At 38.5% G+C, this 144,179-nt stretch overlaps 1 protein-coding gene and 1 non-coding gene across 5 annotated transcripts; one reads left to right on the forward strand and one right to left on the reverse strand.

The window, feature by feature from the left end:
* The first annotated feature begins 32,096 nt into the window (after nucleotides 1-32,096).
* Nucleotides 32,097-108,129, forward strand: WAPL (WAPL cohesin release factor). 4 transcript variants are annotated; one of them, XM_057734385.1, is made up of 19 exons: nucleotides 32,097-32,234; nucleotides 35,031-35,551; nucleotides 56,112-57,155; nucleotides 59,715-59,833; nucleotides 84,289-84,384; nucleotides 85,882-86,034; nucleotides 86,305-86,441; nucleotides 87,187-87,298; nucleotides 89,506-89,733; nucleotides 92,882-92,993; nucleotides 93,426-93,523; nucleotides 94,567-94,643; nucleotides 97,248-97,423; nucleotides 97,768-97,883; nucleotides 98,506-98,670; nucleotides 101,341-101,548; nucleotides 102,318-102,406; nucleotides 105,283-105,378; nucleotides 107,923-108,129. In XM_057734385.1, exons 2-19 carry the CDS (start codon nucleotides 35,053-35,055, stop codon nucleotides 108,121-108,123), a joined length of 3,726 nt encoding a protein of 1,241 aa, XP_057590368.1. In that variant the 5' UTR covers nucleotides 32,097-32,234; nucleotides 35,031-35,052; the 3' UTR covers nucleotides 108,124-108,129. The 4 variants fall into 4 exon arrangements, with proteins under 4 accessions (XP_057590368.1, XP_057590369.1, XP_057590370.1 ...); XM_057734386.1 differs by having other exon boundaries at nucleotides 59,733-59,833; XM_057734387.1 differs by lacking the exon at nucleotides 107,923-108,129 and adding an exon at nucleotides 105,706-106,297.
* Nucleotides 100,702-100,808, reverse strand: LOC130854654 (U6 spliceosomal RNA). The gene has a single exon (XR_009054103.1). It is a non-coding gene; the product is annotated as a U6 spliceosomal RNA (small nuclear RNA).
* Nucleotides 108,130-144,179: the final 36,050 nt, after the last annotated feature.

Consider the following 144,179-nt stretch of genomic DNA (forward strand, 5'->3'; position numbering starts at 1 on the left):
TGGAGTGGGGACATCCTTTTTAACTTCAAAGTTCTTCAAAATCCAGAATTCATAGACTAAAATTCCATCAATTTGATTACATGAAATCTAGACACTTCTGCATGGAAAAAAATTTAAAACGAAACAAAAACTCTAGAAAGAAATTGTCCAAAAAAAATGACAGACTTCCACTTCAGGCTGTAATGGAATAAAAAGGACCAGATTTAGCATTCCACCAAAAGACAAACAAAAAACTGGACAGAATATGTGAGATTGATTTGGGACATCAAATAACAGGCAACACACAACTGTGATACTTGAGAGAAAGGAAACAAATGAGTCGAGCCCTATGATCACCACAGCTTTCTGCCTGGAGGTGTGTTTCAAACTATGGGGTAAAGAAAAGGAATCCAAACATAGCCCAACAATATTGCTTACATCAAGAGCCAGAGTTCAGGATATTTGAGGTGGCTGGAAATTGCAGGGCAGAGTTCAGAGAGGAGTGGATTATGCAGAAAAAGACTTCCAGAAATCTCTATAGATACCTCCATGAATCTTTGCTGAATACTGACATGTGAATGTATGGGATAAAACTTCATGAGGCTGGATAGAGACCAACCAGGAAGCTATGAGCTGAATGGTTCCCCAAACTCACAAAAAACTGGAACACATTTGAGTTCTGACCATCCAGAGTAGAGAGATCTAATCGATCACTTGTACCCTAAGTGGGCCATGCCTTAGTAAAAAGTCTCAGCTATCCCTAGAATATAGGCCTCTCTAAACCCACTTTAATGACACTGTAGAAGAGCCTCAGAAGGATCAAGCTGAAGCGAAGTTAACTTCACTGACTATGAGAACAAAGCCCAACATCCTGCAGAGGGAGAAAACAAAAATAAGACACACAACAATGTAAAGCAATGGTTAGCATCCAATCAAATTTACTAGACATGGAAGTGACCAGAAAATGTGATCTATAGCTAGGAGAAAAATCAATCAGTACAAATAGACTTAATGATAGATTTGTTAGAATTGGCAAATAAGAATATTAAAATAGCTATTGTAACTATGCTCAAGTATTTAAAAGAAAACATGAACATAAGGAGAGAAAGCATGAACATAATAAGAAATGAAAGAAAAAAAAAGAACAAAATGAAACTCCTAGAGGTGAAAAATACAGTACCGATGATGAAAAAAAAATCACTGTATGGGATTAAAAGCAGGTTAAACAATGAAGAAAACAACCAGTAAACTTGAAGATACAGGAATAGATTCTATTCAAAATGAAACAAAGGGAGAAAAAAAAAAAAGGACCAAAAAAAGTGAATAGAGTCTAGTGGACAATATCCTATGGTCTAACATAGTGTAATTGGACACCCAGAAGGAAAGGAGAGATACAATACAGAAAAAATGTTTGAAGAAACTATGGCCAAAATTTTTTCCATAGGTAATAAAAACTATAAGGCCACAGATCCAAAAACATCAGCAAACATGAAACAGGATGACTACACACACATCATCATCACCAGCACCAGCCCCAGAATCAAGATACATTATAATCAAAGAGCTGAAAGGCAAAATATTATTAACAGAAAGTATTAAAATTAGCCAGAGAAAAAAAAACAAAGGAATAAAGATAAGAATTACCGAAAACTTTTCAGAAACAACATGACATAAGGCCATGGTACATCTTTAAAGTGCTAAAAAAATGACAAACCTGGAATGCCATATTGATCAAATATACAGAAGTAAAATGTGTGAAAGCAGTAGCAAAATGGATGGAAAAAGGAAGATGGAAGTTGTAAGATTCTTACAATTTACATTAGGTTAGATAGTATTATTTGAAGATACACTGGGAAAGTTAAAAGTATATACTACATATGCTACAGAAACCACTAAAACTAATAAAACAAAGAGGTAAAGCTAGTAAGCCAATAGAAGAGGTAAAATGGAACCATAAAAAAATTAATCCAAAATAAGCAGTAAAAAAAAGAAAGAACAATTGGCACAAATAGAAAACAAACAGAAGATAGTAGACTTAAACCCAGTCATAACAATAAGTACAATAACTGTATGTGTTCTAAACATTCCAATAAAGGGCAGAAGTATCAGACTGGACAGAAAAGCAATACATTACAATGTGCTGGGTACAAGAAACCCACTTTAAACATAAAGACACAGACAGAATAAAGTAAAAGAATATGAAAAATGTACTAGGGAAATACCAATCATAAGAAAGCTAGAATGGCTATATTAACATCACTCAAGGAATATTACAAGGAATAAAGAGGGGCATCGCAAAGACATAAAAATACTAAATATGTACATACCCAGTAAGAAAGCTTCAAAATACATGAAAAAAGAAAACAAGAAAGCTAAAATAAAGGAATAGATCCACAATTATACTTAGAAATAGAAACATGCCTCTTTTGATAATTGATTCAATAAACAGGAAGAAAATCAGTAAGAATGTAGAAAACCTAAAAGCATTATCAACAACTTAAATTCACAGAACACTGTACTCGACACATAATTTTCAAGTGCACATTTATTAAAATATACTATATACCATAAAATAAGCCTCAATAATATTAAAAGGATTGAAATTACACAAATACAAAATGAAGCAAATGAGCAAGAGAAAGACTGAAAAAAGTGAACAGCACTCAATGAGCTATGAGACAATATCAAGTAGTTTAACATTTGTATGAATGAGATTAAATTAAGAATTAGTAGTTGAATTAAAAGAGAAATCAATATTAGAAATGAATCTAGAAAATCTCCAAATATTTGGAAGTTAAACAACACTTCTAAATAACCCATTAATCAAACAGAAAATCACCAGGAAAATCAGAAAACACACTGAACTCATTGAAATCGAAGACACAACATTTCAAATTTTGTGGAACGAGGCGAAAGCAGTGCTTACAGGGAATATTATAACTTCAAATGTTTATATTTAAAGAGAAGAAAGGTCTAACATCAAAAATCCAATTTAGTACATTAAGAAGCTAGGAAGGGACTTCCTAGGTGGCAAAGTGGTTAAGAATCCGCCTGCCGATGCAGGGGACATGGGTTCGAGCCCTGCTCCAGGAAGATCCCATGTGCCGCTCCAGGAAGATCCCACGTGCCGCGGAGCAACTAAACCCGTGTGCCACAACTATTGAGCCTGTGCCTTAGAGCCCGTGAGCCACAACTACTGAGCCCATGTGCTGCAGTTACTGAAGCTCACGCGCCTAGAGCCCGTGTTCCACAACAAGAGAAGCCACGGCAATGAGGAGCCCGCGCATCACAATGAAGAGTAGCCCCCACTCACTGCAACTAAAGAAAGCCCATGCACAGCAAAAAAAAGACCCAACACAGACAATGAAATAAATAAATAAATTAATTAATTAAAAAAAAAGGAAGCTAGGAAAACAACACACTAAATCTAAAATAAGTAGATTAAAGGAAAAAGATAAAGATAGGAATGCAATCAAACAGAAAATGAACAAATAATCAAGAAAAATAAATCAAAAGATTCTTTGAAAAAAATCATTAAAATTGATAACAGTTTAGAGAAAATACAAATAAAAATAAATGTAAAAATAGATATAAAATAGAGAAAATACAAATTACCAACATTAGGAATGAAAGAGAGGACAGTACAGCAGTAGGTATTAAGAAATAGTATGGAAAAATTATGAAAAACTTTATGCTAATAAATTCTGCAACTTTGGTGCAATGAAAAATTTTCTTGAAAGACAAAAATCACCATGAAAGGCCTTCCCTGGTGGCGCAGTTAAGAATCTGTAAAATAGACAGCCAGTGGGAAGTTGTTGTATATCAAAGGGTGTTCAACTCGAGGATGGAAGATGCCTTAGAGGACTGGGAGGGGGAGGATGGTGGGGACTCGAGGGATGGTGGGGGGGGAGTCGAGGGAGGGAGGGGATACGGGGATGTGTGTATAAAAACAGATGACTGAACTTGGTGTACCCCCCCAAAAAAAAGTAATAAATGAAAAAAAAAAAAAAAAAAGAATCTGCCTGCCAATACCAGGGACACGGGTTTGAGCCCTGGTCCAGGAAGATCCCACATGCTTCGGAGCAACTAAGCCCGTGCACCGTAACTAAAGAGCCTGCGTTCTAGAGCCCGTGAGCCACAACTAATGAGCCCACATGCCACAACCACTGAAGCCCATGCGCCTAGAGCCCATGCTCTGCAACAAGAGAAGCCACTGCAATGAGAAGCCTGCGCACCACAATGAACGGTAGCCGCAGCTCATCTCAACTAGAGAAAGCCTGCACGCAGTAACGAAGACCCAACACAGCCAATAAATAACAATAAAAATAAATAAATTAAAACTCACTGTGAAGCCACAGGAATCAAGACAGTTAATACTGGCATAAGTATAGCTAGATAGATCAATAAAGTAGAGTTGAGAGTCCAAGAATAAGCCCTTACAATTATGGTCAATTGATTTAGACAAGATGCCAAGACAATGCAAAGGGAAAGAATAGTGTTTTCAACAAATGGGGCTGGGACAACTGGATATCCAAAGACAGAAGTGAGCTAGCTCACATCTGATGGAAAAAAACTAACTCAAAATGAATCATATACCTAACTGTCGGAGCTAAAACTATAAACATTTAGAAGAAAACATAGAATGAAATGTTCATGACCTTAAGCTAGGTATGATCCCAAAAGCACAAGAAAACAAAGAGGGGGAAATAGATAAATCAGACATCATCAAAATTAAAAACTTTGGGAATTCAAAGGACACCATCAAGAATGTGAAAAGATAGCCATAGAATGGGAGAAGATCATTGCAAATTACGTGTCTGATACAGTACTGATTATATCCAGAATATGTAAAGAACTCTTACAACTTAACAACTTAAAGAATCCAATTTAAAATTAGGTAAAGTACCTGAAAATACATTTTTCCAAAAAAAAAAAAAGATATACAAATGGCCAATAAGCATATGAAAAGGTGCTCAACATCATTAGCTAGTAGGAAATGCAAATTAAAACCACAATGAGGGGACTTCCCTAGTGGCGCAGTGCTTAAGAATCCACCTGCCAATGCAGGTGACACGGGTTCAATTCATAGTCTGGGAAGATCTCACATACCGTGGAGCAACTAAGCCCATGTGCCACAACTACTGAGCCTGCACTCTAGAGCCTGTGAACCACAACTATTAAGCCCACGTGCCACAACTACTAAAGCCTGCACACCCTAGAGCCCATGTTCTACAAGAGAAGCCACTGCAATGAGAAGCCCGCGCACCACAATGAAAGAGGAGCCCATGCTCGCTGCAGCTAGAGAAAGCCTGTGTGCAGCAACAAAGACCCTACGCAGCCAATACATAAATAAATTTATATATTTAAAAAAAGCACAATGAGATACCACTTCATATCTACTACAATGGCTTTAATTTTTTAAAATGGAAAATCACAAGTGTGGGCAAAAATGTGGAGAACCCTTATACATTGCTGACAGAAATGTAAATGGTGCAGCCACTGTGGAAAACAGTTTGACAGTTCCTCAAAAAGGTAAACACAGAGTTACCATCGGACATAGCAATTCTGCTCCTAAGTATACACTCAAAAGAACTGAAAACATGTTCATACAAAAACTTGAACATGATTGTTCATAGCATTATTCGTAGTAGTCAAAAGGTAGAAACAACACAAATGTCCATCAACTGATGAATGGATAAACAATATGTCGTATATACCTACAATAGATTTTTTTTTTGGCCGTGCCTTGCAGTTTTCGGGATCTCAGTTCCCTAGCCAGGGATTGAACCCAGGTTCTGGCAGTGAAAGCCTGAAATCCTAACCACTATGCCACCAGGGAACTCCCCTACAATGGACTATCATTCAGGAATATTAAAAGGAGTGAAGTACTGATACATGTTACAACATGGCTAAACATCAAAATCGTTATGCTAGGTTTTAAAAGCCAGCTGCAAAAAGTCACATATTGTATGATTCCATTTATATGACTTTCCTGGAATAGGCAGATCCAAAAGAGAGGAAGTAGGTTAGTGATGGCAGGACCTAGGGAGGGAGGGAATTGGGAGTAACTGGTAGTTACTGGTTGCAACTGCATATGCAGTTTATTTTGAAGGATGACAAAAATGTTCAAAAATTTTATAATATACTCTTTGAATATACTAAAATTACTGAATTGTACACTTTAAAAGGGTGACATTTATGGTATGTGAATTATATCTTGATAAAGCTATAATTAAAAAATGGATCATAGACTAAATGCAAAAGCTAAAATTATAAAACATTTGGAGGAAAACATAAGAGAAAACTTTTGCAGCCTTGAGGTAGACAAATACATTTTAGTAGGACACAAAGAACACAAATCATAAAAGGAAAAGTGATAAAATAAATTTCAAAAATGTAAAACTGCTGTTTGAAAGACATTATTAAGAAAATGAAAAAGCAAGCCACAGACTAGGGAGAAATATCTCCAATACACAAACCTGACAAAGGACTTGTTTCCAACATACATAAAGAACTCTTCCAATTAAGGAAAAAGAGAAAAGTCTGGTGAAATATGAACAAAACCCTCATCAAAGGATATATATGAATGGCTAAAAAACGTAGGAAAAGATGCTCACCATCTGTAATTATCAGCAAAATGCAAAGTAAAACCATGATCAGATACCACTACACATCCACTAGATCAATTAAAAGTAAAAAGACTGGCAAGTATTTATGATTATAAAATAAACTAGGACTCTCATATATTTCTGGTAGGACTATGAAATGCTAAAACCAATTAGGAAAACAGTTTGGCAGTTATAAAAAAAATAAAAAGAAGCATATTCTTACCATAAGATACAGCAGCTGTACTCCCAAGAGAAAAAAGATATATATTTACACAAAGACTTGTACATGAATATTCATAGTAGCTTTATTCATAATAGCCAGAATCTGAAAACAATCTAAATGTCCATCAACAGGTAAATGGATAAATAAATGATTGTATTCATTATATCCATACAGTGGTATATTATGCAGGAAAAGGGAAAAAAAGAAAAAAGAATGAACTATTGATACACACAACATGGTAAAGTCTCAGAAAAAATCTGGTGAGCAAAAGCAGCCAGACAGAAAAGTGTACATTCCATTTATACCAAATCTAGGAAAAATAAATCTACAATTAGAGAAAAAAAGATACGTGATTTCTCAGATCTGAGAGTGGTGGATGGATACCACCTGGGGCTGGGCACAAGGGAACATTTAGGGATGATAAAAAATGTTCTATATCTTGATTGTGGTACTGGTTACTTGTGTGTATATTTTTCTAAACTCATCAAATTGTACTCAAAATGGGAACATTTAATTGTATGTAAATTATGCTTCAGTTGAGCTGTTTGTTTAAATTTCAAATTGGTTTCTTTTTTGGCCGCACCATGCAGCATGCGGGATCTTAGTTCCGGGACCAGAGATTGAACCTGTGCCCCCTGCAGTGGAAGCTTGGATTCTTAACTACTGGACCACCAGGGAGGCCCCTCAAATTGGTTTTTAAAATATATGCAATTCAGGGAATTCCCTGGCAGTCCAGTGGTTAGGAGCTTTTACTGCCGGGGGCCCCGGTTTGATCCTTGGTCAGGGAACTAAGAACTAAGATCCCGGCAAGCCAAGAGGCGCAGCCAGTATATATATATATACACACGCACATATATATACATATAATTGCAATTATATATATATGCAATTCAGATCACAAAGGCCAATCTCTCTAGTGATAAAGAACTTCTAAAAATCAAAAAGTCAAGGACCAACAATTTATGCAGAAAATTTTTGCAGAAAAATGTACAAAGGTATACAGTTTTTAGAAAAACAACACGAATTGCCTTTAAACATATGAAAAAATGTTCAACTTCACTTATGAAAAGGGAATGCAAGCATAAACCACAATGAGGCTGCATTTCTCACCTAGATCGACAAAAATTCAAGAGACTGGTAGCACAATCTATGAGACTGTGGGAAAGCAGTCGTGCATCAGAGTTACGTATATATGCAGCTCAAGCATAGCTGGTCCAGATGCAAAATGGCACCTTCCCTAAAGAAGGAAATTTGGCAATATCCACCAAACTATAAATGCACATGCATTTTGACCCAGCAATCTCATTTTATGAGGATGTATCTGACAGAGATATTCCTACACATGGACAAAACGATATGTATACAAATTTATTTACTATAAAATAGTTTTTAATAGTAAATATTGGAAACTCCTCAAGTGTTCATCTGTGGGCTTTTGATTAAATAAACCATGGTTCATCCATACAGTGGCACGTATTTTAAAAAAAGGAGAAAGCTCTTTACATACTGATATGGAAATTTGTCTAGAAAATATTGTTAAGTGAAAAGTCAGGGCACAAAACAGTGTAAATAACATACTACCTGTTTTTGAAAAAAGAGAAAAAAAAAAATAAAATGAACCACTTTACTGAGGTGTGACTGACTTACAAAAAGCTGTATGTATTTAATGATACAACTTGAGTAATATACACTTATCTATATTTTCTTTTATTTGCATAAATAAACACTGGAAGGATTCACAATAAGTGAATAAATGTGGTTTTCTACAGAGAGCAGATAGGGAAGTAGTGGGCTGATGAGGATGTGAGTGCAAACAACACTTCTAAGCATGGACCTTTTTATACTGTTTTTGTATTTGAACCAGGTAAATGTATTACCTATATTTTTAAAAATTTGAGAAAAATCCAACAAGAATGATATCATCAGATCTAGTAAGGATGTAAGAAAATTATTTTACACATATGCACATATGCACACAAACAAGCCCCATCTGCATCCAAGCAAGCGTCATTCATTGCCAGCATCAGAGATCACTTTTCAGTTGATTTTTTTTTTTTTTTTTTGGCTGCACTGCGGCTTGTGGGATCTGAGTTACCAGACCAGGGATCCAATCTGGCCCTCGGCAGTGAAAGCATGGAATCTTAACCACTGGACTACCAGGGAATTCCCTGATTTTCTAAAAATCTTCAGTAACTTTGCTATGCACTACAGAGTAATGTGATGTCTGGGCAGTAATTGGCACACTGACACAGGAGGCTGGGAAAAGTCTAGCTGAATATGGGTAGAATGGAGCTTGACTTTCTTTTAAAGCTGCCAAGCATGAACGTATCTACCTCTTGTGATGGGAGGCAGAGATCATTATTTTCCACTATGGGAGCCATAAGGGTCAGATACCCACTTTTCCAGCTTCCTTTGCAAAATAGGGCATGGGCACGTACAACACAGACTTAGTCAATCAGCTGCATCCTCCCTAGAATCTGAAGTGAGAGCCAGCGGTGTGAAGAATCCTTTCTAGGATCATCAGCTGCAAAAAGGATACCACCCAGGTCCTGGGACAGTATAGGTATCCCAGAAACAATGGTAGTAGAGGGTCTAGGGCTAACACTGGGTCCAGTGATGATGTCCCAGATTCCATGTTGACAGACCAAGTAGATGCCACAGTGGCCTCATTTTCTATCACTGTTTTATTTTACACCATAATATTTGCTGTGGCTCTAGCTGCATAGCTTCCCTTGGACCTGCTTATTTTCCAGGGCTGGATCTTCAAGTCTCCACATACTCATTCTATACATTCAGTTTTCCTTAAATCTGTCAGAGTTGGCTTCTGCTGTTTGCAACTAATAACCCTGATTCAGGCAGCTGGATTTTGTCATGGTTTCTTTAGATAGAAATCAGAGCAAATAAGGGAACCCACAACCTGGCAGGGATCTCCAGGCCTGCACTGCTGGTGGAAAAGAAAAAGAGGCTACAGAAGTCCCATCAATCTTAAAATTGTGTGTGTGTGTGTCAGTGTGTCTCACAGGACAGCTGTGGGGGTAGGAGTCAGACATGAGAACACAAGAGGCTTTCCTGAGAAGAGGCTGATAGACCAGAGTCTTGGCGTAAGCTGGGAGGGAAGCTTTGACAGGTACACACGGGTGATAGCTTCATCCAATTATTATTGGAAGTAAAAGCTTGAGAGTGGAAGTAGGATAGAGAATCTGTGAAAGTGAACTGTCACATAGTTACAGTTTGAGCACGTATAATTTTTAATTACAACCATGAATTCATATATTGCTTTTGAAATTTCAAAGACAGATGGGAAAAAGAGATTCAGCTGTGAAGGTTTGTGTGATTGCTCCTCTGTATATATCCAGCAAGACTTCCATTAGAATCTGATTCATTTATTCATGTAATACATATTCAGTGAGCAGATAAAAAAGTGAATTAAACATGTGCATCTAATTTCATTACTCTGGAAACCCTGATAAAACTACAATAAAGGAATTTATAATTACTTCTTCATTTGGATCTATATATCTTTTTTACTGTGGTAAAATACACATAATATAAATTTCATAATTTTAACCATTTTTATGCATACAATTTAGTGGCATTAAGTACATTCCTAATGTTCAGTGATCATCACTATCCATTTCATAATTCAAAACAGAAACTTCACAACTCATTACACGGTAACTCCACTTTCCTCCCTCCAACCCTGGTGTCTCTATTCTATTTTCAGTCTCTATGAATGTGCCAATTCTACGTACCTCATAAAATGACATCACACAGTATTTGTTCTTTTGTGTCTGGCTCATTTAACTTAGCATAATGTTTTCAAGGTTCAACTATGTTGTAGCATGTGTCAGAATCTCCTTCCTTTTTAAGGCCAAGTAATATTCCATTGTATAGATGTACCACCTTTTGTTACTCATTCATCTGTTGAAGGACACTTGGGTGTTTCTACCTTTTGGCTGCTGTGAACAATGCTGCTGTGAATGTTAGTGTACAGATATGTGTTCAAGTTTCTGCTCTCGTTTCCTTTGGGTATATGCCCTGAGGTGGGATGCCCAGATCATATGGCAATTCTATATTTCACTTTTTGAGGAAATGGCATGCTATTTTCCACAGCGACTGCATTGTTTTAGACTCCTACCAGCAATGTTCCAAGTTCTTCACATCCTTGCCAAAATTATTTTTCACTTAAAAAAAAATAGTCATCACCAAGTGGTATCTCAGCGTGGTTTATTGTGTTTTCATGCATAACTTCACAAAGCCAGGGATGTATACACCCAATCCTGTCTGACTGATCTTTCCATTACACATCGTGGCCCTTCTGAGGCCCAAGCATGTTTGTTTTAACAAAGCAGAAGGTTTCCCAACATTGTAAGACTTCGCTTAGACATGCAGTGTTCGGTGTCGATGCCGTGTATCTCATCGTTAGGCCCACACCCTGGAGTCTTGTTTCAGGAGCTGTGGGAAAATAAGCCTAAAGAAGGACTAACTTTGATGTATGAAAGTGTCCATGACAGCATTCTCATATAAAAGTAAAAAAAAACACAAAAACTAGAATAACATAAATGTACAACAACAGGTGTATGTCACATAAATTACAGCATATCTTTTCAATGGCTATTATGCAATGATTAAAGAATGATAATTTTGAAGTCTTTGTTGAACCATTGCATCACTGAAAAACACTTAAGTGGAGAAAATGGCCTATAGCTGTAGTAAAATAATATGAAGTTACATGAACAAAGACCAGAAAACACACTCCAAAAAAAGTTGCTATGTTAGGGTGTGGGATTATAAGTGATTTTCTTTAAAAAAAAAAAAATCACTTGTCTTTTTATTGTATTTCCAGTAAGAAAAGGGAAGGACGAAGTGAACCAAACACTTCACTGAGTTGGCTGATGAGTGACAAATAAATGTTAGTTCCTACTTTTTAAAATTGAGATGCAATTGACATAAAACATTGTGTAAGTTTAAGGTATACAATGTGTTGATTTGATACATTTATATTGCAATACAATTGCCATTGTAACATTAGCTAACTCCTCCATCATATTGCATAAGTACCATTTCTTCAAAGTGATGGGAACAATTAAAGATTTAGTATCAGCAAGTTTGATGTTTATAATATGGTATTGTTGTCTATAATCACTGTACTAGGTACATGATTACAATATGATATTGTTGCTATAATCGCTGTACAAGTAAGTCATCAGGACTGACTTATCTACTAATAGTAAGTACATACCCTCATATGGCACCTCTCCCAATTCCTCCACCCCACAGCCCCTGGTAATCACATGCCAGTGTTTCTTCAAATTTGGTTTTTTAGATTCAACAAATAAGAGATATCATACAGCATTTGTCTTTCTCTATCTGACTTAGTATAGAATCTTCAAGGTCCATCCACGCTGTAGCAAACAGGAGGATTTCCTTTTTTCTCATGGCTTAATGGTATTCTAATATATATGGGTATGTATAGAATACTAATACACATATATGCATATATGTATATATTTACATATATCAGAATATTATAGAATAAAATAGAATAGTATTTATATATAATAGAATTACGTATATTATATATTATTATGTATATGTTATCTTCTTTATCCATTCATCTGTTGACAGACACTTAGGTTGTTTCCACATCTTGGCTATTGTGCATAATGTTGTGATAAACATAGGAGTGCACATATCTCTTCAATATCAGTTTTCATTTTTGTCAGGCAGCCCATCTCACTGTGATTTTGAGATTTATTCTGAATCCTCTGCTGGCACTTTTTGCCTAGTTACATCCTTAGATGGATTCCAAGAAAGGTGTGATTAAAAACGCGGTGTCCAAATTCTAGGAGGCCTAGGCAAATGTATCATATTTGGATGGAAACCATCACTAAGGTTTATGACAGTTACTTTGACGGGAATATCCTAAGCTTCACATTTCCCCGTGTATTAAACAACCACTAGATGCTGCTATAGGCTGTGATATGCTTTCCAGACAGGCAGTGTTTGCCTGTCCTCCTTCCTGTGGGGAAATGTCAAACATGCATTTAAATGTTTTGTGTTAGAACACACCTGTATGTGTTTTTATGCCAAGTAAAGCCCAGCATCACCTTTCCTACATCTTTTGAGCAGTGAGTTGGAACTAAGGTCTACTGAATGTCTTCCCTAGGCCAGGCACTTTTCACTCATTTTCCATTTAATCTCTGCACCCTTTCCCACTAGATCCCCTCTCCACCCCTCTCCACCCACTGTGTGCCCCCAGAGGCTGAGCTGTTGAGAGAATATCAGCCAGCCTCTTCTTCCTCTGGCTTCCCCTTGGGTTTGGCCAATGGGGAGCACCAGCAGAAGGTGGCACATGGAGGAGAGGGCACCTGAGGTGTTTTTTCCCCATCTCCCAATGAAGAACCCCTACTGGCTGGCTGCATCCAGCTACCAAGGGCCCCATCTCCCATAGAATAGCCCTCCACACAGCCTCTCTGTCTCCAGGTTTTGTCCTTCAGGCCCTTGGGAGATGACAGCCCTATTGTTCCTAGTCCCTAGTCTCTACTCTCGGGGGGGAACACATTACCCCTGGTGGTTATTCTACACCTTATTCACACCTTTGTAAACAGCCCCTTTATTAAACTCTCCTCAAATTACCCCGTTGAGTGTGTCGTCTGTTTTCTGCCAGGCCCCTGACTGATATAATCCCTAAAGAGATAAGGAGTAACTCACCCAAGTTTAAGAGTTCGTAGGTGGCAGAACCACGCTGGGAAACAGGTCTGTCTGCATCCTTTGCCAGGGCAGACCACACTGCCTAGAAAGGAGCCAACCTGAGGAGTGGGCAAGTTGGGCACCCCGGATGGGGTCCAGCACGGGGCACAGGGAATGGACTCTTCCCCGTGCACATCCCAGGCCCATCCCCGCTCTGTATTTCCTGAAACTGGTGTATGCCCGCCTCATGATCCAAACACTGCATTTGCCCAGGAAACCTTGGCTTGCCGAACCCAGAGCAATCTCCCTCATGGCTCCTGCAGTGGTTTTTAATACATGGCCACAAATTCTTGAAGATTCTCTTCTTCGGGAATGGAGTCTAATTCCCCTTCCCTCGAATATGGGTTGTCTCTAGTAATTTGCTTCTAACAAATAGAATACAGAAGAAGTGATATGGTATGACTTCCAAGGCTAGATCATAAAAGCAGATCAGTTTCTGTCTGCCTCTGTCCTGTTGAGACACTCCTTCATGGAATCCACCTGTGAGGAGATCTAGGCCACATGGAGAGGGCACAGGCAGGTGATGCAGCCGAAACCCCAGCTGAAGTTCTAAGCATGAGAAAGCCTTCAGATCCCAGCCGTGGTTTGACTACAACTACATGAGAGATGCCATCGAGAACTGCTGAGCTGAGCTAGTCAGGGACCAAGAAAAATAAAATAAAATAAAATAAAATAAAATAAAATAAAATAAAATAAAATAAAATAAAATAAAATAAAATATTGCCATTGTTTTAAGTCACTAAGTTTTGGGATGATGTGTGGCACAGCAACAGAAAATTTACAAACTCCTTTCTGCATTGGCGTGGTGAAGTCACCAATGTTGACTGAAGTGTCCAGTGTATTCTGGGAGGCTACTCTTCTCTAATTCTCTTTTTAAAATCTCCAAATCTCCAATTTTTAGTTTCACCATGGTTGTCCTAGATTTTGCTCCTGGATAACTTCTTGGGATTAAGTGTAGCTGAATTTTGTTCAGAACAAGTTCATATTCTAAGACTTGTTTTTTTCATTAAGTAATATATTGTAGACAACTTCCCAAATGAGTAATTACAGATACCATTCTTTTTAGAAAGTAGCTTCATACTAATAAGCTCAGTTTCTAAAGAGTTTTCCCAAGCTGAATATGCCACCAGATAACATCCACCTACTTCTGGAGAATTTATTAATTAATTCATTTGTACATTTATTCTCTCACTCACTTATTCAAAAAAACCACAAAATGTTCACTACATACCTAATGGTAGTTTTGAAGAAAACTGACCTGTTGGAGAGGTCCAAATGGCAAGGAACCGAGGGGGATTTCTGACCAATAGTTCGTGAGGAACTGAATCTTGTCAACAACCATATGAGAGAGCTTGAATATGGATCCTTCTCCATCAAGATGAGACCACAGCCTCAACTGATACCTTGATTGCCACCTTGTAAGAGACCTTGACATAGAGGATGCATATAGACTGTGCCCAGATTCCTGACCCACAGACACTGTGAGATAATAAGTGTGTGTTACTTTAAGCCCCTAAATTGCAGAGTAATTTGTTATTACCAATGGATAACTAACAGTAATTGTTTAGGGACGGGAACTTGCAAGTTATGGCATGTGGGGATGAAATAAGTAATTTAACTAAGGCTTTGGGTTGCCCTTAATGAAGTATCCATTGAGGCAAGGCTGTGGGGGATCTAGTGGCTGACACTGAAAACCAGCGTATAGGAAGCAAGGAATTTAAGGACTATGGGTGATGCCATTGCTTTGAACTCAGCTGCACAATTTAAGGAAAGAGATTGATAAGCACAAGGTCATAAATTCTTGTTCCTCTTCCACTTCTTTTTTACTTTTCCCTTTTCTTTTCCCTTACCTTCCTGAAAAATTCAGTCCTAAAGGCATTAGGTAGGACAGAGCAAGGAAGGCATTTGTGCCTGGAGTGGAAGGAACTGTGGAGGCACAGAGTGGGTACTGGTGTCTGAATTGGGTAAGGAGAGCATTTATATAGGAGGGTGGCCTGGCATAGAGTCAGAGCTTGAGCTGACTGTGGAGGGCACAGGAGGATGGCCTAGCATAGGTGTTAGAGTTCAAGAAGGATGAGAAGGCTAGCCCTGCAAAGGAGATGCTCAGTAAGGACGTCATAGCCTGAGCATGATACTGAAAGTGTATTAGTTATCTCTTGCTGTGTAAGAAATTACCCCCACATTTAGTACATTAGAACAATAATCTTTTACTATCTCGCAGTTTCTGTGGGTCAGGAACTGAGACAAGGCACAGCAGGAATGGCTTGTCTCTGTTCCGTGACATCTGGAGCCCTGGCTGGCAGACTTGACAGGCGGAGGGCTGAAATCATCTGATGTCTCAGCTGAGGCTTGGGGGATCTGCTTCTAAGGTGGCTCACTTCAGACTTGGAGGGCCAGTGCTAACAAGTTGGTTTCTTTCCATGTGGGCCTGTCCAGATGTGGCCCCTCCACAGGGCTGTTGAGTGTCCTCACAACATGGCAAGTATCTTCCTGGAAAGCCAGTGATCCCAGAGAGTGAGTTAGGAAGAAGTGATCCTTTTTATGACCTAGCCTAGAAAGTCATATGGCATCATTTCCTTCAAGTTTTATTCATTAGAAGTGAGTCACTAAATCCAACCCACAGCCAAGGAATTAGGTTCCACCTTTTGAAGGCAGGAGTGTCACAGAATTCTCAGACATATTTTAAAACCACTGTAGAAGCGATGAAGGGACAGCCTGGTATGGGATCTCACAGTCTGAGCAGGGTGAGAAGGGCAAACACACAGAGGGGAAGCTGGCATGGGTTTCCAGAGCCCAAGCAGGATGAAGAAGACATCCATGTGGAGAGACAGACTGGGGTGGGGAGTTAGAGCCCAGCTGTGTTTGAAGAAGTCATTTGTGCTCCTGTGGGGTGGGAGCAGTGGTGGAAGATAGTTTGCATACAGGGGATTGATCACATGAGTAAGTGTATTAAGGATAATTGGAGTTTCTCACTGTCAGAAGAGTGAGTTACACATATGGAAAGGGAGAAAAATAACAAATCCTGTGGTGTTGGAGGTATAAATGTTAACTCATGGTTTTCTAGATAGATAAATAGATAGATAGATAGATGTGTGTGTGTGTGTCCTATTGCTGTCTAGGGGGCCTGAAAGAGGAGAATCCTAATAGCAATGAGCATACCTAGCACCCAGAAATACCATTTCCCCCAAATAAAACCAGTGTTCCTTAGAGAAACGGCAGATTCCAGGCTTAGAGCAAGAAGTATACAAGATGAACTCAAAATATCTTTTTGCACCAGAAGGCAAGGATTTGCTCAAAGAATGTTGGAGACATGTCAAAAGGACCTATGAGTCAGCAGGAAGGGGTTCCTGCTGGCCAAATCTGGGACAATTTGAGCCAGTCAAAAGAAATGACATTAAGAAAGTACAACTCATTAAAATAAAATAGGAAGGCATGAGTCTATATGTATTAATAAATTAATTAATTAGGAATGGGATATTTACAGAGTTTCAAAGTATCCACAAAACACTTGTTAATTTCAAGGAGAAAAAAGTGACTTTACAGTGGCAAGGCCTGGCAGACACTGTTTTACTTAGGTGGTCAAAGTGGATATCTCTGGGGGAATTCCCTGGTGGTCCAGGGGTTAGGGCTCCACACTTCCACTGCAGGGGGCATGGGTTTGAACCCTGGCTGGAAAACCAAGATCCCACATGCCATGTAGTGAGGCCAAAAAAACCAAAGCAAAAAAAAAAAAAAAAAAAAAAAACTATTAAAAAAAATAGACATCACCAACAATGTGACAAATCAAAATCATACACCATCTGATTGGATGCAAATAGAAGGAAACAGTACCACTTCTGAGATAACCCAAATCTAATCATGAGGAAATAGCAGACAAACCTAAATTGGGAGCTAAAAACAATAACTGAACTATATATAATCTCCCAAGATATCAAGGATAAAAAAAGTTAGGGAAAGACTGAAGAACTGTTCCAGAGTGAAGGAGATTAAAAGGACATGAAAACTGAAAGCAATGTGCCAATCTTCACTGGATCCTATTGCTCTAAAGGATTTTACTAAGAAGTTTGGCAAAACCTTGAATGGGATCTGAGGATTCGATGATAGTAGTGTCAATTTCCTGACTTTGCTATAGGTTGCTTTTTCATAGGAAATACCCCCTAACTTCGTGTTCTATGAAAGAAGTAAGCTCTAATATCCCAAGTACCCATAATGTAGTGTGAATTAACTCTCTCCTGAGCATAATAATACTAATTATGTGCCATCCTTGTGAGCACTGGAATAGTCACTCAAATCATTTTCTCCTTTTCTGTCATTCAGTTGAGGAGCCCTGATTCACAAACAGTGCACTTTAGTATTATAGGATAATCATGTCAGCAACTTACTTTCAGATGGTTCTGGGAAAAAAAGAAAAGTAATTCTGAGATTGTTTTGAGGTTAAAGGAAAGAAAGAAAATGTCATAAATTTTTTTTGGCGTTAGACAAGATAAAAACCTCTATTTACAAGTATTCTATTCCTTTAAAAATATATACAGAGAAAAGGATTTGGATTAAATATGATAAAATCACAGGAAACAAAGCAAAATTCTGATAAAATCAAGGAGAAACTGGTGACACCCAGAAAATCAAAACCAGTTATAACTCTTACAAGAGGGTCAGGGCAAATAGATTGAGGTAGAACAATCACATCAAATGTCCCGTGAATCCTCTGCCCACTGTTTTTGTTCCATAAGTTAATAGCTACCTCAGAATGGGATCTGAGGATTCAAGTTATGCAGTCTTACTTCTACCCACCTCACATAATGGTGAAGTCATTTATTTACTATTTAATGAAAACAAAATCAGAGAAAGGGATTGCCTCCCCTCGGAGAATACAGTAGGAAAACCACTCACTAAAAGTGACTGGCAATTCTTTGAGGAATGAAATTGTTTAACCTGGGATTGTGCTAAAAGAATTTCTCACCTCTTGTAGCCACTGGCTAAGGCAGCCAGAAGTTAGACCCAAAATTTGAACAGTAATCTGATAAATTACATGATCAGTTGAATTCATGGCCTCACTGTTTTTTAGCTGAAAGTCAAGGCAGTGATGAGGATTCTGAGAAGTGCAACGAGGTTCACACTTCTCCTAACTATACTCAGCCTTATTTGTCTGAAGAGTTACCTTGCTTGAAGACCCATTAGAGACTCTAGATCGAGTTACCTGCAAGAGGAGGCCAATCCCACCTGGTGCTGTATCTGGACCTACTAGAGAACTATGGTTCTCAACCTTGGCTACACATTGGAATCACCTGGAGAGTCTTAGCAAACACTGTCTCTGGCTTTCATGCCCAGAAATTTTGATTTAATTTTTCTGAGGTCCAATTTAATTTGGGTTTTAGCAGCTCCCAGAGCTTCTAACTTGCACCCAAGACTGAGAACTACTGAACTATAGAGATTATACCCAGCATATCCCAAGGTCAGATTGCAACATAAAACCCAGGAGCAACATTTTATGCAAAAAAAATTTCAAAAGATATAGCTAATTCACATCAGTAGCATGTATTATTTGGAATTCTGCATTGGAGGTTTGTTTTTTCTTTCCCATTTATTCAGTCATTTATATCAGCATGGACTCATGGATACTTATTTTAGATTTTGGATTATCACCAATGCTACTTTGATTGTTCAAATTGCCCCAGCTTCAGCCATTAGGAGCTCTTTTAATTGGCTTCTGTGTCCCCTTAACACTCGCAGAATTGTGAGGCTTTGTTTTTCAGCACTTCCTTACTTTCTGGCGCCAAAAGATGTTTCAGGCTTTTCTTGTACATTTGTTACCCCAGTCCTGGAATCAGTCATTTTCCTAGGGACCCTGGTTCCTCTTATTGGAGAATGGTATTTGAAACCAAGAGCTGAGAGCTAGGTGTAATTTTTATATCCTGCTACACTAAAACAAACAAACAACCCCAAATTAAATTAAAACAAAACCCAAAAAACAATCCTGAGTTCCCAGGGCCAACCTTGGAATCCCTTTCCTGGCTGTTCTTTGAGAGTTGGGGTTGGAGGCTGTCCTGACCATCATCTGTTTGATGTCCTTCCTTCAGGTGGGCACCAGCCTGGCTCTGGTGGGCACTGATAAAACTAACAAATGATAGTGTAGTAACTACTCAGAGAGGAAAGTAAAGGTGCACAGAAGAAGGAGAAACTGATGCAGTGGGGAGGAGCTGGAAGAATTTTCAAGCCTTGAGAGCAGCCCAGGAAGTGCTGCTTGAGTGTAGACACAAAGGCTATCATCTTTTAGACCCTATGCTCTTGGTACCCCTAACCAACCTGCTGCCTGGCCCACAGCAGTCCTCCATCAGCATCTTGCTGATGGTCTCACCCCACTGAGCTCAGAGCAGCCCACAGAACATTAGCAGAGCCCTCAATGTGGGAAGTCCCAAGCTAGTTCTCCAACCCTGATACTTGTCCTAGGCAGAAGAATCCTGCCAAGTTTCTGAATTTATTCTGTGTGCCTTTTGGGAATTTCTGTACTATCTTTGGTGCTATCCCCACTGAAAGCAGCATTTGGGAGATGACCTCTAAGGTGAAGTTATCAAAGGGGTCCTCCAGTCAGCTCTGGACTAAGGTTGGTGGAAAGGGGACAGAAAAGGACAAAATAAAAGCCCTGTCCCAGAAATGTGCCAGTTATGAGGACTGAGACAAACCCAGTGAAGACAAAGGAGGCAGCTGGCACCTGAAGGTCAGAAGGTTCAACCAGTTGCTGTAGCAGTTCTGAGGTGATGACCCCTGGCTGCCATGGAGGGTGGGAGGGGTGAGAGAGTTGTAAGGGGTGGCATTCCTGTAGGCAGCTCACTGTTTACAAAGACACTGAAGCTGGACAGCCCAGGTACCTACTAGGGAATAACAAGCCGTCTTGACAGGAGAAAGGGTATAAGCAGGCAAGTGGAGTCTGGGAAGGTTTTGAAATGGAGTTCTTACACCTGGGCCAGGACAAATTTCATGGCCTGGAGGCTGAAACTGGGTGCAAAGCTGAGAGATCTCGTGCATTTTTCTGGGCACAGAATTAACAGAACATATATCCTTTTCTCAAAGGTTGAGAGCCACTGCTGCTTCTGGGCAGAGTGAGATAAAACTCAGAAGCTGCCTGGGATGCGACGTTACAGTTTATCAACCTGGAAGAGCGGCCCTTAACTCAGTGGGGCCTCCTAAAACCCTTTCGGGAGGGGGAAGGGGGGCTGGTATTATTGTTTTCATTTTACCAAACTGACAACTCATTCCCTTTCTACTATTCCAGGGGTCCTCTTGGAGGTGTCTCCGTGATTCCAGAGAAAAGGGTGCACAGCCTGAGGTGAGTACGGGAGACCCTGCAAGCAAAAACTCATTTTCCAGGGGAGACCGGGTCCCCAGGGAAGCCAAGGCCTGGAGAAGCCCAGCGCACACACAGCTAGCTGTAACTGCGACTACAACTTTGTGGAATACTATCGGGGTTGCCCGGGGATTTGGGGGCGGAGCAGGCCTCAGATTTGCTGTGTTGATCAGTTTCGGGAGGACAGAGGAAGCAATGCAGATGTGCGCGCGGGGGAAAGGGGACAACAGCAAAACGTGCCGGAACCCTGCATCTGGCAGCCGAGGCCCCGGTAGCGTGGCACGTGGTCAGATGGGCACTTCTCGTGGTCTCCAGCGACCAGGACCCGGGAGGGAGGCACGGAGGTGCGGGTGTCCACTTCATCCGGCTTGGCTCAGTGCCCGTCGCTGCTAAGCCCTTTTGGGCTCAAAAGCCTCAGATAAGGAGATCAAAGCCCAGGTGGGGGTGGACAGACCGATCCTGCCGCCGCTAGCCGGTCCCCAGAGGCGCTGGAGCACTGCGCGGGTCAGCAGAACGGCTGCACTGGGGCGAAGGCGGCCGCCCCACTTTCTTCCGCCCGCGGGAGCCCAAGGACCCGCCTTCGTTCATCGCTCCCCAGGCCACTGCCGAGAAGCGCCGCGTAGCCGCCGGGCCATCGATCAGTCCAGGAAGTACCCGCGAGGTCCTCGGCACAACAAAGGCGGCCCCAAGCGTTGCCTTCTGTCTTGTAAATAATCGGGCCGGGTCCTGGGGCGCAGTGGAGCCCCGGGAGAGAGGAAGCCGGAGAACCCCCACCCCCACTCCGCACCCCTCCCCCACAACTACCGAGCGCATTCATTTGAAATGTTGATGTTTTGAAGCTTCCCTCCAGGCCTGGATCTGTCTGCTTGAAAGCAGGCTGCAGCCTCTGGGTTTAATAAACAAACCGGTGTTTAGCTGGGTGGGAACCGAGTAAACATTTGTTGGTCTCAGAGAGGCAGGTGTACGAGGACAACAGGCGGGTAAATTATTACACAGCCCCGCCACTCGCTTTAAAAAGACTTCTTTGCGCACCGATTCCAGGAGAGAAGTTTTCCCAATCTACAGACCCTTATTTGCACCGTCCAGGCTGAGGGCCCCCCCGCAAGGAGGAATCCAGGCCACAGGTAGAGGGTGGGGCGGGGCCGGGCCGCACTCGGGCGGAGCCAAACCCAGGCCCCGCCCAGGTGCTGTCCGGCCTGATCCCGCCGGGCCTGCAGCTCCACCGCCAAGTGGCCGCTAGAATTCCAGATGTCGTCCGGTTAAGCCCTGACCACCGCGAGGTTCTGTGTCTATGGTCCGTAGGCCTGAGCCTAACGTGCCTAGCCTCTGCAGCGGGAGGACACAGAGGGTTGTCACAACCGGTTCCTTAAAGTCTTGGCCCGTGTTTCCCTGATCACATTCGATAGTTGTGGGGTTATTGCCAAATTAGCATCAAGTCGGATTCTTTGCTCAGCCCAGCTGCCAGCGATGATAATAGTACCCGCGAACACTTTGCAGCGCTGACACTCTGCCAGCCACTGTTCGAAGCCCTTCGCATGGATTAATTTGTGATAAGATGACTCAAGTCACCGACGCACTTCTTTCTAGAACGGGTACATCACCTACTCTCCACCCGTCCTCTCGAGGTGAGAGCAAATTGGGGCATGCGCATAGGATATGGGGTTCCAATTGTGCAGGTATGACTCCAAGGGCTCCGGGCTCATGTGCTGGAGAGAGGCTGTGGAGGTCGCCAGGGCGCCATTGTGGTCCTGGAACGCTGCCAGGCCCCCACAATTTCCCATCTTCAGCATTCTTTAATCCATTAAATCCTCCAAGCAGGCACTGCCTGGTCTTCCAAAGGCTTTTCTCTCAAGCTGGGAAAACTCAACAGAGAAATGACCATTTTTCAACTATGGGAGCCAACAACACTCATACATAATGAAGCAAGTCACACAAAAGAAAGAATTCCTTCCCCCTCTCCTGGCAGAGGCCCCTCAGCCCAGAGAATCTTCAGAGCTGCTCAAACTATGGACCAGGATGGGGTGTATACAGAGTAGGAGGTCTCCCACCCAAGAGCTGGAGTTTGTCACTGGAAGATATCCCAGCTCAGGTTATTCATAAGCATTTCTTAGAAATCCCAATTCCTGTGTTTCCTCTGCCCCAAGTTGTGGATCCCCTGGGCCAGCTGAGGGACACAGGGAGGAACAGCTTAGAGTAGAGGACTCCACTCTCTATCCCAGTAATAGTATCTGGACCCAATGGACAAAGTGGGAAGATATTATACATCACCTGGTTAGGACTAGGCACTGTGGTCTCAAATGGATGAATAAACCTGGTCTTGTAGACACCTGTCTGCCCCTCTGCCCTCAGTGTTCACAGATACATATCTCCTAGATTTGCTGTATTTTACTGCAATGACTAGCCCATTCCTGGACTCCAATCTGGCCTCTTCCTTTAAACACCCCTAAAGTCTCAACCAGATTCTTACTTCTCCAGGCAGGCCTGGACCTCTGGCTTAAAAGGACAGCAAAAGGATGGGATTCTTCTATGTGGCCTGATATTAAGGGCCCAAGATAGTACGTTTCATGCCTGTGACCTTTGGAGAAAAGACAGACACCCAAGTAGCTGGGTGATCTTGGGCAAATCATTGATCTTTGACAGTGTTCCTTAAGACTCCCATCAGCAGTGATTGGATAATAGAACCAAAATGCCTATGAGATGTAGGACATGTATGGAAATCTGCATTGTAAACTCAGCACCTGGAAGCCTGCTCACCTGTTTTCTCACAAGCTCTCCTGAGGCTCTACTATATGATAGTAGAGATGGTAATGTCACTACCACGCTGTCATTTGCTCTGCAATTGAAATACTTGAAACTGAATCACCCTGGCATCCTGGCTTGGGTGAGCAGCAGTCAGAGGCAGATTGGCTTTCAGAGCAGGTGACAACCCAGAGGCCTGTCTCCTGTCACTGTAGCCAGGCAGTCAGCTAACACCACCTCACTGTTGGGATGGATCTTGCTCCCAGCAGCATATCCCACTGCCTCCTGCCTAGGAGGTAAGCCCAAGCAGATGTTTACGGATATTCAATAGCCTTGTTCAGCTTCCAGTGTTTCCATCTCAAGGATATTAATCTCTAGCTTGCCTGTGGCTATCAGAATTCTTTTTCAACACTTTCAAAGCATACACTCATCATATCCATTTTCCAAACTTACTAGGAAGAGGCACAAAACTCCAATATGACCAAAATTCCATATGCCTGGTTTTCTGCATCTACTTTTAATTTAGTACGATGGAAACATGGAATAGAGGATGATTGATTTATCTGAGAGAGTGTATGGTTCATTATAAAGTTCCACAAGTGGAGAGGGAGAAATGACTTTCCAGGCAGAGGGACTGAATGAGTCTTGCAGTGAAGGCTTGAGGCTCTTGAGTAGTCTGATACAGGTAGAGGAGAGCAAGTGGAACAGGAGGTGTGGTCAATGCCATTGCAAATGCCAATGGATGTGAACTCATTTCTGGTAGACAGTGGGGAGCCACCAAAGTGTTATTAAAAGATGTAAGTGGTTTATTACATTCATGTTTTAGAATTATCATTCTGGTGGCTGTGTGTGAATTCATTTTTTTTTTAATAAATTAATTTATTTATTGGCTGCGTTGGGTCTTTGTTGCTGCACATGGGCTTTCTCTAGTTGCTGCAAGTGGGGGCTACTCTTCATTGTGGTGCGCAGGCTGCTCACTGTAGTGGCTTCTCTTGCTGTGGAGCACGGGCCCCAGGCGCATGGGCTTCAATAGTTGCGGCACATGGGCTCAGTAGTTGTGGCTCACGGGCTCTAGAGCACAGGCTCAATAGTTGTGGCGCACGGGCTTAGTTGCTCCTCGGCATGTGGAATCTTCTCAGGGCAGGGCTCGAACCCGGGTCCCCTGCATTAGCAGGCGGATTCTTTACCACTGCGCCACCTAGGAAGTCCCATTTTTTTAAATAGACTTTTTTTTTTAGGACAGTTTTAGGTTCACAGAAAAATTGAGCATATAATAGAGAATTCCCATATACCTCCACCCCCACCCCCACAATTTATTATTGTCTTGCTTTAGTGTGGTGTATTTGTTTCAATTAATGAACCAATATTGATACATTGTTAACTAAAGTCCCTAGTTTACATTAGTGTTCACTCTGTGTTTTACAGTTCCATGGGTTTTGACAAGTACATACTATCATGTACACACCATTACAGCATCATACAGAATCATTTCACCACCCTAAAAAAATCTTGTGCTTCACCTATTCATTAGTCCTCCTCCCTTCCCATAAATCTCTTGGCAATCACTCTATCTCAACTCATCTTGCTTTTGCAGAACATCAAATAGTTGGAATCACATGGTATGTGGACTTTTCAGACTGGCTTCTTTCTCTTAGGAATATGCATTTAAGCTTCTTCCATGTCTTTTTGTGGCTTGATAGCTCATTCCTTTTGGTAAGTCTATTTTGTGTGTGTGTGTGGGAGGGGGGCTGGAGAACCCTGCACGGCTTGTGGGATATTAGTCCCCCCACCACGGATTGAACCCAGGCTTTTGGCAGCAAAAGTGGCAAATCCTAACCACTGGACTACCAAGGAATTCCCTGGTAAGTCTATTTTTTTACATTTTCCTTCAATAAATATTTACTGAAGTTTTATAGCAACTGGTATAGACTATAGATTCTGTCTATCCAATAGAAATATAATGCAAGTCACAAATTTACTTTTTCTAGTAGAAGTTACATTAAAAAAGGTAAAAAGGAGATGAAGTTAATAACATATGCAACTTAACACAATGTATTCAAATATTTCAACACTTTATCAGTATAAAAATTAAGATACTTTATATATACATTTTTTGCACTAATCCTTCGAAACCCAGTGTTTTGTATTTCCAGAACATCTCAGGTTGGACTAGCCATGTCTCTAGCGCTCAGTGGACACACATAGCTAGCCCATGCAGCATTGTGCTGGATGCTGAGGATGAGCAGGGAATAGAGCGAACGAGGTCTCTGGCATTACACTGTTGGCAGTCTAGTGTGGGAGACAGATAGCAAAGAAGTCAACAAATCATTTTGGAGCATGGTAAGCGTTACTGACAAAATAATACACCCGTATTATATAGAGACTGGGAAGCAGATTTAGATTGCCTGGGTAGTCGGGAAAGCCTTTCCGAGGCTGAGACCCAAATGAGGAGGCATTAACCATCAATTATCTATTGCCAAAATAATGGTGTATAATAAGCCACTTCAAAATTCACAGGCTTAATATAATAGCTAGTTATTATTGCTTATGAGTCTACAAGTCATCTGGGCAGCCCTTCTGGTCCCAGGTGGGCTCAAACATGCATCTGTGAGCAGCAGCTGCAGGTCAGGTGGGTGGCTATGCTGATCCTGGCTGGGCTTGCCTGTTTGGGGTCTGCTGGCTGTTGACTGGTATAGGATGACCTCAGCTCTTTTCCATATGGTTTCCTATCCTCCAGCAGGCTAGCGCAGGCCTGTTCTCATGGTGCAGGCAGGGATCCAAGAGAAAATGTGGAAACATTCAAGGTTTCTGAAGGCTTAGGCTCAGAACCATTTATCACTTCTGCCACATTCTTTTGGCAGAAGCAAGTTACAAGACCAGCCCAGATTCTGGGAGGAGTTGCAGAGTCACATTGCAAGAGGTGTGTGCACAGGGAGGGACAGAAAAATCAGGCAGTTTTGGCAATTCATCTCCCGTATTACTTAAAAAGCTTTCAGCACCATCAGGAAGTTATAAAATATTTTATTGGGCTCATATGTGCCCAATAAAATATCCTCAAAATATAAAAACAAAAATAGAACTATAGGGGGAAATTGACAAAATTCCTCTTTCAGTGGGAGGTTTCAGTGTACCTTTTGCAAATATTGATAGGTCAAGCATACATACAAACAATGTGATATGGAAGAGTTCAACATAATTTACGAGGTATTTAGTCCACAAATATTTTCAGGATGCTTTCTGTGTGTGAAGCACTATTCTATGTATGCTAAGCATATAGTAGTGAACAAAAGTCAACAATCCCTGTCTTCACAGAGTTTATATTCTAGTAGAAGGAAACAAACAAGTTAATATGTAAAACAAACATGATGGCGACTATGGAGAAAGACAAGAGGGAAAGGATATGGAGTGCGGGGATGGCGGGGTGAGGGGTTTAACTTAAATAGCATGGGCAGGGTAGGTGCTACTGAGGAGACCTGGAGTGAAGACCAGAGGGAGGCCTGTGCTTTTCTCCAGGACCAGGGGAGGGAACAGCAGTACAAAGACCCTGAGGCAGGAGCTGGTGTGGCAGGTTCTAGTAGCAGACAGAGGCAGGTCTGGCAAAGTGGGAAGGGAGAGGAGTAGTCAGGGGCCAGATCATGCAGGGCTGTATAGGGCAGGGTAAGGATTCTGGATTTTAGTTTTGGTGATGGGAAGCCCCAGGAGGGTTTTTGTTGAGGGAGAGGGGTATCATAGACCATTAGGGGTGAGGATCCTGGGGAGAAGGGGGCTGTTTCCCGACAAGGGTCGGGTAGCCAGACCTTTAGAGATGACTGGGTACCAATCCTTGTCAGGCAGCCTGTCCCCAGGGAATTTCCCTTGCTTTTGTCTTTCAATTACCTAGACAGCAGTTTATTCCCCAAAGGATGTCACTATCTCCAGAGAACTTATTCCAATTATCCCAGAAAACAAGGTAATTGGGATTATAGTAATATTCATCGTCTCAATTCCCATAATGAAAACCTATCCAAAGCAAGAACAAAAGGTAGCTCCAGAAAGCACTCCTTCCCACTTGGGAAGACCCAGTCATCAACTTATGAAGCCACAGTTTATGTGAAACTGTTGTTAGTTTCAAGTCACTTTCTTTTTAGGATATAATCTTATATGAAAGAAAGAAAGAAATGGGGCCATTTATTCAACAAATATTTACTGAGCACCTACCATGTGCCACACACTCTTCTAGGTGCAAGGGATACAGCAGAAAACAAGACAGGCAAAGATCCCAGCCCTCATACGGAAGATAAACGCAAATTATGTGATATGTTGAATGAGGAGATAAATGCCCTGAAGAAAAACAAGGAGGGGAATAGTGAACATTTAACAGTGGGCGTGTTACAATTTAAAATAGGCTGGTCAGGGGGAGATTAGTTGAAAAGTCCTATCAGCCCAATATTTGCAGAACAGAGAGAAGGGTTGGGAAGTGTCACAGTGATAAAGGCAGGGTCTGGCCCACATCTTGCAGGGCATTGTAACACAACCACTATGATGTTAATGGTATGATTTATAATTTTATTCCACATTCTATGAAAAGGAAAAATTTCCTCTAGCCATTGTTGGAATTTCTGACCTCTAGTTCTCTGTACTGAATTATATAAGTTGTAATACATTTTACTACACATTATCAGAAAAAGACTGCACAGTTCTATTTAGCAGCTCCAGTTCTGACAGTTTCCATGTCTGGGCTAAAACAAAGGCACAACAATGGCAGAATAGATTCTATTAGTTTTCTTTGTGGGATTTTCTTTTTTCAGCTAGAGTCCATCTGAGTGGAACTCAAGGAGTGGGGATGCTGTCCTCCTCTAGGCACCACACAGGAGGACAGCCTGCAGCATCAAAGGGTACACGCTTGCCTCAGATCCATTTCAGTTTCTGGAATACTTACGAGATCTAATGGAAAAAAAACCCAGACATCTGAGAGCTCTGCATATGGGCATTGTAGTAAAGAAAAAAGCACCTACTGAGAGTATGTGAGCAGATTCAAATGAAGAGAACCAACCTAGGGGGTGGGGATGGGGAATGGGCAGCAGTATAAGCTGAGGGAACTAAGAAAAAAGCAATTCAATATAAAAACAAAAAGCTGCTTGCCCATGTGTTATTCACACTGGAATCCAGTTCACTCACTCTGGTATGGAACTTGCGGCCATGGCAAGGGAATGAGGTGGGGCCTTCAGAGCATGTTTGCCTCAGTGGAACCAGGGAGGTAAAGCATAAAGTGGTGGTACAGCCTGCAGATCCAGATCTGAATTTCCTCTAGGAGGGGCCCTGGAGTGGAGAGGTCCCACCTGTCTTTAGTGTGGGACACATGAGGGTGGAGAGCCCTAGCACAGCTCTTTTCAGTATTCCTATGCCAAGTTTCCACAGACTTAAACCCACATATACAATTTTTATTTTTCAAATCATGAACCAGATTCAAGAAGATCTGAAAGTAATAATGGGTACTGAATGCTCAAGAAAAAGTTTTATTTTCTCATTAGTTACAATACCTCGAGCAAATGCCAACGTCTTCATTACCTCAATTGTAAAATAGAGATAACAGGTCGAGATGAGAATTAAGACTTCCTCAAGAGCCTGATATCATTATTTGATGCACAGCAGGTTCTTAATGTGCTCCCCCATCCTAACGAAAAGAATTAAATTGCTGTCCAATGCTATAGGTATACTTTACAACAGTAGTTGTTAACCTTTAATGTGTGGACCAATCACCTGGGAGAATCCTGTTAAAGTGCGGATTCTGATTCAGGGGAGTTGGGGTGGGGACAGGGATTCTTGCATTTCCCAATAAGCTTCCAGGTTCTGACTATGCTGGGGGTCACTCTTGGAGTAGCAAGAATTTAACATTAAGTTCCATTACTTAACACAACTACCACACAAAAAGCCCTCAAAAGGAGCTCCACAGACTAGCTATTTCTTTAAAAATTTTACTTTTCCACTTCAGCTTCATGCTGAGTCACTGACCCAGCTAAGTGCCCAGCACCAGCCAGGCCAGGGCATAATGAGCTGTGCGAGGGCATCATTTGGTCCCAGAGGGTTCACAGCACTCTTTTACAGAAAGATCCTGCAATTGTCTCCCCACCACTTTCAGCTTTTTGATCTTAGCCTTTGCCTCTGATGATAATTACCCCTTAATTAGCACCCACCACGTCATCTAAATAATTATAGTAAGTGCAGCTTGCACCTCTGCTGGCAGTCTTCAAACAAACTGATAAAACAAGATCCTGTGCCCATTTTTTAAAAAGACAAAACTGACCCAAATAAAAGTCACATGCCATGGAACACGCAGACCCTTTATAACTTCCATTAGAATAAGCCACTTAAGAGTTGGTTTTGGAAAAAAAAAAATCATATAATGAAGCCCTAACCCCAATGTGAGGGCATCTGGAGGCAGGGCCTTTGTTAGCTTATCAGTTTTTGAGGGTAGAACCACCATATGAAGAGACAAAAATGATCTCTCTCTACCATGTAAAGATACAACAAGAAGGCAGCCGTCTGCCAGCCAGGAAGAGAGTCCTCACCAGGAAAAGAATCGACTTGCACCTTGATCTTGGACTTCCTAGCCTTTATAATGTGAGAAATAAATTTCTATTGTTTAAGCAAAAAAAAAAAAAATTTGTTTTGAAACAATCAAGTATTGATATATTTGGGAAATTGTGTCAGAATGTAAATTCTGCAAGCAGTTGTGCAGAAGTAAAACAGTTCAGCCACACTAAAATCCACCTTAAATTCCTGTTTGGAAGGGTTATAGGATGTCTGAAATATTTTTTCTCTATCTGGAGTTGTCCGAATATACTGGAGGAGTTTGGTCATTTCTGGGTGCATTCAAAACAAATTATCTTTTGTGGAAGAAGAGGTGGGCTTTTCATTGAAAGCAATTAGTAGTTTTCTAATTTCCCAAGTGGATCTGCATTCACCTGTCACCAAACAGCAGGGCCATCCCAGCCCAAAGAATCGTGTACTTCTCTTTGGAGGTATGCTACTCTTTAGAACGTGGTTTTCCCACCACAGGCTTAAAAAACAAACAAAACAAAACAAAAACTTTCCAATTTTCTGAATAGGTAATACTTTGACATGGAAAAAACTTCGAACAGCACAAAATGGTGTATAGAGAAAAATAAATACTCTTCTCTCCCATTATCTCCCACCTCCCTGTCCTCCCCAAAGGCAATAACTGGTTCATTAAATTTTTTATTATGGAAAATTTCAGATATACAGGTAGAGATATTGGAATGAGCCCGTGTATAACAGCATCAGCAATGAAAAACACCCCACTGGCTTGTTTTATTCTTCCTCCATCAGTTTTTGTAGGAGTTATTTTAAAATAAATCCCAGACACCAGATCATTTTATCTGTCAAAACTTTTAGTATTTCGTCTTTTTTGTTCCCCTCTCCTTAACCTAACCGCATTACTGTCATCACACCCAACAAGGTTAACGATCATTCCTTAATACCATCCAATATTCTCAGGGGTCACTTTTAACGGGTTCCGGACGGACAGAGGGAGAAAGAACTAAGAAAATAAGGATGGAGGGGATGCAGGCAGCACATCAAAGAGCCGAACCGATATCGCTCCAGGCCGCGGCCATGGACCGGGCGCCCAGCTCCCGGCGCCTCCCAGTTCCCGCCGTCCTTAACTGCGCGGGGCCAGCATCGGCTAGGCCGGGTAGAGGGCCGCTCGGAGCCGCGAGCTCCCCGCCTCCCGGCTCCCAGGCGGCCACCCCAGCAGGCCCGGAGCAGCTGCACAACCCACCGTCCCCAGACACCGGCGACTCCCTGGAGGGGAAACGATTGACACAGCTGCCTGCACTGCGTCCTCCGCCCTCCCCCGCGGCACCTGCGTTTCCCTGCAGAGCCGGGAGCTGGAGCTGGCTCCCGAGCCTGGGCCGCCCAGGCCCGCCGCAACCGCTCCGCGCGCTGCCCGCTCCCGCGCGGGGCTCCCAGCACCGCGATCTCGCGGGCTCGGACTACAACTCCCGTCGGGCCCCGCGGCCGGGCCAATGGCGGGCGCCGGAGCATGCGGGGCGCGGCGCCTGCGCGGCGGTTTGAGTAAGCAGCCGCGCGATTGGCTGCGGGGTCGTGCTGCCGCGCGGGGCCTGTGGGAAGCGGAGTGACGGAGCGAGCGGCTGTTGGAGGAAGGAGGTGGGGGCCGGGAGCGCAAATGGCGTTGAGATGGTTCAGGGCCCTGTTCAAACTCTAGCGCTGACCATTCACCGACGGAAGCGGCGGCGCAGGAGGCGGCGGCGGCCCATCGGGGGCACGTAGCGGGCTCCGGTACCAGCTCCGCCAGCGGCGACAGCCAGGGAGGCCTAGGCCTGGGCCCGGCCGGCGGCGCTCGAGGCGGGGAGGGAAGTTGCGGTGCCGCCGCTCCTCCCCCCCTCCACCGGGTTTCCTATTTACCGAGAGCGGAGTCGCGGGTTCTGACGGTGGCGGAGCCCCTTGCCTCTCTTCGCTCACCAGCCGGCCCCGTTCTCCCGCGCGGGGCTCCGGTGCCCGCCCGTGGGCCGTTGGGAGCGGGAGAGGCGGAGGCGGCCCGAGGCTAAAGCACCCGCCAGGCGCCGAGGTAAGTGAGGTCTCGGGCGGCTGTCTAGGCCCGGAGCTTGACGAGGGTGGGGGAGGCAGGGGTCTGGGAGGGGGTGATGGAAGTCTGTCTCACCCACACGGCTTCTGAGGAAGTTGGGCAGGAAAACGATCTGAAGAACTCTTTTTCCCTTTATTCTGAGTTTTTTTCTGGGCGACGGCTGATTTACTTCCCTCCCCAGGCGCGGTCAAGTGTGTTGGTTTCAGGCCGGAATGTTTTGCGGTCTTTCCTCCGCCCCTGGTCGCCACTGAGGCCTTCCACTGCCCTGGGGATTCGGTGGCAGAGGCTTCCGGGGCGTCGGAAGCAACATCCCTTTCCTGGGAGGTGGGGGTGGGGTGGAGAAAAGTTGCGGGAGCTTCCTTTGGGAGGCGGGCCGCCTCTCCCCCGCCACCTCCTAGAGCACCGCCGCCCCCAGGTGAGGATTTCTGGGTGGTGAGGTTTGGCCTTTCCGGCTTTCATTCCTTCATGGAAGCCCCTAAGCCCTTGGAGAGCTGAAAGACGCTGAATTTGGTTGGGGGTTAAGTGTGAGGACTTTTTATCCCAGCGCACTTCCCCGAAAATTTGACCTGGCTTTGGGCTGAGGCAGAGGCCCAACGACAGAAAAGACTTAGTTGTGAATCATTCTTTCCTTTTTGGTTAGGGTAATCTTTGGAGTCTGAAGCCTGAGCAAGATAGCCTGTATTCTTGAAATATACTTAAACTATAATGTCAAATACGTCTACACGCTTATTTTTGAATTTCTAAGTACTTTACACTCTAGGCTTAGACAATGCCATCACAATAGTCTTAAAAAAAAAAAGACTTGGAAAACTGTAAAATCAAAGGTAGGGGATATTATATAATAAACTTCCATGTATTTATCTTTCAGATTCAACAGTTATTAACTCAGCCATGTTTTTCTTATCTATGCACTTTCCTTTCCACACTTCTTAAAGTTAGAGAATCACTGACATTATTGCATCAGTATTTCGGCATATATTTGTCAAAGATATGGGTTCTTTTAAAAAACACAATCATGATTTTCTTATCACTTAAAATAATTAACTCCTTAATATCAAATATTCATCCTGCAAACTTTCAACTTGTAACAGTGAATGCTTTATGGTTCTAGGACCATTTTTACCATGAGTTTTTCTGGTGTGGGCCTAAAGTAGCCCAAGTCTAGATTTTTGGTTTGGCCTTTAGTCAGCATTTTTAGTTAATTACCATGTTAGTGTATCCAAAACATTCCAGCTTTGTTGGTGTATATGTAAATGTAGGTCTGTAGATCAGAGCTTTACATTCAAGGAGGAATGAAAAGAAATGACTTATTTTGTGTTCCTCCTAGCTGTCAGATGTACTTAGGTTTTTTTAGGTTATACTTAACAAGAAAGACAAGATTTTTTTAGTGTAAATCTGCAGTAGAAGGGGAAATAGATCTTGCTTAGGAAGAAGTTTTGTGACATGTTAAAAGGTCTTCAGACAAATTACAAATTATTTTCTCTTAAAGCAGATGTGTATGATGACTAAATTAAGTATTTGTCCAGTTAGAATTGGCTTCTAACCAAAATATGAGAGGGAAAATTCCTCTACTGAATATATGTATATGCACACATGTATCAAACTGAGTTTACAGGGATTCACTATAAATTGAGTGAATTTAAGTTAATAAAGGGAAACATATAAAGTACAGATAAAAACATTCAAAAGTATAGGTCAAAATATTCTGATTGTTGTATTGTAAATTTAAGAGTGAAGTTTTTTTTCAAGCCCCTAAGCAATTGTTCATTTTCTTTTCTGGTTGTATTTAATTTATTGATATTTAAACTTTAGAAGGTCAAAGTGTGAGAAATGGATAAGGATTGATAGTGTTTAAAAAGTACTTTAACTTGTTTTAAAAGTGTGTGACTCTTGATTTACTCTCCTGAGTTTTTTTTTTGTCCCAGCACTTAGTATGCAGGTAAACCAGATGAGTCAGTTTATCCTATCTTAAAGCAAGGAAAAAAATAAAGTTACATGTTTCTATTGCTTCTTTTAATAATCCATGGACCAGTCAGTGTTATATGCTGGAGTTCACTAGCTCCAGAAAACGTTACTCAGCAAATGAGCACAGCACTATGGGGACAAGGAAGGTAGATAAATAAGTATGGTTTCTTGCACTAAGGGAGACGACCAAGTAAGGAATATTTTTCAAATCTTAGTTCATATTACATTAGACCAAAAATCAGGATCTTTGAGGATGGTTTAAAAGCAGCAAGTTCGAACATATGAGAAAATAGCACCATTTTTCTGACTTTTTCCCCCTCTTATGAGTAAGTGCTCTGAAATTTCAAAGAACTATATTTAGTCAATTATTTGACATCTCTAAGATCCTGAAAAAAATTAATGTTTTGTGCTTAAGGTTTTATATTAAGGGTAATTAGCCTATTCAGATTATTTCGTATGGTAAAAGTGATATGAGAATAGTAAGTAGATTCATTTGAGACTTTAAAAAAAGTGTTCCACTATAGGTTGGTTTTGTGAATGCTTTATTGTGAGTTGGTTAGTTGTTAGGCTTTCTTATTCTGAAAGTAGCATATGAATATGTACTAGTAAAAAAAGTTTAACAGAAGTATACAGAGTAAAAAATAAGCCTCTCTCTTTATACTCCCTCCTCTTATTTACTTAGCCGTTTTTAAAGATTTGTATCTTGAATGTGGAAAGCCATATGGGGAGAATCCCTATTTTCTTATTTTTATATTCGGTATTAACAGTTGTTAAATATTTGGTGATTATATATTTTCTTACTTTTTTTCACAGAGAATATGAAACAGGTGTCAAAATGACATCCAGATTTGGGAAAACATACAGTAGGAAAGGAGGAAATGGCAGTTCAAAGTTTGATGAAGTCTTTTCCAACAAACGGACCACCCTTAGCACAAAGTGGGGAGAGACCACATTTATGGCTAAATTAGGACAGAAGAGGCCCAATTTCAAACCAGATATCCAAGAAATTCCAAAGAAACCTAAGATGGAAGAAGAAAATACTGGTGATCCTTTTGGATTTGATAGTGATGATGAGTCTCTACCAGTTTCTTCAAAGAATTTAGCCCAGGGTAAAAGTTCCTCTTATTCAGAATCTAGTGAAGCTGCTCAGCTGGAAGACGTCACTTCTGTACTTGAAGCTAATAGCAAAATTAGTCATGTGATGGGTGAAGACAGTGTTGTATCTGATAAATGCTTACATTTGGAGGTTACTTTGCTTGGGAAAGAAAAGAGCACAAACCGTGTCTTAGAAGATGATGCAAGCAGAAGTAGCTGTGCTAAATTAATGACTTCAGGTAAGATTTGGTTTTCTTTATTCTGAGCCAGGAGAGCTTTGTGTAAGCCATTAGTTAAATGATTTTGATTTAAATCTGAAATATTACACCTCTTGGGTTTTTCTTTTTTTCCTGCGTTTATAATGAATGGGGACCAAAGATAATTTTGTAAAAGAGATTTAAGAAATTAAACCAATTAGGAGTTGACATTTTACTTAAACAACTTGGAAATTAATGTTTCCAGACTGTACTCACAATACATTTTGGGAATGATGTTTCATTAATCCTTAACTCCAGTTCCAGTAAGAAACATCTCTTTTTGTTGTGTTAGGATTGCACAGTATCTCATTTCTATTACTGTGGAGGATTTGGATGGTTACTGATAATGAAAATGAGATGAATATTTACAATGAGGATTAAGTTTAGGAGTGTTAAGACTTTCTTCCAAAACTACAAAGATTAAGGAGGTATTGAGTGGAAACAAAGAATTGAGCTTGACTACAAAGTGAAGTCTGGTGCCAGTAGCACCACTTGTATTAATAGATTTTCATCCACAAAACCAGTTGTATTTTTAAAATGTTAATTTGTAAATCTGGCATCTAGTGTTTGTTCCTAAAACAGTATATTTTATCAGTTGTACCCCTAACTCATTTTTGTAAAGGATTTGAGACATAATAATAAATGATAAAAAGTGCAATTAACTAAAAGACTGAAGAGCTTAGATTGAAGATGGCAACGAAGACAGCCTGCGTGCCTTATCAGCATTAGGATAAGGATCGCACTGTGATCTAAAACAAACCTTAGTTCTTGACTTCTTGGCAAAATTTAGTGGTAATAAAAGGTTACATAGGGACTTCCCTGGCAGTCCAGTGGTTAAGACTGTGCTTCCATTGCAGGGGGCATGGGTTCGGTCCCTGGTCAGGGAACTAAGATTGTGCATGCCCTGTGGCCAAGCCTTAAAAAAAAAAAGGGAGGGGGGGTGGTTACATAGAGCTCATATTTAAAAGGAGGTAAAGACAGACTTTCCTAATTTTCCTGAATTCTTGAGAGGAATTTGTCCTTTGGGGGCTTACTATAAGGCACCTCAAATACTTTGCCTTGCATGGTTTTACAAAAAATGCTGAACATTTTTCACTCTTTTTCTCACCCTTGGATGAGAGGATGAGCCAGCTGTTACTGTCATTCCCTTGATCCTCCTGGTTAATTCTGATTTGGCTCTTGTTATCCTTTGCCTACATTTCTCCTGAAGCATTGTTCATAAGTTAAGGTTAGGTTAAATTTTCATTAAAAAACAGAGCATAAAAGCTTTTTCCCAGGTGAGCTCCTAAAAATGTATTCTAATCTTTGAACCACTGAGCCAAAATGACCTTTAATTCAGCTAACCTCAGAGGTTAAGTAATAGTCCAGGTTTGGGTAGTGGCAGAATTGGAATGAGATTCATTTATTGATTTTTTGAAACACGCACCTGCTTTGTGTCATCCACTGTGCCAGGCTCTGGGAATGCTGTTCCAGTCAGTTATCTAGTGTTCTGATCCTCAGTATGGGGCAGATAGGCTGGAGGAAGGAAGGTGAGGCTGGGGAAGTGATGAAACTGGTCAAGGTACACAGACACAAGCTTCCCCAAGTGCTTTTCTTTGGAGAAGAGTGAGGGCATCACTGGCAGGTGGAGGGTATCAATAAAGATAAATGTTTAGATACAGGGGGAACAGGAGCTTGGAATTGGAAGTATTCATAGGCAGTTATTGCTTTTATAATTTTGCTGATGTTACATCTATATATGTCCAGACTGCCATTTGAAGTTGTTCACTGGGAACTGGAAACATAATTTTCTGTAAAAATAAGGTATTAGCTTCCCAGTATAATGTAGCTAAATTGTAGTTATGGTGCTGATACTGTGGACTGACTGGGAATCTAGACTCCATTATAATGGGTTTGTGAGGGAAAAATATATACTAAAATACAGAAAATAGATGTTCAAGAACATCTTGTTCCTTTTCCTTCTTTCTTCACAAGGCACCCTTAGTAGGAAGGGAATGGTGTAGCACTGTGAACATTTCTTACTTTCTCCTCTTCCTTGGCCATCCAGAGCTGTAGCAACCCTGGTAGCTTGCTGTAGGATAAGAAGAGAACTTTGAGGGAGTGCTTTTAATTCTCATGGTCTTATCCTGTCCCTAAGATATAAAAGTTATTCTTATAAACCCTTTATAAGTTAATGTTTATAAGTTGGTTATAGTTCTGGGGATACTTCTATACTTTAGGACCTTCCTTTTTTTGCCTTTCTCCTCTAAAATTCGGGCATTTCCCTGTGCCTAGATTTTTTTCTTGCATTATGTCTGTCAGATTGTCATTGCCTTTACTATCATCCAGAAAATCTTCTGATTTTAGTTGAAGTTTAGAAATTCAGACCTAAGGTTTTGATAAAAGGGGTCTCTATAAATCCATAGTGGTTCCTAAACCTTTTTTTGAATTAGAGATCTTTTGAGAATGATAAAATTTTGAACTTCAGATAGAAGTGCTGTACACCTATTTAGGTCTCAGAAATCCTTTGCAGGTCACGTACAGGCATTTTATTTAGGAACCTGTGAGAAATTTTATGATCGTTCTGTTTAAAGTGCACAAGTTAGGTTCTTTAGTGTCCTTCCAGTGGAATGTTCCTGCTCATTCATACCATTTTTTTGCTGCAGAATTGTATCACATCAGTGAAAAGGACTTATCCAAGCTCACACGTATTATATCATTTCTCCTGGCATTAAGTTTTAAAGTAGATCTCTTTATAGGGGAGTATGTGGTTAGTTTTTAGGTACTATTAAAATTCTTTGTTTTAAATATTTTATACCAGATAGTGCTTTTTAAGATTGTGGCTTATTTGAAGAGGAAACCCAGAATGAGGTCATGATAAAATATAATGGTTGCTATTTTCCAAATATATGCTTGTGGGTAAGGGAACCAGAAGCAAGATTACAAACTGAATGAGAACTGTGGGGAAGGATGGAGTTGGTAAAACATCCTAACCTTGATTTAAAAAAAAAAATAGCTTTTTAGTGTGGAACTTTCAGACACAATGATAGAATGTTAAAAGAACCTCATGTGCCTGTTTTCTAGCTTCAGCAGTTGTCAGTATGTGGCAAATCTTGTTCCGTCTATTGTACACACTACTGTCTCTGCCTCCTGGATTATTTTAAAACAGATTCAGGATTTCTTATTTTATTTGTAGATATTTTAGTTGCAGTTGTCATTAAAGCCAGCGAATTCTCAAGTGTGACACTAAAAAATGACTTTTAGCAGGACCTAAAAATTTGGCCTTTTAAGAGATCTTGAAGTATTCCTGTAAAAGTTTGGAATCCAGGGCTATGTGCCTTAGGGGCAAAAGAAAGCTTCTCTTGCCTTTTATATGCAGCTACTTGTATTTTCCATCTTTGTGCTTTCTGCTACAGGATTTTAATCTGGCCTCTAGAATAAAGTGTGCAAAGACTTGTATTTCTACTTGGCATACTTTCCTTGCTAGCCAGCTGGGATTCAGTCTACATATCCTGCCAAATATTGAGATAACCATGGCATAGGCTCTTAATTTGCATGACTCTAGCCAATAAATTTTTTTCCATTTGCTTAAAGCTGTACTGAGTATTTGTATAGGTTAGAGGGCTGTTATTGTCAGGAAATTAGGAACTTTGATTTAGAACTGAAGATGGTTTTTAGAAAGGGAAATGAATTGTTCTATTCCTGAAAGCTTAAAGTAGGCCAGGAACTTGTGACCTGAGGGGAGATTGTCATCTACTCATTGGATAAAGTACAGGTGATTAATGAGGATTATTAAAGAATTCTGCAAGTATAGCATTGGGAAGAGTTACCTGCCTTCATTTAGATATTTAATGTATTTGTCATATAGGTTATACTTGTCATACCTAAAATCAGCTTCTTTTTAAAAAATTTTTTATTTTGTTTTGTCTGCATTGGGTCTTCGGTGCTGCACGCAGGCTTTCTCTAGTTGCGGCAGGTGGCGACTATTTTTCGTTGTGCTGCACGGGCTTCTCATTGTGGTGGCTTCTCTTGTTGCAGAGCACGGGCTCTAAACACTTGGGCTTCAGTACTTGCAGCATGTGGGCTCAGTACTTGTGGCACAGGAGCGTAGTTGCTTCACGGCATGTGGGATCTTCTTGGCCCAGGGCCGGAACCTGTGTCCCCTGCATTGGTAGGCAGATTCTTACACTGTGCTACCAGGGAATTCCTAAAGAGAAGAGAATAAGGGACTTCCCTTGGTGGTGCAGTGGTTAAGACTTTGCGCTTCCGCTGCAGGGGGCACAGGTTTGATCCCTTGTGGAGGGACTAAAATTCTGCATGCCGTACAACGTGGCCAAAAAAAAAAAGAGATAATAAGATGCCTATTGTTACTTTGTGCCTAAGCTCTTTATATATCAGCTGATCTTTAATCACAACCATTTAAGGCACGCTTATTCCCATTTTAGAGGGGAGGGGGTAAAGCATAGTTCAGAGAAGTTGAACAACTTGAACTACTAAGTGGAAGATCTGAGAAACAACCAAAGTGTTCTTTTCATACAGTGCTGCTATATTATGATGTGAGTGAATTTTATCATATTTGAAGCTTTATATTTAAAATAACAGACTGTCACTATGCAATGAGTTTTCTTGATGTTGGAAATAACTTTAACAAATGACAATTTATGGATTACCTCCTGCTTCGGTTTAAATAATTTTCTTTTTAATAGGAATGGAGGCCAAACTACTTATAATACTTACTGAAGAAAGCTAACCTTATTTTTTATACTTCATAGGTATCTTCTCTTTGTTAATTTTTTGTTCTGTGTGGAAATTTAACAAAATGCAAATTCTGAAAGAGACACTGTAATTTAAAGTAGAGTTTAGTTTTTTGTGAAAGTTTCTTAGTAAAGGGAAGTTCATTCTCAGGGTTTGAGCAGAAAGACAAGTGCAGGTAACCACTGAGTTTCTTCTCAGGTCCAGGCTGGATACCAATAAGCTGGTACAAGAAAACCTCAAGCATAGTCTCTGCCCTCTAGGGATGGAACTATTGACTTCTGGTTATGATAAATAACTATTTCTACAACAATGGCAACACATTTGTATAATGCTTGTTGTTTTTCAGAGCATTTTCCATATGTATTCCATATTCTTAGAATTTAGAACCAGATGGTACATCATATATTTTTATGATCCAGCCCCTGACTCTTTAGGAAATAGTCAACTTTTCCAGGCCTGTGGTGGTAAGGAGGATGAATTTTTCATAGGTAGTTGTGGGGATGCCTTCCTTCCAACCATCCAGCTATAATTTAAGTGTCTTCTGTACGTCAAGTGTTGGGTGTATGTCCATGAACAGGATCTTGCTTTTTCACATTCTAGTGGGCAAGATGGATTGAATAAAGAATAAGACAGATTGAATATAGAGAAATATTTTATGCAAAAGATGACAGAAAAATGTAGGATGCTGTGAGAATGTATAATAGGCTAATTTACCCAGTCTGAGTGAGCCCTGGGGGCAAGACTGACATTTAACTTGAGACCTACTGATGCACTGGGAAAGGATAAAAGTGAACCTGCTTGGTGACATGGGCTATAAGGAAGGAGACATCAAGAATGAATCCCAGGTATTGGACTTCTGAGGTGGTGCAGTGGTTAAGAATCCGCCTGCCAATGCAGGTGACATGGGTTCGAGCCCTGCTCTGGGAAGATTCCACATGACGTGGAGCAACTAAGCCCATGTGCCACAACTATTGAGCCTGTGCTCTAGAGCCCGTGAGCCACAACTGTTGAGCCCATGTGCCGCAACTATTGAAGCCCGTGTGCCTAGAACCTGTGCTCCGCAACAAGAGACGGCACCCACTACAATGAGGAGCCCCCACTCGCATCAACTAGAGAAGGCCCGTGTGCAGCAATGAAGACCCAACAGAGCCAATTAAATAAATAAATTAATTAATTAAAAAAAAGAATCCCAGGTATCTAATGTGAGTAGTTGAGTAGATTGTAGTATCATTCATTGAGATAAAGAGACATCTATGAGGGAAAGTTCATGAGTTTAGTTTTGGAAATATGAAGTTTAAGATATTTGTGAGACATGTTCAAGAGGCAGCAGGATCTGCTGGTATGGAACTTAGATAAGAAATCTTGGTTGGAGATAATAAATTTGTGATTCAGCATATAAATGTCATTTGAAAGTACAGGATTAGATGAAGTTGTTATGGAGAATGTAAGGAAAAGTACTGAACTGTGAAAAACTTGCAATACTTAATGGATGAAGAGAAGAAAAAGAAAAACTAGATAAGGAAATTGAGTAGGAACAGCTAGAGCACCTGAAGGAAAATCAAGTGAGTGATATTTTATAGAATCCAACAGAAAAGTGTTTCATGAAGGATCAACTGAATTGGAATTTCTGCTGCAAAGTCAATGAAAATGAGGACTGCAAAGCAGGCATTGAATTTTACAGCTTGGATAGAAGTGGTCTGAGCAGTGAGTACACGATGAGGAGATGGGATTGGCAAGTGTACACAACTTGTTAAAAATGTTTGAAGGAGAGAAGAAAAGGGGCAGCTAGAGATACATGAGGAGTTCTGGAGTGTTTGTTTGCACAGGAGAGCCTTGAAGCATAGGATCCAAAGCCCAGGGGGAATGTGGTCTTGGGAGAAAGGATGCTGCATTTCCTGGCTAGGAGGGAAGATGGATGAAAATTCCAGTTTAATGGGAGGGTGGAAGATAAGGTGGTTTATGAACAAAAGCTTCTTCTTTTTTTTTTTTCTTTTCTTTCTTTCCGTGAAGTGACAAAAGAGGTCATCTCTGAAAAGGAGAAAGAAAGAAAAGGACAGGTTTGTGGTGGTTGAAGGGGAGGGGCAAAGGGTTCAAATAGATATTGCAGGAGGTGGAAAAGGAGGGAGCTGTCTAGAGAGAAAGTAGAATTTCTGGGCATTATTGATGCCTTAGTTGAAGTTTGTATCATTGAAAACTCATGGTCGCTGATCTACCTATTGAATATGTGTGTTTTCCCCTCTCCTTTAGTAGGTCCTGTTAGCCAGAACCTGCACAAAATATAGAACATTGGATAGAATAATGAGAATTTCCTTGATTGCCATTTTGTGTGACTAGATGTGGAATGAACACATAAAGAAGAAAGAGAATTTAGGTTATTAACCAGAGAGTGGTTGGAATGATGGACTGTGCAGTTTAAACTTTACTGACTGGACAGAGTGGGTAGATAGGAGAAAGAGAAGAGCGGTCAGTATACTGAGAATCTTATTAAGTAAAAGGAATATGATTGCGGAAAGAAGCAAGTTGGATAGTTGTTAGTGATTAAAATGTGGGTTATCTGATTTTAATATTTAACAGTTGAAGCATTTTAGGACATGACAAGTTCCTGGATGAAACTGTGAACTGGTGGCTAAGATGGACTGTTGATGGGAGAAGGTTAAGGAACTGGCAGGTCAGGGGTTGAAATTTGGTGGAATTCAGAATGATAGCAAAAGTGGCATGAAGGGGTATATTATAAATCTCGTGTAAAATCCTTAAATGAATAATAAGAGGTTGTTAGATGACAGATATGAGGAATATTAGAGGGTAACTAGCTAGGTGACACAAGGTCTCAAAGGAATGGGCTTTGATAAGAGGGGGAGTAGTAATAGTTTTATAAAGGGCTCTGGAGAGCCAGCATATGAGTGACCACAAGCCATCCTTCTCTGAGATACTAGGGGGTGCTGCAGAAGAAGTAGCATCTTAGTCAGGTTTCAGTTAGAGCAAGGAAGTGATAGAGGGCATGATTCCCAGGTATTTGTGAGTGCTGATTGCTGAGGCCTGGATACTCTGGACTTAAAAGAAAAGGTATGGGGTGGTGGAGGCAGTGGGTTGTTAAATTAGGAGATGGGAAAGGAGTACAGGTACATTTTGAGTGTTAAGAGTATAGAAGGAGGTAGATGACAAGATGTGTGTTTGCCACTCTCATATATATATATTTTATTTTTTTTTTTAAAATAAATTTATTTATTTATTTATTGGCTGCATTGGGTCTTCATTGCTGCACATGGGCTTTCTCTAGTCGCAGCGAGTGGGGGCTGCTCTTCATTGTGGTGCATGGGTTCCTCATTGCTGTGGCTTCTCTTGGTGTGGAGCACGGGCTCTAGGTGCATGGGCTTCAGTAGTTGTGGCACACGGGCTCAGTAGTTTGTGGCTTACGGGCTCTAGAGCGCAGGCTCAGTAGTTGTGGTGCACGGGCTTAGTTTCTCCACAGCATGTGGGATCTCCCCAGACCAGGGCTCGAACCCAAGTCCCTTGCATTGGCAGGTGGATTCTTAACCACTGTGCCACCAAGGAAGTCCCTCATATATTTTTAAAGTTTGCATCTTGATTTATCAGTCAAGGACCCACTTGGAAACATGGCATGCCCCAGTTAGGCTCATACCAGGAGGGTTTATTTATATAGTAGCTATTTACAAAGGTGTGGGAGGAATGTTAGGGAAAGCCTAGCCTGGGTTAGCTGCAGTGAAGCTGTTATCACGCAGTTTCACAGGGGCAGAGAATTAATTAAGCCGCTTAGAGAAGGCCACCTTAAGAAGAGCATTATCCTTCTGTTCAGGGACCTCATAAGGAAGGTACTAGAGGATAAAGTATCTGAACCTAACTCACTCCTTCCCTCTTCTGTCCTGAGCCTCCTCATAGAACTCAATGGAAGCCTGAGGGTAAGGAAACTTTGATACAGGTCAGCCTCCTGGAGCTGAGATCAGGGTGAAGAGTAGATCTGGAAGGGCAAGTAGAAGATAACCAGTATAATATCTACCCCCCAAAACAAACAAACAGACAGACAAACAAACCTGTGGAAATGTACACAAATGTAATCATTATCAAGAGAGAGATTATTTCCATCATGTCAAAAGTTCCTTCATGCTCCTTTATGGTGGGTCCCTTCTCCCACCTCCAACCTTGGTATCCACTCATCTGTTTTCTGTCCCTGTAGCTTTGTTTTTTCCAAAATTTCATATACATGGGATCATACAGCAATTTTAGTCTCGCTTTTTTCATTTAGCATAATGCTTTTATTTTTACTGTTGAATAGTATTCCATTGTATGTACCACATTCCATTCACTAGTTGAAGGACATTTGGATTTTCATTTTTGGCAATTATGAATGAAGTTGCTTACAATTCTATTTAGGTTTTTGTGTAGAAATACGCCACATTTCCTCTTGGGGTAAGTACTTAGGTGTGGATTGCTGGTCATGAAAATATTGAAATGCTTGCAAAGGATATAGATTTTCTGCAAAATAATGAGTAATTTAATTTTCTGTAAATATTGGCATTTTAAAACTGACATGCAGTAGTTATCATAGTGATTTCCTTAACTTTATATTGTAAAATAAAACAGAGAAAATCACACAATATAATAAAATATATAGAAATATATGTTTTGCTTAGTGAATTACTATAAGAGCAACACTGTTGTAACCACCACCCCCTTCAAGGAACAGAATAGCGTCAGCCACTCCAGAAGCTCTTCCTTGGATCCCCTTCTTCACCCTCAGAGTAATTACTATACCTGTCATTTATTTAGTCACCTTCTTGCTTACAAATACCATAAGTATTTGCTGTTCACTTTCATACATTAAAAAAAATAAAAGAACAAGTTTTTCTTTAACAGTCAGAAGATTTACAGCACCCTTTTTCCTTTTTGAAATTGTATTTCTATCCCACTTCCCCTTTAGAATTTTATCCTAATGAATATGTCTTTTAACGGTCTTTTCATAATTCTTTGTACAAAAATATGTACATACATTTAAATGTAAACTTTTAAGAATTTTCTATGATTCTAATTCTCTAAGTAAAAATTCTAGATTAAGTTATGATCACAATTATTAGTGTATAATTGATCAACTGAATGTTGTGTATCTTGAAGGTAAAGTTTATTGGAAGTGCACCTCTTGATGTTATGGGTGGAGCCTTTTTTCAGTCAGTTTATATATATGTGGATGAATATTGCTACAATTAAGAAAAGGCTTTGGTATCAATCTGCTCCTTTTTAATATTTATTTATTTATTGGCTGCATTGGGTTTTTGTTGCTGTGCGTGGGCTTTCCCTAGTTGAAGTGAGTGGGAGCTACTCATTGCAGTGTGCGGGCTTCTCACTGTGGTGGCCTCTCTTATTGCAGAGCACGGGCTCTAGGCGCGTAGGCTCAGTAGTTGTGCTGCCTGGGTTTAGTCGCTCCGTGACATGTGGGATCTTCCTGGACCAGGGCTCAAACATGTGTCCCCTGCATTGGCAGGCAGACCCCCAACCACTGTGCCACCAGGAAAGTCCTATTCCTATTTTTTAATACATGTAAATATTGAGATACTGTATTGACATAGAAATAAGAATGGAAAGAGTTTTGCTGTGGTAGTTTCTATTTGGAAAGCAATAATTGGAACCACCTGACATGCAAAGGAGTTGTTACCAAGACATTATTGTTATTCAGTTATTAAGCACAGAAGCCAATAATGTATCACATTATTTCTTTATAGATCATGCCAGAGTAGGAGCAATGTATCATAGATTAGGGGTAGGTGAGCGATATGCCATTATTTGTAATGTGGGAGAAGAATGATTAATCTCAAGTGGGTTGGTAGATCAGTTTTTGGACCAGAGTACTTGAGGAAGATGGGGATTTAGAAATAAATGTCTCTAAAACTTAATTTTTCCTGTATACTTTTGAAAGGTCTTTGTGTAACTTTAGGGGTCTGTGTATCTAGTTTGAAGAGTTAATTGTCAGGGTGGCCCACTGGTTGAGGACTGGCTTGGGTGTACTCTTTTGCAAGGGTGGGCAGAGTTAGGCAGCGTGACCAGGAGACCATGGGAGCAAACAAGCTTCTTGGTGTGAGGTTGGGCAATGGCAGTTGGCAGTTAGGCTCTCCTCCATAGGCTGTTGTTGATGGGGACTGAGGGGAAGTTGAGTTGACTTGGTCTGTCCTGTGTAGTGGGCCCTGCTGAATGGTTCTTTTGAAGTGGTTTTCTTTGTTGTTGTTCCAAACTGTGCGGCACACAGGGTCTTACTTCCCTGACCAGGGATCAAACCCATGCACCCTGCAGTGGAAATGTGGAGTCTTAACCACTGGACTACCAGGGAAGTCCCTGAAGTTGTTTTATATTTACTGCTTTCTTTTTAAAATTACATGTGGGCTTTGTGTTTGATAGGTATGCTTTATAACATATACAAACATTTTAAATTACCACTTGAAATGTTTAATTTTTTTAAAAGTACTTTTTACCTTCCAAATCTTTGAGTAAAATTGATCCACTGAGAATGATGTGCCTTGTTTTTCCTTTGACTTTTTAGGTGTCCCTGATAAATAGCCACATACCTTTGCTGACAGTAAAAAAACCAGTGCCCTTTCACAGAAGCAAATGCTGCTAATTTCTTATGTATACTTTCATAATCTTTAATATGAATAGCATGTAAATCTGTGTATTCTTAAAGACACAAACACATAAATGGGAGCATGATACATATGTTTGTATACCGTGTGTGTATGTGTGTATAGTGTATTGTGCCTTAAAAAACACGGAAAAATCTTTACAATGTACACATCAGTATTTATAAATCTACCTTGTTCTTTGTTAGCAGCTTCATGGTTTTCTATTATGTGGGTGTACCATACTTTAGTCTCTTAGGGATAGTTTGGCTGTTTCTAGTCATTTGCTATTACAAATAAATGCTGCATGGAACATCATTCTGCTTCTGGTTTTGAGCATGATGTTCTCAGTATAGTGGTAGAAGCTGTTTCTAGAAGTGGAATTGAAAGAGCATATATATTTAAATAGTCAGTTGATATTGCCAAATTTCCCACTAACTGTGGGTTTTTTTTTTTTTAGCATGTCATTCTGTCGAACTTTGGACTTTGTTTAGCTGAAAGTGGGAAAAAAATGTCTTGTTTATTTTGGGTGTTTAGTTTTTCCTACTTTAGAATATGTGCATCTTTATGTTTAAAAAATTTAAATTAAAAAAATCTATCTGCATATGGTACAAAGTGATAGTGGTTAAAAACTTCCCAGCCCCTTTCTCCAGTTGCCCCAGTTCTTCTTGGAGTGATTGACCATTCATAATAATTTGTGTTACCCTTTCTGATATATGCTGTGTACCTATAAGCAATATAAGCAGTTACATATATGTGTGTGTGTGTTTTTATAAATTTATTTATTTTTATTTATTCGCTGCGTTGGATCTTCGTTGCTGTGTGTGGGCTTTCTGTAGTTCTGGAGAGCGGGGGCTACTCTTCGTTGCCACGCGCAGGCTTTTCATTGCGGTGGTTTCTCTTGTTGTGGAGCACAGGCTCTAGGCCTGCGGGCTTCAGTAGTTGCAGAGCATGGTCTAATTAATTGTGGCACACAGGCTTAGTTGCTCCACAGCATGTGGGATCTTCCCAGACCAGGGCTTGAACCTATGTCCCCTGCATTGGCAGGCAGATTCTTAACCACTGTGCTACCAGGGAAGCCCATGTGTGTGTACTTAGATCTGCAAAGTGATAAAGTGCTGTTTTGTACTTTGCTTTTTCACTTAATATGTCTTGGGAATAATTCTATGTCAGTATATGAAAGTTTTCTTTCTAGGTGGCCTCCCTCCCTTTGTGTTTAAAAATACTGCTGCGTGGTGTGTTAATTTCCCTATGTTTTGTAATTTCTTAACCAGTTCCTTGTAGATGTCAGACCTTTGGGTTGCTTCCAGTGTTTTTGTTTTCTTTAAAAAGTTTATTTTTCATACAGTAAACACCACTTAACTATGTGGCTGTCAACTGTCTACTAACTGAAATCTACTGCCCCTTATCTGCAGAATGGGATACAGGTTCACATTTCCTTATCTGACACACTTGCGGCCAGATTTGTCTTGGAACTGGGATTATTTTGGAATTTAGAAAGTGTATATATTTTACATTAACACTCCTCAAGACAAATGTTTCTTTAGAAAAAGGAAGTACTACCAGTAGCCTCACTTAGGTAAGGTCAGGTTTTGCTTCAAAATGCATTATGAGAAAACTCTGTTTTCAGAGCTTTTTGGATGTTGGAATTGTGGATAAAGGTTTGTGAACTTGTAATAGTACCTACATCAGATGATTGCTATGAGATCAAATGAATTAATAGATGGAAAGTATTTAGGACAGTACCAGGCACATACTGAGGGCTTAGTAAGTATAAATATAGTTCAACTTTGTTTTACTTTCTTTTTCCAGCTTTATTGAGATATAATTAATATATAACATTGTGTACTCTGATTTTTAATTGTGAATGAAATTGTTATCTTTTTATAAGTTATTAATTCATTCTATTTCTTTTTTGTTGTCTCTGTGTGTCTCTACCTGCTTTTTCTGCTGGGACGTTGGTTGGACTTATTGATGTCTAAGAATTCTTAGTATATTAAGGAAATCAGCCTTTTGCATTTCCTTAATGACTAATGCTGATCATTTTTCATGTGCTTATTTGATATCAGTATAGTTTCTTTGGTGATGTCCGCTCACATTTTTTTGTTCATTTTTAATTGGGTTATTTTTTCATTGAACTTTCAGAGTTCTTTATTCTGGGTACAAATATTGTATCAGACATGTTTATTGCAGACATTTTCTTTGAGTCTGTGGCTCGTCTTTGCATTCTCTTAACAGTGTTTTTTGCAGAGCAGAAGTTACTGGTTTTGAACTTCCTAGGTGGCACAGTGGATAAGAATCTGCCTGCCAATGCAGGGGACACAGGTTTGATCCCTGCCCCAGGGAGATCCCACATGCCGCAGAGCAACTAAGCCTGTGTGCCACAACTACTGAGCCTGTGCTCTAGGGCCCATGAGCCATAACTGTTGAGCCCACATGCTGCAACTACTGAAGCTCATGCGCCTAGAGCCTGTGCTCCACAAGAGAAGCCACTGTAATGAGAAGCCCACACACTGCAACAAAGAGTAGCCCCCGCTCACCACAACTAGAGAAAGCCTGTGTGCAGCAATGAAGACCCAACGTAGCCAATAAATTAAAAAAAAAAAAAAGTTGTTACTGGTTTTGATCAAGTCCCATTTTATCAAATATTTCTTTTATGACAAGGGAGTACACTCTCCTCCCCTAGCATCCCCTTCATTGGACAGCTCTAATTGATTTTTTTTAATTTAATTATTTTGCTGTGCTGGGTCTTAGTTACGACATGCGGAATCCAGTTCCCTGACCATGGATTGAACCTGGGCCCCCTGCATTGGGAGCATGGACTTTTAACCACTGGACCACCGGAGAAGTTCCTCTAATTGATCTTCAGTGCTCTTGTTCATCAGTCCTTATGAATTGAATGATTTCTACACATTGAATAAGTTTGTTCCCTCTTTGCATGACAGCCACTCAGATATTTAGAGGCAGCTTGCCATGTATTAGTGGCACGCCTCCCACCCCCCATTAAACTTGTCTAGTTACCTCAACTGTATTTCATAGGTCATGGTCTCCAAAGTCACTTCTGTACAGTCTCCTTAGAAGTCAAAGGTTTTGTTTAAATTTTCTCTTCAGCACATCGTGTGATACTCATTGCAATTTGCCCAACACATTAGCTTTTAACAACTTCATCTTATCTGGACCTCTTCTATTAATGTGGGTTAAGATGGTTTATCTGCTTTAGTATTTAAATTTTCAGCAGCCACTACTAGAGGTAGTGTAATATATATTAGAATTTGGTATGTTCTTTTTATGAGGTCTCTTGGTCATTGATTTAATTGGCGGCCTTTGTTGTCACTGGCCTCTCTGGGCTGCCTTTTCTTCATCTATATAAAGATGGGTTTGAAAGGAAGTATCTTCACTTCTAAGAAGGGTGAAGGTAGTATATATGCTGTTTGTATATACAGTCTAGCATACAGTTATACAGATGTGTGCATATATATCCAGCTTCAATAAACATCAATTCATAGCCAGTCTTACTTCATTTTTATTACCTACTCCCTTTCAACAGTGGATTATTTTGAAGCAAATTCCAGAGACTGTATTTCATACGTAAATATAATTCTTCAACAGCTCAGCACTCCCCCCCCAAAAAAAAAGATAACTACAGTATCATTGTTACAGTTTAAGATACTTAATATGTACCTTCTTTGATTTTTACTTTTAAGATTTTTGAATAGACTATTTATAAACAGTATAAAATTCAAGACGTATGGAAGACTTTCCCCTTATCCTTCAGTCATCCCTTTCCCTAAAGGCAACCATATCTGTACATAATGTAGGCCTGCCTCATTCTTTTTAACAGCTACATAGTATTCAGATATGTGGCTGTATGATAATTTAATTAGCTCTTTATTGGTAGGTATTTGTATTGTTTATGAAAGCAAAAAATCAGGAAACAGTGTTGTAGTGCGTTTCCTTGTTACTTATGTTGTTCATACTCATGGAAAATTGTTTGTAGAGTAAATGAAACTGCTTGCTTCAGGATCAGTCTGTTTCTTTCACATGTACGTTTTTAATTTTAAAAAGGATTACCAAATTGCTCTCTGTAGTGATTATACTGAAATACACTCCTACAGAAATGTAGTTTTATTTATTTTTATTGCTCTGCAGTATTTCATTGTATTAATAGACCACTCTATTGATTGTATTGTTTTTTAAAAAATATTTATTTATTTAATTTATTGGTTGCATTGGGTCTTTGTTGCTGTGTGTGGGGGGCTTTCTCTTGTGGAGAATGGGGGCTACTCTTCATTGCTGTATGCAGGCTTCTTATTGCAGTGGCTTCTCTTGTTGTGGAACACGGGCTCTAGGTATGCGGGCTTCAGTAGTTGTGTCTAGCAGGCTCTAGAGCGCAGGCTCAGTAATTGTGGCGTATGGGCTTTGTTCCTCCTCAGCATGTGGGATCTTCCCACACCAGGGCTTGAACCCATGTCCCCTACACTGGCAGGCTGATTCTTAACCACTGCGCCACCAGGGAAGCCCTGTTGATTGTACTGTTAAAGGATATTTATATTTCCTTGTTTTGGAATGATGTTGTTACAAGTGTACTTCTTTTATGTTGAACCACGTTGAATTGCTAATACTTGATTATTTTAAAAGTGGAAGTTTCATATGGTTAAGTTTCATAACTTGTTTAGTGCACATATGCATACATCTCTGTTAGGTAAGTACTTTGAAGTGGAATTGCTGGGTCATAGGACAACTGTTACGTTTAGCTTTTGTAGATAATGCCTGAGTGGTTGTTCCCACTTTCACTCTGAGCAGTTGAAGATGCTTTACCTCCTCCACAATACTTGGCATTATGAATTTTAACTCTTTCGGTGGTTGTGTAGTAGCATTTCATTATGGTTTTAATTTGCATCTTCCTAATAGCTAATGAATATAAGTGCCTTTTAATATATTTATATTTTATATGTTTATTGAATATCCTTTTTTTATCAAGTGACTGGTCAAGTCAAGTCTTTTGATCATTTTTCTATTTTTAATTTTCATTGCGCATTTTATTATTGAGTTGTAGCCCCCTCCCCACCCCCCCTTTCTGGTGGTTCTCTTAAATAGTGTTTTTTGTTTTTCAATCTTTTCTTCTTTTTTTCCCTGGCTGCACTGTGGCATGCAGGATCTTACTTTCCCAACCAGGGATTGAACCTGTGTCCCCTGCAGTGGAATTGCAGAGTCTTAACCACTGGACTGCCAGGGAGTTCCCTGAATAGTGGTTTTTTTTAATGGACATTTAATTTTGATGAAATTTCTTTTGCTTTATTGTTAAAGATAAAAGATGTTCCAGTACACATTATTGAATAATCCTTCCCATAGAGATTTGAAATTCTACAATTAACATACTGATTTCCCACAGATATTTTGCTCCTTCTATTGTCCTTTACCAATTAAAAAATATACTTTGAGTGTTTGAAAAATTGCTAAAATTGTAGATACTCTCCCTGAAAAATGTGTGTACAGACTTTTTTTTTATAGTTTCAAAGGATTTGCAGAACCCACGAAATCATTCATAAATCTCTGATCAAACCTTCCCTCCCACTTTTTCAATACTTCAAAGAGTTCATTTCACCCACGGAAGCCTTAAATTATCCCACTTGTTTATTTTCCTTTATAAAACCATGTATACTCACATTATTGCAAGTACTGATGTGTTTTTATTTTTAAGGGAATCATCTATTTCCTTTCAAAATTAAGAATCTTAAGGGAATAATAGACATTTAATCTTTTGTGTGAGGTTGCTTACTGTTTTTTAGATAAGCAGAATAAGGCTTAGAGAGGAAATATGACTTGCCAAATTTTTACACACCTAGTTATTGTCTTAGCTGTGTGGTTCAGCACCACATTTCTCAAATTCCATGTAGTCTTTATTATGCTAAATTCCCTCCCTTATATAATACCTAATATACAAAAGATTGAGTACCTATCTAGTGATGCTAAAGTCTAGTGATATTGAAAGGCATTTATTAAGTATCTTTGCAGATGGTGCTAGGCTAAGTTTTCTTTTACTGAAAACTTTCTGCATATCCAGTCTTCATCCGCTAGGTTGAGGAAGAACAGTAGGCCGTAGAATGTAGTTTTGGATTCCTTGCTTGAAGCTGTGATAGACGCAGGACCTAAGGAAATACTGGTGAACATACAGGTTAAATTCCACTAAGAAATAGTCTCACCAAGAGATTATTAAAAATATATTCTGTATTGTGGCAGAGTTGTAATAGCTATGATAATTTGCATTTGTGTGATGCACTATAACCTGCAGATGTCCTTAGATACATTATCATCTTTTATCTGTTCACCTTGCCCTTGAGACAGATTTTATTAGCTCCTTTTTTCAGATGAAGAAACTGCCCCAGCTTCTTAAGGTGGCTTGCCGAAGGTCATTTTAGGCAGTAAAGTGGCAGAGCTGGCAGTTACCCATTTAACTCCTAAACTGTTATCTTTGCTAGAAATACTTTTCTGCTTATATAACTGGTTTAGATTAAAACAGAGTAAATATTGATACTTAGCTTCTCTGTTTAAAAAAAAAAAAAAAGGAGGGGGCGGCATACCAGGTTGGACATTTGAGCAAAGGTAAATGAGTATATTTCCTTGCTAAGGTGGTGTGAGTGAGCCTTGTTGGCATACAGAAAAGAGTTTAGTGACATAAGAACTGGAAATAAACAAGATTTCCAAGTAGAAATGTTATAGAAGCCCTAAAAGTGTCTCAATAAAAGCCATTTTAAAAGAAAACAAAAACTGTCATTTTTTCCTCCTCCCCACCCCCAATGTTTTGAGATATAAAGTGAGTTTATTTGACAGGGAAGCTGGGATGTTTGAGGAAGGAGGGCAGTTGAAAGTAAGTGATGTTTTGCATTTTAAGACAAGATAGCCTTGCTCTCTTTTCTGAAGGTATAGTCAAGAATATTTGTTGAAGACCTAAGTGATGAAGGACTGTAGAAAGCATTTATTTTATATTTTAGAATACTGTGGAAAACTTAGCTTTTCTTGTGCAGAACTCTTTGTTGATTAAATTAAATATCTACGCAATGTATTTCAGAAGTTGAAAAATTATTTAAAGTGCTTTAATAATTCATCTGTAGGATTGTTTATGCTTTATAATTGAATACATGAGTAAATTGTATTTACTGGTGACATAACTCTTTAGTGAGAATACTTTTTCCTATAGGGCTCTCTATTACTTTTTGCACTTAAATTTATAAGAAGTACTCACGACAGAGTTAGATTTACATATGAAAGACAGCCCATGAGAATAGTAACTAAAAATGCAACACATCGGGGATATGTGTGTGAAGACAGTTGATTGAGCCTGGTGTACCCCCCAAAAAATAAAATAAAATAATTAAAAAAAAAAATGCAACACATATTCTCTGACTTTAGGGGAAATGGGAGTGGTAAGTAAAACTTGAAGTAGTAATTTAAAAAAAAATTTTTTTTTTTAATATTTATTTATTTGGCTGAGCTGGCTCTTAGTTGTGGCACGTGGGATCTGGTTCTCTGACCAGGCATCGAACATGGGCCCCCTGTATTGAGGGCGCAGAGTCTTAACTAATAGGGAAGTCCCTGAAGTAGTAATTTTTAAAAACATGGATAATAAAGTTTATTGTTACCATAAACTTTTTTTTTAAGTCAGAAGGATGTTTATTACATAAAACAATTAGAAACAGCTTAAATAAATTTTGTGACATTAAGACAGTAGAATGCAATGTAACTATAAAAATGTGTGGTATAACATTTAATGACTTCTCATGGACTTCTGTGTAGCTAAGCATGGAGAGCATTCCCATAGGCATTTGTTAGCAAATAATTCCTTTAATAGTTCTGTAAAGTAGTATGGGTCAGTGGCTTCCCTTTCGAACACAGGAGGAAATTGAAGCCCTCAGGAAAACTTCCAAAGTTAAGGGTCTTGCCTGAGCTCTACAGGGCTAGTTTGGTTAGGGCAACACAAGTCTCCAGATTCAGCTACTAGTGCTCTTTCCACCCGCCATAAAAGCAGTAGTATCATTTCTTTGGGTTTGGTTTTAAACTTGGTTTTGCTTCTGCCGCCTTTAAGAAAGTATCAGATGTCAGAGTTAGCTTTTAATTCTTAACTTTTTTAATATTTAATATTTTATGCTTAGTGATTTGGTATTTCTGAGATTATGAAAATTATAGTTCCTTGCCTCTGGCTAGGGAATATCCAAGAATAAAACAGGTATATCTATAAATTAGATGCCTTCTAGATATAAGTAAATATAAATAACATTCACACCCATTGGGTAGCATTAAAAATTGTACAATGAACTCACGTAAAGCACCCCGTTGCTTGTATTTGATGGTTTGTTAATTGCGATTTGTAAGTGGCTTTTCTTAAATGTAGGTTTGTTTTGTTTTGTTTGTAATTTTATTCTTTGGCATAAACATTTAACCTGGGTTTTTCTACTAACAAGTGCTTGGAGAATTAATTGTAATAGAGTTTGAATCACAGATGCATCTCATTTAGAAAGATTAAAAAATATTTTTGTTGATAAAATTAAAGACAAAAAAAAGAATTCCCCAAGTACAAAATGAATAGACGAGTTAAGATTTACTACTGGCTGATATGGATAAATAGCCACTGTAGCCATGTAACTTAGGCATCAGAGCCACTATTTAAAAAAAAAAAACAAAAATCCCTGTTAGTTATAATGGCTTTTAGGATTAGAAGAAAGAATGGAAAGCAGAAATAGCTAAAGAAACCTGACTCTGGAACAGGTTTCCAGACAGAGCTGGCATACCATATGGGTGATCCTACCCCAGAAAAATAGACTGCCAGAATGTTTTCATTAATTGTGTTGTTTAGGTTCTATTAAATAATTTTTAAACATTTTTATTTGAAAAATCCATAGTACTTCTGAGAAGGTTTGGCCTGAGTTATTTCTATGTCATTCTGAATTGATCCTGTTTAACACTGATGAAATCTCTTGAGTTTAGGGTAAGAATTTTAAGGTACTTGGATGCCTAGGGAGAGGTCACTAGAAGATATGAGAACTGTATACTGAAAAGATGGAAGGGGAATTGCAATTATTTCAAAAATAATTGACTGTACTATTAATTAACCAAGTATCCCTTTTATTTGTTACCTTCTACATTTCTGTCACTCATATTTTTATCCTTTGACTTATTTTTCATTTTTGTAGATAAAGTGGAGAACTTTAGTGAAGAATATGAAAAGAATAGTCACCATATTTACAAAAATGCTGAAGACAGTACTAAAAAACCCAATGCAGAAACTACAGTGGCTTCTGGATATAAAGCTGATGAAATCAAGGAAACAAATGATACTTGGAACTCCCAAGTTGGAAAAAGGTCAGAATCTCCATCAGAAACATCTTCAATCAAGGGATCTGTAAGAACTGGTTTGTATGAGTGGGATAATGATTTTGAAGATATCAGATCAGAAGATTGTATTTTAAGTTTGGATAGTGATCCTCTTTTGGAGATGAAGGATGAGGATTTTAAAAATCGGTTGGAAAATCTAAATGAAGTCATTGAAGAAGACATCATGCAAAGTGTTCTTAGGCCAAGCAACTGTAGGACGTACTGTAGGGCTAATAAAGCAAAATCCTCACAAGGAGCATCAAATTTTGATAAGCTAATGGATGGTACCAGTCAGGCCTTAGCCAAAACAAACAGTGAATCAAGTAAAGATGGCCTGAATCAGGCAAAGAAAGGCAGTGTAAGTTGTGGGACCAGTTTTAGAGGGACGGTTGGACGGACTAGAGATTATACTGTTTTACATCCATCTTGCTTGTCAGTTTGTAATGTTACCATACAGGATACTATGGAACGCAGCATGGATGAGTTCACTGCATCAACTCCTGCAGATTTGGGAGAAGCTGGCCGGCTGAGAAAAAAAGCAGATATTGCAACATCTAAGACCACTACTAGATTTCGACCTAGTAATACTAAATCTAAAAAGGATGTTAAACTTGAATTTTTTGGTTTTGAAGATCATGATGAGACAGGAGGTGATGAAGGAGGTTCTGGGAGTTCTAATTACAAAATTAAGTATTTTGGCTTTGATGATCTCAGTGAAAGTGAAGATGATGAAGATGATGACTGTCAAGTGGAGAGAAAGACAAGCAAAAAAAGAACTAAAACAGCTCCATCACCCTCCTTGCAGCCTCCTCCAGAAAGTGGTGATAATTCCCAGGACAGTCAGTCTAGTACTAATAATGCAGGTAAGACTTAAAAAAACATTACAAGTAAATGTGTTTTTCGGGCTTAAATAATAGCTACTTAGTTTCTTCCTAGATACTCACTTTTAGCTTGTTACTACATTTAATTTTAATAGAAGTACCTATTTAGCGCCAGAGATTACCTTATCCGAAGATACAAGATTTTAAATGTTAATGAAGTCCCACCTTGTAAGGAACCAATTTGTAAATTGAGGAGTCTTTTCATATTTGTATTTTAATTCTGCCATCAGCACTTGAGAATTATAAAGTTGTATGTGTGTGTGTAAAGGAATACTGAACACCTTGATGTTTCAGCTTTGAGAAACTTAAATGCAGTGGAAACATAAGGCTAGATTTTGGTCATTTAGAACTATATTGATATTAGATGGTTGTAATGAGGGAAATATTAAACAATTAAAATTAAAAAACCTTTGTAGTTGTCTCAAAACTAATCAACCAGTAAATGTTAAAAAACATTCTAAAGAAATCTTAAATTTATAAAGATTAAATCTTAATCTTAAGAATCACCCCTGTAAGTTGACTTAGTAAAATTAAAAAGTGCTAGTTAAGTATTTATACACTCTTATCAATGAAAAATTAATTTGTCCCTTAAGATAGTAGGACCAGTAATGACTTGAGGTCCTTGAGGAGTTGATAGTCTCCGCTGAGAGACAAACAAAAGAAATAGGTTAGCTTTGCTATGAATAAGTCACTATCGGACAAGGGCTTTGTGAAGTGGATTGACTGTTGAATGAAGAAGAGTGTGAAAGCCTCTGGAATACAGGGGCTACTATGTGTATTTATATTTGACCAAATACAGTTTTCCTGTATTGGTTTACTTATTAAATAAAGCTTTTTTCCTTTTAGGGTCGTAGAACAAGGGTCATACTGGTGAATTAGAAGTGTCATAGTAAGGGCTTTCCCTTGGTGGTCCAGCAGTTAAGACTCCACGCTTCCAATGCAGGGGGCCTGGATTTGATCCCTGGTCAGGGAACTAGATCCTGCATGCCGCAACTAAGAGCCTGCATGCTGCAACTAAAGATCCCCCATGCTGCAAATAAAGATCCTATGGTATTGTTACATATAGATTCTATAGTAGAGTATGTCATACTTGAGGCTGCCTACTATTTTGCTTCATTTGGCCTAAAAATAGGTTTGCTAGATTAGAATCACTAAAACTAGAATTACGTAGGAGTAGCCCCTAGGAGCCCACATTAGTCTCCACTGGAAAAAAATAAATAAGAATATTTTCAGAATTCATTCAGTGTTGTGTTGAATTTCTTCTGAAGAACTGAAGTTTGCTGCAGGCTTGCTAGTCACTTAAGATGTGACTGGGAAGACAGCTTTATACTCCCTTTCCCGGGAGGATGATCAGTAACTGTTCTGAAATCTGAGCTCCTGTCCTGCTACAGCCTACTTAGTGCTTATCCTAACCTTGATAGCAGGTTATCCTAAATCATTGGGCTCCCTTTCAGAAACATCAAGTTGATATCAAATAACATTTAAAAATTAGAGACCGTTTGATATATCCAAAGTTGGAATCTCAGTCTTCATACAGTTTGTGAAACAGCAAACATTTTTAAGGGTTGGGACAGAGAGAAGTCTTTTTTTTTTTTTTTTTTAGTATTTATCTGTGTGTGTGTCTGTCTATCTATGTGTGCATGCAGTGCTGAGTCTTAGTTGTGGCACATGGGATGTTTGTTGCCGTGTGCAGGGTCTTTGCTGCATGAGGGCTCTTTTTAGTTGCGGCATGCAGGATCTTTAGCTGTGGCATGTGGAAGCTTTAGTTGCATCATGTGAATTCTTAGTTGCGGCATGCATGTGGGATCTAGTTCCCTGATGAGGGACTGAACCCAGGCCCCCTGTATTGGGAGCATAGAGTCTGAGCCACTGGACCACCAGGGAAATCCGCTTCCTATTTTTCTTTTCTTTTTTGTTTTTGTTTAGGCTAGAAAAAAAATAACCATTTGAAAATTAATCTAATCCTTTGGTTATTTTTGTGGGAATACCACAGAACATTGAACTACATTTACTAGGTCATTCTATATCTTTTGCCAAGGATAGCTATATCCTTTTTAGGGTTTTTTTTTTTTAAATGTGGTCTCTTTAGAGGTAAGCAGGCATTCTTTGAAGGCCAACATGATTCACTGTACTTAAATTCTGAAAAAATGTTGCAGGGGCATACCACCCTGTGTGTGTGTGTGTGTGTGTGTGTGTGTGTAAACTAGTCTGTACCAGTGTTAATGTCGATAGATAACTAGCAGTTATATGAACTCTGAAGAACAAATTATTCTGGAGCAGAATTGATTTTGCCAATAAAACTGGAGCACATACACAGCGACTAGGTTTCTGATTTTCTTTAAGTATAGGGGACAAGCAGAGAGTGAACATGGGGGAATGAGACTTAATATCATTGGAATATTTTGTCGGCTATGTGGTGCTTTTATGCCTTTATTTTTTTTCTCCCCATAATATGCCTCTTTCTCCCCCAAATATTCATAGGTTGTCTGGTAGATAATTTGAAATAATTAGAAAGCTAGCTAGTTTTGATTACCATTTCAGAAAACTTGGATTTTTCAGAGGACTTGCCTGGTGTGCCTGAAAGTGTGAAGAAGCCCCCAAATAAACAAGGAGATAAATCAAAGGAAAATACCAGAAAGATTTTTAGTGGCCCCAAACGGGTAAGTAAAGCACTATCAGTGATTTGTATTTATTGTTAGAGGGCTCAACTCTTAATTTTTTTATTTAAAAATTACTGTCAAACATCATGGCAATTAAATTTTGTCTTCCAAAGGATATATGTAAGTCAATTTTTAAAAACATTTTGTAACCATTTTTTGAAGTGTGGTAAAATGTACATAACATAGTCTTTATTATATGCAAGTGTGCAATTCAGAGACATTAAATATATCCATAGTGTTGTATAACCATCACCATTATCTGTAATCAAAACTTTCATCATCTCTAACAAAAACACTGTACACATTAAACAGTAACTCCACCTTAACCTGCCCAGCCCCTGGTAACACTATTTTACTTTCTGTCTCTAGAAATTTGCCTATTCTAGGTACCTCATATAAGTGGAGTCACACAATGTTTGTCTATCTGTGTCTGGCTTATTTCACTAATAAGCATTATGTTGTCAAGGTCCATTCCCTGTTGTAACATGTATCAGAATGTTTCTTTTTTATGGCTGAATAATATTACAGTGTATGTATGCATATACCAAATTTTTTGTTTATCCATTTATCTGTAGATGGACACTTGGGTGGTTCTCATTTTTTGGCTATTTAAGTCCCTGCTTTCAATTGATTTGGATACTTAGGAGTAGAATTTTGAGGACATATGGTACTTCTTTGTTTAACTGCCAAACTGTTTTCCACCTTGGCTGCACCATTTTTACATTCTTGTTAGCAGTGCACAAGGTTTCCATTTTTTCCACATCCTTACCAACATTTGTTGTTTTCTGAGGTTTGGGGGTTTTTTTGTTTGTTTGTTTTATTTTTATAATAGCTATCCTAATGTGTGGGAAATGGTATTTCATTGTGGTTTGATTTACATTTCCCTAATTAGTGATGTTGAGCATCTTTTCATGTACTTGACTGGACATTTGTATATCTTTTTTTGAGAAGTATATTTATACCCATTTTTGAATCAAGTTGTTTGGTTTTTTTTGCTGAGTTATAGGAGTTCTTTATATATTAATGTCTTATTAGATATATAATTTGCACATAGATGTTCCTATACTGTGGATTATCTCTTTACTTTCTTGATACTGTGCTTTAATATCAGTGAAGTCCAGTTTATTTTTTTTCTTTTGTTACCTCTGCTTTTGGTGTTGTGTTAAGAAATCATTGTCAAATTGGATGTCATGTACCTTTTTGTCTGTTTTTTCTTCTGTTTTATAGTTTTAGGTTTTAACATTTAGGTCATTGATCCATTTTGAGTTAATTTTTGTATATAGTGTAAGTTAAGGGTTCAACTTCATTCTTAGGCATTATGTCATTTTAATATGGTCCAGCATATAGGTATTAAGAATAATTTGCTTGACTTTTTATTTAAAAATTCCTTTACTTAAATAGCTTGTATAGTGTTAAATAGTCTTGTTACCGAAAGTTGCAGTTAGAAGTTGTTGAAATCTTTTGTAGATTGAACTACTTTTAAGCAACTAAAGAATGTGTGTGCATATTTTCTGGCCTCGTTTTGTTTTTATTCTTTTACCTCTGTAAAGAGCCAGTTAGGAATCTTTTTCAGAGTGATTGTGTTATATATACTTTTACACCCCGCTCCAGAAAAAAAAAGTGCTTAGGGCTGATTTCAACAGAGCTAACTTGCTCTGGAGCCAGGGGTCAGGGTAGTGTGGTGTAATGACTGTAACCCTTAATGCTTAGGTTAGGTTTTGGTTTATACAATTGTATATGGCATGTGTTGATTTCAGGTGCAAAAGTTACACATTTTTTGGTCTCAGGACTACTTTACAGTCTTAAAAATTTTATTGGGAATCCCAACGAGCTTTTGATTATCTATGTTATATTTATCAGTCTTTATCAAATTGGAAGTGAAAACATATTTCAAAGATACTTAATAATTCACTTAAAATAATAACCCATTATTGTTAATAAAACATTTTAGTGAGAATTATTTTCTTAAAAAGAGCAATGAAAAGAGTACATGTTTTGCAAATCTCTTTGTAAAGTTTGGCTTAAAAAGACAGCTAAATTCTTTTGGATTAGCAGATGCAAACTAGTATAGTTAGGATGGATGAACAGCAGTCCCTACTGTATATTACACAGGGAACTACAGTGGAAAAGAATATGACAATATGTATGTATAACTGAGTCACTTTGCTGTACAGCAGAAATTAACACAACATTGTAAATCAACTATACTTCAATAAAATTTAAAAAAAGCTAGATTCTCATATCCTCTACATTCAGTATTTTTCATTATGTTTTAATTGAAAAATATGAAGGAAACCCAATCTCACATAGATAAGTAGTTAAATTTTAAATAGCTTTCTCAGGTAATTATGGACATTCCTTTCTGATACTACATCAAAACTCAACAAATGAGGGCATCTTAAAGATTAGTTATAACTTGGAATCTGAAACCATGCCAATGAACCTTTCATACTGTTGCATTAAAATCTTTTGCTTTGTCTTGCCTTTGAATGGATCTTTTACACATGCATGCTTTGTAAATTATACATTGGTCATTTGGAAAATACTGGTTACACTGATTTATCCAAATCTGTCAAATGATGACACACTTCATTATACAGTATCGTTAATATCACTGCCAAACTCAACAGAAAAGTCTTTTAAGTATTGGGAAACTATCAAGTTCACAGTAGTAGATAAAAGTTCTCCAGAATTTTAGTTTTTGCTTAAAAGATGAAATTTTTTCATTGGCAGAAAATACTTCAGGGAAAACGACGGGCAGTGACAGGCCTACTTTGTTCATTTTTGAGAAAATGTCTGCCTAGTACGCAGATCTGTATAAGCATAGTTTGTCAGTCTTTCGAGTAAAGAATGGTGTTCAGAAAAAAACTGGCTAGTTCAGCTTGAAACTTGAGCTGCAAGTAGTGTTTTTTCTTTGATAAAACCACACTTTGTACGCAACAGAAGTGTTTTAGGCACACTGATTTTGTCACATAGACCATTAGTGTACTTAGGGTTATGCTTTAATCAGTAATTTAAACTCCTTTATCAAAGGCTTTTTTCTTATGTGAAACTGGCATTTTGTTTTTTAACTGTGAAGTATGTAGCAGTGACGAATATGACTACTTATATACAGTTCAGAGCCCCTACTTTGATTTGTGCTAAGACGCTAACAGCTTTACCCAGCATTGCTTTTGCCCCATGTCTACAAATATCAGCACCATGAAAAAGGCAAAAAAGTTAAAATATATAGAAAATGTGAAAAAGCAATGTGATGACTAGCCATATTCCTCTACCTAGATTGATTCTACCCCCCCCACCAGATCATCATAATTACACACATGGTCCCCTTCCTCCTCCCTCTTTTCTTTTCTCTTCATACACACACACACACACACACACACACACACACGTATTGCATTTTTTTCCTGTCATATTTGAAAGTAAGTTGTTGTTGTAGATAGCATGCATTTCTTAGTAGTAATGTATATATGGCAATCCCAATCTCCCAATTCATTCCACCCCAACACTGCCCCCCACCCCTACTTTCCTCCCTTGGTGTCCATATGTTTGTTCTCTACATCTGTGTCTCTATTTCTGCCTTGCAAACCATTTTTCTATATTCTGCATATATGCATTAATGTATTTGTTTTTCTCTTTGACTTACTTCACTCTGTATGACAGTCTCTAGGTCCATCCATGTCTCTACGAATGTCCCAATTTCGTTCCTTTTTACAGCTGAGTAATATTCCATTGTATATATGTACCACATCTTTATCCATTCATCTGTTGATGGACATTTAGGTTGCTTCCATGTCCTGGCTATTGTAAATAGTGCTGCAATGAACATTGGGGTGCATGTGTCTTTTTGAATTATGGTTTTCTCTGCGTATATGCCCAGTAGTGGGATTGCTGGATCATATGGTAATTCTGTTTTTAGTCTTTCAAGGAACCTCCCATACTGTTCTCCATAGTGGCTGTATCAATTTACATTCCCACCAACAGTGCAAGAGCGTTCCCTTTCCTCCACACCCTCTCCAGCATTTATTGTTTGTAGATTTTCTGATGATGCCCATTCTGACTGGTGTGAGGTGATACCTCATTGTAGTTTTGATTTGCATTTCTCTAATAATTAGTGACGCTGAAGCTTTTCATGTGCCTCTTGGCCATCTATTTGTCTTCTTTGGAGAAATGCGTATTTAGGTCTTCTGCCCATTTTTTAATTGGGTTGTTTTTCTGATATTGAGCTGCATGAACTGTTTATATATTTTGGAGAGTAATCCTTTGTTGATTCTTTTGCAAATATTTTCTCCCATTCTGAGGGTTATCTTTTCGTCTTGTTTATAGTTTCCTTTGCTGTGCAAAAGCTTTTAAGTTTCGTTAGGTCCCACTTACTTATTTTTGTTTTATTTCCATTACTCTAGGAGGTGGGTCAAAAAAGATCTTGCTGTGATTTATAGATAGCATGCATTTCTTAAGAAAAAGGACTATCTCATACTTAACTGTGGTTATGTGATTATAATACTTAAGAAAATTAGTAATTCTTTGATACAATCTGATGTCCAGTCACATTCAGTTTTCTTCAGTTGTCTCCAAAATGTCTTTTAGTGCTGTTTTTCTCCCCAAACTGTAATCATTTACTTGTGATGTCTCTTTAATCTTGAGCAGTCCCCTCATCTTTTTAAAATTCCACATGGCACTGGGTTTTTTGTTTTGTTTTGTTTGTTTGTTTTAAGAGCTCAGGATATCTGTCTTCTAGAGTGTTTCACATTAAGAATTTATCTGATTGTTTCCTGATGATGTAAGTTGTTATTCCACTATAATAAAGTAGTATGGTATTATGGAACACTGGATCTCTATATTTGATTAGGCTGAGTTTTAACATATTTTGGCAAGAAAGCCTCAAAATAATATTGAGTATGTTGCATCACATCGGAAGCTACGTAACACCTGGTTATTACATTCCAAGTTGACCACCTATTGAAGTTTGTGATCACTGGAACTCTCCAAAATAAAAGTGTTTTTCCTTTTATAATTTGATTAGTGAGCTTCTGGATGTTACTCTGGCACCATGTGAATATTCTGTTCTCCATTATTGTTTCACCTCATCATTTTAGCATCCATTGTTAATCTTTGCATGCATCACTTATTACACTGATAGTTGCAGAATGGTGAGTTTTCTAATTACTATTTCTTCTACATTTAATAACTGGAATTTTGTAAAAAGGAGTTTTCTTTCTCCCCATCCCAACCCCCAGCTCCTATCACTATAGACTCAATAATTTTTACTTACTAAATGTATTTATAATAGATTTGGCCGGAGTAAATCATTTTAAGCCATTTCTTGTGTCCTTTTTTTAAAAAAAATTATTTATAAATTATAAATTAAAAAATTTATTTAATAACAAAGACCCTTGTTGCATGTGGGCTTTCTCTAGTTGTGGCTAGCAGGGGCTACTCTTTGTTTAGGTGTGCAGGCTTCTCTTTGCAGTGGCTTCTCTTGTTGCAGAGCATGGGCTGTAGGCATGCAGGCTTCAGTAGTTGTGGCGCATGGGCTTAATTGCTCTGCGGCATCTGGGATCTTCCCAGATCAGGGCTCAAACCTGTGTCCCCTGCATTGGCAGGTGGATTTTTAACCTCTGCGCCACCAGGGAAGTCCCTTTTGTGTCCTTTTGATATAACCCCATCATCTTTGAGCTCTTCTTTTGCTTTCTGGACAAAAGATGACCCAGATTTATCTTGTACTTTCAATCATGGAATCATCCAAGGATCCTTGGTTCTTTTTGTGGGGATTACTACTTAGAAACCCAGAACTAAGTGCTTGGTGTATTCATTGCTTCTAGGGTCTTTCGCTGCAGAGAGCTATGAAATATGTTGAAAAATAAACTGAGTTCATATTGATAGTTTCATTTCAAATTTAACCTTTCAGAATTTTGTACTTAGCCTTCTTTATGCTACAGCACACATTACTTTTTAAATTATAATACTGATATTATTATGAACAGTAAATACACTGAGTGAAGTTAAAATTTCTTTCCATTCTTTTTGTCTTTAGATTATTTCACTAAGAATGAAGTCATACTAATGTGTTCAAAAGTTTTGAAGTAATTTTTATCTTGTGTATGTTAATTCAGTATTCGAGTTCATTTGTACTTATTTGTGTTCATTTTTTTAACTTAGTTTTAAACTTAATATTGGACTCGTTTCTTTGCTACTAACATGACTTAGGAGGCAGCAGTGTACATGTACTTGACCCGATTATGAAGGAATCTCTCTAGCCTAAAGTAAATCAGGTCATGCAACCAAGTAGGCAGAAGACCTATTTACTGTTGATGGATAGTGTCAGAGGAAAATTAAGAAAATCATTATTAATTTGTGAAACCAAAAGAGCTATGAGATTGAACTCATTTGAAAGATGTAATATAGGTAAAGCCAGCCTTAAAACAATAGTCCTGATTTAATCCCCAAAGAGGCTTCAGTAAATGTTTTAATTTCCTTTTTAACCTCCTATTGAAAGCTTTGCCCAAAACCCTTTTTAAGTGGAATTGTGTCAGAATTTTTTCATTTAGGTATTACTAGTATTTAGGTGGATCAGTAAGGTTCAGAAATGAGAATTTGATCCTGAGTGTTGTAGTACTTTAATAAAAAGTAATAAAAATTGCTTTAGATCTCATGGAAGTTATGTATCCTTATGAAAATATCTAGGTAAAGAATTTAGAAGCCTACTTCAGGAAAAGAACAACAAGAAGTTAAGCAGTATAAAATCCCTAGTTCTTATAAGAAATAGGTCATCTGTTTGTCTTCAAGACAGCTGAAAGAATACTTGAGTTGTAAATAGCGGAAGTTTAACTTATTGAGTTTTGATGAATATAAAGGAGTGGAGGAAATAAATAAATGGGATCAAAGTTTAAGCATTTATAAATTAGGTGGAAAGAATAGATTTGTTTCATATATAAGAAATTAGGATTCATGTTTTTGATGTAAAAAAGGTAAGCTCAATTCTCCAAGGAGTTTTTATATAAGTTATTCCCCAAATCTCCAGAGAAAAAGGAAAGGCGGGGGTCACTAGGTAGGGGGGTATAGGAAATGTTCTCAGCAGTTGTTCCATTTCTCCATTATAATAGAAATATCCTCCTGTAGCTGATAGGTCAATGGGTCTTCTCCAATCTGATTAAAGGCACTAATGAGCTCATTTCTGAGTGGTAGAGAGGTGGCTCATGTCTTGTAGTGGCAATTTTTCCTCCTTACCTATCACGCTTTCTTAGCTCATGTTTTGGATTGAATAAGTCTTTGCTGTGGAGGGTAGCCCTATACATCGGAGGATATTTAACAACATCTCTGGCCTCTACCCACCAGATGCTAGTCCCAGTCTCCCTGTGCTGCCCCCGGCCCTTGCACCTCCATTTCAACCAACAGTGTCTTGGACATTACTAAATGTCCTATGGGGGTCAAAATGGGCCCTCCTTTCACTGAGGGTATGTGTGTGTATGTATGACTTGAGAGTAAGTTACAGACTTAATGCTGATTACTTCCAAATACCTTAGTTCATATTTTCTAGAAACAAGAGTACTCCACTGTATAGCTATAGTATACCCATCAAAACCAAGAAGCTAAAAAAAAAAAAAAACCAAGAAGCTAATAATAACATGGATACAATAATTCAGTCTAATCCACAGATCACATTCAGTTTTACCAATTGTCTCAATAATGGCCTTCATAACAGAACAACTCCCCCGCCCCCAACTCCCAAACAAAGAACACACGATCCAATCCAGAATCACATGTTGTATTTAGTTGTCACAAGTCTCCACCCTCCTTCAGTCTGGAACATCTGTGTCTTTCCTAGTCTTCCCATGGCTTTGACATCTTTGAAGAGTTAAGATCAGTTATTTGTTGAATGTCCCTCAGTTTGTGCTTGTTTGGTGTTTCTTCCTGATTAGATATAGGTTATTATATTTGGTGGAAATACCTCAGAAGAGGTGCTCTGTTTTACTGCATCATACCAGGTGGTGCACAATGTCTCTTTGTACCATTGCTATTGATGTTAACTATACCTTGGGGTCTGTCAGGTTCCTCATCTCCTCATCAAACTTTTTTACCCGCTAGTTTTAGCATTGATTTTTGCCTGAATCAATCTTTACTATGATGGTTGTTGAATACTTTTTTCTAATTACATCATTCCTTCTCTAGTTGTTAGTAGTTGGCCTTCTACTGTAAGGTAGATTTTTTTCCTCTCCTTCATGTATATAAGAATATATGTATTTATATATTCATTATATAGTATATACATTATATATTCATTATTATATGAGGGTGAGTCAAAAATTATCTGCACAGTGGCTGTAGAATTTAATTAACTTTTAGAAAAGACAGATACATCATTTTTTGACATAATCTCCTTGCTTTTCAGTACACGTTGTCCATCTGTCAACAAGCTTTCGTATTCCCTCACTAAAAAATGTTTTAGGCTGAGCTGTAAGCCACGAATGCACTGCTGTCTTGTCTTCATCAGAAGTGAATCTTCATCCTCATAGGGATGCTTTCAGGGGCCCAAACAGGTGAAAGTCCAATAGAGTAAGATGAGGACTATAGGGAGGATGCTTTAACACCTCAAAACAAAGTTTTTACAGAGTGTTGACAGTGTGGGCAGAAGTGTGCGGACATGTGCACCCTCAGACCACAGAAATCAAATCACTGCTCGCTGCTCTTCTTTTGTGCAAATCACAAATGGGGCATCCATTTTTGTGTGCACCTCGGTTACAAATGAACTGATGTGACACGTTCACACCTGCACAGCAGTGACTGGGGAGAAAATAGCCTTGAACGAAAAGTGCTGATAAGACAGTGCAGCCGGGCTTCCTAGGTGGTGCAGTGGTTAAGAATCCGCCTGCCAATGCAGGGGTCACAGGTTCGATCCCTGCTCCAGGAAGATCCCACATGCCACGGAGCAACTAAGCCCGTGTGCCAAAAAAACAAACAAACAAACAAGACAGTGCAGCCAACAGAAGTTTTTATATAACTGGAGTGCGGATAATTTTTAACTCACCCTCGTATATTCATTTATGTATTTATATAATTAATTTGTTTATGTCAGTATGAACATAGATTTCTGTTTTACTCAGTCATTTGTTACTGTTATTTGTTTAAATGATAGTACTATCGTTATTGCGATACCCAGATTTTCTTAGATTTGGCCTGTGGGTGTTTTTTCAAACTGGCTTTTTAACATGGCCCACCATTTTACATTTCCCTACTCATGGCACACTAAGATGTTCAAGGCTCATGATACACATTCCCAGACCTGGAATCAGCCAAGACCCCTGTTTTCTTTAGTGGAGAATGACTTTCAAAAATAAAATCTGGTCACAAGGTATGGTCATTTCTTCTGGGGTGTCGTTGCTTTTAGGCCTTCTTTGAGTCAACAGAGCAAGGAAACATATGCATTCTCTTCTTCTCACTTGCTGCCCCGCCCCTGCCCCCCCCCCCCCCCCCCACCAAGACACATACTTTTTTTCATATCTGTGTATATTTAGAACCATGGGTTCACACCAATACCTCCAATTCTAGTTCAACACCACGTTTTATTCTAGCCGTCCCACTTTCCACATTTTACTTCTCTTTGCCGACAGGAATCTGGTTCCCCATATCCTCAATACATTTACGTATTTGCTCAGTCTTCTTGTATATAGCCAATTTCCTGACCACACAGGCCATCTCCTCAGCTTTCGTACCATTAGTCAAGAGGTCCCTCTTCTCTCTCCCTATCTTCCCATGTTAGAAGACATTAACTTGGGAATTCCCATTGGTTAGGACTCTGTGCTTCCACTGCTGGGGGCCCAGGTTCGATCCCTGATCGGGAAACTAAGATCCCATGAGCTTTGCGATCCCATGAGCTTTGCGGTACAGCCAAAAAAAAAATGTAGGCTTGCTGGCCATGAGAATTTTCCCCAATTCCTCACCAGGTATATAGAGAAGGGTTGTTCATAACAGAATTGAGGGCTGGATGGCTGAACACATGTGGCAGAAAGAAGATGAGGAAGGTAAAACTTCTGGTAAGAACATATTTGAAATGATAACTCAGAAAAGTTGCTTGCAAGGGAGAAAAGTAAAGATAGGGTTTGAGGGATTAGGTTGAAACATACCTGGTTTTAAGTGCCTGTTGTTTCTGTGTGTGGTCTTATTGATCATTTGATAATTTTTTAAAAAATATCTATTTATTTGGTTGCACCGGGTGTCCTTAGTTGCGGCCTGTGGGCTGCTAAGTTGTGGCATGCGAACTCTTAGCTATGACATGCATGTGGGATCGAACCTGGGCCGCCTGCATTGGGGAGCTCGGAGTCCTATCCACTATGCCACAGGAAGTCCCGATCATTTGATAATTTTAATGCTTTTTTTTTTTCCCCAGGTCCATCTTGTTTCTGATCACTGGCTACAGTTTCTCTGAATCCCATTTTTTGTAGTTGCCATATATTGTGTTGGCCAAAGCATGCGTTCGGTTTTTTCCATAAGATAGCTTTAGTAGCGCTTAGTTGTCTTTAACTTCATTTGAAGCAGTTTTGTTAGATTGTATGTGACAGCTGTCATATCAGTGTGCATTTAAAAAAAAACTTACCAAAATTGGTGAATTTTTTGTATAGCCATTTTAATATTGAAGATGGAATAAAAACAACTTTTTTTGGCATATTATGCTTCATTATTTCAAGAAAGATAAAAACGCAACAGAAATGCAAAAAAAGATTTGTGCAGTGAGTATATGGAGGACGTGCTGTGACTGATCGAACATGTCAAAAGTGGTTTGTGAAGTTTCATGCTGGAGGTTTCTCACTGGATGATGCTCCACAGTCGGGTAGACCAGTTGAAGTTGATAGCCATCAAATCGAGACATTAGTTGAGAACAATCAGTGTTATATCACGCGGGAGATAGCCAACATACTCAAAATATCCAAATCAAGCGTTGAAAAATCATTTGCACCAGCTTGGTTATGTTTATTGCTTTGATGTTTGGGTGGGTTCCACATAAGTTATGTGAAAAAAACCTTGACCGTATTTCTGCATGTGATTCTCTACTTAAACATAATGAAAGTGTTCTGTTTTTAAAATAAATTGTGACAGGCGATGAAAAGTGGATACTGTACAATAATGTGGAACGGAAGAGATTGTGGGGCAAGCGAAATGAACCACCACCAACCACACCTAAGGCCAGTCTTCATCCAGAGAAGGTTGTGTTGTGTATATGGTGGGATTGGAAGGGAGTCCTCTATTATAAGCTCCTTCCAGAAAACCAAGTGGTTGAATTCCAACAAGTACTGCTCCCAGTGAAACCAAATGAAAGCAGCCCCTGACGAAAAGCGTCCAGAATTAGTCAACAGAAAACACATAATCTTCCATGAGGATAACACAAGACCACGTGTTTCTTGATGAGCAGGCAAAAGCTGATACAGCTTGGCTGGGAAGTTCTGATTCATCCGCCACATTCACCAGACACTGTACCTTCAGATTTCCATTTATATCGGTCTTTACAAAATTCTCTTAATGGAAAAAATTTTAATTCCCTAGAAAACTGTAAAAGGCACCTGGAACAATTCTTTGCTCAAAAACATAAGTTTTGGAAAGTTGCCTGAAAAACGGCAGAAGGTAGTAGAACAAAAGTTCTTGGTGAAAATGAAAAATGTGTCTTTTAATTTTACTTAAAAAACTGAAGGCACTTTTTGGCCAACCCAGTATGGGTTGATAAACTTAGATCATTTCTTCTGCCTGCTCTGCTTTTTTTTTTTTTTTTTAAATTAGTTTATTTTTTATTGGCTGCATTGGGTCTTCGATGCTGCACACGGGCTTTCGCTAGTTGCGATGAGTGGGGGCTACTCTTCATTGTGCTGTGCGGGCTCCTCATTGCGGTGGCTTCTCTTGTTGCAGAGCATAGGCTCTAGGTGCGCGTGCTTTGGTAGTTGTGGCACACAGTCTTAATAGTTGTGGTACACGGGCTTAGTTGCTCCGAGGCATGTGGAATCATTCTGGAGCAGGGATTGAACCCGTGTCCCCTGCACCAGCAGGCAGATTCTTAATCACTGCGCCACCTAGGAAATCCCTGCCTGCCCTGCTTTTTGTTTGATTTCTAGCTTTTCATTTAGCTGCTGCCAGTTTGCTCTCTTCCTAAGGGATTATCTGTATGGTCATCCCAACTAACCTTCAGTGCTTGGAGGGTTATATTTTACTTTGGGCTTTGGCCATCTCGTTTTGCCAGTTAAGACTATTTGCTGGGTCATTGATGAAACTAACCATAATGTCAATCTCAGTTTCAGTTCTCAGATATTTATACCTTCACTTTCATCATATCCCTGTGGTTTAATGCTGGGCCCATCTGGTACTGTCTTTTGTTTGACTCTCAAAGGAACATTCTGGACTTAATTTTTTTTTTCTTTCCCTTCTGTCATTCAGTATGACACAGGATAGTGGGTTTCTGGGCAGTTGAATTAAAACTTGATTATCAGTATAAATCATGGTTATGTATTTAGCTGTATTTGAAAGTTAAAATTCTGTGAAGTTAATATAGTTAACTTTTAAAGTTAAATGTAATTTTTGTAGTTTTGTAAACTTTTTTTGTTTTATAAAATGAGTTTCTGTATATAGATTGTCAACTTAAAAAACAGAATCTTGCAGTCGAGGACAGGTGGTTCCAGCTCTCACCCAAGAACAGATGTTCCTTTATAGTATCCTTCCTTTATAGTATCCTTCTCTAGCAGTTAGAACTCACTCTGAGAAGCAGCTTATTTTTCTGTCCAATTGTTTTACCCATGGTTACTTTATTCTGTGTCTGGGGATTCATTGACCATCCTGGGATCCAGTCATTGAGATAGCAGTATGAGATTCACTATATTCTCATGGACTAGAAACCTGAGACATAGATAAATGTGAAGCTGGAAAAAAAAGAGAGACTGTAGCCATTGGGATGTCAATGAGGGTTGCTGGGCAAAGTGTAAAAATGAAAAGTAGGTTGATGAGTCAAAGAGTTGTTGAAGGTGAGTGTGTTCTGGCTGAGCCTGGGTATGGAAGAGGGTCAGTTTTAGTTGGCTTTTCTTTGTCATTGTTTTTACATACTACATGCATTTCACGGTGCATGTAGTATGGGGATATAAAAAGCAGAAAGATAAGTGTCTTAGAAAATGAGGTAGAATATTTTTCCCCCATGGAAACTTTTGAGTAGTCTTAATATTTCATACTCAGCATGTTTGTTCCATAGCAGGAGTATCTACCTTCCTTTTATATAGATAGTATTTAACTTAAACTTTAAACCAGGTACTTACTGGTTTAGAATACAAATCCTTGGTCTGTATTCTATAAAGATGTAGGAAAGTATAAGTTATTTTCTCTATGTGATCTAATTCTGGTATTTTTTTCCTGTAATATTTTATTCTGGAAGGATTTTAATAAGGAATAAAAGTACCATTAATCTTTTTATTTTTTTAGTTCAGAGTTTGAAAGTTCAAAATATTTCACTATAACTTTTTCCCCAGAAAATGAAGTTTGAAAGGAGAAAATGTAGCCATGGGTTAATCAAGAGCGTGTGAACTCTGACATGTTGGATTGGCCAGAAAGTTCCTTCGGTTTTGTTTTGTTTTTTAATTAATTTATTTATTGGCTGTGTTGGGTCTTCGTTGCTACACACAGGCTTTCTGTAGTTGCGGTGAGTGGGGGCTACTCTTTGTTGTGGTGTGTGGGCTCCTCATTGCAGTGGCTTCTCTTATTTTTAACCACTTAACCAACCCGGAAGCCCCTCCTTCAGTTTTTGAGTAAAAATAAAAGACACATTTTTCATTTTCACCAAGAACTTTATTGAACAATGTATTCACTGTTTTGTTCCACCACCTTCTGCCATTTTTCAGACAACTTCATAATTCCATCTTCCCAAAACTTATCTTTTTGAGCAAAGAACTGTTCCAGGTGCCTTTTACGATCTTCCAGGGAATTGAAATTTTTTCCATTAAGAGAGTTCTGTAGGACTTCCCTGGTGGCGCAGTAGTTAAGAATCCACCTGTCAGTGCAGGGGACACAGGTTTGATCCCTGGTCTGGGAAGATCCTACGTACTGCAGAGCAGCTAAGCACGTGCGCCACAGCTAGCTACTGAGCCTGCACTCTAGAGTCAGTGAGCCACAACTGCTAAGCCTGCGAGCTCCAACTGCTGAGCCTGTGTGCTGCAACTACTGAAGCCTGCATGCCTAGAGCCTGTGTTCTGCAACAAGAGAAGCCACTGCAATGGGAGCCCCGCACACAGCAACAAAGAGTAGTCCCTACTTGCCGCGGCTAGAGAAAGCTCATGCACAGCAATGAAGACCCAAGGCAGCCAAAAATTTTTTAAAAAGAGAAGGAGAATTTTGTGAAGACTGAAATAAATGGAAATCTGAAGGTGCAGTGTCTGGTGAATATGGCAGATGAATCAGAACTTCCCAGCCAAGCTGTATCAGCTTTTGCCTGCTCATCAAAGAAACACGTGGTCTTGCATTATCCTGGTGGAAGATTATGCATTTTCTGTTGGCTAATTCTGGACGCTTTTCGTTGAGTGCCGCTTTTTTGTTTGGTTTTATTGGGAGCAGTACTTGTTGGCATTAATCGTTTGGTTTTCCGCAAGGAGCTCGTAATAGGGGACTCCCTTCCAATCCTACCATATACACAACATCACCTTCTTTGGATGAAGACTGGCCTTAAGTGTGGTTGGTGGTGGTTCATTTCACTTGCCCCGTGATCTCTTCTGTCCCACATTATTGTACAGTATCCACTCTTCATCACCTGTCACAATTTGTTTTAAAAATGGAACATTTTCATTACATTTAAGTAGAGAATTGCATGCGGAAATAAGGTCAAGAAGGTTTTTTTTCACTTAACTTATGTGGAACCCAAACATCAAAGTGATAAACATAACCAAGCTGGTGCAAATGATTTTCTACACTTGATTTGGATATTTTGAGTATGTAGGCTATCTCCCGCGTGGTATAACGTTGACTGTTCTCAATTAACATCTCTCTCTCTCTCTCTCCTTTTTTGGGCTGTGTGGTGAGTGGGGGCTACTCTTCATTTTGGTGCACGGGCTTCTCACTGCAGTGGCTTCTTGTTGCAGAGTACGAGCTCTGGGTGCGAGGGCTTCAGTAGTTGTGGCATGTGGGCTCTAGGGCATGCTTCCTTCAGTAGTTGTGGCTCACAGGCTCTAGAGCGCAGGCTCAGTAGTTGTGGTGCACGGGTTTAGTTGCTCCTCAGCATGTGGGATCTTCCCAGACCAGGGATCGAATCCATGTCCCCTGCATTGGCAGGCAACTTCTTAACCACTGCGCCACCAGGGAAGTCCTCTAAGGTAAAATTTAAATGAAACAGTGTTTGAGAGGTTCAGGGCAAAGTGGTGCTGTCCGTGAAGGGAGTTAAATTTTTACCTTCTCATATATTTATTGGGCTGGGTGAACTTGTCCAAGTGTGTGCTGACGTTCTATCCATCTTTTTAATTTTTTTTCAGTCTTGGTTTCATTTGGTTAGATAGTTCAGATACTTTCTGTCGCCCATTTTCAGGTTCTTCTACAGTGTCTAATCAGCTATTAATCCCAATCATAATTTTCATCTCTGAAACTTTAGTTTGGGTTTATTTTATATCTTTCTTGTCTACTTAACATAGTTGTTGCCCCTACCTTCTTACACGTGTGGAATGCAGTTCAGTTCCTTTCAGTGTCTTTGTCTCCTAATTCTACATCTGTATTGTTTCTGGGTTTGTTTTTATAGTGTACAGAGATAAATTTGGTAGAACCAGATCGAAAATAAATGAGGAAATTGTGTTAAGAAAAAGCCTTTTTGTCTTAATGAATTTCCTAGGGACCTACCATAAATACAACTTTGAGATTCTTAGAAGCCATTGCAGAGAAGATTATCAGTGGCCCGTTTGCTTTTTTAGGATGGATCATTAAAAATAGAAAACTCTGGACTTCCCTGGTGGTGCAGTGGTTGGGACTCTACGCTTCCGGTGTAGGGGGCCCGGGTTTGATCCCTGGTTGGGGAGCTGGGTTCCACATGCATGCTGCAGCTAAGAGTTGGCATGCTGCAGTTGAGGAGCCCGCGTGCTGCAGCCAAGACCCAGCACAAGCAAATAAATAAATAAATAAATAAAATACTTTAAAAAAAATACAGAAAACCCTTACTACCCTTGGGCCAGGTATGGGTTAAGTTTTCATCTTTTTCTCTGCCTCAGCTAAGAAGTAATGCCGTTAAACTTTCATTTGTTATTGAGGGGCTATTTAATTAACATTTGTTTTAAGAGCATAAATGAAGGATATTTTTATCCCTTCCCATGTTATAGGATTGCTTGTGTTAAAGTTGAATTCATCTTTTTATTACTCTTTGATTTCTCACTTTCTTTTACTCTTGTCTGAATATGATTTAGTTGTTGCATGGAAATTAAAATATTAACTGATAGAATGATAATTTATACTTTTTCTATTTTACAATTTTTCTGAGAGAATTTTGAAAGATTTTTAATGTTTTTTATTTGGAGATAAGTTAAAAAATAGTTTGTACTTGGAAATAATTTCAAAATTACAGAAGAATTACAAAAGTAAAATAGTACAACGAACATTCCTTACCCTGATTATCTTAATATATGCTTTTTCATTTGTTCTTTTTATTTGTGTGTATATATATTCATACATATGGATTTTTTTCTGAATATTTAAGGGTAAGTTCATATACATTTTATGTGTGTGTGTATACATAATTAGCCCTTTACCCTAAATACAATGTGTACTTCCTAATTAATTACATCTCCACATCACAGTAATCATCCTCAGTAAATTTAACATTGTTCCAGTATTTTTACCTAATCTGTTATGTCTGTTTTGTCAGTTGACACAATAATGTCCTTTGTTGCATTTTCTCCTCTCTGGTATAGGATACAGTCTAGAGTAAGGTATTTCATTTAGCTGTCATTCATTTAGCTGTTAAGCTGTGTCTTTAGTCTCTTTTAACCAGGAATACTTCTGTAGTCTTTGTCTTTTATGACATTGACATCCCCTGATCTCCCTTTTAAAAAAGCTTCTCATTTTGGTTTATTCTGAAGTTTCCTTATGATCGGGTTCGGAGTATTCATTCTAGGCTGGGATACTGTATTAGTGATGATGTGCTCTTTTTAGCGTGCCACCTCTGGAGGTGGTTAATTATGATCACCCAGTTAAGGGGCTGCCCATTCCTCTACTGTATAATTATTTTCTTCCCCTTGCAACTAAAAAGCAGTCTTTGAAGAGACTATTCAGATACTTTGTTTTTCAGACTCAGATTTAACATACATGATGATGCTTTCCTGATTCAGTGTTTACTGTGCTGCTTGAAAAAATAACCATGTAGTCAATTCTCAACACTCTAGTATAAGCATCAGCCCACCCTTCGCCTGTTTGCGTGTTTATTTTATTTGGTTGTTTTATTTTTCTTTTATCAGTATGGACTCATGAATCCCTGCCTTTTTTTAATGGTTCATAATTCATTATTTATTTTGGGGGTACATTTGTCCTGATTTGGCTAGTCTGGCTCTTCTGTCACTGAGACATAATCCCGTCATTCTTCAGGCACTTTCTTACTTTTTGGCATAACACAGTGTTCCAGATTGATCTCGTACCTGCTCTGCTTCAGCCCTGGAATCAGGCCCATTCTCTGTGGAATCTCCATTCCCTTTAGTGGCAAATGGTTCTAGAGACCAAGATTGGGCAGTAGTTGTGGTCATCACTTCTTGGCCCTTTTAGTAGATGGAGATAGGAAACATGCATCTATATGCATATAGATTCCTGCATATATGTGCATATCTGTTTTGGAAATCATGAGTTCACAACAACTTCAATATTAGTCCATCCCTGCAGGGTTCTTTCTTGCCTTCTGTCTTAACCCTGACTCCCAATAATATCAACACTTACTCAAACCTATAATACACCTAAAATAGTTACAAAATTGCTTTGTCCATTCCACTGCAATAAATAACTCTACTAATGTATTTAGGAATTATTTGTAATCCTGCACCTGCTCTACCCTACACTGCCCCTGACTCAAGGTATAAAGTCAGATACTGTGTTCATAAGTTATTTAGGTTAGTTCTGTCTGCCTGTCTTTTCTTTCTGTCTTCCCTTCATTGTATTTGCTATTCATTTGAATTATGAGTAGGTTTATTTGTTCTGGTTTGCTTTCACTTTTAGGCTTTCTTCCCTTTTCATTCTCATTTATTTAATTTATTTGATTGAATATGCACAACATTAACATGCTTCCAAAAAACAACACTATACAAAAAGGTAAGTTCAATGAAGGGTCACTTCATTGAGTGATGTTCTAGCCCATCACTCACCCCTGGTAGGGAACTGACTTCATTGTTCTCTGTTTTATGCTTTCTGTATTTCTTTTTATAAAAATAAGTGCAAATTTTCTTATTTTCCCCCTTATATAAAAGGTAGCATCTATATGTGCACTTTACACTTTGCTTTCTTTTTAAATTTTTATTTAGTAATAACTCTTGGAAACTGCACCATGTGAGTTAATAGAGATCTTCAGAATATATATATTTACAATTTTTTTAAAAGTTGGCTTTAGATTGTATTTTTCCTTGTTTTTTTCCCCTTGTTCTCTTAAATGTTATTTATATCCTTCAAATTGTTTCTTTTAAGGTTATATGTGTGTAGGTTATGTATATACAAATCCAGTGTTGGCAAAAATCTTATATATTCAGCACATCCCTGTCATTATTTAGCCTTAATTTCAGTCTTAGCGTTTGGCTTAGCTACTGTAAAAGAAACCTCAAGTTAGTTTTTAATAGGTAGCTTATTTTTCTTTGGTTTACCAGTCCTTGGCTGTTTATCTCTGGACTGTTTTCAAGTTGCTGTATTGTCAGGAACCCAGCTTCCTCTGTGGGTGGTGTTCTACCATCTCTAGAATATTGAAGAGGACAAATAGTAAGAATGGGAAGGGAAGGCAAAGACCATCTCTAGAAGACCAGGACCCATAAGGTGTACTCTGCTTCAGTTCGTGTATCATTCATTAACTAGAACCCGGTTGCATGCCCATACAAGTAGCAAGAGATGTTGGAAAATCAGGGCAAGCATGTGTCCTGCGAAATAATTCTTAAAAGGAAAACGAAGGGGAGAATGAACATTCTCTGTCTACCCATAGGTGTCTCAAGATATTTTCAGATTCTCTTTTTCTAAGTTTGATAAATTATCTACCTAATACAACTGATCCATCCTATAATTAGTGATATTTTTAGTTGTAAAACTGATATTTTAGTTGTAAAATTTCAGCTGATTTTTGACGATGGCTCATTTTGGTATCTTTTTATTTAATAATTGTTGAGTTGTAGGCTTAGTTGTATTAGTTTTTACGAAGTGCCAAGTATTGGATTTTATGCTTTGTTACCTGTACTTTTTAGAGCTTATGCTCAGATTATGCCATTTCGAGGTGGTATTCAGATGTGGCAATGCTTGCTTTTATAAAATTTTAGAAAATTGGTATAAATACTTTTGAAGTTAAACTTAAAACAACTGAGTAGTAGGTGTATTGTTCTTGTGGAATGGAATTGAGAATTTCTTCCTAAAAATAGCAGTTGTATCTTTAAAAGGTCTGTCTGTAGCACTTGATTGAATCAGGCAGAAAAGAAAGATTTTCAGCTCTATTTCTTCCGTGTACCTGTGGATTATAGTCTTTGCATAGTGCTCTAGCTTAACATACTCTAGTGTCTAGGTCTTAGCAATACAGACATTCTTGGTTTTAGTTTAGGGATAGCTGAAGTTTTTCCTCAAATAATTTAATGCCCTGAATATTTAACAAATTATGAAAATTTAAGGCTTTTTTGGTTATAGTTTAAGACTGAGATTATATGGTTATGCTAAAATAAAGTTCTAAAGAGGTAAAAGGTGTCCTAATCTTGGTAAAACTTTCTTCCTCAAATTCCCTCAGCTTCTACTGCCCATTTAAAAGAAAAGAAAGAAAAAACAAAAAAAACCTTAACAATTTTTTTAAAAAGCCAAATAAATCCAGATTAATTTCCCCCCTTTTTTGAATTGCCATTAGAGTACTGCATGCATGCATACATAGAGTTGTGCACTGTGGTACTTTGCTTTTTCAGAACTCATTTAGTTTTAGAGCGTGTTGATTGAATTACTGGTGAGAGTGCAATTCTGTTGTGACATCCTTATGTGGGTAAAGCTGGATGAATTCTAATCAGCTTACTATATTTGTCCTCATTTAGTACACAGTACTCTTTAAAACTCAAGTAAGTTTGGTACTGCTAAAAAATTCATATGGCTTAAGAGCAGTTATTCCAATTTTTTCCCTTTTGAGAGCCAACTCAATAAAGGATAATATTGTTATTTCTTCTTAGCTTTTCATAAAGGAACTCTTCTTACCTCTGCTTTATAATTGTGATTCAACAAGCCAATCTTTTAACCACAGCCTTGGCATTATCATTGTAAAAACCAATTTTTATCCGTTGTTTTGTAGATACTGGATTCTCTCTTATGGATAAAATACTCTATGGGTCTGTCACTGGCATATTTTTTCCTTAGCTATAATATGGTTCTCCTTATTTGTCATGCCCCTGGAGAACTGAAAGAAAGGAATAGTATGTTTAAGATTAGTAGGACTGAAGTATGCTACAATGATTCTAAATCTTTAGAATGTTAGTCTTAAGAGCTTTCTACTTTTTTGTTATAAGTATTCTTCTCATTAGATTTCAGAGGAAGCAAAATCCAGAAATACTTTAACGCGGAAAAGTTAAGGAATCTGTGTAATATGATGCATCTACTTTTTAAACCAGAAAAAAATTAACAAGAATTAAAGATAAGCCTGGTGGTGCAATCACAATGACCCAGTTAAAACTTAGCTAGGTTGCTAAATGGGAGGGGTGATTTTCATTTTCCATGAAAAGTTTGCTGTCTGGTGTTTTTGCAGCTGCTGTACACAGTCACTTTCACTGAGTGACATTATTATGTGACATTGTATGTTTTCCATATACAGTTCACTTAGGTGCATGTGGAATTGTTATACCATTTGGAATGATGTGAAGAGTTCAGAGTCAGTCAGTGTTGTCATATCCTACCTCTACCCGCCCCCCCCCCCCCCAGTGTGTATTAGACACATCCAGATGTTATTTTTTTATTTTAATTTTTAGATAGTAGGGTGTATCTTCATCTCTTCCCGCTCCCTATAATAAACCTTATATTAACCTTGTAAAACTTTGAAATAATTCTCAGGGAGCAGTTCTTATTGGATTCACTTTCTTTTAGACTAGACATTAGCATTAAAATGGCAAAACCTTGTCAAAACTTTTAAAATATACTACTTACTAAGCTGCCTTGTTCAATAGAGTAAACAGAATGTTCATTGAATGTATCTTTTGAATATAACTTATGCAGTCATTCTGTATACTGTTAAGCTTCAAAGGCTTTTTGAAGGTTTGTTTGTTTTTTTATTGTGGTAAAAAACACAACATGAGGTCTGCCCTCTTAGGAAAATTTTAAGTGTACAGTATTGTTAACTATAAGCTCAATATTGTACCATAGATCTCTAGAATTTTTTCATCTTGCATGACTGAAACTACCTATTGAACAGCAACTCCCTATTTCGGCCTACCTCCAGCGCATGGCAACCACCATTTCTGTTTTTATGAGTTTGACTAGATATCTCATAAGTAGAATCATGCAGTGTTAAGTCCTTCTGTGACTGACTTATTTAGGGTAACCTCCTAAAAGTTCATGTTGTAGCATATGATAGGATTTCCTTCTATTTAATGACTTAATAATATTGTGTTCTATGGATATGTAACATTTTCTTTATTTATTCATCTCTTGATGGATAGTTACATTGTTTCTACCTCTTGGCTATTGTGAAAAATACTGCATTGAACATGATGGGAGTGCATATATTTCTTTGAGATCCTGCTCTTAATTCTTTTGGATAAATACCTTGAAGTGGGATTGCAGGATCATATGGTAATTCTATTTTTAATTCTTTGAGGAACCGTCATACTGTTTTCCATAATGGCTGCATTATTTAAATTCACACCAGCACTTCATGAGGGTTCCAGTTTCTCTGTGTCCTTGCCAACACTTGTTATTTTCTGTTGTTTTGATAGTGACCATCCTAATGGGTGTGAGGTGATAGTTCATTGTGATTTTGATTTGCATTTCTCTTATTAGTGATGTTGGGCATCTTTTCATATACCTATTGGCCATTTCTTCTTTGGAGAAATTTCTGTTTAGGTCCTTTGCCCATTTTTTAGTCAGGGTTTTTGTGTTTGTTTTGTTTTGTTTTTGCTGTTGACTTGTAAATAGCAAGTTGCTGTTTACAACTTAAATTGTAAAGTTGCTTATATATTTTGGATAGTAATTCCTTATCAGATATGTGGTTTGCAAATATTTTCTCCCATTCTGGGGTTGCATTTTTCACTCTTGATTGTTTCCTTTGCTGTGTAGAAGCTTTTTATGATGTAGTCCAGGGGTCTCTAACATGTTAGGAACCGGGCCACACAGCAGGAGGTGAGCAGCAAGCGGGCAAAGCTTCATCTGCTGCTCCCCATCATTGCATTGCCGCCTGATCATTGCATTACTCCCTGACCCCCCGTAGAAAAATTGTCTTCCGCAAAACTGGTCCCCGGTGCCAAAGGTTGGGGATTGCTGATGTAGTCCTACCTGTCTATGCTTACTTTTGTTGCTTGTGCTTCTTGGCAAGAAGTCATTGCTAAGACTAGTGTTATGTATTTTTTTCTCCCATGTTTTCTTCTAGGAGTTTTAGCTCAGGTCTTATGTTTAAGTCTTTAATACATTTTGAGTTGATTTTTCTGTATGGTATAAGATAATGGTCCAGTTCTATTCTTTTTTTAAATAAATAAATAAACTTATTTATTGATTGATTGATTGGCTTTGTTGGGTCTTCGTTGCTATGCACGGGCTTTCTCTAGTTGTGGCGAGCAGGGGCTACTCTTAGTTGCGCTACTCTTAGTTGTGGTGCACAGGCCTCTCATTGCAGTAGCTTCTCTTGTTGTGGAGCACAGGCTCTAGGCGCATGGGCTTCAGTAGTTGTCGCTTGCGGGCTCTAGAGTGCAGGCTCAGTAGTGTGGCACACGGACTTAGTTGCTCCGCGGCATGTGGGAATCTTCCCGGACCAGAGATGGAACCCATGTCCCCTGCATTGGCAGGCAGATTCTTAACCACTGTGCCACCAGGGAAGTCCCAATTAATTACACTCTTGTAAACAAAAAATCTCTAATGAGATTATTTATTTGAAGTTTAAAGGACATAATTTAACATCACTTTTGTAAAGGATGGAGAAAATGTCAGTCTGTTTAATCTTTTGAAAGTGAAGATTTGTTCCTTTTATATAGGTTTAATCCTATGGATTTGATTATGCAGCCCACAGTTGTGTTTCCTCAATTGTGAAATTCAAGGTGTTAAAACTGAAAGTTTTTTTTCATTAAGTTTATAGTATATTGATTTGGCAGCAAATGAACCTGAATTGGGGTAGGGCAACTTACATCTTTATCCTATCCACAGTGAATTTTTATACATTTTGCATGTATTTTAGTATATATAGTACTGCTTTAGATTTCTACTGTGTTGTGTAATATGTGGTATACATACCATATTTACCTTTATAAAATTTGAAAACTTGAATAATGGCACTCATCTGGCCTCACCAGTTTCACTTAAATGAATAAGGACTTTTATCTGTTGTCATAAGGCCTGATTTTCATCATTGGAAGAATGTGGGGCATGAGGAATAAAGAACAGGTTGAGTTAACTATATTCATTAGTAAGTTAATATCAGCCTGGCAAGAGGTTTAATTTCTTTTCTTGGTTGGTAATAGTTGCCTAGAACACTGATTGTCTATTTTGTGTCACAATAGCACAGTGACTCCATATCTGCCATAGGCAGGGGAGCATGGTGGGAGTATAAGCCAGATATTTTCTATCCTGCTGTGTCTAGGATATATGTTTATGTATCTAAATTATTCTTTATGATTTTTAGTTTTAGTTTTAAAATGAGATAATTTTTTTAAATTTTTTAAATTAATTAATTAATTTTATTTATTTATTGGCTGCGTTGGATCTTCATTGCTGCACACGGGCTTTCTCTAGTTGCGGCGAGTGGGGGCTGCTCTTCATTGTGGTGCGCAGGCTCCTCATTGTAGTGGCTTCTCTTGTTGTGGAGCACAGGCTCTAGGCACGTGGGCTTCAATAGTTGTGGCACATGGGCTCAATAGTTGTGGCTCACGGGCTCTAGAGCACAGGTTCAAGAGTTGTGGCGCATGGGCTTAGTTGCTCTGTGGCATGTGGAATCTTCCCAGGGCCGGGCTCGAACCCCGGTGCCCTGCATTAGCAGGCGGATTCTTTACCACTGCGCCACCTAGGAAGTCCAAAATGAGATAATTTTAAAAGGATGCAAAGTAAGATGGAAACAGTTGATCTTTTTCTCATCTCTCTAGTCTCCTACAAAAGCTGTATATAATGCCAGACATTGGAACCATCCAGACTCGGAAGAACTACCTGGGCCACCGGTAGTAAAACCTCAGAGTGTCACAGTAAGTGAAACTGTACTTTTTAATTTCATGTTTGTGTAATGAATTTTAAATTAAGCAATTGCTGTCTTCATAATTTGAAAATGGCTTTTCTGTTTAAAAGTTTATTTTCAACTTCCTCACTAAAATTTAGTGGCTTTAGTTTAATTTATTGGAAAAGTAAGGATTGTTGACAGGATAACAGAATTCTGGTGTTATTAGGTTATAAATGAAAGTCTTAAAAAATATTGGACTTTTCACTCCTGGCATTTTATGGAATTATAATATTTGGTGTTTAAGGGCAAATTATTTAAAGTTTGTATTAACTATTAAGAGCTATATTATAAATTACATATTTCAAATTTGTATTAATGATTAAAAATTTATTTATTTATTGGCTGTGTGTTGGGTCTTCGTGGCTGTGCACGGGCTTTCTATAGTTGTGGAGAGCAGGGCTACTCTTCGTCTTCGTTGCAATGCATGGGCTTCTCGTGATAGCTTCAGTTGTTGCGGGGCACGGGCTCTAGGTGCATGGGCTTCAGTGGTTGTGGCTCTCGGGCTCAATAGTTGTGACTTGCAGGCTCTAGAGCACAGGCTTAGTAGTTGTGGCGCATGGGCTTAGTTGTTTTGTGTCATGTGGGATCTTCCCGGACCAGGGACTGAACCCGTGTCCCCTGCATTGGCAGGCGGATTCTTAATCACTAGGCCACCAGGGAAGTGCCTGTATTAATGATTAAGAGGTACATTATAAAATTATATCCTACATTGATCTTGAAGTGGCTTTGAGTGATTAATTTTTCACAGCAGAACTTCTTGTATTCCAATAATACTTTTCAATTCAAAACACATCTGAAAAAGAGTCTTACCAAATTATTTTCTAAAGAATAAATGGTAGGACCATGCATTAATACTTAGAGGTTAATAGTGACTCCTCAGTCATCTGGAGCTATCAAGGAATGAGTTCTTTATAGACAACAACAAAAAATAGGGATAGAGATCATTCTAAAATGTAATGTACAGTTCCCTGTCTTCTTCATATATTAAACTCCTTTTACTAGTATTAAACCATTATTGTGTATATTAGTAATTATATGCCCTGCTCTTATTATGGCTGTTTTCTTCTACCCTCAACTGCGGACTCCTGTACTTTAAAAATTCTTTTATCTATCTGTTGTAGTTTTCCTCTCCATCCTGAGCTGCTTGTCGATGCTATTTATGTAATTGTGGTTCTTTATTCCTTCTAATGGTCCTGGAGACGGATAGCAAATTGCATGAAATGTAAGGTTAAAAAGACCAGAATAAGTTCCTGAGTGGTTCTTTTGTGAATAAAACACATATGAGTCTTACCTTGTAGTGCATGGAATTTTAAAGTATCCCTTATGACCTTTCAGAGACCTCCCCCTACCTTTTTCGGGGAGAATGGGGGTTTTATTGCTCTTAAGCTAAATTTGCCAAGTAGGTAAGATGTTATTATTTTTATATATTTATTAAGAACAACTAATTTAATACCTTTATTAATAGGTGAGGCTGTCTTCAAAGGAGCAAAATCAAAAAGATGATGGAGTTTTTAAGGCTCCTGCACCACCACCCAAAGTGATAAAAACTGTGACAATACCTACTCAGCCCTACCAAGATATAGTTACTGCACTGAAATGCAGAAAAGAAGACAAAGAAGTAAGCAGCTATATACAGTTTTACTGAATGTGGATAGAATTTTGTATGTAATAGCCTTTTAATATCTTGAACACATATAAGTACACTGATATTCAGTTTTAAACCACGAACTTATCTTGTCCTACTACTACCAGTGATTTTAAACCATTTCTTTTGGTTGCCATCTAATAAACTATTTTATACACTTTTAAATAAAGCACAGCAAGTCCATAGATTTAAATGTGCTACTTCATAGTTACAAAAGAGGTGGACTTATTTTTTTCTTGGCAGTTGTATACTGTTGTTCAGCACGTGAAGCACTTCAATGACGTGGTGGAATTTGGTGAAAATCAAGAGTTCACTGATGACATTGAGTACTTGTTAAGTGGCTTAAAGAGCACTCAGCCTCTAAACACACGTTGCCTTAGGTAAGATCTTATTTTTATATTTGAAAATTGTATGCATGCTGTTTCTCATTAAAATTTTCTAGCTCGTTAGAGCCAAACATTTGTGGTTTTGTTACCATAGGTGTAGGCCAGTGATGTTAAAATGTGATTGATTTCTTTTAAGGGACTTTGATTCCACATGGACAAAGGAAAGTTGGATGATACAGCATTTTAGCATAGCATAGGCTTCAGTTTCCAGATGCTTAAAAGAATGTTAAGCCAGAGAATCTTTTAAGTTCTTTTTTAGCCCCAAATTTTACACATGCAAGTGATAGATTTGATTTAATTTAAGCATGTTTTGATTTGAATCATCTTTTACATACAGTAATGGATTGATTATCTTGGTTTGATTGAATTATCCAGTCATTTTGAATATTTCCAGTTAGATGTTTATAATCTTTATGGATCAGAAAGAAGCATTATGAAAGGTAGCTGAGGTTGTTTTGCTTTCAGTTTAACAGTAGTAGTAATGTAAGGGATACACTGAAGACGATCATGTGTTACTCATATTTTTTATATAGCATACCTAATCACATACTGTGCATCAGTAAGTTTTTAATAATTTGGTTTGCCTTTGTTTTTAATATTGTGATCTGCATGGGCAGTGCTTTGACACACATATACCCCCACTCCTGAGCACCCTTTTGCTTATTTTGGTGTTATGCAGATAAAAAAACTAACGCAGTAGCTATTTTCAGTCCCCTTAACCTAGTCTATTTTCTTCTAGTGTTATTAGCTTGGCTACTAAATGTGCCATGCCCAGTTTTCGAATGCACCTGAGAGCACACGGAATGGTAGCAATGGTCTTTAAAACCTTGGATGATTCCCAGCATCATCAGGTACTTAAGTTTCTGGGATTGAGAAGCATTATTTTAGAATTCTGGTTTACTTGGCTATTGAAAAATACCTTTGGGAATTCCCTGGAAGTCCAGTGGTTAGGACTGTGAGCTTCCAGTGCTGGGGGCCCAGGTTTGATCCCTGGTCAGGGAACTAAGATCCCACAAGCTGTGCAGCATGACCAAAAAAGAAGAAAAGAGAAAAATACCTTCATTGGATATTCATCTATAAATATTTCCTAATTATGGGTTGAGTTAGTTTTATTTGCTAAATATTTAGAGCCTAATGCCAGAAGTTTTTGCTTAATAAATTATTTAAGAGTATTTTCTCATGGCATATTCCCCCCTAAACATGTCAGTTTATACTACAAGGGTGAGTCGAAAATTACCTGCACTCCGGTTATATTAAAACTTATATAAATTCTACAGCCAGAGTGTGGATAATTTTTGACTCACTCTCGTGTTAACCATTGTGTAACATACCATACCATACCATACTGGATGTTTAATTCTGTAAGCACTGATTTCCTTGAATCAGAAAGTACGGGGGGAAAAATGTTTTGCTAGTTTTTGTTTTATTTTTAATGTTTATTTAATTTACTATTATTTTTTATATTTTGGCTGCATTGGGTCTTCGTTGTGGTGTGCGGGTTTTCTCTCTCTAGTTGTGGAGTGCAGGCTCCAGGGTGCATGAGCTCTGTAGTTGTGGCACTTGGGCTCAGTTGCCCTGCAGCATGTGGGATCTTATTTCCCAGACCAGGGATTGAACCTGTATCTCCTGCACTTGGAAGATGGATTCCGTACCACTGGACCACCAGGGAAGTCCCAAATCTTTTACTGGTTTTTGATATTAATAGCATGAAATAAAAACAGTGTTGATGTTAAATTTTTTTAAATATTTTATCTGGATGTTGAATCCCATTGTGAAAAGGAATCACATCCTCATTTTCATTATGACTTTGACACTTCCTCTTAAAAATAAAGCATATTTACGTATAAAAATCAGGTTTAACATTTTCCAAGTTAGAAAAACAAAATCATTACTAACCATCAATAGTGGTATTTTTGAGATGGCTTTATTATATTTTCGTTCAGGGAAATTATGTTCCAAATGCAGATTAGGTGACACAATCTAATATTCAGTCTTCTGAAACTGAAAGCAATATACTTAAGTCCGAGTGAGGACAACTCCATTGCCAGGTTGTAGCAGGTACAAAACAGTGAGGGAGAAGAGAACTAAGAATAAATTTGCTTTCTTATGCAGTCATGAGAGGACCAAGGCATTAATGTGTATTCTTAGGGGCAGTGGATCTCCTCAGGCCTGTACTGTGACATCCTTATTTACAAAAATATTTTGCTCTGTAAGCATTTAATTAGTTACCTAGTCTGAATTTTGGAGGTTCAAAGCTTAACTCTTTAAATAATTAATTGTGTTTCTGTGCATTGAAATAAGTGTAAGATCAACTGTACTTCAATAAAAATAAATAATATGTGGGGGGGAAGAAAAAAAGAAAGAGGGGAAGAAAAAAAGAAAGACGTGGGAAGTACAGAATATCCCAGGAGTTGGAATGTTCAAACATAGACCTCTTTGTTATATTAATGCTTACCTATATCGCCTTCACTACTCGTAGATTTTATTGTAAGCAGAGTGTGCTAACTACCTGATCTGAATGATTTTGAGAGCACATTATATTAATGATTTTTAAAAAATTACTTTGTTCAACCACACCTGATAGGTTTATTTTAAAGAAATGAGTCTAAATATGTTTGAGCATCCTAGTTTTATATACATTGACACAAACCCAGCTGTGTTTATTTTTACAGGAAAAAATAGCTAAGTTTCTAATACAAATTTTAAAACATTTACATTATTGATTTTAAATGGAAATTTGACTTTATTATATCATAAAGAACTAAGACTGAAGTGTGTTATAAAATAGGATTATATAGCTGAAAAAATATATGTAATTCCATTTAAATGCTTCTGGCTCTGGGGCATTCATATAGAGAAGGTCTATAGAAAGGAAAATCTTAAGCAGTGGTGCTTTATGTATATTTCCCTAGAATGTTTTAAGAGGGAGGTTTTCACTGAATAAAACATTTTCATGGTTTCCAGCATGTGAACAGATGTCAAAAATAGTCTTGTTTCCTGAAATAGTCACTAATTGCTTACATTAACTTTTCTTAAATTTTTTTTGGGTCTGTTGAAGAATCTGTCCCTTTGTACAGCTGCCCTCATGTACATACTGAGTAGAGATCGTTTGAACATGGATCTTGATAGAGCTAGCCTAGATCTAATGATTCGACTTCTAGAACTGGAACAAGATGCTTCTTCAGCTAAGCTGCTGAATGAAAAAGACATGAACAAAATAAAAGAAAAAATTCGAAGACTCTGTGAAACTGTACACAACAAGCACCTTGATCTAGAAAATATAACGGTGGGTTCCTTCCTTCTATTGTAAAATGAAAATTACTTTCAGAAAGTTTTTAATTTGTCACAGCAGCTATGTGACTTTGGACAGATCAGTTAACCTCTTGGTTTACAATTCGGCAAATTCTTCTGAGGTTTAGCTCTGAGCATAATTCTCCTCCCTGCCTGAAATTCCAAAACTGGTCCATTAGTATTTAGATTTTTTCCCCCAGTAAATTTTTTATTATGTTTTGCCTAATCCTTTTCTCTTGAAAAAATTTTTATTTTAATGTAGAAACTGCATTTAGGCTATTAAGAACTTGAATTTTTAACACTCTGTGGGGTTTAGGAATAAAGATTTAAAGGATCTTCAGAAAGCTGTTTTCAGTGAGCATTCATTTATTCCAAAGTATCTCAGGATGTCTGATTAACTGCTGCAAGGGACCAAGACTCAGAAGGAAGATTCCTAGGCACCTGCCCCTCCTTGGAGTAATGTCCCTCATACCCAGGGGTCATGGGCATGGCTACCCTTATATGCAGTACAACTCCCCAAGTTTAAGATCTCTATGTTGCCTTTGGTTGATTTTAGTTCTACTTTCCTCTGGCTTTTATTAACTTGTAGAATCAGTAATATCGCCAAAGATTAGTAGGCCAGGAGAAGATAATTGGCCTTGTCATTTTGAAAAAAAAAAGATTATTAATATATACCTGACTTTCAGATATTTCCAATATCTGAACTATATAAACATTGATTTTTCTACTGCCCTCTATACTGAAGACTGCAGCATCTGCCTTAAAAATTACAGAATGATTTGTGCTAGCCACATACGAACTTAGGGTTATGGCTCTGTTTAGTTAAGATAGAGTAGGGAATACATTCAGGTAGAGTGGGGGTTGAGGGGGAAAGCAAGTTAACATTAAAAGGCAGGATACAAAATTGACATGTATTCAGTACTTTCACTTGTTAAAATTAGGAAATGGCTGTTATATTCAGTGTGGATAAACAATCCTTTTACCTCACCAAACTATGTGTATACTACTTTTAAAATGTAATTTTTATTTACTTTTAACATTTTTACAACATATATTAATTTTTAATGCTATAAAAGAATAATTTTGAGCCTATAATTTTTATTTGCTTCATAATGGAATAAATACAGGTTTTAAAAATTATTATTATTATTATTTCATCTCCCATATTGTTGAACCTTTAGATTCTCTCCAGGCATTTGGTCTTAAATAACACAATGATAAACTTCTTGTTCATTGAATTTTCTCCATCATTTGTTGAATTTTTTAGGATGGTAAATACCAGGTAATAACTTTGTTAAATTGCGTGAAGTAGTTAAACTCACATGATTAAAACCAGAACACACAGCTGCTATTATATTAGGATGCCTCCTCCCGCAACTTGAGCTTTTCTTGGATATTGTTTGTTTTAAATTTTAACAATAGACATTATTTTGTACAGTGACAGTCTCCTATACATTAATTTTGTTTGTTTTAATAATTGCTCAGCCTCTTCCTTGAAATATATTGCTACTCCTATGTGCTGTGGAAAGATATTTTAAAATAGTAATATTATGATAGTAAAGTTTAACTCAAATAACTGAGAGCTCACAATTGCTGAATAGTATTCTGAGTAGTGATTTGGTTGTGCTTTTACTTTTTGAGGACTATTCCAGTTTCAAATAAAATGTTTGAATTGTAGGCTATTTTAAAATACTAGCTTATTATATACTGAATATAGCCTAAAATATCAAATGATCCTTTTTTTTTGCCTATAGAAACAAACAATAAAGTTCCTTTTTTACATAAAATCTTATAAGGCTTTGCTATATTAACATCAAATTACTATGCCCCTTTCTTCCTAAGCAAAGAAAGCCTCATTAGTCTTCAGTTTCACTGCTGTGACTCATGTGCTAACCTACCTGTACTGATCTCATTACATTACTCTTTCATGGACTTAAAATGAGAATTGAGCAAAATTTAATCTGTTTTTTAGTGTTGAATTCTAGTTCTATATTTGTCACCTTGGACATCAACCTTGTTTTTTTTAAAGTACAGAATAAAATATGTAAGGTATAGAATAAAATCTCTTCGAAATCAGTAATACTAAGATTTTTGCTAAGATCTGTTTTTTGCATTTCTAAATATCTAATTTTTAATCAGTTCCAAATAGGCCAGGAAGACTTAATGTAAACTTGCATCTTTCAAAGGAAAAAGCTTTGAGAAGATATCCAGGTCTTTTCAGCTTTGTTAATTAAAGCATTTCTTTTGTTATACTAAAGTTCCTTTATTGCAGCAGGAACCCAAGCTGCCCTTTGTTGGGGGGTGGCTATATGTTTTTTAAAAGAAATACAATAAAAGTAAAATTAATAATTAAAGGCAAATAAAGAGAAGGAAAAACCTAAAGTAGTTTAGAAATATGGCTGTGACTGTTCTATGCTTCCTCTGATGGTATTTCTGAATCATTATTTGTATATAATTTTGTCATGGTGGCCACATGATGTATATCCAAACTGCTGACCCTATAGTATAGTTTAAAAACTGGTGAATCTGAAACCCTGAAAGTAACAAAGAATATCAGAATAGATAAGAAAATATATAGAACAATAGGAAAAAGACAAGCAACTTTGTAGGAAAATAAAGAAAGAATATTTGATAGGGAACTTATAGTAGAAGAAATACAGTTAACTGATAAATATGTGAAAATAAGCTCATTTGCTGTAGTTAGAAAAATACAAAACAAAGCAGTGATACCAGTTATTACCAACAGACAAAAATTTAGACATACCTTGTTCCTAGAGTATTGCTTGTTACAGCCTTTCTGGTGAATTAATCCAGTATATTGATCTACAGTTAAAATACATACACCCTTTGATTCGCCCTCGAGGGTGATGGTAACCAGTATATATTTTATTGAACTGGCAAGTGATAGACTACTTTAAATAATGGATTTTCTCTGAAAATAAGCCAGTAGTTTTAAAAACTTTTCTTCAGCTTAACACTATTCTGATACCAATTTAGTTTAATTTTAACTTAAAAAAAGCATTTACTGTAATTACTATGGGCTGGCAGTATGCAGTATACTTTTTTAAAAAAGCAGTCTACAAGTGTTACCTCAGAATTATTGCTAAGAGTCAATATTCATTAATGGTGCTTCTGATTTTCAGACTGGGCATTTAGCTATGGAGACGTTACTGTCCCTTACTTCTAAACGAGCAGGAGACTGGTTTAAAGAAGAACTGCGGCTTTTGGGTGGTTTGGATCATATTGTAGATAAAGGTACAATATACACACGTATAACATTTTTATATATTATTTAAAACCTAAAGAAAGTATTCTGTTTCTGTACTTCAAAGAATAATTGCATCAGTTTGAAGAGATCTGTTCCTTTTAGTAGCATCTTGAAAATCTCAACTTTTAAAGGAAAGGCCATTAACAGTTTGATATTGGGGAGTTATGGAAATAAAATGATTATAATAAATGTCTCATACATTTCAGCATCTCACAGTATAAAACTTAGAATAAACAGTGTTCTGAGAGGTACCAGCATATTCATAGCATGTGTACAGATGGCTTTTTTCCCCCCCCGTTTCTTTCTTTCTTTTTTTTTTTTTTTTTTTTGGGGGGGGGCAGAAGGCTTTTAATGTTAGTAAGGGGGTAAGTATTGAAGTAATGAGACATGCTAATTTATGTCCATTTCTTTTCTCCTAGTGAAAGAATGCGTGGATCATTTAAGTAAAGATGAGGATGAAGAGAAACTAGTAGCCTCATTATGGGGAGCAGAGAGATGTTTACGAGTTTTAGAAAGTGTAAGTATTAAATATGGACAACTATTTGGAGAAAATTATTTAATCTTAAATGTGACTCTGTATGTAAGACTGTCATAGTTTATATTATATATCCCTAGAGTTTCACGTTTGTTAATCCAAATTGAAATTGTAATGCAGTCTATTTGTTCTTTGCTTTTATGACTTAACCCAGTTCAATGTAGATTAGAATTTATGCTGCCAATGAATTTCAGGATGCATAGACTGTGTGTTGACCAGATTGGATTAGCTAGGTACTTTATGAAACATCTATGGGAAAATTATCTAGTGTGAATGAAAAGTTCCTGGCACAGATGAAATTGTTCCTTTTATCTTCGAGTGTTAGGTATATTTGACAAACATGTAATTTTTTAAAATTCTAAATGAATCTACTTAAGAACTTTAAAATATTAGTTTATTTATTTAAAAAATCTTTGAATAAATAAACTAATTAATTAGTTTATTGGCTGCGTTTGGTCTTCGTTGCTGCACATGGGCTTTCTCTAGTTGCGGCAGCAGAAGCTACTGTACATTGTGGTGCGCGGGCCTCTCATTGTGCTGGCCTTTCTTGCTGCGGAGCACAGGCTCCAGGCGTGTGGGCCTCAGCAGTTGTGGCACACGGGCCCAACAGTTGTGGCTCATGGGCTTAGTTCCTCTGCTGCATGTGGGATCCCCCCGGAGCAGGGGTCGAACCTATTCCTCTGCATTGGCAGGCAGATTCCCAACCACTGTGCCACCTAGGCAGTCCTTAGTTTGTTTATTAAGTTAGTGATTGCTCTTTTCTGACATTTAAAGTGCTTGGTAGTTCATTACAGTGAATGTATAGTACAGAATATATTAATTGTGAGCAAGCAGTTGTAACAGTGATGTTTAGATTGTAATAAAGCAATAGCTTGTATTTTTAAATTTAGAACATGTGGGTGTTACTCCCTTAGATGACAAGGGCTAATTATTCATCATCTTTATGTCTTTTAGAGTATTGCGTGTTATGTGTGAATGAATGAATGTTATGGATTGCCACAAAATTTCAAAATTTTCCCTTTTAGGTAACGGTGCATAATCCAGAGAATCAAAGCTACTTGATAGCGTATAAAGATTCACAACTCATTGTTTCATCAGCTAAGTAAGTTTTTCTGAAATGTCATGCTATTTATTTAAAGCATTTGGATTGACCATAAAGGAAGTGTCATTGTATCACCTTCCTCCATAAAGTACTTCTTTCTGTTAAGTTCTGTGAACCAGAAGCAGTGCAGTATAGTACAAAAGTTAGGGGTACAGATTCTGAAGCCAGAATGACTTTGAGTTTGGATCCCAGCTCCACAACTTCAGCTCTATAACCTTGGGCAAGAACACTTACAGGTTCTTCAGAAGGGGAGTAATAATTGTATCTACCTATCCAAGGTGGTTGCAATAAAAAGAATTAGTAGTATGTTAGTATATCTTAAATTATATATGATATATATTTTAAATGGGTATTTTAAATATTTTAATTCTAAAAAAGATTTTAAAATATCCTTTGTATATTGTATATAATATATATTATGGACAATATATATTAAGGAGTTTATATAGATATATATATATTAAAGCCTAGAACAATGCTTGGCATATAGTAAACACTAAGCATTAGTCCTTATTTTTATTGTAAATGAACTTTACTAGCTGCTGTCTGCTGTTTGTTTATACCTATTTTCCCAGATCTATATACGTAGCTTCCTCCATTTCATACTTTCTGCCCAACTTTCTTGGCATTAGGCTAATACTGTTACCTCAGAGTGTAAAATTTCCAAGTATGTCTCCAGTCCTGGTTCTAGCTTGTTATAGCAGCTTCTTCCTAATATGTGTTTTAGTTCTTGATATTTCTGCCCTGGTACTCTGGTCTCTAGCCGGTGCAATGTAATACCACAGGGGGTTAACCTTCCCCGGATTTCTCTTTTGTAAAAATAATTCCAAACTCCAAATCTGCGATTCCTTGTCTTTGGATGTATGTCCAGAGTCCTTAGTATAGTATCAAAGGTCCACTACAGCCTGACTCAAGTTTACCTGTTTTTTAACTTCTTATTTTGGAGAATTTCAAACAGAGACAAAAGTACACAGTAGTATGATAAGCCCCGAAGTACACTTCATGCAGCTTGGATAATCCTCAAACACTGGTCAGTCTTGTTTCCATGTATAACCCTATCCATTCCCCCCTCTACATTATTTTGGAGCAAACTACAGATTTCATATAATTTCATCCATAAATACTTGAGTATATAATCTCTAAAAGAGGACTCTTTAAAAAATATAACCACAATACCATTTTCATCTCTTAATTATTAATTACTTAATATTATCATAAGTCCAGTCAGTATTCAGATTTCCCATAGTCTCAAATTTCTAATAGTCTCTAGAATTGTTTTTAATCTGTAGGTTTCTCCTCCATCTCTTTTTTTTTTTGTCTTGCATCTGTAAATTTTGGATTACACTTAGTACCGCTAAGGCATGTGTTCTAGTTGTTTTGTTATGATGTTTTACCCTCCCTCACCAAAGAATATTCTTGTAGGTTAAATCTATTTCTTATTTTTAAAATGTCTCCTGTATACTTCATGACCGCTGACAAATGGCCTTCTGAAAGGAGGTTAGGAACCTTCATGATTAGGAACTTGTGTCAGATGTCTTTGAAGTGGCAGTCAGAATTGGATGTTTGTGAAAGATCACTCCTCAGGCTTTTTGAAACTTTCAGTAGAACCCTGATAAATACAGGGATAGCATTTGAACGATTAAATAGTATACCCTTACCATTCTCCCCTCATTTTCCAACGGGTTTATTAGCTCAGTGCTACTTAAGGCAGTTAACAGTAACAGCGTGGTAATTCTGGCAAACATCCCCAAACATCTAAACAAATTATTTTAGGTTGGACCCGAACACCTTCCTAACTAGAGAGTGTGTTTTAACGTGCAGCTAGAGGGGGATTGGATATAGTGCAGTTTTCTTTAAAGGTTTTGTGTGGTATAGAATACATGAAGAATCAACTGACAGTCAGCTTACTTCATTCTCTCATAGACTTTTTTTAAGTTAATGGACTTGGTGATTTAAAGAGAGTCTTCAGAAATATTAGACCAACCTAAAGATTACATTTCCTTGTTATTTTGGGTAGCATCTTGAGAATCCATGGATGTAACTGATACTCTTGTGTGACTGCCAGGAGACATGTCAGTTAAATGACCTCATGTTAAAATGATTTGCTCTAATTTCATGAAGTATTTAATATACATTTATACAAGTTATTATGCAATATTAAATCTATTTGCTCAGGGCTTACATTCTAAAGGAAAAACATTTAAATGAAATTCTGAAGTGTCCAGTGTTAGTTTTTAATGGTTTTACCTTGTTTGGGGTGGGGTAGCGGTAGGTCTGTTATGTTGGAGAGATTGGTAAAATGGGGGACGGCTGTAGGTAGTATAATTATAAACTTCTGCATCGAGTTTATAATTTTAACTTTGCTTAGGAAAATTTATATTATCAAGTTTTCCCAAAATAAAACAAAATGTAGCACCTAGGGTGATGTCAGATTCAGTCATGTTTTGTACAGTATTGAATAGTTAATATAACTCCTGGAGTAGAAAAAAATTAATTTGGCAGCATTTATGACAGATTTAAAACATGAAGGTCCAAGTAAGTAGAAATTCTTAGTATCAGACTATTTTAGTTTAGCATAATAGTCTGTATTTTTCTTCTCTTAAGAGCATTACAACATTGTGAAGAATTGATTAAGCAGTATAACCGTGCTGAGAACAGTATATGCTTACCTGACAGTAAGCCTCTGCCTCACCAGAATGTAACTAATCACGTGGGCAAAGCAGTGGAAGACTGCATGAGGGCCATTATTGGGGTGTTGCTCAATTTAACTAATGATAATGGTAAGTTATATTTTCTACATATATTCTCATTGATAGATTGTATTACATGTAAAAACAAGTTAATCCCCTTGTTTCTTCTTGTCTTGATGTAGTGATTTTTAAATTGTCGTCATGTAATGCACTTATCCATACATAGATTTAACTGCTTATAGGAGTTGATATTTTTAGAACTAGGCTGATAGCTTGGCTCAGAAATATTACAGTCAACAATGTATTTTAATAAAGGAATAGCTATACTTTTTTTTAAGCTGTATGTTTTTAACTTTTAATATTCGTGGAAATAAGTATTGGTTGTCATAAAGGATCAGTAACAATTTTCATACTCTTCCCATTCTCCATTTCAGAATGGGGCAGCACCAAAACAGGAGAACAGGATGGCTTGATTGGCACAGCAATGAACTGTGTGCTTCAGGTTCCAAAGTACCTACCTCAGGAGCAGAGATTTGATATTCGAGTGCTGGTGAGTTGAAGTGACTGTTTCAGAAATGAGTACTTGATCTGTTAAGATGATAAAAACTTCATCTAAGTTTTGGATTTAAGAACCAGTTGTTTAATGTGTTGTGAGTTTCAGTTGATTCCTTATGAATATACCTCTTATTGTTTAAAAGAGAGCTATGAAGGGCCCTGTGTAAAAATAAAAAGTACAAGAAACTAAAAGTGGTGACTTTCAAAAGTGGTGAAATCATTGTTTGGGAAGATCATTATTTTATTATTATTTTTTTTAATTAATTAATTTATTTATTTATTTGGCTGTGTTGGGTCTTTGTTGAGGCCTGTGGGATCTTCATTGCAGTGTGCGGGCTCAATAGTTGCGCTGCACAGGCTTAGTTGCCCTGTGGCATGTGGGACCTTAGTTCCCAGACCAGGGATCGAATCCACGTCCTCTGCATTGGAAGGCAGATTCTTAACCACTGGTCCACCAGAAAGTCCCGAAAGATCATTATTTTATATACTGGTTTTTAACCATTTTGTAGATGGTGGAGCACTGGTTAATCTTCTGACTGCCAATAAGAGTTATGTATATTGTGTTCATTTGCTTTTAATTCTCACCTGTGGTAACATGCATGTTTTAATTTTTGTAGGGTTTAGGTCTACTGATAAATCTAGTGGAATATAGTGCCCGGAATCGGCACTGTCTTGTCAACATGGAAACATCATGTTCTTTTGATTCTTCCTTCTGTAGTGGAGAAGGAGATGATAGTTTAAGGATAGCTGGACAAGTTCACGCAGTTCAGGCTTTAGTGCAGGTAAGCAACAACTTAAAACCTAATGCTTTGTTTGTTGCATCTGTCCAGTTTCTTGATCAGTTGCATCTTCTCTCTCCCTCATACCTCCCTTCCCCCTTTCTCTCACTCTCTCTCTCACCAGTTCTGTGAAAGGTACATTGGGTTAGAATGTGTACCATTACTTACTTTACTCTGCTGATTGTTTTCAGCTGCTATAATCACTTGTTAGACATTGTTAGCAAAAAGCAGAAACAAGGCATATTTGTTTATGAATCAAAGGTAGATTATTAAAAACAAATTAGGAATTAAGTTCTAGCCCTATCCCATCTGATTCAAGTCCTCTAACATTTACTTACTGGTCTGATCTGCGCCCAGGACTGTGCACACCTAAATATTGGGACATAACTTTCAAAGTATGTATATCTTTGGAGTCATTTCCTGGCTTAGGAATTGTGTCAGAATATGTATATTAAAATTGATGTCGCCGCGAAGTGAGAGAGTAGCATAGACATATATATACTACCAACTGTAAAATAGATAGCCAGTGGGAAGTTGCTGTACAACAATGGGAGTTCAACTTGAGGATGGGTGATGCCTTAGAGGACTGGGACGGGGAGGGTGGGGGGAGTCGAGGGAGGGAGGGAATATGGGGATATGTGTATAAAAACAGGTGATTGAACTTGGTGTACCCCCCCAAAAATAATAAATAAATAAAATGAAAAAAAAAAATTTGATGTCTCCAACTTGCCCCACCACAAACACCAGGTTCCCTCTCCCCTCGATTTATACTTCCTCCCCAGAACTGTATGTGAGTTTTTGTTTTTTGACAGTGCTGGGCATTACAGTTTTTGCTTTTTGCCAGTTCCTAGCTACCTCTGTCATTTCCTTAAATGAAAATTTGCACATGTTCACAAGTGATGAACCATCCTTTTCATTTTTTCTGAAGCCTTTGCTAACCTTTAATCCTTTTGGCCTTTCTGAAACTAGAAGCGTTTGAACTGTATCTTCAGGAAGTAATCTGCAAAAACTTGGATCTTTTCCTTAGTCATAACTGGAAGCCCATCATTTTCAAACATTCTGATCTCAGGACTTCTTTATACTCATCAGTTATTGAGAACTCCAAAGAACTTTTGTTTACGTGTGCTTTATGTATTGATATTTACTAAATTAGAAATCAAAACTGAGAAAATTATAAAATACAGGCACTCATTTTATTAACCATTGGAGCAATAACATAATCACATAGCATGTAGATTCTGGAAAGCTCCACCATACAGTCATGAGAGAACGAAAGAAGTCAGTTGACCTTTTAATATTTTTTATGAATGCAGTTTTGACCGCACGGACTCCCTAAAAGGATCTAGGGTTCCCCTAGGGATCCTTGAACCCAATTTTAAGAAATACTGCTTTATATAAAGCTTACATTTTATTTTCTTAAGGGTATTAAAGTTTACATTCCACTCTTCTATATATTCAGCAGGTTTTTGAGATCTACTTGGCATTTAGTTTTCAGATAGTTGTCATTAGTAACTTGGGGTTTTCTCCAAATCGTATCAGCAAATATGTGTTTTCTGTGCATTCAACACTGTATCAGCACAGGGAAATAAAGTGAGGCAAGAGATTTTAGTGTGTTCCCTTTTTAGACTTTTTTGCTGTATAATTCCATTGAAAATTGGACTTCCTTGTTTTAATTGAAGTATAGTTGATTTATAATGTTGTATTACTTTCTCCTGTACCGCAGGGTGACTCAGTTATACATATACATTCTTTTTCATATTCTTTTCCATTATGATTTATCCCAGTTCCATGTGCTATACAGTAGGATCTGTTGTCCATCCATTTCTGTATGTAATAGTTTGCATCTACTAACCCCAAACTCCCAGTCCATCCCTCCCCTGCCCCCCTCCCCCTTGGCAACAACAAGTCTATTGGCTGTGAGTCTGTTTCTGCTTTGTAGATAGGTTCATTTGTGTTCATATTTTAGATTCCACATATAAGTGGTATCATATGGCATTTGTCTCTTTGTGACTTACTTCACGTACTCTAGTTGTAAGAGATCTGGAACACTTCATGAACTTGTGTGTCATCCTTGCACAGGGGCCATGCTAATCTTCTCTGTATTGTTCCAGTTTTAGTATTTGTGCTGCTGAAGCAAGCACTGTACTTCTATTGTTAATAATACTAGTTGAGATACAATTCTGAATCTTGCTCTGAGAACTGGCTTTTTACTTTCACTGGTTCTTGTTTATTTCTTTAAATTTCTTTTAAAGAAGCCATGTTGCTTTCCTCCAATATTATGTAGCTTTATTCAGTGTCCTTCCTTCCAGTTAATTTATGTAGGCTGCTTGGGTGTAAGGAATTTTTAACTCTTTTAATTTTAATTTTTAATTTGTATTTTTGCTTGAATTTCCTGTCAATATTACTTAAATTAAGGAAAGTGTTGAGATTTTCATTCTTAAAAACAGAATGCATGCATCATCAGTAGATAATATGATTGAATCCCAGTGGCATTTATATTTTTATGTTGGCCTTCAGTTGGATGTAGAGCGAAGACTTTTATTGATACTTTTTACTAAACAATATGCTTCTTAGGGTTAGTGATGTTTAAAAAGCAAATAGAGCCTTATATTGGGTACCTACATGTTGGTTGGTGATCCCGTTTAATGATCTTCAAAAAATAATGTTTATTAGCTATTCCTTGAGCGAGAGCGAGCAGCACAGTTGGCAGAAAGTAAAACAGATGAACTGATCAAAGATGCTCCCACCACTCAGCATGATAAGAGTGGAGAGTGGCAAGAAACAAGTGGAGAAATACAGTGGGTATCAACGGAAAAGACAGATGGTACAGAAGAGAAACATAAGAAGGAGGAGGACGATGAAGAACTTGACCTCAATAAAGGTATATTTATTTTGACTGGTGTATTAAAAAAATAATGTGGTTTTTTTTTCCCTGCAAAACTTTCTTTTAATTCATGTGTTGTCATAATCTTGCTGTTTTATGACCTCTATAATTTAGTGCAGACAAGCTTTGCTATTTTATAGTTGTTGTTCTTCATTGGCTTCCTAGCAGTGAGGAAGATGTATGTGCAATGCGAGAAGGGTCTGCTTTTCCTCCCTGGGCCTTTCTTCACTCATCTGTAAAGAGAAGCAGCCAAATAATATGACCCCTAAAGGTTTTTTACAGTTTTGAAATTTGGCCCATATTTTAAATTGGGTTGTCTTTTTTGTTGAGTTGTAAGAATTCTGTATATTTTAGAGACTTGACTCTTACCAAGTACATGATTTGCAGATAAATTCTGTGAGTTCTTCACTTTTTTGATGGTGAAGCTTTAAATTTGATGAAGTCTAACTTAACCTATTTTTTTTGTTGTCACTTGTGGTTTTGGTATTGTGTCTAAGAAACCATTTCCTAACCCAAGGGCACAAAGATTTAGTCCTGTGTAGTCTTCTAAATGGTTTTAGCTTTTAACATTAAGGTCCCACTTCTATTTGTGTTATTTTTTTTGTTAATTTATATGGATATCCCATCTTCCTAGCACAATTTATCAATGTTTAGCAGTTTTAAAGAAAAGATGACAGAGTTTTTGGTTTCCTGGGTGCTTTTGTTTTTTTGTGGGGTTTTTTTTGAGGGGGTGTACTGTTACAGTTTTCTGTTTTAATACTTTCAGCCCTTCAACACGCTGGCAAACACATGGAGGATTGCATCGTGGCCTCATACACAGCACTACTTCTTGGTTGTCTCTGCCAGGAGAGTCCAGTAAGTAATAGTTTAGTGTTGTTTTATGTGTCTTAAAAGGATTCCATTGTGACCACTTCACATCATTACCTAATTAACTTACTGCTTTATTTTTCCACTCATGTTAAAAAATTTTATATATCTGGTGAGCTTTAGAAGGTACATTTCAAAGTAAGAGTATATTGGGTTTGATGAGAAAGTTCCAGATTGATGGAGGAATTAATTCACATGTCTCTGGTTGAAGTAAGAGAGGATCATATAAAACCTATGCTCATCTGGCTTAGGGTGGAAAAGTCTAGCCTCAGTGATATCATCAAGGACTCATATAATTTCTACTTTTAAATTCTACTGTCCTCTGCATGTTGTCTTTTGCTAGCTCGCCTCATGGCCCTATGCTGACTCTAGCTATGTGTCTCATCTAGTTAAATAATGTCCAGCAGAAGAATGTGGCCTCTTTGTTTCCTTGTAAAAGCGATGGTTTCTTTTCTCTAGGACCTCTTCATACCCACTGCAAAAAGTAGACTTCCCTTTACCTTGGCCAACATTGGCTCACATGCTTTTGTTCGATCTACTCACTGGCTAGGGAAATGGGATTACTATGTGAGATTTAGATCATCGTGATTTAACTACGAGAAGCATGTGAGCGTCTACAAAGTTGGGCTGAATCAGCACAAAAGTGGACACTTCTGGCTGTTTGGACAGTCTGCTGTAAAATCAGGGACACGTGGATTTTTTTTTAACAGAAAGGCCCAATAGAAGAGCCAGATTTTAAAATAAAAGGGAGTTGGTTTTTTCCCTTATAAGCAAGGGCATTCAGGATGCAAGAAAGGGTGAAGATGTGTTGTATAGTGGGATGGTTAGTTTCTCTTTTCTGAGACTGGAAGATTAGAAGAACATAATTATGATATGAAGGGCTTTTATCAACCACCCACATTTCCTCATTTATGCCATCGAATTTTCTGCATTGCCATTTTTGTTTTCCCTGTATCTGTCTTGTCTTGTGTATTTTTCTGAATCCTTCTTGTTCATCTCTTCCATATTTATATTGTAGACAAGCTCTAAATGCACACTAGCCCACTTTGTTGTGGCCTTTGCTGGCACAACTGCTTTCAGGGTCAAAACCAGAGTTATTATGGCTCTGGAAACCATGCAAATACTTATTCCCGTTTCTGGAATCTCTTCAGTTCAGCCCTTTTGCTTATTTCCTTAAAATCCAGATATTTTTAAGGGCAAATGAGAAACATATACCAAGCAAAAGGAAGGAGAAAGGACCCCCCCCCCAAGAAAAAAAAAACAATGGGCATGCTATTTAAAGGTTTATTTATTTATTTATTGGCTGCGTTGGATCTTCGTTGCTGTTTGTGGCCTTTAGTTGCTGTGTGGTGGGGCTACTCTTTGTTGTGCGTGGGCTTCTCATTGTGGTGGTTTTTCTTGTTTTGGAGCACAGGCTTCAGTAGTTGCAGCACGTGGGCTCAGTAGTTGCAGCTAGCAGGCTCTAGAGTGCAGGCTCAGTAGTTGTAGTACACGGGCTTAGTTGCTTCCTGGCATGTGGAATCTTCCCGGACCAGGGATCAAACCCGTGTGCCTTGCATTGGCACTGTGCCACCAGGGAAGCCCATACCTTTTCTTTTTATACCTGCTGCACACTATTTAGAAACAAAGGATCTGGCTCTCCTTCCCATGCCTCAAGATACTTATCATGTTGTATTCTCTAGTGTGTTTACAGAAAAGGATTTGATTTGGGTTGTTGAGGGGCTTTCACTCAAAATCTAGGATCTAATCATCCTGAATGATAGAAGTACACTTTTCTATTGAGCAGTCTTCATAGACAACATAGCCACTATTCTTCCCACCACTGTGCTATCATGTCCCTTTCCTAAAAATTGGTTAAAGACACTCTTAAATCCCGTGTTTCTTTACTTCTGCAGTTAGTTACCATAGCTATTGCCCTTATACTCTCCACTTTTCAGTATATTTTAAAAATATAATTATTTAAAGTAAAAGCTCTCAGTATTTTAGCTGCAAAATTTAAGTAAAAGTGGGAGAGAGGGGATTGGTTGCAAATTTCCTAAGAGGGTAATCTGTACTCTGCTCCCCTGCCTCCATCAACAGAAAGCAAATCAGAGGCTTCTTCCTTCCTCCCTCCTCCCTGTCTTGCGGCCCCAAACTTGGGGCAGTGTTGTTTTGTATGTGCTTTTTATTATAGGTGAGCCTCCTTAGAAAAAGCTTTTCCTTTTATTCTTTATGAGCCTTTAAAGCATTTAAAAAATACATTGAAATAGAACAGTTTTTAAAGCAGGCCGTATATTTTCCTTATAACAAATTGGCTTATGTATAGTTTGGCTGCTTCTTGCTAATGAGGGAAATATCTTAATCTTCTCTCCTGGCATTGCCTACATTTTCCTTCTCATAGATAATACTAGATTACATCTTTGGAAAGATATAGTTAATTCCTAGCCTGCACAGAAACATGAAGAATTTTCTTTGTTCTTTTTCTTTATATTCCTAAGCAGCTTTTTTGGATATATATTCTAAGTCTATACTCCGTCCCTTTCCTTACACCCCTACCCCCAATCCCCATATACACACACATTCAACAGTGCGTTTTATTTCAGGCATTTTTCTTTGCATTTACAAAAGTAAATATGCACACAAATGTTTCTTTGTAGCCTTTGCCAGCTTTACCTTTTTCCTTTCTTTCTGAGGATGGGATGGGGTAGGGAATGGACACACATGCTCACAGAGTTAAGGAGTGTGGAAAAGGAATTTGTATATTAACCAAGGAGCCCAAGGACCTTGTAGAAGTTTGAAATAGGATGTGTGCCAAAACCAACAACACAGTGCAAGGTTCGAGTTCATTGCTGCCTGACCATTGTTTCTTTGATTTATTTCCTCAGATCAATGTGACCACTGTGCGGGAGTATCTGCCAGAAGGGGACTTTTCAATAATGACAGAGATGCTCAAAAAATTCCTGAGCTTCATGAATCTTACTGTAAGTAACTTCTGTTGCAGCTTCTGTAATTTTATATGATACATTAATAACAGTAGAAATACAAATATTATGGCCATAGTGAATAGAAGCAAAAAAATGATTCTCTTTTAATAAATGCATTCTATTTCTTTGGAATAACTGAATTATTATGGCCAAATATATTGATACTGTATTATCAAAGCCACAATTTAATCCAAGTTTGTTTTGATTCATAGTGTTTGGTTTAGTAAAGCTAAAGAATTTAAGCTTTGATTAAATACTTTTAAAAATTTGATAAATATTAACTGTAACTTCCTACCCCCCCACTTCCAATCCTCCCCTTTTCAGTGTGCTGTTGGAACCACAGGCCAGAAATCTATCTCTAGAGTGATTGAATACTTGGAACATTGCTAGCTGCTTTACCTTTGCTTCAGGTGCTTGGTAATGCTGGAGCTATTCTTAGACAAAGAAAAGTCATGAAAGAAGTCCTTGAAGATATACCAAGAACATTCATCAGTATCGTTCATATTTGGATTTTTAAGGCCACCTGATTTCTTCTTCGTCATGCATTCTGCATTTGCTAAATGACAGTTACTACATCAATCTGCAACTATCAAAAATGAGGGAAAAGGTTCAGGCTGTTAACAGTTCCATGCAGTATTTAAACACACTTTGGCAGAATTTATACTCTCCCCTTGTTCTCTTGCTTTATTCTGGGCAAGTTTTAAGGGGAAAATTTGTGCTGCTGTTAGTGCAACTGCTGTGTATGTTGAGCCACTGTTGTCATGCCAGCCAGGTGCAAAGGCAGCTTAGCTACTGAGGTATCGAATGTTCTGAGGACATTCTAGACAACAGCTTAGTTCCTTTTTCAGGCTCATTTGCTTTTGCTTTTTTGTTGAATGATTCCAATCGTAAATAAAGCTTTTAATAATTTTGTGAATTTTTTTTTGTTGTTGTTCCCTGAACTACTGTCTATATTTAAAATTAGATGGAATCCAAAGACACAAGGGATTAATAGTATATTTTTTTATTCTTAATTTGGTTTGGGTTGTTGAACTTTTTTTCACCTTTGAGACCATGACCATATTCATTATCATATCCTAATGAGTCAGAGCTGTAGACACAAGAAAACAAATAACAGTTTGAGGGAATATAAGATGATATGCCCTGTTAAAAGGATGAAGCAAAATAGACAAACCCAGGGTACTTTACCCATAATGTTAGGGGAGGCTCTTGAAACATGATTAAGTTTTGAGGGAGGACTCTAGATATATTTTCTAATGTTCAGTACAGTAAATATAAGGAAGCTAAAACACCAATGTAGAATTCATGTTTCCAGATAACATGTATATTCTTCTATACGAGTGACAGGATCAAATGCATAAACGCAAAGCCTTAAATTGTTGGTTTAGAGAAGATCCTTTTTTTCATTCAGATTCTTTTAGTTCCTAGAACAGTGAGTGTGTTGTTTGGAACACACAAAACACATTTTATATATTTAATTTCACAACATTGCAAATTTTTATTGTATTATTGTTCAGACCACTGGTTATACATTTTTTTCTTTTTTATTGATCAGGCCTGAACACAGGCTTTCCAGAGATTTCATTTAATACTTTAAAATACCTTTCAGGTAGTTATATCATGTTTCTTCATTGGATTTGTAAAACTTGAAGCCATAAAAATATTAGTTTGGTGTGTATTGGGGAAAATAGCTAAAAGTCTAATTTTTACCCATTTAGACTTTGTTATTTCCTTGTATAAAGTGACAAATCGGGGCTCTTGGATCAGTGCCAGCTGTAATGTTTTTTAATGCAGTGGCTGCCTTCTATTGTCTTCCTATTTTTGATAATGCAGATTGTTGGGAAATCTATAAGGAAGTAACTGATTCCAGTCAAATTGTTTTCTTCTTCCTCCTACCCACCCCAACCCCCACCCATCACCTTTTAAGAGCATAGTATGCCAGTGTAACTTGGGAAAGATTGAGGTTGTATTTGCCCTGAGTATAAAAGCTAGCTTAGCAAACTATTTTAAAAGCTTATTGGTGAATGATATCCATAAAACTGAATTAGTTAAATTATTTTAAAATACACTGGTATTTGTTAATCATTGGATTTAGGAAAAGGAAGAGATTGTTAGTATTGATAGAACTGACTTGTGGCAGATGGTAAGGGATATTATAAAACATTTGGATAAGAACAATCAGGGCGAACTACATTTTTCTGTTACACTGGTAATCATTTGAGAATTGATTTACCTCAGTGTTTAACAGTTTTTTTGTTTTGTTTTGTTTCTTAAATAATAACTAATTGTCAAGCACTGATAGAGATGCAGATTTTGGTGGGGAGTGGTGGGGGAGAAATCACCTCACCAACCGCAGTGCATTTGTGTGTTTTTAACCCTCAGAGAACTCTGCATTTTAGGGTACTTGAGGCTGACTTGCAAATTAACTAAAGTTTTAAAGTAACCTTTTTTTCCATTGTAAATATTTCTGTAAATACTACCAATTGGAAATTAGAAGGTAGAGTACTTTTCTGAATCCAATCCTATTTTTATTTTATACAGTATTTCTCAGCTGTGATCTTTGGAGCAAAAGCCAACGGCAGGAAAAAAAATAGTTTGTACCAGTTTCATGAAGTATGTCTTTGGGTTTTTGTAAATAATTTTAACTCAAATAAAATTGCTACTTTCAATACATATGTTGTCTTTAACATAAATCTATTGAACTATTTTGGAGGAAGAAGTCTCACGAACATCTTGATGTAGCCGGCTAATGGGAAACACATGTCACTTAAGTGAATTTCACACTTTGAATATGCACATAAGAATTTTAAAAATTTTTGTTAAACACTGTGTATCTCCCCATGTTTTTAATAATCCTCATCTGAATGTAATGTTAACTCAGCAACTCACATGTTAGGGATGGTGGTTTTCTGGTTGAGTAGTTATGCCCTCGGTGTGTTTTTTAAGTTGCTTTAGTCCTTTTGCTCCTCTGAACATAACCCGAGACTTCTTTGCATTTGAATTTTTAGAGCTGCTTTTTAGTTTTTCAGTTTTCTTCTTAGTTGTCAGCCTTTAAGTTTCCTGTATTTACTCAAGTGGGTTCCTTAACCTCTCCTCAGTGCTTTTAACTACAAACCTAGGTGAGAGGATCTGTCCTGGAAGTTCCCGTCTACTTCTCCCTCTTACACACATAGAGACAGTATATAACGATGTTTAAGAGTGCAGACTAAGGATGTAGAAAGATCTTAAATCACATGCATAAATTCTGAATATTAGTGCTGATGTTAGGGACTCTGAATAAATTCCTGAACTTTCATTGTGTTTACTCAACCAGAAATGGGGGCTAGTACTTCACCTCCGTGTTGTGAAGATTAAGATGGCACATGTGAAGCAGTAGCATAGTGTTTCAAATAGGTCTTGGTAAATAGTAGCTTTTATCAAACAGTTTTGTTTTCACTTCATCGGGAAATTAAAATGTTGACTAGAATAGTGTGACAGACAATTTTAAGCACCTGGGATAATACCTTTCCATATCACTGAGGGCACTGGGTTTGGGTTACTTTAACAGCAAATCTCTAAAACTGTTGTTTCCAAAACATTGTTAGTATCTTGGTAGTGACTGATAAAGCAGGGGAAAATGGAATAAACTTGTCATCATTAAAATGTTTCAAACAAGTTTTTTCCTTGCATTAGAAGGAAGGACCAGAAGAGGTTTGCCCAATTCACTGTCAGTTAATAATCTGCTGATATTGGATGCATAAATTTCATATAGAAAGTCTTTAAACTGAAGAAAAAAACTGAATAAATACTATTGAGTGTTTTGGTCAAACCTCTGTTTCTTTAGCTTTTGTGTTTGCAATTTGAATACTCCAAAGGCCATGCACTGGCTTAAGGAACAAAAATAGAAAACCGTACCTGTATACCACCTAGAGTAAAAGGACCTGTCTGCTATTCAGAGTTGTATAACAGGGTATAGGTAAATAGAATTATACCTTTACAATGTTCAGAATCTTACTGTAAAGTAGTATAATACTTAGTATAGATTGAAGTCAGTTAAAGATGCATGTTATAATGCTTAAAGCATCCAGTAAAAAATAATGCAAAGAGATACAACTCAAGCTTCTGACAGGAATCAAAATTAAACACTGGAAAACATTTGATTAACCAAAGGTAGAGAAAGAATAGCAGTAACAAAAAGCTGATGAGAAAAACAGAAAACAGAGGTAAGTAAAAAGCAAAAAATGCTTTCTTCCTAAGACAGGAACAAGCCAAGGTTGTTCACTAAATGTAATGATACCAGTAATTATTTTGAATTGTTTTCACACTCCAATTAAAAGGCAGAGATTGTCATACAAATAGTTTCCAAGAAGATAGATGGGAAAAGATATACTGTGCAAGAATTATAAGAAAATTGGAGTGATTAATATCAGGAAAAGTAGGGACTTCCCTGGTGGTGCAGTGGTTAAGAATCCCCCTGCAGGGGACACAGGTTCTATCCCTGGGCCAGGAAAGATCCCACATGCCATGGGGCAACTAAGCCCGTGCGCCACAGTTACTGAGCCTGCATGCTGCAACTGCTGAAGCCCACAGGCCTAGAGCCCACGCTCCACAACAGGAGAAGCCACTGCACTGAGAAGCCTGTGTACCACAGTGTAGAGTAGACCCCCGCTCGCTACAACTAGAGAAAAGCCACCCACGCGCGCAGTAACAAGGACCCAAATGCAGCCAAAAATAATAATTAAAAATTAAGAAAAAGATTATTGTTAATTAAAAGAAAACCAGTTATCAGAAAACAAATTAGGCAAAGTAGACTTTTAAGACAAAGGAATATTAAGTCTAAAAAGCATTCCATAACGATTAGGAGAAGGGAAAAATCTGTATCAGTAAGAAATAACAATTATGTCTATATGCACCTAGCAGTAGAACTTTTACAATACACAGCAAAAACTGAAATTGAAGGGAGTGTCTACTGAAGAAAAACATAAAACCTAAAAGTTGTGAGTTAAGTTTTATTTGGGGACCTTACTGACGACTATAGCCTGAGGCAGCTCATGTAGCTCTGAGGAACTCCTCCAAAGAGGTGAGGAAGGAGCCAGAATATGGAGTTTTTACTGAAAAACACTTGTAGTCAAACATTGAAAGATTACTGCCAATCACAAAAAACAACATTTCAAGTTAGTGGTTTTAGTGCTTTTCTGTGTATGGGAAGATGCAAGAGCCTCGGCTCACAAATTATTCATTAGATACGCATCTTAACTACCTAGGGCCAGTATCCAGAGCACAGAATGTTGTTGTTGTTGTTGTTGTTTTTTTCAAGCTCTTTATTGGAAAATAATTGCTTTACACTCTTGTACCAGCTTTTGAGGTACACCAAAGTGAATCAGCTGTATTTATACATATATCCCCATATCCCCTCCCTCCCGTGACTCGCTCCCCAGAGCACAGAATGTTAACTCTCTTCTTCCTGAATTCCCCTCAGGGTGTGCCTTCTTGGTGGTGGGGAGAGGGGGCTGCAGTGGCTGATGGCTTGATGGCAGGCAACATTCTTTTTCCACAGGAGAAACAGACATAGTCACAATAATAGTTTGATATTTTAACACTTATCAGGAATTGATATATTTTACAAATCTTTAAGAAAAGAAGATCTGAATGACAATATCAGCTACCTTGACCTAACTGACATTTATGTGACACTTACACTCAAACAGTTTTTCAAATGTACGTGAAACTTTTCACCAAGACAGACCACATGATGGGTCAGAACACAAGTCTCAATGAATTTCAGAGGATTGAAGCCTTGACCACAAGGAATTATATCCGATGACAATACAGTACAATATCTAGAAAATAGTATTTGGAAAATTAAATACATTTCTAAGTAACAAATCACAAAGGAAACTAGAAAAAAAATTTGAACTAAACGACAAAAATACAAAAAAAAAAATTGTGGGGTGCAGATAAAGCAGTGCTTAGAGGAAAATTAGCTTGAAGAAGCTAATTACCTGAAGTGAAGAAGCTAGAAAGAGATGGGCAATTAAACCCAAGTAAGTTGTTGAAGGAAAAATCAAAAGAGCAGAACTCAAAAGACAACGGAGAAATTTTACCAAGGCCAAAATTTTGTTCTTTGAGAAGTTAATAAAATTAATAAACATTTGGCAAGACTAATAAAGAAAAAGAAAGTCACAGATTATCAATGCCAGGGATGAAAGATGGAATATCACTACAGATACTGCAGACCTTTAAAAGGATGATAAAGACTTATGAACAACTTAAGCCAGTAAGTTTTACAGCTTAAGTGAAATGAGCAAATTCCTTGAGAAACAAAACTTACAAAGACTGACTCAGGAAACAGGAAACCTGATTTGCTCTCTACCTATAAAAGTAATTTATATTTTAAAATCTTCTTACAAATAGAAGTCTTGTTCTAGTGCATTAAGACTGTCAATCTTAAATAGACTTACTGAGAAAGCAGAGAACAGAATACTTCTCAAATCACCTTACGGGGCTTATCCATATATCCCTAATACTAAAGGCAGACAATGGGAAAAATAACAAAAAAACTACAGACCATATTTCATGAAGCTTTAACAAAATATTAGAAAATAAAATCCATTATTATATAAAAAGCATAATACAACAAGTAGGGTTTATCAAAGGAGTACAAGGTTGGCTTAAAATGAAAATCAAGATAATAAGCCATATTAACAAAATAAAGGACTAAAATAATATGATCAGCTCTTTAGATACAGAAAAAATATTTGACAAAATGCACCCCCCATTCATGATTTTAAAACCCAACTCTTGGCAAACTAGAAATAGATGGGAACCACCTTAATAAGAAAAAGAGCATATAGGAAAAATACAGTAATATAATGTATAATACTTCACTCCTAATACTGAGAAAAAGGCAGAAATGTCTAATCGCAACACTTTTTTTTTCAAGTAGACTTGGAAAACTGAAATTTGCCAAAATTCACGTGGAAATGCAAAGGACCTAAAGTAGTCAAAATAATCTTGAAGAATAACAAAGGCTATACAGTATTGAACTTCAAGTTTTTCTACAAAACTACAGTAGTCAAAGCCATGTGATATTAGCATAAGGGCAAATGGATCAGTACAGCGAAGACAGAGCCTGGGAACAGATGCACACATATATCACCAACTGATTTTTGGCAGAGACACCAAACCAATTTAATGTAGAAAGTACTTTTTAACAAATGGTTTTGAAACAACTAGATATCCATTTAAAAAAAAAATCTTGACCCCCCTCCACCTCATACAAAACACAAAAATTAAGTCCAGATGGATCATAGATCTAAGTGTAAAAGCTAAAACTATAAAGCTTTTAGAAGAAAGCATGAAAGAACATCATGATTTGGGATTGGCAAGAATTTTTTTGACAAGATACAGAAATCAGTAACCAAAAAAATTGATTCATTAAATTTTATTAAAATCAAAAATGCCTGTTGATAAAGATACACCATTAAGAAAATGAAAAGGCAGTCTTTAGACTGGGAGAAAATATTCACAAATCCTAATGCTTGACAAAAGACTTGTATCCAGAATATAGAACTACAACAACAAAAAAGCAATCCAATTTTTAAATGGACTTGAATAGGTACTTCACAAAGGATATATGAATAACTAATAAACACATTTAAAAGCACTCAACATCATTAGTAATCATGGAAATGCACATTTAAATTATGAAGTGCTACTCTATTCAGCAGAACAGCCAAAATTGAACTGATGATAACACGAAATGTTGGCACAAATGAGCAATTGGAACTTTGTTAATGTTGCTGGTGGGAATGTAAAATCATAACACCACTTTGGAAGAGTTTTGGGAATGGCTTGTAAACTCAAAAATATACTTCTCCTTTAGCTCAGCATTTCCATTTTGTCCAGAAGAAATGCAAACATTCAACAGAAAAATCTGTGAAAAAATGTTCATAGCCATTTTATTAGCAATATTAAAATAGGAAACAACACAAACGTCCATCAACAGGCAATGGATAAACAAATTGTGATTTATTTATGCAATAGAATTTAGCAATAAAGAGGAATGACCTACTCTTTAAATCAACAATATGTTTAAATCTCATATTTATAATGCTGAGTGGAAGAAGCCTAACAAAAAAGCTTACAAATAGCATGAATCGATTGATACAAATTTGTAAAACAGGCAAAACAAGCCTATGGTGAAAACATTCACAACAGTTCATTTAGAAGACAGTAAAAAAAGTTAAATGAAAAATTATTTGTTTAGAAAATTTAAAACAAAGCTCCTGATAACTTATTATGAGAAATTATGGTAGAAATTTTTCAAAAATTAGAACTAAATTATAACAAAAATAAAATATCAAGAGTCATAAGATGCAGCAAAACAATACTAAGGATAAATGTTTGATTCTAAATGTTTATATTTGAAGAGGACAAACTTTCCACTTTAAAGGTAGGAGAGCAATAGAATAAGCCTTGGATAAGTAGAAAAAAGGTAAAAATTTTAACTGGCTAAAATTACATTCTTTGAAAAGGGTAACCTAACTTTGGAGACACCAAGAAGGAAGAAATAAAGTACACATTTAAAAATTAACTATAGGGACTTCCCTGATGGTGCAGTGGTTAAGAATCCACCTGCCAAGGCTGGGGACATGGGTTCGATCCCTGGTCCGGGAAGATCCCACATGCCGCAGAGCAACTAAGCCTGTGCGCCACAACTACTGAGCCTGTGCTCTAGAGCCTGCGGGCCACAACTACTGAACCCGTGTGCTGCAACTACTGAAGACTTCGTGCCTAAAACCCGTGCTCTGCAACAAGAGAAGCCCACGCACTGCAACGAAGAGCAGCGACTGCTCTCCACAACTAGAGAAAGTCCGCATGCAGCAACGAAGACCCAACACAGCCAAAAAAATAAATTTTTAAAAATTAAAAAAATAAAAATTAACTATAAAAATACAAAAGTACAGAGACAGTTTTAAATGACATTAACTGAATATTCTTAATAGATATATGCTAATGCAATTGATAAGTGAAATTATCAAATTTGAAAAATTAAGTGAATAAAACACGCAAAAAGCAATGAAAAGAAGTTTTGTAACTTCTAAAGAAATCAAATCAACATTAAGAAAAAAATTCCATAACATATATAACACAAAGTTCATGGTTTTGAAAGTTACTGCCACTAAATTTTCAAGAAATAATTCCAATTTTACACAAATACTTCTGGAAAGAGAGGGAACTCAAATACTTGATGAAGTCCATATAACACTGATAACAAATTAAGACAAGGAAAAGGAAAATTGCAGGGTTACCCCACTCAAAACCATAGATGCTAAATTCTTTTGAAATATGTTAGCAAATTGAGTCCAGCAATTTACCAAAAAAAATAAAAAATAAATAAAATTCGGATTGGATTTATCACAGGAAAGCAATGGTAAATTAACATTAGAAAAATCAGTATCATCGCATTAATAAAGGAACAAAACCATGGGATCTTGTCAAGTGGATGCACAAAAAGCATTTAATTAAATTCAAATCATAGTCAAAGATAAGTATTCAAAATAAAATAAATCGAAAGACTAGCTGAAAGAAATATTTTATTTGAAGATTCAATATTAACATTCAAAAATGTTCAAATAAAAAAGATCTTTTAGCAAAGTGGGAATGGAAGGGAACTTCTTGAAACAAAGGTATCCAGTAAAAACCTACAGAAATGTATCTTAATAGTAAAATCCTAGAAGCATTTTCTTTAAATTCAGCAACAAAATAAGGATTTCCAATGTCAGTACATCTATGGGTTGGCCAAAAAGTGCCTTGAGTTTTTAAGTAAAAATAAAGACACATTTGTCATTTTCACCAAGAATTTATTGAACAACATATTCACCCTTTTGTTCCACTACCTTCTGCCATTTTTCAGGCAACTTCATAATTCCATTGTCTCAAAACTTATCTTTTTGAGCAAAGAACTGTTCCAGGTGCCTTTTACAGTCTTCTAGGGAATTGAAATTTGTTCCATTAAGAGAATTTTGTAAAGACAGAAACAAATAGAAATCCGAAGGTGCAATGTCTGGTGAGTATGGCAGATGAATCAAAGAAACATGTCTTCCGTTATCCTGATGGAAGATTATGTGTTTTCTGTTGACTAATTCCAGATGCTTTTTGTCAAGTGCTGCTTTCTGTTGGTCTAACTGGGAGCAGTAGTTGTTGGAATTAATCGTTTGGTTTTCCACAAGGAGCTCATAATAGAGGACTCCCTTCCAATTCCACCATATATACAACATCACCTTCTTTGAATGAAGACTGGCCTTTGGTGTGGTTGGTAGTGGTTCATTTCGCTTGCCCCACGATCTCTTCCGTTCCACATTATTGTGGAACTTTTCATTGCCTGTCACAATTTGTTTTAAAAACGGAACATTTTCATTACGTTTAGGTAGAGAATCTCATGCGGAAATAACGGTCAAGAAGATTTTTTTCACTTACCTTATATGGAGCCCAAATATCAAAGTGATAAACACAACCAGGCTGGTGCAAATGATTTTCAGCGCTTGATTTGGATATTTTGAGTATGGTGGCTATCTCCCGCGTGGCATAACGTTGATTGTTCTCAATGAATGTCTCGATTTGATCGCTATGAACTTCAACTGCTCTGACCATGGAGCATTGTCCAGCAAGAAATCTCCAGCTCAAAACTTCGCAAACCACTTTTGACATGTTCGATCAGTCACAGCACCTTCTTCATACACTGTACAAATCTTTTTTTGGTGTTTCAGTTGTGTTTCTACCTTTCTTGAAATAATAAAGCATAATGTGCCAAAAATCTTGCTTTTTTTCTTCCATCTTCAATACTAAAATGGCTATACAAAAATTCACCAATTTTGATAACTTTTTAAAAATGCACGCTGACATGACAGCTGTCACATACAGTCTAACAAAATTGTTTCAAATGAAGTTAAAGACAACTAAGTGCTACTAGAGCCATCTTATGGAAAAAACCGAACGAACCCTTTGGCCAATCCAATATTTAACATTATTTAGAGGTCCTAGCTAGTGTGATAAGACAAGTAATAACAGACATAAAAGTCTGAAAATGAAACCACTTGCAGATATGATTGTCTAATACAAAATCCAAAGAAATCCATACAGAATTTGCTAGAAATAAAAAGACAGTTTAGCAATATAGTAGTTAAGAATTGAAAAAACCAAACAGCCAACAGAAGAGTTCAAACCAACCATCCTGCTGAAGGCAATTAAAATGCTGGCAAAAAAATTCTTTTAAACTTTTTACAAAAAGCACTGGAGAACTAACAAGCGAATGAAACATTACTTGGCTTAACAAAGAGGTGAGAAGGAAGAACCCAGCACTCACAACCACTTCTGCCCTGAGGGGTGTGCTTGTCCACAAGTAATAACAGTCAAACTTTAAAGTAAAAAGTACTGTGTGTCATAAACATTAGGCAAATCCCTGAAATACCATACATCTGTGGAAAGAAAGAGATCATTTTTCTACTGACAAGATCTCAAAGTCATATTGTTAGGGGGAACTTTAAGTTGCATAGTAATATGTACAGTGCATCATAATCAGTTGAAGTATATATTTATATAATATCTAGATATGCTTATGAGTGCATAGACAGAAAAATTCTGGAAGGCTATTTATCAAACGGGTAACAATGATCTTTCTGCAGGAAGATGAGGGGAGATGTCAAAGTGAACTTTATTTCATCGGTATTCATTTGGATTTCTTTTAAATAAGAACACAGTTATTCACTCCATATATATTAAAAATAAATTTGAAAGTCTACATAATCAAATGAACAGACATAAAGCTGGTATTTTTGCCACCGCTACCTAGTAGCTATCTGCAGAAGATGCTAAATATTGAGCCTAAATGGTGATCTGGTTATATTCAAGAGCATCCCAGAAAACCACCCTCAACTTAGTTAAAACAGTCCTAATAGCTCAGTGGAAACTTGACCTTTGTGGGGGGAATTTATCATTATTTAGTGCCAGAGGTAGGCAGGAAATATAATAAACATGTCATATACAACTAAGAGTTCTTGGGAGGTTAACAGGTATTATATATTTCAACCAGCATCATATGAATAGGTTAATGCAAAACTGGGAATGATTTTTAGATCTTTTTATTGAATGTCTTTTTTTTTTTAATAAATTTATTTATTTATTTTATTGACTGTGTTGGCTCTTTTTTGCTGTGTGCGGGCCTTCTTTTTAGTTGTGGTGAGTGGGGGCTACTCTTCGTTGTGGTGCGTGCGCTTCTCATTGCCTTGGCTTCTCTTGTTGTGGAGCACGGGCTCTAGGTGCGTGGGCTTCAGTAGTTTCAGCACATGGGCTCAACAGCTGTGGTTCACGGGCTCTAAAGCGCAGGCTCAGTAGTTGTGGCACACAGGCTTAGTTGCTCTGTGGCATGTGGGATCTTCCTGGAGCAGGGATCGAACCCGTGTCCCCTGCGTTGGCAGGCAGATTCTCAACCACTGCGCCACCTAGGAAGCCCTAGATCTTTTTATTGAATGTCTTGATCCTCTAAAATCTAAAATGTCTTGATCCCTGGAAAGAAGCAAGTACTATTGAAAACAGAGTCGATTTCCAAATAATAGTCTAAGGTATTTAAAGTGTTTTAAAGCAGCAAGAGCAGAAGTATAACTCAAAATAACTCTGTGCAAGGATATGGGACCACTATTTGTTGATAAAAGATCAAGACTTTGGGAGGGAAAGCAGGCCTGTGAGCAGCAGAAACCTGACCTGATGAAGAGCCAAGCTGAGGAAGACGCCATAGGATGGTCACACTTTCCAAACTGTCCCTTGAGCTTTCAAGTAATACTACCTGATGGCTGATCTGAAACCTTATAATTCTCTCAGAATACGAAACATCAGAATTTTTACTTGGGCGGTTTTTCTCACAACCACCACAAGGAATTTCTGACATGCAAAACTTGAGTCGAACTCTGAAATAAAGGATGAACTGAAACAAAGGTTTTACCTTTCAGTAAAACTGAGGTTTTTATTCCCCTAGTTACAAAACTGTAAAAGCCCAAAGTTTGTATGGTGGTTTTGGGGAGGATGACTGCCATATGAAATTAACATTGGCACAAATCCTAAGGTATGTGAACCTTGGATTTTATTTGGAGAGTTTTTTTGTGACTGCTGCGGGTCCAACTTTGTACTAGGTGCTTTCACGTCTCTTTCTCTGATATAATCTCTCCAACATCCTGGAAGGGTGAGTGGTATCTGTACTTCACTGAGAAATAAACTGAGGCTCTGGGAGGTCAGGTTGGTTACCTGAGGTCCCACAAGGGGCAGAATCAGGATTCAAACCCACGTCTGCCTGATTCCAAAGGTAAGCACCCACGCTGTCCCGCCTGGGGTGACCTCTCACTGTATCCCCTGCAACTGTCTCTGCATCTTTCTGTTTCATGGGTTTCCCCATCCAGACTGAGTTTATTGAGGGCAGGAAGCACGACTTATTCATGTTCAAATGCTCAGGGTCCTGATGAAGCTAGCTTAAAATAACTTTTTTTATTTTTATCTCAACCAATTTCTAAAATAAATTCTGATTTCTTACATCAAAGAAGAAACCATTTAAAGTTCTGAGGAAGAGAGTAATTAGAAGCAGTAGGACTCCAGGAGGGACACAGTTAAGAAAAAAAAATTAGGCTGCAGGATACCTCATTAGTTTGAATGTGCAGAGAAGCAATTTACATGTCAGTTGGCAATTTGGGATGAATTAGAGATAGGTACTTAGAAAACTAAGCAAATTATTAACTTAGAGGTAACCAAATTGAACAAGAAAAGAAATTTAATCAAGATATATATAGCTCATCTGGGAGTAATGTTTACACAATTGTTATTATGACTGTTGAATACTGAATATTGATTTCACCAAAACTTGTGACATAGGTATGTTGGAAGGATAAATATGGGGTGGGGGCCATGGGAGAAGGAATCCCAGTCCAGGATGGCCAGTTGATGAAAATATCAGAAAATAGCAGTGCAAGCATTCTGTTTAGAAATAAGGAAGTGGGACTTCCTTGGTGATCCAGTGGCTAAGACTCCACACTCCCAATGCTGGGGGCCCAGGTTCGCTCCCTGGTCAGGGAACTAGATCCTGCATGCATGCCGCAACTAAGAGCCTGCATGCCGCAATGAAAGATCCCACATGCCACAACTAAAGATTCCATGTGCCATAACTAAGACCTGGCACAGCCAAATAAATGAATACATTAATTAGTTAATTAAAAATAACTTAAAAAAAGAAATAAGGGGACTTCCTTGGTGGTGCAGTGGTTAAGAATCCACCAGCCAATGCAGGGGACACAGGTTTGAGCCCTGGTCCAGGAAGATCCAACATGACATGGAGCAACTAAGCCCATGCACCACAACCACTGAGCCTGTGCTCTAGAGCCTGTGAGCCACAACTACTGAGCCTGCCTGCCACAACTATTGAAGCCTGCGTGCCTAGAGTTCGTGCTCTGCAACAAGAGAAGCCACCGCAATGAGAAGCCTGTGCAGCACAATGAAGAGTAGCCCCCACTCGCCGCAACTAGAGAAAGCCCGTACACAGCAATGAAGACCAAACACAGCCAAAAATAAAATAAAATAAAATAAAATAAAATAAAATAAAATAAAATAAAAAGTTATTTAAAAAAAAAAGAAAAGAGACAAAAGAAATAAGCAGGTAACAGGCAGAAGAACCAGCTCAAAGAGCAGGAAGTGGGTGCTTCCAGGGAATGGGGGTGGGGGTGCACTGGAGAAGGCCAAAGGATCTGTTATATTTCATTGTAAGCTTTTTCATTGTAAAACTTCTGACTTTTTAAGGTACTTTTTTTAATATATTACTTTGATAGAGACAAAACTTAAATTATAAAGTAAAAAATAGAGTGGTAGCTAGGACTGTCTTCAGGGTGGAACCCACATCCTGAGTTGAACCTTTAGACCATGGAACAGTTTCTGAAGGACTTGAGAGTGAATTCTTGCATGACTAGCCACACGGAGCATCAGATAATTTTTGGTGACTAAACTGAAGAAACAAAAATAAACATTCAGGATGTCAGTACTGTAGTTGTCAGTACTCTAGCCATACAGCACAACACGGAAAATAAAACAATACAAATCAAACATTACTTAAGCACATATTGCTACTCCAACTTTTTCTGTTTTCTATTGCTGTCATGCAAGGTGAAAATGTAAGCACAGTTTTCATAAAAATAACTCACCTATACTGAACATTCACTATATCTCTGCCAGACCCTGAATAAACCACTTCCTGCCTTTAACCTTTGGATCACTGAACAGTTTCTGGAATAGTAAGCATGAATTACTGCACAATTTACCGTGGCCAGCCAGAAAACAGCTTAAGCGGGCTAATATTAAATACAACATTTATTTTTAGGGTTTCAGGAGTAAGTGACAGAGCAAAACCACATTCAGGAGAAACTAAAATGGAATAAAGTAAACCATCTTTTTAAAGCACCTGTTAATTTTCCAATGACTACCTCGTCTTGCCTCTCCAACCTCAGATGACATTTTGAGGGTGTTTTAATATAAACTGCTAACCTTTACTGAGCACCTCAGATATGCCTGGCACAGCCTTCAATGTTTAGCTGCTTCCAGAAGAGCTGATGTTTCAGTTCTGGGGTTCTAAATCTATGCTTGAAGATCTTATAAAGTGTGAACAAGTCAACTCTTAACTAATTTTCAAGGCAGTATGAAGGTAAAAAGCAATGAAGGTTAACTTTAGGGCTTGCGTGGAAGTTAATGAGTTATTTATGATGTAATATGTAGCTCCATTCACATCAAATTAATACAATGATATTTTAATCAAATCTTCTACATGGTAAAATGACCCACCAGTGCTGAACCCACTAGGGGTGAGCCACAGGTGTGTACAGCTTCATGTGGTAGGAAAATGAACAACTCCTTTGGAAGAGGCAGTGCCAAGTGGGGACAGCCTACCAGGGCCCGGTTCCATGACAGTTGATAAAGTGGTTGGACACGGCCAGCTGTCTGCAGGGCTGAGCTTCTCCAGTAGTAGAAGCCAACATCTACTGCATATCTACAAGGTGCTACATGTGGTGCTAGGGGCTTCCTGTGCACTGCCTCATTAATTGTCACATTGGCAGGAACTGTGGCCTGAAGAAGGCCAGGATCATAGTTAGCAGATAAGGGCTAACTCAGTGCTGTAACCCAATTCCCCAAGCCTGCCCTGTATTAGCAATCCTCCCCGAGTCTGCAAGCTCAGAAGGGCAGTTACGGCCTGCCTGAGCTCCATGGGTGCATCCTGAAATAATCTGCTGGGTTAAGAAGGCTGATTGATGTATTTTATCTTGCAGTCTTTGACATTTATTTCTGTTTTGCTCCATCTACATTTTTTATTGATACTTCGGTTTTTTGAAGAGGTAGCCCTAATGAGATATCCAGGAAGAAGCCGGGTATAGTGGGGAACAGTGTAAAGAGAGGAGACTGACTTAATTGTCCAGTTATGGGTTTACCCAAAGTAAAGTTTTCTTTTGTGAAAGAAATAAAACAAAGAATCTTAGTCTCCTAATTGCAGAGTGGATAATACCTCTGTGTGTTTCCTTAAGCAGTTTCTTAGATACACAGTGGATACCTGATGCTGGCGCAAAGCCCAAGGCCCTGGTTTAGCATGATTTTATGCTTGTTTTAGGGACTGTGGCAGCCATTATGTGAAAGTTTCACAAGAGCTCAATGGGAAAGGAAATGATATATTCAAGTAATGACTAATGAGCAGGCATTGTTAAGAAGAGGGAAGCCCTAGCTGAGCTGCCCCAGATGACACCCTGTGGAGAAGAAGCGATGCCCACTGAGCCTAGCTCAAATTTCTGACCCACAGAATCGTAACTGACAAAAGGACTGCTGTTTCAAGCTACTGAGTTTGAGTGTACTTTGTTACACAGCTACAGCTGACTGAGACAGACCCTTATTAGGAAGAGCCTAAGTTGGAAAGAATCGTAGGCCAAGGCTGAATCCAAGCAAGTTAAACTCAGGAGACATAAAAAATCCACAGACAAGTGGGTGAAAGGTGACAGAATGAGCCAGGTACAGAGGGAAACAAACTGTGAAGGGGAAGATGAAGCCATTGCTGTTGCAAGGGATAAACAAGGTGGCCTGATCCTTAGAGGAGAACTTTGCACTATGCCTGCACATGGCAGAAATTCAAAAAGTATTTGTTGATTAAACGAATTCATGAGGCAGTCAGCTTTCCTGTTCTACTTATCTCCATTCCATCAACAAAATACATTCCTCTCAACTGTGTTAGCTGGTTTCTTGTTTATCTTGTGAGCCATATTGTGCCCCTAATAATACTCAATTTCTTTGCTGTGTTTGCTCACTGTGATTCAAGTGGCTTTCCTCAGGCAAAATATCAAAGGTTCCAAAATTCTTATACAGGGCATGCCGGGGAGGAGAAACCTGGTTGAAAGGGGACACTAGAGAAAAAAATTTAATGCTATGACCTATATAAAATCTTAACTGTACAATGCTATAAAATGTGCTTATGTATACACCATGTTACCACCACTCAGATCTAGAACATCCATCATCCCAGAGGTTCCTTCGTGCATTTTTCTAGGTACCACGAGGTAACCATTACTCCGACTTTTAGCATCATAGATTAATTAACCTGCTCTTGGAAGTCATACATATCTCCATTTCATCAGCAAAATACATTCCTCAGCACGTATGGAAATACACAGAATGTGTGTCTTTGACTCCTTTTGCTCCACATAATGTCAAAGATTCATCCATGTTGTATTGTAATTTATTATTTCTATTGTACAAATATACCAACATTTATATATCTTGTTGATGAACACGTAGGTAGGTCATTTCCAGTCTGGGGCTGTTATGAATAAGGCTGTCGTGAACATTTTCCTACATTTTTGTGGACACATGCATTCATTTCTCTTGGGTAAATATCTAGGAGTGAAATTGCTGAATCATGAGTTGGCCATATATTTAACTTTAGTAGATAATGTCCAACATTTTCAGATGGAGAGTAAAATGAAGGGTGTTCCGTATCCTTGTCAACACTTGATATTGTTAGACTTTTATATTTTAGCTGCCCTGTCTGGTATGTAGTGGTATCTCACTGAGGTTTTAATTTGCATTTCACACATGGGTGAGGAGGTTGAACACTTTTTCAAGTGCTTATTGACCATCTGGATGCCTCTTTATGAAGTGCCTGTTCAAGTCTTTTGCCCATTTTTTAACTGAATTGTTTGTCCTTTTCTTATTGATTTGTAGGTGTTCTTTTGTCAGATAGATGTGCTGTGAATCTATTCTCCCAGTTGCTGGCTTGCTTATTAGTGATGTTTTTTGCTTGATCTAAGTATTTACTTTTAATGAACCAGGACTTATCTTTTGAAAATTATGATGTATATGTAAGTTATAATAATAACAAAATGAATACCTGCAAACTCACCCCAAATTTCAGATCTAGCTTGCCCTTCAAGTCAACTACATAAGTCCGCTACATAGGAATGAGTTCTGTTCTGAGAGTGAGTTCCTAAGTCCAATTTGTTCCTAAGTCCAACAAAGTTAGCCTAGGTACCCAACTAATAATCAGCTATATAGTACTGTACTGTAATAGGTTTATAATACTTTTCACACACCTCACTCCACTCTCTCAATCACTTTTGTTTCCCTCGTTATTGCTTGGTGCTTCTTAGCAGTACCAGCTACATTACCACTGCTTTTACACTTGCTTCTGGACATCCTGGGCTTAAAATAAAGATACTGTACTACTGTACTCTACACAGTACTGTATAGTACACAAAAACACAACCACTTGTAGAGGATGAATGCATGTGACAACGTACTCCAGACACATGAACTTACGTGATTGGACATGTGAATGCATGTCTGCATCCTTGAAAGCTCACAACATAATATTAAATAGAGGTGGTGACTGTGGTCATTATTTATATATTTCTAGTTTTAAAGGAATTTTAACATTTCCCCATTGACAATAATCTCTGATGTAGATTTTTTAAAAATTATGACCTGGTGTTGAACTTCATCAAAAGCTCCCTCTCATATTTTCCTCTCAGTGAGATGCAGCAAAGTATTTCAGTGAGACTAGATTGTCCTTGCTATTGCCTTTGATTGCTTCTCTTCAACATTTCTACCAGACATGTCATTCGGCTTCTGATCTAATCTGCTTTGCCAAAGCTCAAGAAGGGGCAGCCCTGGATGACCTCACCCAAGAGTAGATACATGACCCAATCCACAGGTGGTTCAATGTTGGCCAAGCATTCCCATGCCAAGACCCCAAACTGTTCATAAATGCAGCATTGGAAATTTCAGGTCACAGAGATGAGAGGTCAGAATTGGTGCCATGGCAACCCTGGACCACTGCAGAATGAAATCACAGGGAACAGAAACCTGGAACCATGGAGCAGAGAGTAGAGTCTCAAGAAGGGGAGACATAGCCCACACACATAAAAAGAGGAGCCTCCTCTGATCTTTTTTTTTTTTTTGGTTTTTTTTTTTTTACAATAAACTGCAATATTTAGAGTGTACTATTTGGTATCCCAATCTCCCCATTCATTCCCCCACAACCCTCCCCGCTTTCCCTACTTGGTGTCCATATGTTTGTTCTCTACATCTGTGTCTCTGTTTCTGCCTTGCAAACTGGTTGATTTGTACCATTTTTCTATAGTCCACATATATGTGTTAACATACGATATTTGTTTTTCTCTTTCTGACTCACTTCACTCTGTATGACAGTCTCTAGGTCCATCCATGTCTCTACAAATGTCCCAGTTTCATTGCTTTTTACAGCTGAGTAATATTCCACTGTATATATGTACCACATCTTTTTTATCCATTCATCTATTGATGGACATTTAGGTTGCTTCCATGTCCTGGCTATTGTAAACAGTGCTGCAATGAACACTGGAGTGCATGTGTCTTTTTGAATTATGGTGTTCTCTGGGTATATGCCCAGTAGTGGGATTGCTGGGTCATATGGTAGTTCTATTTTTAGTTTTGCAAGGAACCTTCATCCTGTTCTCCATAGTGAGCCTCCTCTGATCTTAATGCTTCCCAGATCTCAGCCTTGTTCCCATGAGGCCTGGCTCTGCTTCATTTCTGCCCTTACAGAAAACACCCCTTTCCCCACTACTTGCAGCCTGAATGGGCTTGTCCATATGATTAAATAAATAAGCCTAACCCATATCTCTTCCATATCAGTCCTTGTGATGCTGGCCTCCACAGCATGTTACATTGACCCCCTGCTTTTCCATCTCCACCACCTCATTCAGGTCCTTCTCATGTCCCTCTAGGGCTCTTGTGTTGGTTCCAAACCAGTCTCTAGGCTCCCCTTAGGTAAACCATCTTCCTCAGCTTCCAGATATTAGTACATCAGTCTGCAGCCTAGCTGTGAAACTGCCCTGCGGACCTACCAACTGGCCATGGCTGCCCAACCCCTCTGGAGTCTAAGCATCTCCCCATGGCATTCAAGGACCCACACGGATTGCTTTCATTGCCTCTCAAACTTACCTCTCCTCTCAGCTACAAGTGACCCGAACTGATCAGAACTGTACTCACTTTGGGTCTTGGTGTGCTCACACTTTGATCCCTAGGAGCCTTTGCTCCTGTGCTTTACTCCATCTGCCCTGCCCATGCTCCTTAGGTCTTCACAGGCTGCACAGAACAAGGATCCTCTCAGGTGCCTTAGGGATGGACCATGGGGAACTCAGGACACATCTCGCAGTGGTGACCAGCCCTCAGGAGCATGTGTGCATCAGTCCCCTGACAGCTGTCCTGTGATTCCCATGTGCCCTCTGCCACTTCCCCTTCCACGGCTCCCCTGTTCCATCTACTGACCCTTCTGTCAGACACTGATGTGTCCTCTCCTCCTGTGGGCATGCCCCACTCAGTGCTGGAACCTCTTCCGAGGGCAGCCTAGCCGGGCTAACTAGCCCTTCTGCCCCCAAGACCAGCTCAAAGCTGACAAGTAGCAGTAAGGAGGGTGGGAGACCGCCAGACTCCAAGTCCAGGGCTCCAGTTCCTGCATGCATCTCTACATTGGCTAGATCTCAGAGGAAACCGCGTCGTCGCTGACCCCAGAGAGCTGGGTGTTCCCTCCACTTGGCTCCCATCACCCAGCGGCGGAATCGGAGGCCCCAGGAGGAGCGCGCTGCCCAAGGGCTACCTGGAGAGGAAGCTGATGCTGGTAGGTGCTTTGGGCCGCCTTAGGCCCCGCGCCTGCCTGTCCTTGTCTGACCTCTCCCGGGGCCCCGCCAGCATCCTGGGGCCGGCGGCGCAGGGCCAGGATTCGCGGGTGTCACTGCTTAGGTAAGCAGGTGGGCGGAGTGACGCATCCTGGCGTAGGCCCCACCTCCCCGGATCTCGCCCTTCCCTGCTCTTTCCCCTGGGGGCCTTAGGACGAGGGAAGGAGGGCCGATCCGCCTCTCCCGCTCCCCACAGACCCTAGCTAGCGGAGCTCATCAGCCCCAATTCTGACCCTCCTCTGTCCCTGCGCCACCATCCTCTCTGGACCGACTGCCTGGAAGATGTGGATGTGGGGGAACTTGGGGGGTGGCGAGGCTGACCCCAAACCAGCACGAAAAGCTCCAGAGCCCAAGTCAGGCTGGGGTCCGCCTGAGCGGGGCACAGAGGAAGTCCCCGAGGTTGGCGACTGCAAAGCGGCCACCGGGACGTGCGGGGCTGGCCGCCTCCTCCCGGACCTGAGTGCTGGCTGGGGCTCGGCGAAGCGCAGGCCTCCACCCGCCCGCGACCGCTGCAGGCCAGGCCAGTGCCCTGGGTGCTCGGGGCCACGCTCCCAGGCCTGCCCTTCCGACCCCGGGGATTACGCCAACCAGCTGCGGGGCTCGGATCCCCGAAGCCCTCCTCGCTGTCTGCACTCCGGTTCTGAGTGGGACTGGAGATGTCTCTGGGCTTCCCAGGGGTCAGGTTCAAAAACTGAGGTCTTTTCCTTGACTCCAGTGTGCCTACAGCACCCCCTGCAGTGAGTCTCCAGCATGGGCAGCCAGGGACCCATTTCCCCACAACCTTGCCTTGACGAGAGATCCCTGGAGCCTTCATTTTTTCTATGATACCTGACAGACTGCCTCTGTGGGCTGTAGCCTTCGGTGTTGGAATTAGAAGCTCTTAGTCTGTATCAAATATCCAATATATAGAAAATGACACAAAACAAATGTGAAGCTTAGTGAATTATTACAAAAAGAATAACCTTGTATGGTTCTATATCTGCAAATCAATGTGATATATACCACATTAACAAGTTGAAGAATTAAAATCAAATGTTCATTTCAATAGATGCAGAAAAGGCTTTTGGCAAAATTCAACATTCACTTATGATAAAAACTCTCCAGAAAGTAGGCATAGAGGGAACATACCTAAACATAATAAATGCCATATATGATAAGCCCACAGCTAATATCATACTCAACAGTAAAAAGCTGAAAGCATTTCCTCTAAGATCAGTAATAAGAAAAAGATGCCCATTCCTGCCACTTTTATTCAACATAGTATTGGAAGTTCAAACCACAGCAATCAGACAGGAAAAAGAAATAAAAGGAATCCAAAATGGAAAGGAAGAAATAAACCTGTCACTGTTCGCAGATGACATGATACTATATATAGAAAATCCTAAAGTTGCCACCAAAAAACTATTAGAGCTCATCGGTCACTTCAGTAAAGTTGCAAGATACAAAATTAATATAGAGAAAATCTGCTTCACTTCTATACACTAAGAACAAACTATTAGAGAAATTAAGAAGACAGTCCCATTTGCCAACACATCAAAAAGAATAAAATACCTAGGAATAAATCTAAGGAGGTAAAAGTCCTCCACTCAGAAAACTATAAGATACTGACGAAAGAAACTGAAGACCACACAAACAGATGGAAAGATATACTGTATTTATGGATTGGAAGAATGTAGAATTAACACTGTTAAAATGATCATACTACTCAAGTCAACCTAAGGATTTAATCCAATCCCTATCAAAGCATCAATGATATTTTTTAGAGAACTAGAACAAATACTTTTAAAATTTGTATGGAAACAAAGACCCCAAACAACTAAAGCAATCTCAAGAGAGAAGAACAGATATGAAGGTATATGCCTGGACTTTAGACTATACTATAAAACTACAGTAACCAAAACAATATGATACCAGCACAAAAACAGACACATAGATCAATGGAACAGAATAGAGAGTACAGAAATAAACCCATGCATATACGGTCAGTTAACCTACAGCAAAAGAGGCAAGAATATACAATGGGGAAAAAATACTCTCTTCATAAATGGCACTGGGAAAACTGGACAGCTATATGTAAAAGAATGGTTAGAACATTTTCTCACACCATATACAAAAATAAATTCAAAATAAATTAAAGACCTAATTGTGGGACTTTCCTGGTGGTGCAGTGGTTAAGACTCATGCTCCCAATGCAGGGGGCCCAGGTTCGATCCCTGATCAGGGAACTAGATCCCACATGCATGCCGCAACTAAAATTTTGCATGCCACAACTAAGGAGCCAGTGAGCTGCAACTAAGGAGCTGGTGAGCCACAACTAAGACCTGGCACAACCAAATAAATCAATAAATTAATTTAATTTAAAAAAGACCTAATTGTAAGACCAGAGACCATAAAAATCCTGGAAGAAAGCAGGCAGAACACTCTTTGACATAAATAGTAGCAATATTTTTCTTTGTCTCCTAAGGCAAAGGAAACAAAAGCAAAAAATAAAAACAATTGGAGCTAATTAAACTTAAAAGCTTTTGCACAGCAAAGGAAACCATCTACAAAATAAAAAGACAGACTACTGTACTGGAGAAAATATTTACAAACGATATGACCAATAAGGGGTTAATATCCAACATATATAAACACACCATACAACTTAATATCAAGAAACCAAACAATCCAATTAAAAAGTACATAGAAGACGTGAATAGATGTTTCTGCAAAGAAGACATATGGATGGCAAACAGGCACATGAAAAGATGCTCAACATCGTTAATCCTCAGAGAAATGCAAATCAAAACCACAATGAGATATTACCACCCACCCGCCAGAATGGCTATCATCAAAAAGACAACAAGTAACAAATGTTGGCAAGGATATGGAGAAAAAGAAACTCTTGTAGAAAACAACACCACCAATTTGAAAAGATACATACACCGCAATGTTTATAGCAACATTATTTACAGTAGCTAAGATATGGAAGCAATCTAAGTGTGCAGCAAGAGATGAATGGATAAAATATATATGTAAAAATACATAAATATAAACATATATATATATATATAATGGAATGCTACTCAGCCATTAAAAAGAATGAAATTTTGCCATTTGCAACAATCTGGATGGACCTGGAAGATACTATGCTTAGTAAAATAAGTCAGAGAAAGACAAATACTGTATGTTATCACTTGTATGTGGAATCTAAAACAACTAAACAAATGAATGCACATGACAAAACAGAAATAGACTCACTGATATAGAGAACAAACTAGTTGTTACTAGTAGGGAGAGGGGGGAGGGACAAGATGGGGAAAAGGATTAGGAGACCCAAACTACTATGTATAAAATAAATAAACTATATGTTGTTAGGAATCTTTACATGTATGCTTTACACTTAAGGCCCCAATGTTGTCCTGGGTATTTATACGGGTGCAGGCCTAGGGTAAAGCTACCTTTGTCAAATAATTGCAAACTTTCCAACAGCTCAAAGGAATCAGCTTTCACCCATTTCTACTTGAATTTGCAACCAACTTGTTAATTTTCTTTTAAGAAAGTGGTCTGTTCGAAGTTTCGGTCCTTTCTAGATTTATTTTAACTAACTTTTGTTTTCCAGAAAATTATCCACATAGCCTAACGTGTCAAGTGTGCAGGTATGAAGTTGTTCATTATCTTATTTATAATTCATTTTTTTGTACAGTATTCCTTGTCTTATTCATAATAAACTTTTTTTTTTAAACTAACTTTTTATTGTCCTGACAGGGTTCATCTATTTCCAAATAGAAACATAATACCTTCCTTTGTCCCAAACCAGCATTTAGTTGTATCTATCAAGCATAGTTTGCTTTCCAATTGGTTATTTTACGTTTTCCATATTAAATTCCTCCTCCATTTCCAATGTTTAAAATTTTGCTTTCAATTCTTAGGTTGAAGGCATGCTTTGTGTAATTTCAATCTTGCTAAATAAAGAAAAAAGTTCAAGTTTTTTACTCAAAAAAAAAAAAAAAAAAGAAGAAGAAAAGAAATGAAGCACACTGCCATAAAGGAAAAAAGACACCAGAAACAAGGTTATCGCAAGTGAAAGGTGGAAGAATATCTTTTCAACATAGATAAGACAGAGTTAAAATCAATCACATACAACGAATACCACAAATGAAGAAAAAAATAGAAAAACTGATAAATGGCATAGCAAAAACCTCACAGCTGAGGAGTTTTACTTTTATATAAATATAAAAGTACTTTTATAAACTATACTACTTTTATATAAATATTAAAAAAAGGTAACATGCTTCACCTGACATTAAATGCACCTCTTTCACCACAGAAACCAGCAAATACCCTTGAAGATGAAATGCTAATCACAGGGCTTCCTAGCTGGCGCAGTGGTTAACAATCCACCTGCCAATCAGGGGACACGGGTTCAAGCCCTGCTCCAGGAAGATCCCACATGCCACAGAGCAACTAAGCCTGTACGCCACAACTATTGAGCCTGTGCTCTAGAGCCCGTGAGCCACAACTACTGAGCCCACGTGCTGCAATTACTTAAGCCCACGCGCCTAGAGCCTGTGCTCCACAGCAAGAGAAGCCACAGCAACGAGGAGCTCGTGCACAATAACAAATAGTAGCCCCCACTTACCGCAACTAAAAGAAAGCCCGCGCACAGCAACCAAGACCCAACACGGCCAATGAAAGAAATTAATTAAAAAAAAAGGCAATGTGCAACTAAATTAATAAATCATCTATTATAAAAATTGATACAAAAAAAAGCTAAGCACAGACCTTTGTGTTTCTTTAAGAGGAGACGGGATCTTGATTGGATAAAGGCAATCACATGGATTCTGTGGAGTCACTGCCCCCATCAGCTTAGCTGTCTCCCAGTTAATCCAATGGCAGAAGATGCTGGGGGCTGGCAAAGCTCCTTCAAGGAGAAGCTGGAGACAAACCCTTGTTACACGGTAGGTAACCATGGTGTACTTGTGTGAAACACTAGGAAATCACAGACCTGTTTTCCCCTAGCTGTTACTTGTAGTAGTTTCATTTGGCTTCACTTGATGATGGTTTGGTCAAGATGAGGGAAGGCTCCTTTTCCGCTACCACCCACTTCATACCAGTGTTTCCCCACTTCCCTGAGCCCGAGAACTCCTGGGACCCTTGCTGAAAGCACATCTCTCCTGGTGCTTCATGGAGGACTCAGCAGCGGACCAAGAAGATGGAGTTTCCACAGCACCAGGGGCTTCTAACTATCAGCAAAGACTGGGAAACACTGCTTATAATCATTCACTCTGTGCTTCTTTATTCACAGCCTCATGGATGTACAAATGAGGTACAAAAACCTGCACGTACTTAAAGAGCAGTGTTCAATGAGTTTTGACATATGCATATACCCAGAAAAGCATCAGCTTAAAAAAGACAAAAAACAACCCATTGCCCCCCAAAATTTCCTCATGCTGCTCTGTAATTCACACCTCCTTCCCTTCCTCCCATCCCCAGACAACCACTAATATGCTTTTTTTCCACTAAAGATACCGCTGCATTTTATATGAATGACAGCTTTCTGTATTTGGCTGCTTTTGCTAAGCATAAATATTTTGAGTGTTTGTTTTGTTTTGGCTGTGCTGCATGGCATGCAGGGATCTTAGTTCCCTGACCAGGGATGGAATCTGTGCCCCACCTGCAGTGGAAGTGCGGAGTCCTAATCAGTGGACCACCAGGGAATTCCCTTGAGATTTTAAATAAATTAAATAAATAAATATATATATGCTCAAGCTACAAGGATACACTGAACAACATGGAATACAGCCAATATTTTAAATAACTTTAAATGGGGTATACTCTATAAAATTTCAAATCACTACATTGTACGCTTGAAACTAGTATAATATTGTAAATCAAGTGTACCTCAATAAAAAAAAAACAACACACTTGTAACCACCATCCAGGCCAAGAAATTGTACTTTTCCATCCACCCCGATAACCCTCCCAGTGCCCATCCCAATCTCAATCACCTCCCTCCCTACTTCCAAAGTATTCTCTGTGTAATGATTTTCATACTCATTACTCTCCTTGAGTTTCTTTATAGTTTTTATCACCAAAGTGTGCTCTCTAGATCCTGTAGGTTTAGGCCTGCTCATTTTTGTTGATGTTTTTTAAATGTCTTTTAGTTTTACAATGTATCCATGGAAGAACCTGAGCTCTTCCCCCTATGGAACTTTCCAGTATGGATTTTCCAGACTGTGTTCTAGGATTCAGTTCAACGCATCACTCTGTTCTCTACACTTCCTGTCCTCTACGTTTCCAGTGTATTCAGAGGTTTGATCAGACTCAGGATCAACATTTTTGATGAGACTCTAGGTATTGATGTGCTCTTTCATCAAGGGACACAATGTCAGGGTGTCTGTCTTTTTCTGAGATGTTAGCAGAGATGATGTTCAATGCTTACATTCATTAATCCACTTGGGGGTGAAAAAAATAAGATATTCTAATTTAATCATTTATTTCTCATTTATCAGCTGGATTAATTTTATAAAGACACACTTCCCTTCATCGACTATTTGGTCACCTAGTGGAACAGTTCATAGAGAAAAGGAAGCATCTAACTGATGCTTATTTCTTTTCATGTATTTATCCATTATCAAGAGAATGAATTGCTAGCCTGTCATCCTTCAAAGATAAATTAATTTTTTAAAAACATGATGAAGTTAAGGGTTAAAACATACTTGATGGATTTTAATACACTGCACTTATTACATATGTTGATGTTCAAACTGTCTCATCTTTTGCCAGTTGGAAACCCCTTTAAGTTAACTCTTAAGTCCTTTTGATGTGATCCTAGTAGTCTGAATGCTTCCTGATAGCTGGTTTAACAAGATGTTTCAAGCTCATCTTGTATATTTCCTGCCCAGGATTACAATCAGTCACTTATCTAAGAAGCCATGGTTTCTCTTAGTGGGAAATAACATCGAATATTAAATACTGAACTTTGGAATGTTAGGAATCTTCCTCCTTTCTGGTTTGATTAATGTTTCTATCATCAGTGGGAAGAGCTAGATATTACATATAGGATAAAATACTCTGGTAGTTTATACAGATACATCCAATTCAAATTGAGAATTGTAAGGTTTTACTTAACACTAAATGTTAAGATTCACAATGTCTCTTCTGTGACATCTGTTACCTCCTTTCTTCTACAATGGGAAATCTGGTTCTCAAGGACACAGGGAATGAATGAATTAGAATATTCAATTAGTCATTTGTTTCATCTTAACTGATGCACACAAAAGTTCACACTAACAATATCCATAATACCATACAAGACATGGAAGAAAGAAATTGAAGAAAACAAAACTAAGTGGGAAGATATTCTATCCTCATGAATTGGAAGAATTAAGTAAAATGTCCAAGTTACCCAAAGCAATCTACAGATTTAATGCAATCCTTATCAAAATTCCAATGGCATTTTTCACAGGAATAAAACAAAAAATCCTAAAATTTGTGTGGAACCACAAAGGACATTCAATAGCCAAAGGAATCTTGCATAAGAAGGACAAAGAGGGAGGCATGACACGTCCTAATTTCAAACTATATTACAAAACAATAATAATCAAAACAGTATGGTAGTGGCATAAAAACAAACACATATTTGAATGGAATAGAATAGACAGCCCAGAAATAAGCCCATGCATATGGTCAGTTAATTTATGACAAATGGCTAAGAATATACAATGGGGAAGAACAGTGCCTTCAGTAAATGGTGATGGGGAAACTGGACAGCCACATATAAAAGAATGAAATTAGACCACTATCTTACACCATACACAAAAATTAACTCAAAATGGATTAAAGCCTTGAATGTAAGACCTGAAACTATAAAACTCCTAGAAAAACACAGGCAGTAACTCCTTGATTTCAGTCAGTGATGATTTTTTTGGATCTGACTCCAAAAGCAAAGGAAACAAAAACAAAAATAAACAAGTGGGACTACAGCAAACTAAAAAGCTTCTGGAAGGCACAGGAAACAATCAACAATGAAAAGGCACCCTTTGAATGGGAGAAAATATTTGCAAATCATGTATCTGATAAGTGATTAATATACAAAGTACATAAAGAGCTCATACAACTCAATAGCAAACAAGCACTCTGATTAAAAAGTGGGCAGAAGATCTGAATAAAGAAGATACACAGGTGGCCAAAAGGTACACGAAAAGATGCTCAACATCACTAATCATCAGGGAAAGGCTAATCAAAACCATAATGAGATATCACCTCACACCTAATGGCTATTATTGAAACAGACAAGAAGTAAACACTGGAGAGAATATTGAGACAAGGGAACCCTTGTGCACTGTTGGTAGGAATGTAAATTGCTGCAGTCACTATAGAAAACAGTATGGAGTTACTCAAAAAAATTTAAAAATAGAACTACCAGAAGACAGCAATTACACTTCTGGTATTTATCCAAAGAAAAGGAAAACACTAACTTGGAAATGATATATGCACTCCTATACTCACTGCAGCATTATTTACAATAGCCAAGCTATGGAAACAACCTAAGTGTCCAATGATGGATGAATGGATAAAGAAGTTATGGTATAGATATACTGTACAATGTAATATTATTCAGCCAAATGAAAGAATTAAATCTTGCCATGTGACAACATGGAAGGACCTTGAGGGCATTGTGCTAAATGAAGTAATTCAGACATAGAAAGGCAAATACGGCGTGATCTCACTTTGGAATTAAAAAAAAAAAAATCAAAGCTCACTGATACAGGGAACAGACTGGTGTTGCCAGAGTCAGGAGATGGCTGGAATGAAATGCGTGAAGGTGAAAAGGTACTAACTTCTAGTTATAATATGTCATGAATATGTAAGAAACAGTATGGTGACCATAGTTATTAATACTATATTGCATATGTGAAAGTTGCTAAGAGAGGAGACCTTAAAAGTTCTCATCACAAAGTTTCTGTACCTATGTGTGGTGGCAGAACTCATCTAGACTTATCCACGTATACAAATAACAAAAATTATGTTGCGCATCTGAAACTAACAATATTATGTCAACTGTTCCTCAGAAAAGCCCACTATGATATCATAGGAAAAATATATCAGAGCTAGTGGTGACTTCTGAAAACAGGTGAAACTTTTTTGGCCTGGTATTTCAATCCTCTCCCTTCCCCATTTGCTCTTGGTACCAGGTCTACATTCTCAGAACATGAAGCCATCATGAGATAAGGCCGGTACCTGGACCCTCTACTGGCGTGCTTGCACTTGCACCTGGACTACCGTCTCCTGGAGCAACAGAACACATAAAACCTCCGAGGAACTAAAAATAGCCACATGCATGGGCAATTATGAACAATAAGATACAAAAAGGCCACAAACCAACTGCCGCTTCTGAGGGGCCTGGAGCAAAAGCAGGCAACTGCCCATGACCCCTGCACACAGCACCACCAAGCAGGTGGGCAGACCCCCTAAGCCAGCCCTCTGGCCTGACCCACCACTCCACCCCCACCCTTATCCCATTTAAGGAACCAGTCCGCCCTCCGCAAAGAGCAAACCAGGGCACCTGTGACTTGTTTTTGCTCCCTCGTGCTGCACCAGGAATCCCAATAAAGCCCTGCCTGAATTTCTCCTGTGGCGTCCTATCAATTTCTATTGATTAACGAGTCCAAGAACTGCAAACCGTATCAATTACATAGTATAATCTCTTTGTAACCCCCATTTAATCTTAAGGCTACAAATAACTATATATTTACTGAACACGCTAATCCTTACTGCAATGTCTCCTTAGTTATTTTGGTTTCTGAATCCGGTTCTTTAGCAGATTCCTCAAGAAGGGGCCTGGAACCATCTACTGAAACTGGAATAAAGATAGGATCAGCATCACTGATTTTTCCTTTCGCCTCGAGGCTCCAGGATGGCTCAGGGTCAGACTGTGAATGAGTCTATCTTTATCTAAAAGTTAGATATGTTTCTCATCAAGGAGTTTTGGCATTAAATTTATTTTTTGAAAAAATTTAGCATTAAAATCTCACTTATTTTATAAATCAAGATTATATCTTAAAACCTCTTGATTTCTGAGTTGTCTGGTGCCCCCCCGAATTTTGTGCCCGAGGTCTGTGCCTTTCCTGCTTCTCCTGGTTCCAGCTCTGAGTTGGAACTTCTCTGTCCCCCTGTCTTTAGGTTCCCAGCCTATTTAATTTTGATTCACTCCTTATAGTTGCTGCCCACTGCGGAATCCAGGCCAAATGGGTTCCGGGCACCTCAGTGTAATTCAAAGCCTTTCACGCCTTACCTTAGACCTCTGCCTCACTCACGAGTGGAGGGAACCAAGTCCCCTCCAACCCGGCTCAGCAGCAGGTCCTGGCCGGGCTCCTGCACCGCACAAGCTCCAGGGTCCGCTGTGCGGCCTCATTTTTGCCCTCGCACTGCGCATGCCTGGGGCTCTCCTGGGAAAGGGGTGGGGGTGGGCGCGGTGTCATCCGCTCCTGTACTGAGCATGCGCAGGGCCCTGCGGTGGCCCACTACGCGGCTGTTTCCTTCTACTTTCCCTACACTCGTAGTGACGTTGGCAGGCCTCTCTCTGGCTGTTGTCCACCCACTTGTATTTTGCAGTAACAGGGGAAGACCTTGTCATCTAGTCTTGTGAATATTGCCCGTGGGTTTTGGTTTTAATATCTTATTGCTCTATGTTTATGTGGGGCTTCTGGAGGACAAAGACTGTGCTTCCACGAACACTGCCATCTTTTGAAAATTCTTAAATTTATTTTTTTTTAAAAAGGATACTTTAAAAGAAAAAAATGGGGAACCAGAATTATTTTTTAGGTACAGAAAGCACTTAAAAAATACATTAAAAAAAAAACACAAAACCAAACCACCAACAAAAGACTACTGTTTGTTCCAGTCCTAGGCGTTTTATCATTGCTAACAAGGGAGACTGTAGCTGCTCGGGATGTGGCAGCTCTCGGTCCAGGCAAGATGTAGACCCGGCAGTCCAAACACCCTTGTGCTACAAACACGCAGACATTTGATGGCCTGCCCCAGTTCAGAAGGGAGAAAGGGAAAGGCCTGGGAGTGAAGAGAGAAGGGATAACCAGGTGCAAGTTTGTGATCCAGGGTTTCAGTTGCCAGGGTGGGGGTCCTGCTACTGGTCCAGGCAACCGGTGACTGAGTTTCACTGCCTTTTGATGTGAGAGGAGGCAGGGATCAGGGATGGAGATACACCCCCCCACCTCCCCCATAAAGCCAGGTCTGTTGGTGGACTGTGCCCCTAATAGAAGGTTGAGTAGAAAACATTCTACTCATTGAGACAGCTTTGTTGTCTGGGCTCTGGGTGAGGAAGAAAGAGACCCCCCTGAGGGGATAATTACTGTCCCCCTGAGGGGATAATTACTGTCCTGTGGACTGAATAGTTGTGTCCCCAAATTCATATGTTGACATCTTAACCCCTAAGGTGACGGTATTAGGAGGTGGGGCCTTTGGGAGGGGATTGGGTCAGAAGGCAGAGCCATGAATAGGATGAGTGCCCTTGTACAAGAGGCCTGAGAGAGCCCCCTCGCCCCTTCTGATATGTGAGGACACAGAGAAAATATGGCCTCCTGTGAACCAGAAAGTGGGCCTCACCAGACAGGGAATCTGCAGGCACCTTGAGCTTGAACTCCCCAGCATCTAAAACTGTGAGAAATAAATTTGTTGTTTGTATGCCACCTAGTCTATGGTATTTGTTATAGCAGCCCAAATAAAATAAGACAGCCTGTGATTCTGGCAGCCAGGGTCTGATTATAAGGCTATGGATATAAGTAAACAGAGGAAGGGGGCAGGTATGCATAGGGGGACGTTTTGTTTTAACTGGGGTGATAAGTGAAGCCCTTCTTTAGGGAGGATCATGAAGGAAATGATATTTAAGAACTCTATATGTTGATCTCCGTAAGGCCTGAAAATGCACTGAACGTTGCAAATATATATATCTGTGTGTGTGTATATATAAATCCAAAACCCACAAGGATCCACTATCACCAAAGCATGCCCTGATCTCACCATGAACAAGAGGCAGCAGACACTACAGGTGGAAGGGTTAGAATCTCAAACCTTCATGAAATAGAACAGTTTGATGAAACTGTATGAAAAACTCCTGTGTATTGGTTAAAGACCTAAAAGATCATATTGGCACCATAACTGAATAAGATACTATGAAAAAAATAACAGGAAACTTAGAAAAACAAAAGAAAAAAACCATTTCTAAAAATAAAAAAACAGTGTCATGGCAATTAGAACTCTTTTGGATGGATCAGACAGCAGATTAACCAGGGCTGAAGAGAGACTCAGTAACCCAGAATTTCAGAGAGATAAAGTGATGGAAAATAATAAGAGGGCAGAACAATGAGACAACATGAAGTACATACAGAGAGAATCTAATGTACATGGAATTTTAGGATGAGAAATGGAAGGAGTGGTGAAGAGACTGGATTTGAAGTTTTTAGAATTTTGGTAAACATGGGTCTCCAGATTCCAGTCCCAAGCAGGAAAAATAAAAACAAACTCAAACCTTGGCCTCAGAAATGGACTGTAGAATATTAAAGACAATTGGAGACTTTATCACAGAGGAGGGAAGGCAGATGACACTGAGACCAAACAGCAGACCAGTCAGCAGTCACAATTCAGGGCAGAACACAAGGGAATGACATCCTCAGATGCCAAGGGAAAAGTCACAGAATCGTCTGTATAGATTTCATTCTAAACTATCACTCAAGAATAAAAGTGAAATAAGAACCTTTTCAGATAAAAAAGACTAAGAGAGTTTGCCTCTCTGAGGCTCTCCCTGAGAGGGAGGAAGGATGTATTTAAGGAAGAAGTGAGTGAATCCCAGAAGGAAGGAGTGGAGTGTGAGAGCCATGGAGGCAGGAGATGGGTGAGCGCAGGTCTAAGCCAGACAGTCATCGACTGTGTGAAACAACCATCATGGATTAGTAATAACACTAATGAGGACTAATTAGAGTCATAAACCTCTGTGGCTCAGTGTTGTGTCCTGGCCATCACCTGCCATCCTCCCAGGGTTCAGGAAGCCTGAGCTGAGGCTGGGAGTGCACATATATCTATTGATATAATAATAATTTATATCTATTTGTATAATAAGAACAAGTGGATTTATTCCTGGAATGCAAGAATGCTTCAACCTAGGAAAATGCATTAGTGTAATGCACCACATTAATGGAACAAAAGGAAAAAAACAGAATCGCCTCAATTAATGCAGAAAAAGTAACTGAAGAAATTCGGTACTTTCATGATAAAAAAACACTCAACACACTAGGTTTGAAGATAATGACCACGACGTAATTAATGCCAGATACGTAATACCTGCAACCAACATCACAGTCAAGTGAAATTCTAAAAACTTTTCCTTTGAGATCAGGAAGTATATAAACATGCTAGGTTTTATCACTTCTAAGCAACATAAAAGCGGTAGTTTTAGCCACAGTAGTTAAGAAAGATCAATAAGTAGGTGAATCAATGTATAAGTCATTTACATTCAAATTTGAAAAGAGGTACTAGAATTATCTCTGTTGACACATGACATGATCTCATATTTAGAAATCCTAAGGAGGCCACAAAGATAATGTTATAAATAATAAATAAATTCATCAAAGTAACAGGATATAAAGTCAACACTGAATATTATTTGCATTTCTGTACGGTCACTCTGAAAAGGAAATTAAGAAAATCATTTTCACTTACAATTGTGTCAAAGAATAAACTGCTTAGTAATTAACTTAACCAAGGAGGTGAAGACAACACCATGAAACTTGCCAAACTTTGCGAAGAGATAAAATGTGACAAATCCCATTTTCATGGATTGGAAAACTTACTGTTAAGATCTCAGCATTATCCATAGCAATTTACAATTCCATGCAATCCCTTCAAAAACCCACCCTAAATCAAAAAAGCCCATCCTAAAATACTTTACACCCAACAGACCCCCAAATAGTCAAACAATTTTGATCAAGAAAAACAACGTGGGAGGATGCATACTTCCTGAATTCAAAATTTACTACAAAGTCACAATAATCAAAAGTTTGGTACGAGCATAAAGACAGAATTATCAAATCAATGGAACAGACTTCAGAGTCCGGAAACAAGCCCTAATGTATACGGTCAAATGATTTTTGACAAGAGTGGCAGATCATTCAATGGGGGAAAGACAGATTTTTCCACAAAAGGTGCTGGGAGAATGTGACACCCATGTGCAGAATGAGGCTGAACCCCTGCACACACCCTGTGTAAAAGTTAACTCATAATAAATGTAAGAACTGAAAACACCTAACATATGTCTCTCTCACAATTATTATAACCACTGTTCATTATACAGGGCCTGAGGCTCCTTTAGGATATATAGGATTTTAGCAAAGTTCCCCAGGTGGGGGGGGCGGGGGGAGCAGACTCAGTACTTTGGGGATAGGGGACAGTGTGGATCCAACCTTGGCTATGCTGAGCACATCTCCCCCTCTAACCAACTCCCAGGAGACCCACTCCCCACCCTCAATTGTGTCCTAGGGCATCAGGGACATTCCCACGGTCTTATGAGCAGGCTACTTGCCACCCAAAGATTCATGTCACAAAGAAGAGGCAACATGATTGAAAAATATCTCTAATACATTACATAGACTGTCAAAAGATGTTTTACACAGATAGATGTTTATGATGATTGAAGGAAGAAGGGAGGGGACAGATGGACAGAGATAAGGAGTTAGATAATTTTAAATACTTACAATGTGTCACAAGGGACAACTCCCAGTCCGTGGCTCTCCTTATATTTATTACTTGTAGTGGGTTTTCACTAGTTTCCAAATGAGAAACACGTTATAAAACACGTTTTGATGAAGGCTAACTTGGAAAGCACCACTTTTGAATTGGAGCAGTGTTTGTCATAAGCAGCTACACACTGCCCTCTGGTGGCCATGTGAGATATGGCATGAGTGCTTCAGGGCTCCACGGTTTTGTCAGCAAAAGAAGCCAACTTTCAACCTTACAGACTTTCACTGTCTTGCTGTTAGAGCAAATAAGATTCTGTAAGACTCAAAGTTTTGGGGGTGCCTTCTAGTGGAAGTCATTGTCTTGACTACGACACAATAGACCACCTCCCGTGTGCAGTATTTGAGGGCGTGTTGATCCAGCCCCTGAGTCAGGCCCAGGGTCCACAGCAGAGAATAGATGGGAGGTCGCTGCCTCACGGGACCTGCAGGGAGAGGGTGGGAACATGCTGGCCTTCACTTATCTGCATTCCAGCTGTGTGTGTCTGGTGTAGGGAAATTAGTTTATCCAACCAAAGAAATGCATGGCACTTTTCTGTTTATATTGACCATAAAACATCTTAAAAAATTGGAAAACTCTCACTCAACATATCTCTATCAATTCATCCAAACTTATATAGAGTTAAAAAGAAAGGGATTACCTTAGATTACTGGTCCCTTTTCCACTTAATATGAGTAATGATTCTGTCCATTTAAAGTTTTAGCAGTTATGAATTTAATGGCTGCATAATGTTCCTTGTGATTCCTTGTACTTAAGGGACCTGCTTCTATAGCTCCTACTGCCAGCTTCCTCCACAACGGTATCTTCTTCATCTCTGCAAGTGGAGTCCAAATCCTATCATCTCCAGGCAGCTTCCAAATCTAGACTCATTCCCAGAACTTCCAGAGAACATTCTCTGCATCCCTTTCTCCTAGGATGTCCGGCCTTCTTTCTGTGTCATCTCTCCTGTGGATCAAAGCTTCTCCCAGGCCAACATGCTGCTCAATCAATGCTCAGGCCACTCTCAGCACAGGGCTTTGTGGTAAATACTCCATATAATCCTTTACAAACACAATGAATCTAAGTGAATTACTCGCTGTTGCTGACAGTGTAAATTGTCCATGAAAATCCATTCCCCTTCTCGGGGCACACAGCTGGAAGACTTCCCTGCCTCCTCTGTGGCCATAGGGCCATGCTGTTGCCAACGGAACAGGAGAGGAACTGGTGTGTGTCCTTCCAGGCCTGGCCCATTATTACCTCCCACATGCATTTCTCCATGTTCTTGTCCCTTCTGCTGATGGATGCAGATGGGGATGAGGTCCTAGGGATGGAGGAGGCCCAGGATGGGAGACTCTGGTTCCTGAATGACTACGTGAAGGGAGTGCAGCCTCCTCAACATGAAATGTGATGTGGGAAATATAGAGGTGTGTGCTGCTGAAATCTGGGGAGTTGTCTGGTAATTCACTGTAAACTAAACTGCTGGATATATACTTGAAGAAGACACAAACACAAATTCTAAAGATATACGCACTCCAAGGTTCATAGCTGCATTATTTATAATAGCCTAGATATGGAAGCCAAGTGTCCAGCACAGATGAATGGATAAAATAGATATATTTATATACAAAAGGGAATGCTACTCAGCCATAAAAAAGAATGAAATTTTGCCATTTGCAACATGGATGAACCTGGAGGATATTATGTGTAGTGGATTAAGTCAGACAAAGAAAGACAAATACTGTATGTTATCATTTACATGTGGAATCTAAAAAAAAACAAAATGTATATAACAAAACAGACAGATACAGAGAATAAATTGTTTTTAGTGGGGAGAGAGAAGGGGGGACAGGATAGGGGTAAGGGATTAAGATACAAACTAATACTATGTATCAAATAAGCTATGTGTTGTTAGGAATTTTACATGTATGTAAAATTACATGTATCTCAAAAGACATCCCTGACCTTACTGAGCATAAGAAAACGAGCGTTTTTAGTGAGTTCTAATTACACCACTACTTTTATATAAATATTTTTAAATGGTAGCATGCTTTACCAAGTGTTAAATGTGTCTCTTTCACAATAGAAACCAGCAAATACCCTTCTAGATGAAATGCTAAGCACAGACCTTTGTTTCTTTAACAAGAGATGGGATCTTGATTGGATAAAGAAATCACATGAATTTTACAGAGAGTCACTGCACCCATCAGCTTAGCTGTCTCCCAATTAATCCAATGATAGAAGACGCTGAGGGGCTGGGAGAAGCTGGAGACAAACCCTTGTTATGTGGTAGTTAACCACCACGTACTTGTGTGAACACTAGGAAATCACAGACCTGTTTTCCCCTGGCTATCGTTGGTAGGAGTTTCATTTGGCTTCACCTGATAATGGTTTGGCTAAGATGAGGGAAGGCTCCTTCTCAGCTACCACCCACTTCATACCAGTGTTTCCCCACTTCCCTGAGCATGAGAATTCCTGGGACCCTTGTTGCAAGCAGAGTTCAGCTGGTGCTTTATGGAGGACTCAGCAACCGGACCAGGAGGATGGAGTTTCCACAGCACCGGGGGCTTCTAACTATCAGCAAAGACTGGGAAACACTGCTTATAATCATTTATTCTGTGCGTCTTTATTCACAGCTTCATGGATGTACAAATGAGGTACAAAAAACTGCACACATTTAAAGTGCAGAGTTCGATGAGTTTTGACATAAATATATACCCAGAAAAGCATCAGCCTAAATAACATAAAAACATGCCCATCTCCCCCAAAAGTATCCTC

Source organism: Hippopotamus amphibius, chromosome 5 (assembly GCF_030028045.1).
Source record: "Hippopotamus amphibius kiboko isolate mHipAmp2 chromosome 5, mHipAmp2.hap2, whole genome shotgun sequence".
Classification (NCBI taxonomy): domain Eukaryota; kingdom Metazoa; phylum Chordata; class Mammalia; order Artiodactyla; family Hippopotamidae; genus Hippopotamus; species Hippopotamus amphibius.

Bases quoted from the DNA above. Each gene is read 5' to 3' on its own strand.
- WAPL (XM_057734385.1), top strand. From the start codon at position 35,053: ATGACATCCAGATTTGGGAAAACATACAGTAGGAAAGGAGGAAATGGC. The intron at 86,035-86,304 runs GTAAGCAGCTAT...TTTTCTTGGCAG, and splicing joins GCAGAAAAGAAGACAAAGAA to TTGTATACTGTTGTTCAGCA. The intron at 92,994-93,425 runs GTACAATATACA...CTTTTCTCCTAG, and splicing joins GGATCATATTGTAGATAAAG to TGAAAGAATGCGTGGATCAT.